Source organism: Antechinus flavipes, chromosome 2 (assembly GCF_016432865.1).
Source record: "Antechinus flavipes isolate AdamAnt ecotype Samford, QLD, Australia chromosome 2, AdamAnt_v2, whole genome shotgun sequence".
In the NCBI taxonomy this organism is placed as follows: Eukaryota; Metazoa; Chordata; class Mammalia; order Dasyuromorphia; family Dasyuridae; genus Antechinus; species Antechinus flavipes.
This window is the reverse complement of record NC_067399.1, coordinates 122,742,985-122,887,163: the sequence shown is the minus strand read 5'-3', so window position 1 is coordinate 122,887,163 and position 144,179 is coordinate 122,742,985. Positions and strand designations below refer to the sequence as shown.

Sequence of the window (144,179 nt, the reverse complement as noted above, 5' to 3'; positions counted from 1 at the left end):
AAATAAAAATTTTAAATCCAAAGACAAAGACACTGGTCCTGCCCTCAAGGAGTTCTTATTTTAATAAGTGAGACAACAAGCTATATAATAACATATTTATGTAATAATTATATCCATAAAGAAGGTAGCGTTTGAGTTGAGTCTTGAGGGAAGCCAGGACTCTGGAATCAAGAGAAAGAGCATTTCAATTAGAAGGGACAGATAGAGAAAAGATAGACTTTAGAGATGGTATTTCATACACAAGAGATAACTAATAATAGGCCAGTTCATCTGCATTGCAGAGTGTATGGAGAAGAGAAAGGTATAAGACTGGGAAAGGTAGGAAGAGGCCAGATTGTGAAAAAGCTTTAAAAGCCATAAGAGTTTATATTTGATACTGGAGGTAATAATGAGGTTTATTGAGTAGAAGTGCATGATATGACCAGATCTACACTTTAGGAAAATCATTTTAATGATCTTGCAAAGGGCAGATCAAAGTAGGGAGAGACTTGAGACAGAAAATCAACCAGAAAACTCTTTTAATAGTCTAGGCAAAAGGCAATGATGTCTTCTGACCTGGAATGGTGGCTATATGAATGGAAAAGATACACAAAAAAGAAGCCATGTAAAAGTAGAAATGACAGAATTTTACAATCAAGTGATATGTGGAATAGATAAAATTGAAGGGTCCAGGCTGACACTATGGTAGTGAGCCTGGGTGATGGAGAGAATGAAGGTATCCTTGCCAGTAATGGGAAAGTTGGAAAGAAAGGAAGATTTTGGGGGGAAGATAATGTTTTATACATGTTGAATTTTAGATATTTATGAGATACTTGATATAAAATTTTAGTAAACAGTTGGTGATACATGGGAAGAGTTTAAGAGAGAGACAAAGGCTGGATATATAGATTTGGGAACCCACAGGAACTGAAATCCCTATCTTTTCTGGGTCTCAGTTTATCATCCATAAAATGTGTGGGCTAGATCATAGGATCATAATATTAGTACAATCCCTAATTGCACCTTCCAACATCAAGACACTGCATTTTTCAAACATTTTTAATTTGTACTGCTTGTAGAATACCTGGAGAACTAATTTTCCTTTGCTCCTTCCAATGGAGAAAGGCATATGTCTCCATGATTCATAACCTTTTTTAGCCTCATATCAGGAAAAGGCAAATATGTGCATTTAAGGTTTTTTCCCACATATGCATGTGAAACTAGGACAGTATACCAGCGCCATGCCAGGAAACTGAATCACTTCCTTTTGAATTGTCTTAGGAAGATTTTGGAGATCTTGTAGGATAAAATACCAAACATAGAGGTCCTTTCTCAAACTAAACTGCCAAGTATTTTCTAGTGCAGAGAAGGCAACTCCATTGGACTGGCCATATTGTTTAAATGCCAAACATATGCTTGTCAAAAAAATTGCTTTATGAAAAATTCACAGATAACAAGCACTCACATGGTGGTCAGAAAAAATGGTACAAGACCTCTTAAAGTCTCTCTAAAGAATTTTGGAATTGATTGTGAGACATGGGAGATACTGGCACAGGACTTCCCAGCATGGCATGTCTTCATCAGAGAAGATGCTATATTCTATGAGCAAATCAGAATTGAATTAACTCAGAAGAAACACAAGATATACAAATTTAGAGAATTCACAAATATTCACATGGATTATTTGTGCCGGACCTCTGGTAGAGTACTATGAGCTTGTATTGGTCTGCTCAGCTACTCAGACACACTGTCACTTTACTCTAACATAATGATGTCATTTTGGTCCTTTTCAAGAACAAAGGACCTCCAACCAACCAACCAACCCATGTAAAATAGGTAACTCCACATTGGTAACCTAAATGTATAAACATGGCTCAGGTATCTCTGGAATTTGATCTATTCCTCTTCAAATGAGACTATGGATTTTACCTTAGGGGAAATAAGACAAAGGTTCTTGGCTAAGCAAACTTGCTTCTTCACTCACCTACTCCAAGAGGTATTAGAATAGATTTCTTTCTGTGCTGCTCTCAAATATATCTCATCATGGGTATAATTTTAAGGGTTCAAAAGGAAAACCTTCCCTGGTTATTAGCCAAAGCTTATACTTACCAAAATAACTCCTTTCCACACAAAGCCTCAAATAGAAATCAGAGAAGTTCTACAGATAAGAATATACAAGAAAATATAGGTGAATGAGCTCTTTGCTAGAAATAAAATAAAATCTCAGCTTAGATCAAAAGCTCCCTAATCTCACTCAAGAGAAAAGTATTCAAAGTTTGTAGGGAAGCAATCTGGAAATCAGAAAAAGGAGTCAGATTCTTCTACATACCTGTAACTTCCAATAGTCTTCTACTTGTCTATTTCCCAAAGAAAATCTGAAACAACTAGTATCTCTCTTCCCCAAGAACTTCTGGCACCAAATTTTTCCCTTACATAAATCCTAAATATCATGGCAATATCTGTTCCACCAATTCCAGGGAACTTTCTTTTCCTCCCCAAACACAGCAGTTTAAAAAAAAGAAAAAATAGTGGGAAGTGCGCATGCGCATGCGTGTGTGTGTGTGTGTGTGTGTGTGTGTGTGTGTGTGTATCCATTATATTTAATTCAATTGTTTACTCTCAGATTCATCTACTGAACATATATCTGGTCCTTGTCTTTCTATCTCACAATTGCTTAAAGTTTTTACAATAATTTAGTTCAATTTCATAAGTATTTATTAAATATCTACTGTGTGCCAAAGAACAAGCTAAGGACTAAATATACAAAAAGATGAAAATAAAATTGGTTTCTACCTTCAAGGAGCCTACATTCTACTAAGCAGAGCCTTGGGGCAAACAAGACAAACCTAGGTTACAACATGCAAAGGTAATGAGGAAACAGTAAAAGATACCTTTAAATAAGATTTCTTACACAACATGTTTTTAGTACCGAAACATACACTGTCTGTGGCACATAGAGATTTATTTTGTGATATACCAAGTCACAGGAATTAGAACAAAGGCTGGAATGGTTTAAGACAATTCCAAATGACTTATGATGAAAAATGCTATCCACCTTTAGAGAAAGAACCAATGGAGTCTGAATGCAGATGGAGCATATTTTTTTATTAAACTTTATTTTTCTTGGTCTATGTTTTCTTTCACAACATGACTAATATGGAAATATGCTTTGCATGACTGCACACATATAACCTATATCAAATTGCTTGCTTTCTCAAAGAGCAGGGAGAATGGGGAGGGAGGAAAAAAATTTGAAACTCAAAAATTTTTAAGAGCAAATGTTAAAATTGATTTTATATGTAAATAAAAAAAGTTTTTTTTTAAAGAAAAGAACAAATGCCTGAAGCCTTCTCTGGACACTGCCACATTAACAGGCACAAATTTCAGATCTTGCCCAAGGAATCTTGGTAGCTTCACATAATGTAGAGCAGGTGGATAAGTAAGAATTGTGAACTGAGGTTCTCTAATGTCAAATCCAGGATTTTTTGCCAGCACACTGCATAGCCTCTCTGAGAGAGAATAAAGTTGGATAGTTAGAAAACAAGAAGCAGACTATAGGATTATCCTTGGCCACTACTGCTCTAGATGTTTTGCCTATTCCTTTTAAAAGATAAACTCCTTTGTGGGCAGAAACTGTCTCTATTTTTATATGTATATTACTTGAAATTTTCATATTTACATACTACAAACATATGTAACATAGGTATTTCTTCTCTTCCCCATAAGGGAACGCTATCTTTGCCAAGATAATTCTAATTGTTGTATGTGTGTCTAGGCTCTCTGCAAAAGACTTCAGCCCCTCACTAATGTAGTTCCCATAATTATAGGGGATAGGTCCCATTTCTACTTAGTTACTAACAATTGGATTTGCCTTAATGAAGGAATATTTACTTTAAAATATCATATTTTGAAAAGAGCATAAAATATCACAATATTCAGTAATCACTAACATATAACCTTTCTCTACTTGATGACTTGATAACTCATATGTATCACTTCAGTCCCCTGTGAGGGGGAAAAATTAAGTTCCTAGATTATTCTCAGTTCCTATAGACAAATAATTACAGTTTCAAGTCCAGAATAGTTTACTTTTCAGATCTATGGATAAATAAAGAATTTGTGACCAAACAAGAGATAGAAAACATTATGGGGTATAAAATGGATAATTTTGAATACATTAAATTTAAAAGGTTCTGTACAGAAAATTGGGGAAGATTTGCAGCAAGCTTCCCAGGAAAAAAGCCTCATTTCTCAAATATATAATGAACTAAGTCAAATTTATACAAATATGAATAATTCCCCAATTGATAGATGTTCAAGGGATATGAACAGTCAGTTTTCAAAAGAAGAAATCAAAGCTATCTATCATGATATGATATTGATTAGATCATTATTGATTAGAGAAATGCAAATTAAAACAACTCTGAGATACCATCTTAAACCTATCAGAAATGAGAACTTCTAGAGGAGATGAGGGAAAACAGGTATACTAATGAACTATTGATAAAATTGTGAAATGATCCAACAATTCTGGAGAATAATTTAGAATTATGCTCAAGGGCTTTAACACTGTACTTATCCTTTGACCTAGTAATATCATTACTAAGTCTATACCCCAAAGAGATCAAAGGAAAAGGAAAAGGACACATATGTACAAAAATATTTATAGTACCTCTTGTTGTGGTGGCAAAGAATTAGAAATTAAAGGCTGCTCATTAGTTGAGGAATGTCTTCACAGGTTGTAGTATATGATTGTAATGGTTTATGATTACTATAAGAAATGTGGAGGGGAGTGAGTTGAGAAAAAAACAATGCAAGATCTTTATGAACTGATGCAAAGTGAAGTGAGAGGTATCAGGAGATAATTGTGTACAGTAATAGCAATATTGTAATGATGATCAAGGGCAGCTAGGAGATATAGTAGATAGAGCATTGGGCTTGGAGTCAGAAGGACTTGAGTTCAAAACTAGCATCAGATACTTACTAGCTGTATGACTTTGGATAAATCATTTAACCCTATTTGCCTCAGTTTCCTCACCTATAAAATGAGTTAAAGAAGGAAATGGCAAACTATTGCAGTATCTTTGGCAAGATAACCCCACATGGAGTCATAAAGAATCAGACATAGCCAAAACAAATCAAGATGATGATCAACTATGAATGACTTGTCTACTCAGATCAATAGAATGATCCAAGACAATTCCAATTGATTCATGATGAAAATATGCTACCCATCTCCAGAGAAAGAACTGATGAACTTTAACTGCAGATTGAAGAATAATTTTCTTGCTTTCTTTTTTTAAACTTTTTTCAATATGGCTAATATAGAAATATGTTTTGCATGATTTCACATGTATAACCAATATAATTTTATTTATTTCATAGTGGATGGGAGAGGGTTGCAACACAGGAGAGAATATGGAATTCAAAGTTTGAAAAAAAAGAATGTTAAAAATTAATAATAAATTTGGGGGAGAAAAAAAAGAACAATGGGTTTCCCTCAAGGGAGGTCTCCACGCAAAAGCTGGAGGAGCATTCATCAAGGATGTAGAAGGAAGGAATTTTTGTTCAGGGTCAGATTAAATAAGATAGCCTCCAAGATTCCTTCTTGTTCATAACTGCTTGACTGCACACAGGAATTAGATAACATGAGATTCTAATCCTGATGAGAGTGAATAAAGTTTTATTATCCAATCTGCCATTACCCTTGGAGATCTAAGCCTTATCATTTCCCAGCATTGGCATCTTCCTTGCTAAGATGATCGCTAAGAACCTTGGACTTTGCTACTCATTCCAATGTTTCACCTTTTGGACTGCTGGGCCAAGCTGGACTTCTGCCGCAGAAAATGAATGTTGTTGTATGTGTTTTATCCCTTAATTAGAGTGTGAGCTCTCGGGGAACAGGGACTGTCTCACCTTTTCTTTATGTATGTCTAGTGTTTGGTACATAATTAAGAACTTAGTAAATGTTTTTTTCACTCATTGTCATTCATAAATCTGTCTAGGTTTCATATTTCCTATTAACTCTTTGTCTCTTTCTTAGCCTGGAACCCATTGACTAAGCACATAGTAGGTGCTTAATAAATGTTTGGTAAAATGGAAGTGAAATTAAAGAATCTGCCAAGAGCTATTCCTCAATGAATAAATGATCCAAAGATTTAAATAGGCAGCCTTTAAAAGGAGGAAATCCAAACTAACAATTTGTGAAAAATGCTCTAAATCACTAATAATTAGAAAAATGCAAATTAAAGTATCTTTAAGATTCTAACACACACTTAACAGGCTGGCAAAAATGACAAAAAAAGAAAATGACAACTGTTAAGGGATTATGGGAAAACAGATACCATAACGCATTGTTGATGAAATTGTGGATTGGTTCAGTCTTTCTGGAAACAAATTTGGAACTCTGTCCAGAAATTTACCAAACTCCATTGCTTATGATGTACCTATACCATTGCTAGGCCTACACTCCAAAGAAATCAAAGAAAAGGATGTATAAAAATAATTTGTAGGATCTCTTCATGGTAGCTAAAAATTGAAAACTAAGGTATGAATTGGATTGTCCTCCTATGGAGGAAAACTAAACAAATTTTGTTATCTATAAAGTATCAATGAAATGGAATGCTGTTATGTCATAGGAAATAATGAAATGGAAAATTTCAGAGGAAACTGGAAACATCTCTATCAAATGACAGAGTAAAGCAATAAAAATGAGGAGAACAATTTATACAATGATAGCAACATTATGAAGAAAAGTAACTTTACAAGATATTAGAACTCTGATCAATGCAATGATAAGCCACAAGACATCTCTGATGTAATGAATTTAATATGCAGAGATATATTTTTTTGAGATTACTAATGTGGGGATTTTGCCAGATTATGTAGATGTATACTGAAGAAATGGGTTATGTTTCTTTTTTTTTTTATCTTAACAATGGGGAGAGGGATTAGTGGGTTGGACTAATTTTTTAAAAACTTAAAAAAAAAGAAATTAATTACAGAGGGGGAGGGGGCAAGGGTAGAGAAGAAATGAAGTCTTTCCTCTATCTCATTTCATCCAAAATGCAATTCATTTCAGATTAGCAATTCAGCAAGTGTCCACTACCTCTAAGGCATTGTTCACCATGCATGAGGGTATAAATATGAAAAATAATATAATTCTTGCTCTCAAATATCTTCCAAACCAATAAAACAAAAATATGATACCTAGATATGTAGAATATAAAGTAGGTGATTGAATCTAAAGTAAAATGCCAACAAAGTATTTTAAGAAATTCTGAGGAGGGAAAGATACTTTTAGCTTAAATCAGAGGAGAATTCATTAAAAATATATATATCTTTGCTGGGTCTTAAAGAAAGAAAAGTGATAAGGAAGGTTGTTATAAGTGGAAACTAGGTGGCATGGCACAATGGATAGAATTAGGGCTTGGAATCAGGAAGACTCATTTTTCTGAGTTCAAATATGGCCTTCAGACACTTACAAGCTATATGACCCTGGGAAAGTCATTTAACTATCTGCCTCCATTTCCTCATCTGTAAAGTGAACTGGAGAAAGAAATATCAAGCCACTCTATATCTTTGCCAAGAAAACCTCAAATGAAATCACAAAGGAATCAGACAGGATGAAAATAACTAAACAATAATAAGTACGGAATTTGTTCCTGATAATGGAAGTATCCTACATAAATGCATTAAGTAAAGAGAGATCAGATTGAGAATAAGAAATAATTAGGAGCAGGGTTTAATAAAAAACACAGTTGCTTTCACATAACATGAATATATTTAAATATTTGGTGGGGTTTTTTTTCAATTGAACATAAAATGTGTGATGGTGAGTCATTTGACTTGGGCTAAAAATTAGAGTAAAATTTTAGAGAGCCTCAAACGCCAAGCTAAGGATTTTTTAAATGGTCCAAGGTCAGAAATGAAGGAAACTATGAGAAACTGATTTAGAGCATTTCTCAGCATTAGAAAGGAATTTGGAACATTTTTCACGTGAGTGTTGATAGCCTGGATTTTTTCCTTTGAGGACTGCCTATTTATATCTTTAGACTATTTATCAGATTTTCATAAGATCAGATCACCACTCTATGCATTTGTATTTTGGCAGCTGCATGGGGGGAAAATGGATTTGAGAAAGATGAGAGCCTTTCAGTTTGGTTTGGGTGACAAGAAGAAGATAGGATTTTTTTTTGGGGGGGGGAGATTACTGTGATTTTAAGAATCAATAAAAGGTCAACTTGGATTTCATTCCAGAACTTCCTTAAAAGCAACAAAAACAATGTATTAAGCCTCTGGAGGATCATTCAGAGTAATAACAAGATTTTCTTAAATGAGCAGTGCAATTAAATTTTAAAAAAATAACAAAATGGGAAAGATAGATTTCTTCAAGAAAATTAGAGCTATCAAGAGAAAGTTTCATACAAAAAATAAACATGACAAAATATAAAACAGAAGAGGCTTAACAGAAGTAGAAGATATTAAAAAGAGATGGCAAGAATATACAAAAGAACTAAACGAGAAAGACCACCTTAACATCACCAATAACCATAATGGTGTGGTTATTGATCTAGAGGCAGACATCCTCAAGAATAAAGTCAAATGGGTCTTAGGGAAGCATTGCTAACAACAAGACTTATGTGAGATAATGGAATTTCAGTTGAGCTACTTAAAATCCTAAAAGATGATGCTGTTAAAGTGTTGCCCTCAATATGCCAGCAAATTTGGGAACCACAATAGACCCCACTGATTAGAAAAGATGAGTTTATGCCCCAATCCTGAAGGGCAGTACAAATGAATGTTCAAATTACCAAACAATCATGCTTATTTCACATGCAAAAAAGTTAGGCTTAAAATTCTGTGAGCTAGGTGAACCAAGATTTATCAGAAATGGAAGCTGTTCAGTGTTTCTATTGGGCTTATATCCCAAAGAAATAGTAAAGAAGGGAAAGGGACCTGTATGTGCCAAAATGTTTGTAGCAGCCCTATTTGTAGTGGCTAGAAACTGGAAAATGAATGGATGCCCATCAATTGAAGAATGGCTGGGTAAATTGTGGTATATGAATGTTATGGAATATTATTGTTCTGTAAGAAATGACCAGCAGGATGAATACAGAGAGGATTGGCGAGACTTACATGAACTGATGCTAAGTGAAATGAGCAGAACCAGGAGATCATTATACACTTCAACAACGATATTGTATGAGGACATATTTTGATGGAAGTGGATTTCTTTGACAAAGAGACCTAACTGAGTTTCAATTGATAAATTACGGACAAAAGCAGCCACACCCAAAGAAAGAACACTGGGAAACGAATGTGAACTATCTGCATTTTTGTTTTTCTTCCCGGGTTATTTATACCTTCTGAATCCAATTCTCCCTGTGCAACAAGAGAACTGTTCGGTTCTGCAAACATATATTGTATCTAGGATATACTGCAACATATCCAACATATAAAGGACTGCTTGCCATCTAGGGGAGGGGATGGAGGGAGGGAGGGGAAAAAAATTGGAACAGAAACGAGTGCAAAGGATAATGTTGTAAAAAAAAAAAAATTATCCTGGCATGGATTCTATCAATATAAAGTAATTATTAAATAAAAATTAAAAAAAAAAAAGAAATGGAAGCTGTTTTTTGAAGAGGCAGAGGAATGAGAGACCAAATTGCCAACATTCACTGAATCATGGAGAAAGCAAGGGAGTTTCAGAGAACATCTAATTCTGCTTCTTTGATGACAGTAAAGTCTTTAACCATATGGATCACAACAAAAAGTGGCATGCTAGTGTTTCTTCCTTTTTCGGATGATTTTATATATATTTATTTACTGATAGAATTTTAGCTGTTTGAAGAAGGAGGATATGATAGATACATAGTATCATGGAAACAATGAACATGAACTTGGACAAACTTTGAAGGGAGTGGAGGATGGAAGGGCCTGCCATGCAATGTCCCATAGGGTCATGAAGAGTCAGACATGGTATAGAAGAATTGCACATTTTTAACATATATTGGATTACTTGCCATCTAGGGGGAGGGAGGGGGCTTAGAACACAAGGTTTTGCAAAGGTCAATCAATGTTAAGAAATTATTCATGCATATGTTTTGAAAATAAAAAGCTTTAATTAAAAAAAAAGTCAGATATGATTGAAAGACTGAACAACAATGACAAAGTTTCTCAGTCATTCCTTCCTCAGTTTCTAGTCAGCTACAAGAAGGTGTGGGTGACCAGGATCATGCCTTCCTTCCCAACTTTGATAGAAATGAGAGAATTCCCCAGTCTGACTTTCAACACTCTCCACATTCTGGCTTCAACCTAATCTGTGACTTGCCTGTACAAACCTTTTGTTCCAAACAAACTGATCTCTGCATTGTCCTCTCAAAACATCTGACATATTTCAACTTTTCCCTCAGGCTGTTTCCTCCACCTAAAATATCGTTTTTCATCCCTCTATTTCTGCAAATCCTACTTATTCTACAAGGTCTAGATCAATATCTCACTTCCACTATGCAATTTTCCCTGACCACTGCAGTCTACTGTTGTCTCTTCAGCCTTTGAGTTCAAAGAATTTGTTGTAAAGCTTAAGCCTTTTCTCTCATAACATTCAAAATGCAATTCATTTCAAATCAATGCTTTATAAATCTGAACAAGTTATTATAATACCCCACCTTAGCTATTTTCAATTTAGTATAGTGATTTGGGGTTAATAATTACTCAGCCTCCTGCATTTTATAACTGAGCCCCAACCTGATGTGGTCCTGTGGACATATTCTTTACAATATTTACACTCAATTGGCTTTTAGCCTGCAACTAAATTTTTGTATTATTTTCTTACCATATATATGTCATTTTCCCAGCTAGAATGTTAACTGTTAAAGGGCAGGGACCCTTATACTTCTTCACAGGGAATATTTTTAAATGTATTGTAGTATAATAGAAAAAGCAATGAACTTGGAGTCAGAAATCCTAGATATCATTTCTAGCATTTTATTAGTTGTAACCTTAGGCAAGTCCATGAGGCTCAGTTTCCTCATGTGTAAAACAGGGCTATTAATACTTACTACCCATCTATATAAAATAATCATTGATCTGTCTGGTATCTTAAAGACCACCTGACTCAGCCTATATTTCCAATCCAACCCAACAAACATTTATTAAGCATCTATTATGTGTGAGACTGTACTAGACACAAGAAATTTTTTAAAAAGCATTAATTCCTTGGCCTCAAAAGCTTAAATTCTATATGCAAATAGGTATATACACAATCATTTGAGAAGGGAAGGAAACACTAGCAACTGGGAGCATCAGGAAATGATACATCTATGTCAATATCATATTCTTTGGGGGTTTTAAAATCCATTTCCCTTTTTTCTCTTTAGCATCATTAGTTTAAATTGGTCAGGTTTAAGTTGACTCAATTGTATACCATATCTTCTCTTTTTTGTTATTTTTTCTTTTTTGACATTGACGTTAATCTTCTGCTCAACAAGTCAATGGTGTGTCTCTGCATAGTTCATTCTAAACTGATTCCCACATTATTAATTAGTTGATACTTGTCTTCATGTAATCATTTTCTTTTTTTGTGATGTTATTTAGCCATGTCTAGAATCTACTGACTCCCTTATTGAAGAAAATAGTTACAGTACATAGGCCTGGGGCTTCTGTATAGCCTGCAAACCTTTGACCTCTCATCTCTTATCCCTGAATCATGTTTTTCAACATATTTTTCACTGTTGTCTCCTTTCCATTGATGACTACCTTTCCTTTGATGTCCCTAAATATTAAAGTACATACTTGATTTAATTTTGAGGGTCTTATTGAGTTCTTTATAGATTTTCTGTCTCTCCTTATTCTTAGAAACATATGTTGACTCATAAGCTACAATTATCTTCCAAGTGCTCTCCCTTCACAAATGTGCATCATAAACACCACAAAGCAAAATGACCAGGCATCCCCAAGAGTTGATGTTTCATGTTGCATTTGGATGTACAATGAAACTAACACTATCAACTCCTTTATTTGTCTCTCCAACAAAAACCCTAGGAGCTTTCCTTCAATGTAGGCATAATAAATTCTTTTTATGTACTTTCATTTGTAATAAGAATGTCAAGATTAATCCAATTCAGTTTGTTTCTACTTGCTAGTTACTGGACAGAATCTCATACTTTGAATTAAAACAGCTAAGAAAAGCTAAATTGAATCTAAAAACTGTCTTCTTCTTGCTATTATTGCCTTTTCTTCTATTCTTACTATCACAGGATAAGAGGAAAGATGCTATATGAGATCAAGGATCATTTTGCATTTATTTATTTTCATATCTTTTCGAAGACTATGGTCAAAGAATTCACTACCTAGATGCCAGCCCAACTTTTCACAGGCTATCACTCTTCCTATTTAATTAATTCTGTGGGAAAGGGAAGCCCAGGTTTATGAAGAAAACATTTTATTGTTACTTTTCTTACTATACCATTTTTTAAAATGTCTTTGCTTTGAACTAATTGTGCCTTCTGGTTTACCATTTAGAGTCAACACCTCAGTGGAGTCTTATTAGTTATTGTATTAGAAATGTGCAACCACAAAGTACTCTGAATTTGGTCTTCTGAAGGACACATTCTGTCATTTAAGAAGTTCTTTAATTGCATTACACTGATTATTTCTCTTGAAAATGGCAAACCAAAAATATCCATGTATTGAATTATAGAATTTAGGCTTAGAAAACACCTTAAACACCATTTAATTTTACTCTATCATTTTATAGATCCAGAAAAGATAAAAAATTTGCCCAAGTCAAGCTTTAAAAATTATATCAGATAAGAATGAAAAAATAACAAAGTGAAGTTAGACAAGGGTCTAGAGATACCTTACTGAATGGCTTCCTCATTGCAAAATTGTTGATTTCAGGAATGAATTGGGTCACAAATGACTAAGACAAAGACAGCCAAATACCTAGGAGGTATGTGTAATTAAACAGTTGAGATGGCATTTTTGCCTCAGAAATGGGTAGATATCTCCATGTGGTCTCTAGGCTTTTCAGAATAATATATATGCTTACCAAAATACAAAATACAAAATATCAGTGGTCAGGAATGTCCTGATCTTATATACCTACCCATATCCTCTCTGGAATGTGATGTAATGGAAAGAGTACTGAATTTGGAATCAAGAGAGTGGTGTTAAACTCAGCTTTGTTGTATGACACTTAGCAAGTCTTTTCATTTCTGTGGGCATCAGTCTTTTCATTCGTAAAAATAAATGGGCTAGACTAGATGATTTCTGATGGACCTTTATTAAATCCTAAATTTGTTGAATATGCTACTTATACACACTCACTTAGCTTCATGATAAACAGTATTATGGAATTCGAGTGTTGGAAAGGAACTTAGTGCCTATCTAATCCAAGGGATGATGATTTTCAAATTTTCATTGGCAAATACTACAAATTAAGATTCAATTTATAGTTTTGTTGATTAGCTAGACCAGAGGTGTCAAACATGCTTCCCTGCATGTTTTTTAACTCAATAATGAACCAATTTAAAATGTAATTAGAAGTATTTAACACAATAAATAAAAATGAAATAGAATGTAGATGTTAATGTGAGGTTTTCTAGGTCAATATGCCTCTAGCAGAGATCCTTATAAAAAAGTTAGTGGACCCCATATCTATTTTAGTTTGACACCATAGTTCTAGATTTAACACAGTGTTGGAAAAAATGTCAATACAGATTATTTTAAAAGAGTATCCTGCTATAGTTTTTTTCAGAGTCAGTTCTTACACCTTTACCAGAACTACTGAGTCCAACCTATACATGAAAGAAGGGCCCAGCAGACAGAATTAAGAGGTGAAAATACACATTATTAATTAGAGAAATGCAAATTAAAACAATTCTGAATTTCCATCTCACACCTATCACACATCTAAAATGACAGGAAAAGATAAAAATAAATATTGGTGGGGTTGTGGGAAAACTAGGACACTAATGCATTATTCGTGGAGTTGTGAACTGATCCAGCCATTTTGGAGAGCAATTTGAAACTCTGTAAAACTGTTCATACCCTTTAACCCAAAAGAATCACTACTGGGTCTGTTTCCCAAAAAGATCACAAAAAAGGAGAAAGGAGTCACATGGGCAAAACTGTTTATAGTAGCTCTTTTTGTCATGGCAAAGAATTGGAAAGTGAGTGGATGCCCATCAATTGGGAAATGGCTGGATAAGTTGTGGTATAGAATGTAATGGAATACTGTTGTTCTAAAAGAAGTAATGAGCATGAGGAACAGCTAGGTGGTGCAGTGGATAGAGCACCAGCTCTAAGTTCAGGAGGACCTGAGTTCAAATTTGATCTCAGACACTTAACCCTTCCTAGCTAGGTAACCTTGGGCAAGTCGCTTAACCCCAATTGCCAAAGGGAAAAAAGTTATGAGCATGATGATTTTTTTTCAGAATACAAGATACTAATATATTTTTTCTCAATATTTTTTTATTTTCCTAAACATATATAGATAGTTTTCAACATTCATTTCTATAATATTTTATGATCCAAATTTTTTCTCTCTCTCTCTCCCATCTACCTCTTCCTGAAGATATCAAGTGATACAATATAAGTTAAACATGTACAGTCCTACTAAACATATCATGTTATACAAGAAAAATCAGATCAAAGGGGAGAAAAATTAAGAGAAAAAGGTAACAAATAACAACCACAAAAAGATAAAAGTACTATGCTTTGATACACATAAGTTCTTTTTCTCTCTCAGGATGTTGATGGAATTTTCTTTCCCTCATCTATTGAAATTGTCCCGGATCACCATATGAGCAGGCTGATTTCCCAAAGGCATGGAAAAATTTGCATGAATTAAGTAAAGTGAGTAAAACCAAGAAAACATTGTACACAGTAACAGCAAGATTGTATGATGATCAACTATGATTGACTTGGCTCTTCTCAGCAATGCACGATCCAAGACAATTCCAATAGACTGACAATAGACTTCAATAGAGAGACATAGACTCTATGGGTGCCATTTGCACCCAGAGAGAACTATGGAGACTGAATATGGAGCATACAATCAAAGCATAGTATTTTCACCTTTTTTGTTGTTTTTTTCTTTCTCATGGTTTTTCCCTTCTATTATGATTTTTCTTTCACTACATGACTACTATGGATATTTGCTTAAAATGATTGTACATATATAATCTATAAAAGATTACTTACTATCTTGGAGAAAGGAAAGATCTGGGAGGGAAGAGGAGAAAAATTTGGAACTCAAAATCTTAGAAAAATGAATGCTGAAACCTATCTTTATGTGTAATTGGAGAAAAGAAAATACTATTTTTTTTGGGGGGGGGAGGTGAAGATACAAACCCATTATAGGAGATGATTTTTCTAAAGCGTGATTCTAACAATAATATTCCCATGGCCAGGACTTAAAAGTCCCTCAGATTCCCTAGATTCAGACCATCTTTACAGACAGAAAGCACATTATTCTCCATCATGCACTCTATGTTCTCACTCATTTGGGCTTCTTGACATTCCCAGAAAAATAGCTGCCTCTATGATAGAACTTGAGAAATACTGGAAAAGCCCTGAGCCTAAGTTATCTGATATACATATGTCCTTGTCCAAATTCCTGAGCTTATTGAGAATATCTTGGGAAAATGAAGAAATTGAATGCTTCCTGTGATGGCAATTCACTTTCTTATGAGCAAACCATTCTACTTTTGGCTAACTAAATGTTAAGAACTCTGCTTTTCATTGGCAAAAATGATTTTGAGAAATGTTGAAGGCAAAAGGAAAAGGGGATGGCAGAGGATGAGATGGATCAGTGGTATCATAGAAACAATGAACATGAATTTGAACAGACTTAAAGAGATAGGGGATAGTCACAGGGAATCAGACACCACTGAACAATGATCAGCTATTAGAAGGCTTTCTTTATGTTGAGTGGAAAACTGTGTACACATGTTGTCCATTCATTGTTCCTACTTCTGCAGATAGAGCCCAGCTGAATTAGCTTAATTCCTCTTTCATATTAAAGGCCTCTTAATACTGTATTTAAAATAGTCATTCCCTCCCCAGGCCTTTTTCAGACCTTTAGTTTCTTTTAGGCTCACAGATCCCCATTCCTTAAGCCTTAATTTTTTAATGGATAATAAATAGAACTGATATAATCCTCTAAGATATGTAAATCATTTTATATATGCTATCTCATTTGATCCTCAGAACAATCCCACAAGATGGATGATTTTTTTTTTTTTTACTTTTCAATAGATAAGAAAATTGAGATTGACAGGCTAAGTGACTTGGCACCAGGATCATCCAGCTAGTCAATGTTAGAGAAAGATTCAAACTTACCTCTTCCTACCTCTAAATCCAGGAGTCTAACCACTGCATCATATCTGCATGGCCTTCACCATTCTGGTTATTCTTTTTAAAGGTTCCATTTCATCAATACTATGTACAAATAAGCCATATAAGGATAAATTGAAGATAATCAGCAGAAAGAAAGCACTAGAATTAAAGAATTTCTGCAGAAAACATGAACTGAGACTGAAGGAAACCAAGAAGAAACCAAGATAAAGGAAAACATTACAGGCATGAGCGGGAAGCCAATGAAAATGCCCAGCATCAGGAAATGGAGAGTCTTGTTTAAGGAATAGCAATAGGCTAGTATTAACTGACTCACAGTATATTTAGTAATGTATAAGAATACTGGAAAAGTGGGTGCAGGGGAGAATAGGCAGATAGGAAAAGGAATATCAGTTGAACTATTGAAGTTTTTGAATCAAAAAAAAAAAATCCCACCCCAAATGCTACAGATGAATGAAAGTTGAAAAAAATATTAACAGTAGATAAAAGGATAAACAAAGACAAGATACATATAACATCCCCATAGGGTACTCCTCTCATCCTCATCAATTTGCATACACACTCAAGAGTTGGGTCCTAAAAGTGGCTGCTACACTAGGATTCAAGTGATTCATTGTAGATACCCACTTCTAACATTATATATAATTCATGAGTCTCTACCAATGAGATTTCCATTAATAGTCAATAGATCCAATTGATTCCTAGCAAAAGCATTTATTCTATTTCATGGCATTTAAATTCTTCCTTAATTTGTCACTATCCTGTATTTCCAGCTTTGGCTCATATTCCCTCCAATTACACGATATTCTACAAGAAAGTTGAACTATTTGACATATTCCAGATGCACTCCATATTTTGCTACCTTTGTGCTTAAAGTTACCCTATGCACTATGTTTAGAATATGTCCTCTCTCTTTGTCTTTTGAATCCCTTTTGTTCTTGTTGTTGAGTCATTTCAGTCACATCTAATTCTTCATGTCCTCATCTGGGGTGTACACTGGAGTGGTTTGTCATTTCCTTCTCCAAATCATTTTACCAATGAGGAACTAAGGCAAACAGTGTCTGAGGCAACTTGCCCAGGTCACACAGCTAGTAAGTGTCTAAAGACAAATTTGAACTTGAATCTTCCTAAGTCCAGCACTTCATTCACTGAGTTACCCAGCTGCCTTTGAATTGACATTGAATTCCCTACTATGCTGTAAAGGTGAACTATAATGCCAACTCCTCCTCCTCCATGAATCTTTCCATGACAATAATATCTCAAATTTGCTTAGCAATTTAAGGTTTTTAAAGCAACCGTTTCACAATAACCTCATGAGCTATATTTGTTGTTTAGTAATATATGACTCCAGCAAATAGAGATTAAGTGAGTTGCTCAGGGTCACACTGCTAGTGACCCTTGTTAGCTTGCTAAAGAGCAAGCTTATGAGGCTGGATTTGAACTCAGATCTTCACAACTCCAGATCCAGCATTCTATCCATTGAGCCTAGCTGCCACCATGAGCTACATAGCACAAATATTATTATTCCCATTTTACTTATAAAGAAACTGAACCCTTAAATAATTTACCCAGTCACTCACCTGAAATTTATATTGCCCTTTAAAGTTTATAAAGTACTTTATGTATATTTCATGCTTTTAGATTCCCTATAACCCTGTGAATTAAGTAGTATATGATCATCAGATCCAATCAATGTAATTATTGGATTTTTTTGTTTTTAAAAAATCTCAAAACCTATGTGGGCCATCTGATCCTCATTTTACACATAAACTAAGATTTTAAATTTTAAAATTAGAAAACTTGGATAATTTAGATTTAATATTTTTAGAGCTTTTTATTTTCAAAACATATGCACAGATAATTTTTCAACATTGACCTTTGCATAGCCTTGTGTTTCAGATTTTTCCCTCCTTCCCCTTCCCTCCTCCCCAAGATGGCAAGCAATCCAATATATGTTACACATGTATTTAGGATTTAGCGAATTTAGGGTTAGGATTAGGGTTAGGGTTTATGTTAAATCCAATATGTGTTAATATATTTACACAATTCTCTTGTTGCACACACACAAAAAAAATCAGATCAAAAAGGAAAATAAATGAGTAAGAAAACAAAATGCAAGTGAACAACATCAAAAAGAATAAGAATGTTATATTATGATCCACATTCAGTTCCCACAGTCCTTTCTCTGGGTGTAAATGGCTCTCTTCATCATAAAATCATTGGAAATGGCATCAATCATCTCATTATTGGAAAGAGTCACATTCATCAGAATTGATTGTTATATAATATTGATGTTGCTGTGTCCAATGATCTCCTGGTTCTGCTCATTTCACTTCACATCAGTTCATGTAAGTCTCTCTAGGCCTCTCTAAAATCATCCTCCTAATCATTTCTTATAGAACAATAATATTCCATAACATTCATATACTATAACTTATTCAGTCATTCTCCAACTGAAGGGTATCCAGTCAGTTTCTAGTTTCTTGCCACCACACAAAGGGCTGCCACAAACATTTTTGAACATGTGGGTCCCTTTCCCTTCTTTAAGATTTCTTTGGGATATAAGCCCAGTAGAAATAGTGCTGGATCAAAGGGGATGCACAGTTTGATAACTTTTTTGAGCATAGTTCCAAATTGCTCTCCAAAATGGCTGAATCTGTTCACAGTTCCACCAACAATGTATTAGTGTCCCAGCTTTCCCATGTCCCCATCAACATTCATCATTTAGATTTAATATTTTTAGATAATTTTTAAACTAGGGGGCAGCTAGATGTCATAGTAGATAAAGTACCAGTTCTGAAGTCAGGAGGACCTAAGTTCAAATTCAGCCTCAGACACTTAATACTTTCTAGCTGTGTGACCCTGGCCAAGTAATTTAACTCCAATTTTGCCTCAAAAAGTTTTTTAAATTAAAAAACTTGCCCAAGGTTAGTAAACTGTCTTATTTTGAGAATTGCCTTCTTGTAAAAGGAGGAAAAGGAAACTGGAATTTGTGCCAAAAAAATTGCCATTTAGCAGGTAAATAAATCAAGTAAAACAATCCCTTCTAAATCCCAGTGACAGACATTTATATTCAGGTTTTAGCATGGGGCAATAGATAGTGTACTGTCCTTGGTGTCAGAAGACTTGAGTTCAAATATTGATTCCACAACTTACTAGTTGAGCTTCAGCCTCCTCATCTACAAGAGATCTCATCCAGCCCATCAATTAGGGAAGGGCTGAATAAATTGTGGCAAATGAATGTAATGGGATACTATTGTTCTATAAGAAATGATGAGCAGGTGGATTTCAGAAAAGCCTAGAAAGACTGATAGGAACTGATGCTGAATAAAGCAAGCAGAACCAAGAAAATATTGTACACAGTAACAGCAAAATTATGTAATCACCTATGATAGACTTAACTCTTTTCAGCAATGCATTGATCCAAGACAATTCTAATAAACTTTGGATGGAAAATGCCATCTGCATTTAGAGAAAGAAATATGGAGACTGTATGCAGATCAAAGCATACTGTTTTTCACCTTGTTTTGTTTTGTTTCATTTTTTATTTCTCATGGTTTTTCTCTTTTGTTCTGATTTTTCTTTTCCAACATGACTCATATGGAAATATATTTTAAATGACTATACTTGTTTCTTGCTGTCTTGAGGAGAGAAGAGGGAAGAGAGGAAAGGAGAAGAAAAATTGGAACTCAAAACCTTACAAAAATGAATGTTGAAAACTGCCTTTATATGTAATTGGAAAAACAATATACTATTAAAATAATTTTTAAAAAAAAGATGTTTCATCCACCTCTAAATCTATATGCTTCAGAAGTAAGATTTAAACTCGGTTCCTCTCAGTCCAGAGCCATGGAGCCTGACAGGCTTTATTATCTGTATTTTACAGATGAGTTAAGTGGAACTTTGAGAGATTACATGGCTTATCTATCATTATGGCCAAGAAGTGTCAGAAGTCAGATTTGGCCCTGGGTCTTCATATCTGCAAGTCTAATACCTCAATCACCACACCACACAGTCATTGATGGCTTTTTTCCTCCTTGGATTTCACCTAGCATTTTGTGTTGCCCTTCTCTCATGTCTTCATCACATATTACTTTATATTCTAGTTGTCATTGTATGTGCTAGCACTCCCTGTTGGACAGAGTTCTGTCCAGGACTAGAGGACAGGAACCATATATTACCTTCATATTGAATCTTCCCCAGTATCTACCTCAGGACTCCACTCACAGTACAAGCTTAATATGTATTTGTTGAGTTGTTGGCAAATTAATCCTTGTGCTTTTATATCCTTGGTTGAATAAAGCGATTCTTGTGAAAATACTTAGTGCAATTACTTCCAAAGCTATTCCTCCTTAAACTAAATAGCATACAGAGAAAGAACAATGACAAGCACATTCACACCAATTAAGATTGGAACTGAAATATTAAAGCAAGAGATTTCTAAATGGATGTCTTCAAAGAGGCCCTGGGAAAATGGTAATTACAGTATTGCAAACTCCCACAGTACTCAATGTGCTAATTATACCCTAGGTTTATGGCATCCCATTAATAGAGCTTAGAACTAAAATTTGTCCATTGTAATGATATTCTAATAGCTCACAATGCAAGTCAATACCACAGACAATGCCATGCATCTGCTTGGACCCAAGCAAATATTATATGTGCAGGACTATCCTAGATATATTGCTTTGGTCATTCTGAAACAAATGTTTTGGGAAAGCATTCATCATTTCCCCTTTGGTTGTTTTGTTTTTTAAAATGCTGGCCAGCCTATGGGCTAGAGCTATACATGTGGGTGTGCATGTATTTACTCAGTATCATAGATCTAGCATTGGAAGGGACTTCAAAAGCCAGAAGAAACCGAAGAAATTGAAAGGCCAGAAACACATCCTCACAAATCTTCTACCTGATCTGAGGTGACCAGGTCTGAACTGGTGAGAGACAAGTTCTGAATCCTCCTGACATCTCTGATATTTATATCCTGTGTGACCTTGAGAAAACCATTTAATTTCCCTGGGTTTCAACTTTCTCATCGGTAAAATAAGATGACTGATTGAAAAAAAAATGCCCTTTGAGGTTCTTTTCAGTTCCAAATCTATAGCCTATGAAATAACCTTTCCCTTGGAAAGGCAGGGAACCTGAAGCCTGAAGCTTCTTGAGCTCAGAAATGATATGGTCAGATTTGTGCTTCAAGAAAATTATTGATGAGCTGGGCTGGAGATAAATCAGAAAGTGAAAAATGTAGACCTTGAGAAATCAATCAAAAGACGATTACAGGACTTATACATTTCACAGAGCATTAGCTTTTCTTTTAAATTTATATGTTAGAATATTGGCCACCCAAAAAATACTATATATTTGAAAAGGGTAAGGTAAGGGGGGATTGGTCTGAAAATAGAAGTGATAATATCAATGCAGAGATAGGGATGGATTTGAGAAATGCTGTGGAGTCAGAACTGACAACTGATAAAAACTTATCAGCTAATTACAACAATAATAATAATTTACACTTTTCTATAGCATCTATTATATGCTAAGTATTTTACAAATATTATCTCAATTGCACATGTTTAATATATTGAATTGCTTGCTGTCTAGGGATGGGTTGGGGGGAAAGGGAGGGAGAAAAATTTGGAACACAAAATTTTGAAAGGGTGAATGTTGAAAACTGTCTTTGCAAATATTTTGAAAATAAAAAACTACTATTTTTTAAAAATTCTTATCTCACTTGATCCTCATAACAACCCTGGAAGATAGCTGCTATTATTATTCTCATTTTTCAGATGAGGAACTAAGGCAAACAGAGACTAAACAAACTTACCAGGATCATATAGCTAGTAAGTATCTAAGGCTATATTTGAATTCAGGTATTCCTAAATCCAGGCCCAGGACTCTATCTACTACGGGAATAAAAAGGAGAGAGAAGCATCAGGGATGACTGGGTCACAATCCCTCATGAATGGAAGGATAGGAATACCCTCAACAGAAAGAGGGACATTTGGAGGATTGGTATGTTTAGGGGGAAAAAGAATGAATTATTTTAGAAATTTCAAATTACAGGCCAGTTCCAATGGTCTTGTGATGAAGAGAACCATGTGTAACCAGAAAAGGACTGACTATAGATCACAACATAGTATTTTCACCTTTTTTATTATTTGCTTGCATTTTTTCTTATTTTTTCTCTCTTTGATCTGATTTTTCTTGTGCAGCATGATAACTGTGGAAATATGTATACAAGAATTGTACATTTTAACCTATTGGATTGTTTGCCATCTAGGGGAAAGGGTGGGGGGAAGGGAAGAAAAAAAATTGGAGCCCAGGGTTTTGCAGGGGTGAATGTTGAGAATTATTTATGCATATGCTGTGAAAATAAACAGCTTTAATTTTTAAAAATTTCCAAATTAGAGATTTTTATGGGACATATTTGTAAAGCACTTACCACAGTGCCTGACACATAGTAAGTCACTATATAAATGCTTATTCCCTTTCTCCAACCAGGAAGGGATTTTCAGCAAGCTGCTGGGGAGGCAGAAATGGAGATTAGGCAAGAGCTACAAGTTGAGTTTATGTGAGTTTAGGAGAAAATCAGATGAAAGGAAAAGAAATAAGCATTTTTAAAGAGCCTGCTATGTGTCAGGCACTGCACTGCATAAAAATATGATTTCAATTGAATCCTCACAACAATCCTGAGAGATAGTGTTATTATTATCCCCATTTTACAGATGAGGAAACTGAGACAAACAAACTAAGTCGAACTGCTCAGAGTTACACAACTAGTAAATGTTTGAGATCAGATTTGAATTCAGGTTTTACTGACCCAGAATTCTATCTTAACTATGCCACCTAAATGCCCCCATATGTAGCTTCCAAATATACAAATCTCAGTCATCTACATAAAGACAGTTGATCACTGACCCCATGAGCTGATGAGGTCACTAAAAGAAGGTATAAAGAGAAAGAAGTTTCAGAAAAAGAGATCTGGTGAGTACCCTCATGTGGAGAGACAAAGCACACACTATGACAGAGTAAAGGACACAGAGAAGAAAGGATTTGACAGGTATGAGACAGCAGTGTTACGAGTGGCACTGTGGTTAGAGAACAGGATAATGAATACTACCCTTCATTAGTTGCTCCTGCAATAACAAACTCATGGAGAGAACTTTTCCTCAACATTGCAAATGTATTTCCCAATTTCCTGAGACAGAGGATCATGAGCATCTACCAAATATTTACAATCACAAAGAGCTTCTGAGGATGCATAATTTTTGACTCAGGAAGAAAAAAACAAAACAAACAAAAAAGACCTGCCTGAGCAATATTACAGAGTAGATGCAATGATAGAAATGAAACAAGACTGAAAGTTTTTTGGGGGGCGGAATTTAACTGTCAATACAATATCCAATGTGCTCAAATAGCAAATAAAACCATCTATCACTGTGGGATTCTTCAACTCACTAAACCCTAATGGCTCCCTACTGCCTTTAGTCCAAAGTATAAACCCCTTTGGTTAAATTCTTCCTAGCCAAGCACTGACTGACCTATCTTTCCAGGTCTTATTATTCATCACTCCCCTTCATATACTCTGTGATTCAGATAAGTAGGCCTTCTCTCTGTTCCTCACACATATAGCACTCCATTTCTGGTCTCCATAGCATCACATTGAATGCCACCCATTCCTGGATCATACATCCTTCTCTCCATTGTCTCATAATACTTCTCTTCCTTCAAGACATCATCTTAAACATCATCTTTTTCATGAAGCCTTTCTTGATTCCCTCTCCCCAAATTGGAAGCATCCCTTCTCTCTAACTTCAATTTAATTATTTGGATTCATTCTCTTTATATTTATTCTGCATATGTTTATATGTGTACATTTTGTTTTTCCAATAGATTGCATATTTCTTAAAAGTGTGGATTGTTCTTTCTTTGTATATCCCTGACACCACAGTGCCTGGCATATAGTAAGTTTGTCCATAGATTGATAGAAAGCAACATCATCTTTATTCTCATCTGATATGATGAGATATCAGTACTAATTGAGGAAAAGGAAAAGAAAAAGGAGGTAGAATTTTCTTTACAGGGATGTTGCTCTTTCTAGAGAGTCCAGAGCATACATAATGGGCTGGATGACATCAGAGGAAGGATCAGGTCCACATGAAGCACAAAAAGGGGGCCAACCAATCCTCAATTGTTGAACTCACCTACATGCACGGGTACATTAAGGACATCATGAAGAACAAAACTCAACAGGGATTCCTCTTATAAAAGTAGCTGTCTGGGATCCTTGCTGATTTAGGAAGAGAAGAAGGTTGTTCATTGTCGCTAAAAGCATGCATATCAGCCAGTGTGTATACTGGGATAAGAAAGCCCAGCTCAGCATTGGCATGTCTTCCCAGTTGGCTCTATTGCCCATTATGGACCTGGAAAAGGGGACAAACTTGCCAACACAACTGGAATCTAGGCCACAGCGATCTCCTATGATCCTAAAACCAAGAAAACCCAGGGAAAGCTACCTTTAATCTCTAGGAAAATGAGCTCTACAGAGCTGTGGCTGGTGTTACTGGAGAATCGATAAATCTATCCTTAAGGCATGCTGTGCCTGCCACAAAGACAAAATTCAAAGGAACTTCAGCAATCTCAGAAACGTAGATCATACCGCTCTGATAACAGAAAGTAAAGAGGAATTAAGAAGTCCCTTGATGATGGTGAAAAGAGGAGAGTGTAAAAGTTGTCTTGAACCTTAAAAAACTCAAAAAAACTAAATCTTGACAACTGGTCCCATCACTTTCAGATATAGAGGGAGATGAAATGGAAAGAATGTCGGATTTTATATTCTTGTACTCAAAGATCACTTCCAATGTCAACTGCAATCATGAAAATAAAAGAAGCTAACTACTTAAAAGGAAAGGTATGGCAAACCTGGACACATACCAAAAAGCAGAGATATTACCTCGCTAACTAATATCCATATAATCAAAGTTATAGCTTTTTTTTCAGTAGCAATATATAATGGTGAGAATTGGACTGTGCCAACTTATGAATTGTGGTGTAGAGAAGACTTTTGAGAGTTCCTTAGCAAGGAGATCAACTCAGTCAATACTTAACAGAAATCAATTCAGGTTATTCAATGGAAGGTCAGACACTGGTGGTGAATTTTAAATACTTTGACCACAGAAAGAGAAGATAGGACCAATCAGAAAAGATCCTAGTGTTGGAAGAGATTGAAAGCACATGGAAAAGGGGACAACAGACAATGAGATGGATAGAAACATGGAAAGGTTTGGAAAGGCTTTGAGAAACAATGGATGATTAAAAAAAAAAAAGACCTTTGGGTCATGAAAAATCAGACATAACTGAACCACAAAAACAACAAAAGCTGGCCTCTTGTCCAAGTGGAACATCCCTTTGAAGGAAGCAATCACTGACATATTGGGAAACTCCCCACCATTCACAAAGACACATAAGCTGGATGCAAGATCAATTTTATCATGAACCATACACCATATCACAGATTGATTCTAGGGTACCAAAACTATACAGGAAAAGCATAACTTGGCCCAAATGTTGACAATAAAAATTATTTTGGGGAGGGAAAAGTATTATCTAGCAAATAAGTCATCTATAGATTCTAGATTCTATTTTTTACTTTACTATTCAAGTCAGCTGTGACTTTGGGCAAAAGGATTACTTAGTGATTTAATACAATTTTCAATGAATGACATCACCATGGTTACAAAGGAAAGTTCTCTAGTGTCCAAATGCAAGATACAGTATATAGTGGATCCATGAGCTCATAGTCCATCTCTGTCTCTTTCCCTTTCTCATCTTTCCTCTCTCTGTCTCTCTTCCTCTCTCTCTCTCTTTCCTTTTTCTCTCTCCTCTCTCTCTCTCTCTTTCTCTCTCTCTCTCTTTCTCTGTCTCCTCTCTTTAACACATATGCAAAGCCCTCTTGTTCTGTAGTCATTATTTGTGTCTTTCCATAAGTCTTCATAGAATAGCTATCTAATGCAATGAAAGCCATCATCAAGTTTTGTTTTGTTTTATTATTTTATCCATTACCTTTCCCTTAAAGAATTTAAATTAAATGTTTAATCTAACCTGAATGCTGTGAAGTCATAATGACCAAACTTGGCCCCATTCAAGAGATATGAGAATATATATCCCTTGAAAATGACACCAACATTGGGAGATCATCCAGGGTTTTTGAAGAATATTTTAATGGATACTATTCTTACTATGGCTTGTAAGTAAATTCCCTCACTTTGCAATAGGTATGTCTATTGGCTGAATATGCTCAGTGGTGGGGGCTCCTGAGGTATAGTTTTAGGAATGTGAACTTACAAATTATCCATCAGCAGGAGAGAATATACAACTCCTGGAGACCCAACTTGCAAACTTAGACATTTGAGTGAATGTTAAAGGAGATTATTCTAGAGACAATTCTATGCATATTTTATATTTGGGCTCTTATTAGTTGAAATTCTCTTTGGGCACAATTTAATCAAATATAGATTTGGTGGGAGTATAGACTATAATGCAATAAATCCACAATCCATTTCGTAGAATTTATTTTTTAAACATATTTGAATAAAGCTTAAAAAGCAAAAAGAAACATAATAGCATTTCCCTACACATATCAGATATTTAAAGAAGCATAATACTTATTCACCAAAGCTCTTTTTGCAGTAGGAAAAAAAAAAAAAAGGAAAAAGAAACATAAGTGCTCAAAAGTTAGAGATGGCTGACCAAAACTGCAGAATGGAAATGGAATGCCACTATGCTGTAATTGATAGTGAACTTAAGTAAGTCCAAGGAACTTGGGAAGATTTTCATGAAAAGAAGCCCTAGAAAGAAAGCAGAATCAAGAGGATACATTCTATAACCACAAATCACAAAGTAAGTTAAAACAACACTAAAATGAAACCAAATTCCAATTAATTTCAATGATTAAGCTTAATCCCAGAGATTAGATGATGAAACACACTTCCCTCCTCTCTGTAAAGAGGTTGGGTACCATGGGCATTTTTTGTTGTTTTTCAGTCATGTCCAATTATCTATAACCCCATTTGGGATTTTCTAGGCAAAGAGACTAGAATGGTTTTCCATTTCTTTCTCTAAGCTCATTTATAGATAAGGAAACTAAGGCAAAAGGGTTACCCCAGGATCACACAGCTAATAAGTCTGAAGCCAGATTTGGACATAGAAAGATGAGTCTCCCTCATTCCAGGTCTAGAGTTTTATCCAACTGTGCCATTTAGCTGCCTCCATACTACAGTCATACATTATTGCACATGCTGTCAGACTTAGGTACTTTTGTAATAGTTTGGTTATATTTAATTTTATTGTAGGAGAGGATTCCGTGGGAGGACAGGAATGGTGTATTAGGGAAATGGCTATGATAAAAAAAAACAAACAAAAAAAAAAAGGCAGTAAAACATTTCTTAAAAGGAAGAAAAGAAATAAAGTAACAAGCTCCTAAGACACAATTCAGGAACTGATACTAATACAAAATGAGCTCTAAGAAAGATCAGAGCCACAGGCTTGAAGTGCCCCTGGGGATTAAAATTGTCCAGTCTACAAATTAAAGCTCCAGGGCAGAGCTCTTAACCAATGGTACTTTATTAAAGGGTCCATGATCACTTCTAATGAACTTCATTTCAGATCTTCCTCATGATATAAAATGCCCCCTTCTTTCAGGGCCTTGTATTTATACATTCTGATACACAAATAGGCAAAAGAGGCAGGGTGAAATACAGAATCTCAATGGTTGAGAGATTTTATTCTTGAGGGCTCAAAATGACATGTTGGGGGGAGGGGTTCCACAGGTTGAGTGAAGCATGGAGCATTTCCACTAATTGGTCACAAAATGGTCATATAATGGTTACTTGCTCAAATTGGATAAGAAAGAATGGTCCAGAAGTACAAAAATAAATTGGATGTCTTTCCATATAATTCAGTCATCTCTGCTTCACTGGGTTTTGTCACCATGACAAGGAAAAACACTAAGGAGGGCCTCTAGTTAACTTACTATGATTAACCACTGCCTCTCACAGTTCTGGGGTCTAACTTACAGAACTTATAATCACTAGCCCTGTAGAATCATATAAAATTGATTAATACTGATTAGAATAGAGTAGGGTTCCAAATGAATTATTTCATACATAAGAACCCATCTGTCTTGGTTCCTCCATCTTTCTCAGGTCTCTAACATAAGTATATTCAATTAGATTTGCCCTTTTGTCTGGAAGAGCCAGTGATGTGCTATAGTCAGTTTATACTAGCTTGCAAGATCCAGCTATTAAATTTTCCATGGAGCATGTATACCTCAAAAATCAATAAATACTTTCCTAGCTGTGTGACCCTGGATAAGTGACTTAACTGCAATTGCCTTAGGAAGAAAAAATCAGTAAATACTACAAATCAGGGCTTAGTTTATTGGGTTTTTCTTTAAACTAACTGTAGTTTTTAAATTTAAAAAAAAATTAATTGTCTAGACTTAAATCAGTGAAGAAAATACTAACAATGTAGATTAAATTTAAAAGTTAATCATGAATACTTTTTTTTTTTCCTGGAGAGTTGGTTGTTAAAATTTACTAGTCCATCCCTGAAAAGCACCCTCAATCTAGTTATTCAGAAAGAGAAAGCCACCTGGTATAGTGGCTCAAATTCATCAAAATCTATTAAGTATTCTTACTATCTCTTTATTCCTATAGCTAGGTAGGCACAGTAAGTAGAGTCCTAGAACTAGAGTAAAGAAGAACTGAGTTCAAATCCAGCATCAGAGACTTACTAGCATTACAACCCTGGGTAAATCATTTAACTCCTATCTGCCTCAGCTTTGCTGTTGTTGTTCTGTTGATTTTCGATGGCATCTGACTCTTCATGACCCCTCTTTTGGAATTTCTTGGCAAAGATACTAAAGTGATTTGCCATTTCCTTCAGCTGATTTTACAGATGAGGAAATTGAGGCAAATAAGAATAAATGACCTACTACCCAAAATCACATACCTAGTTTAGAGTCTTAAGACCAGATCTAAACTCGGAAGAAAAGTCTTCCTGATTCCAAACCCAGTTCTCTATCCATAGTGCCATTTGCTTGACCCTCAGTTTACTCATCTGTAAAATGTAGATAATAATAGTACCTATATCCCAGGATTTTTATAAGGACAAAAATAAGATAATGTTTATAAGTGCTTTTCAAACTTTAAGATACTATATAAATGATAACCGTTAATATTATTTGTCCTAGTCACTCTTGTTCTAGCCTTTTCAGATCAAAGGTTCTTCTTCTTGGCAGAGGAAACTAACACAAATGACAACTAAGCAGCTTTACCTTCTTTCTGTCACCAGTTGTTCTCTTTGCCTCCTAGGTCAAGAAATGGTCTTATTACTTCTTCAATCCACCTCATTCTCCTAAGCTAGCTTAAAATTTTTTTTTTTTTGTCTTTAACTTTTCTTATGACCCTTAGCTCATTCTGAATTTTAAGCCGCTTTGACTTGACTCATGGTGACTTTTTGTTCACTCTCCCACAATTAGAATTCAGTCTGTCTTGTTTTCTAGGTTGTTCCAGATGGATGGACTGGGCCAAAATGGTGGACTCTCACCCCATCATCTAGATTCTACCTCAAAAAGATGTTTTCTTAGATAGAATGTATTCCTGGAAGTTCCAAACTATCAATTTGACATTTGATTGCAAACAATGCTCCAAGATAGAGGAAAGAAGAGAATAGGAAATGAAGAAATTTTGATGTATTGATTTGTGGAAAAATAAAAATTTATGTTGGAGGACTTTTTTTTCAGTAAGTAGGAGTCATCCTTCACTGAAGATGCAAGTGATATTACGAAGTCTTCAGAAAAAGAAGTGAGATTCCTCTAGAAAATGAATCTTCCCTATACTATGTTCTTTGGGTTGCCTCAATATTTACTAAAGATATGAAACCGGGATCAAAACTTGTAGTTTGATAAAAGAAATTCAAAGTCCTTCATAACCTATCACCCTCCTCCTTTTCCAATTTCCTTATACCTTACGGCCCAACATGTACTTTTTTCATTGGACTCCTTTGTGCTCTACAAATAAGCTATTCTATTTCTTGGCTTGGTCATTTTCTCTAACTATACTCCATATCTGGAATGTTCTTCCTCATCATCTCTGCCTACTGGCCTTAAGTCCCAGCTAAATTCCATCTTTTATAAGAAGCTTTTTCCAATTCTTAATGCTAATGCCTTGTCGTTTCTAAACATTTCCATTTCCCTGCATATAGCTTGTTTGTACATATTTGTTGCTTGTTGTCTCCCCGGTTAGATTGTGAGCACTTGAGGGCAGGTATTTCTGTCTTTAATCTCCTTTTGTATTCCCAGAATTTAGCATGGTATCTCATACTATCGTTCAGTTGATATTCTTCATGACCCCATGTGTAGAGAGCCAGAACTCTGGAGAAGTATATTGGAAAGAAGTATACTTCATATATTGTATTTAACACATACTTTAACATATTTAACATGTATGGGACTACCTGCCTAGAAGAGAGGGGGTAGACGAAAGGAGGGGAAAATTTGAAACAGAAGTTTTTCAAGGGTCAATGTTGAAAAATTACCCATGCATATGTTTTGTATATAAAAAGCTATAATAAAAAAAAAAGAAGTAAACTTGAAATAAGATGTTAACTCAGTGGAACTGATGAGACAGTGGTTATCTACACATATACTTAGTAGTTAGCATGGTGATGTAATAGTTCTACAATTGATGTAATTGTAATAGGGTATTTAAACTGAGGACAAAGTCAGTCACAAAAATTCTATCTTTGACTATCCTTGTTTAAGATCACCACAGTTATGCTGGCTTTCTGTGTTGAAGGACCTGCTTTTCTCTCTCCTCCCCGATGTTCACTCATCCTATAATGGAAAAAGCATAGAACTGGATTATTAAGGATCAAACTCCATCAAGATCCATTGCTCCCTGTTGCACAAACTGCCTAATTGTAGCCCCTTCCATATGGAAGCAGGAATGCATTCTCAGCAGCACCACTACTGCACCCGCTTCCTCCTACTCCCACAGTGCAACCTAACTGCTTTCTTTGGGGTAAGGCCCACACATTTCTGCTGCACACACTCTCTTTAAAAAAAACCCAGATTTAATGAGAAGGCTGAGAAGAAGGCATAGTAGACAATTATTCTGTAAATGAAAGAGAAATAAAAATAAGGGGTGAGGGGAGAATAAATTTTAGAGTACAAAAAGCAGTAAATTGCCTTCAAAGGTTTATGTTAATGTTTAGTGAGATTCACATCAAGAAATAGCCCCAGGCAATCTCAATCTCACAAAAGGATGCTTGGTTGGGTGCCAGGTAAACAGAAGAAACACACACACAGTAGGTCCTCAGGGCCCAGGGGGACAAAGTCCTTAGCAAAAATAGAGAGGAATAACTTCATTAATCAATTTCAACTAGTGAAGAATTGAGGGCAAGTGGGGTGGCTCCCAAGAAAATGCAAAGTAGCACCAAGATACTGTTGATGTTGTATATGTGGTATTCTTTGGTTGGTTGATGAGTTGGTTTGAGCACGCCAGGGTCATGTGGCACTGGAGCACATGGTGAACTTCAAAGCTGCTCACTATGTTTTGATATTAGGCCATAATTCTTCAATAGCAGCTTTCCAGTCTATGAGGAAATTGAACATAAAACTCAGAGGAATGTGAAAGTAAAGAGAGACTTGGACTGATTCTCCAAGAATTAGGAGATAACCGTTAAGTCAGAGTGATGCCCTGGATGAGTTGTTCCTTAAAATCACTGAGTCTCTCAAGAGTTAGCCTCAAAGGCTTGTCACAATGACATGATCTCATCTAAACTCCTCATTTTCCAGATGAGGAATCAAGCCTCAAATAGAAAAAATTACTTGCCCAAATCATACAGGTTACAACAGCAAAGACAAGCAAATTCCGGTCTACCAACAAATAGAGCATTCTTTCAACCTGTAGAATTGAGGGGAGGGGAGATTGCATGATCTCTAAGGTTTTTCAAGCTCTGTTAGTCCACTTTTACCCAATCCAATAAGCATTTATTAAGTGCCAGACACTGGGTGGCGTAGTTGGGTGGCTCACCAGAGAGACCACCAGGACTAGAATTCCTGACCTAAATTTAAATTTAGTTTGAAATACCTCCTAGGGAAGTAATCCTGGACAAATCATTTAACCCTTTTTACTTCAGTTTCCTCAACTGTAAAATGAGTTGAAGAAGGAAATGGTAAACCACTCCAATATCTTTGCCAAGAAAATTCCAAATGTGGTCACAGAGGGTTAGATATAACTGAAAAGACAAGATCAACAATACTGTGCAAAGGGCATTACATTTACTATTTCATCTGATCCTCACAACAATCCAGAAAGGTAACTGCTATTATCTCCATTTTATAGTTGAGGAAACTGGAGCAAATAGAGTTAAGTAAGTTGCTTAGAGTCACATAGTTAGGAAATATCTGAGGCTGTATTTGAATTTCATATCTTCCTAATACCAGACCCATTTCTCTGGGAAGCCATCTAGTTGTCTCTTCTAAATACTTTCTGTACAAAGGCACTTGTGCTGCTATGTAAGGATCAACTACACTGCGAAGACCATAATACATTCCATAGTGTTTGCTTTGTAACTGCTATACCCTTTCATAACATACATAAGAATATGGTTACCACATAGGATTTTGTGTGACATCCTTCCCTAATGAATGTAAATAAATTGACATTGCTTACAAGAACCAAATGAATCACAGTAGTCCTGACCTAGCTCTAGAAAGACCTTCTGACACCTCTATTGGCTCCCAAGAATATCTTCTAGGAAAGCTCATTATAAAAACTTGAGTTCTCTCTGACTGGTTCCTTTCCTCCCTTCATTTAGTGGTTAGTTTTTCCATATAACCATTCATTTAAAAGGTAATTGCTGTTAAGTGTAGGTCTTAATATGAAAAGGAGAATCAGATCAGTTCCTCATCTTGTTTATTCTGAAGGATCCTCTTCCCCCAGATAACACTAAAACAGCTGCATGCTGAAAGGCACAGGGTTGTGATTACACTGGTATAGAATGCTTAAGTGAGGAAACTCCCCCTACCAATGTAGGAAGGCACCTGTCTTATCATTTAGTCTTTGAGGATTATAGAGAACAGAAATGTCAAACACACCCTCCCCCCACTCCAGCACAGCACTTGAAGAGCAGCCCAACCAAGATGAAAATGTAATTGAAAGATATTAAACAAAATAAAGTAAGTCCTAGATAATATTACATTTTAAACCAAGTCAATATGTGGCCACCCACAGGCATCCATGAACTTATCCTTTACACACACACACACACACACACACACACACACGCGCACGCGCATGTGCACACACAAAGATATATATGTGTATGTGTTTACATATATCAATATATAAAAATAAATATACACATATATTTACTGTTGAAGTATATATATGCAGATATGTATCTATCTAGATAACTGTCTTTCAATATAATTGACTTTCATTTGAAAACCTGCATATTTTATATGTTTAAAAGCATTATTCAGAATGTCTTCAACTTCTCTTGGTTTTCCAACCCCCTGGACTTTTATCCCCATGTATCAACAGCATTCTTCTTACCTTGGAATTCACTCAGCCCCTGCAATTCCTTCTTCAAATTGGTTGGTTTTTCTTAAAATCTTCATTTTAATGAAAGTACCCAGGCCAGCCATAACTTCATTCCTGTCCTGATTCTCTTCCTATGTGGTACCTTCTCCTTCTCTTCCCCATATTTTTTAGCTTCCTTGCTATCTTCCCCCATTAGAATATAAGCTCACTGAGAGCAAGGACTATCTTTCTGCTTGTATTTTATATTCTCAGTAATAAACATATAAACATAAACATAAACATAAACAGGTATTAACCTGGCACACAATAAGCATTTCTTAACTTGATGTGACTTAACTTGAGAAGGGGTCCATAGGATTCACCAACTTGGAAAAGGGGCCATGATCCACAATCCAAAAAAAAAAAAAAAAAAAGAAAGAAAGAGAGAGAGAAAGAATCCCTGCTCTAGATGCTGGAGACACAAAGGCAAAAACCAAAAACCAATCCCTCTCTACAAGAAACTCACATTCCACTGAATCAATGAATGCGACATACATGTATGTAAAAATTCAAAGAGGAAAAGAGCACAGGGGGAAAGGTGGAGAGCAATGTGAGAAAGACAGAGACAGAGACAGAAACACACAGAGGAAATAGATATCACTGACATACTCTTATCTTCCTACAATAGGGCAATATTAAAAATGTTCCTATTTTGATTTTGCTTAGAACTTGGATCCTGAATTAACTAAAATGTGTAACAGCAAGACCTATGGTCAAACAGGTTTAAGGGCTCTGTGAGAGGTGTCCTTGAGAGGAAGTCCCATCCAAATGTGGATATATGAACAGGTTCTCATTTAATAATAGCTCCTTCACTAATCTCATGAAGATCCCCAAAGTACTCCATGAATTTAACAGGTATCATGTCTTGGCCAATCCTCACTTGTAAATACCTTTGATAGCAATGCATTGAGGAATTCAGAGGAAGAGAAGGAGGTCATTTTTGTGAGACTATCTTATAATATCACGATGGAATTTTGGCCCTGAGAGGCCCAGAGAATTCTGGCACTATCAGAGTTAGAGAAGAACTCTAAGGAGGCTATTTGCACTCCATTGTAGAAGGACAAGGAATACAGATCTTTTGGCCCAGACTTTGATGTCATGTGAATGGATGCAGTGGGTGACATCCTAAAGGGTCCTGGGGACAAAATTCTATGTAACTACATAAAGGATTTTTTGCATTATACCCATGGCAAGATCACTGTGACAAGCCTGGGCACTCCAGTAGGCCATTAATAAACAGGAATAGATATATAAAAGCCCTCTAGCAATTGATTCCTTATCTATTGTAGTCATCTTGCTTTGGATGATTAAATTCGGAGTGCCGCTACAATGTAATGCTTTTAACCATTCCAACCTGTGACCACTAACTGAAATGTTCTCAGGTTCAAAGTTCTAATGTAATTTTAGGTTAAATTGTTGCTTTTCTATGATCCTTAGTTTCTCTATCTACATGATGAGGGGATGAGACAGATAATTCCCAAGACCTGTTTCATGTAACTCTATATGCAATGAGCCCAGCTAGCATCCATCGATAGCAGGGACTTCTAGAAGTGGGCCAGCATTGCTCATAACAACTAGACATGATGAATAGGATTAACACACACACAAAAATAAGATTTTTAACTAAGAAGGCCCTCCTTTTTCCAACTCTGTAGCTCTCAACAATCAAGTAGGTCTTAAGATATCACATTCATAAGTTGTTGAAAGGCATCTGGCTTATAACAAGGCCTGAAGGGTATCAAGAAATATTCATATTGTCTATAAGTGGGTCTGAAATTGTTCTCCATTTATATCTCCCTGAGAAGAGTGTGAGTAGATAGCAATTCATCTGAAAAATATTTAAGGGTTTTAATGAATTACAAGTTCAATATGAGTCAACAGAAAAAAAAAAGTTAATGCAATATTAAGCTGCATTAAGAAAGGCAAAGACATAGGGAGATGATAATCCTAGTGTGACCTGCCTTGGTCAAACAATATTAGAAGAACAACAGTCAGAAGCTTGCTGATAATCAAGGAATCAGCATGGTACAGTGAAAAGAATCCTGTTTAAATTAAGGACTTGGGGTTTAAATTCTATTTTTGACACTTACTGTATGATCAGAGGAAAGTCCTATAAATTTCCCTAAGACTCAGTTTCCTCCCTGTAAAATGGGAGAGAAGGATTTGACTAGAGCCTCTGAGGTTACTTCCAGTTTTATATGATGCTAAGATACAGCTGAAGGTAACCATAAGGCAGCTAGTCTACCTCGTTTCAAATGCACAGAACAAGATGTACCTCCCAATTTAAGATCATTACTTCTAAGCTTATCATTATGCTATTAACTCAAGCCTTGACTGACATGATATGCCCCTCAACTTCCTAACTCCTCCCAAAGCCTTCTTTTTAAGAGGGCAGACAAAGGGCTATCTGTGACCCTTGGGATCAGTATCCCAAAATGAATATAAAAAAGGAAAAATGTGCAAAAATGTTTGTAGCAGCCCTTTTTATAGAGCAAGGAACTGGAAACTGAGTGGATATCCATCAGTTGGAGAATGACTGAATAAGTTAAGGTATATGAATGTTATAGAACATTATTGTTTTATAAGAAATGATCAGCAGGATGATTTCAGAGGGGCCTAGAGAGATTTACATGAACTGATGCTAAGTGAAGTGAGTAGAACTAGAACCAAGAGAACATTGTACACAGCAACAAAATTATGTTTTGATCAACTCTGATGTACATGGCTCTTTTCAACAATGGGGTGATTATTCAAGTCAATTCTAATAGACTTGCAATGGAGAGAACTTATCTCCATCCAGAAAGAGGATTGTGGAGACCGAATATGGATCACAACATAATTTTTTCACTTTTTTGTTGTTTGCTTGCATTTTGGTTTTTTCTCATCTTTTTCCTTTTTCGATCAGATTTTTCTTGTGCAGCATGATAAATGTGGAAACATATATAGAATTGTACATGTTTAACACATATTGGATTACTTGTTTTCTGGGAGGTAAATGGGGGGAAGGCAAGGGAAAAAATTGGAACACTAGGTTTTGCAAGGGTGAATGTTGAAAACTATCTTTGCATATATTTTGAAAATAAGTTATTTTTTAAAATAAAGAGGACAGAAACTGGACTCTTAATTCACTCCACTTGACATATGCTGCTTTGCCTGTATACAATTTCATATTACAACAAGATGCCATCATGCTGGGTACTCCTCCCAAGATATCCCATCCTTCTCCTCAAATCCCACTTTTCTGACTACTTTTGTGTATTGTCTTCCCATTTAGATTAGAAACTCCTTGAGGACAGGGACTAGTTTTCTTTTTATTAATTGTATCCCCAGCATTTAGCACATTTCTCAAAACTGAAGACTTCTGAAAAGAAGAATGAATGATATCCATTATCCACAATTTTCAAAAATGAGGATCACTCAGAAGTGGAATAGGCCCTATAACCACTATACAACACCCAAAAGTACAATGGTCACTATCCTCACTTCTAAACAATGAGAGCCACCCAAAAGCAGAACAGGTAACATCCACACTTCTCAAAAGTAAAGACTACACAAAAATAAATTGGACTGCCATCCACACTTCTCAATGATAAGGAATTATCAGAACTGAAACCACATTTTTTTTTTAAAGAGCAAGCAATTTCAACATGGAATTGGCTGCCAACCATACTTACCAACAGTAAGGACTTCACAAAAGTACAATGAGCATAACCCATATTTCTCAACCATAAGGACCACCCAAAAACACAAGGGATGCCATCCATTCTATTCAACAATGACAGGCACCTAAAAGTGTAATGGGCACCATCAATACTTCTCAATGGTTAAAAGTTCCCAAAAGTGAAATAGACTGTCATCTATAATTCTCAATGGTAAGAACAGTCCAGAAGTAAAATTGGCACCTTGTAAATAGGCTATCATCCACATTTCTTAATAGTAAGGACTTTCCAAAAGTGGAATGGATGCCATCCATACTTCTCAGCATTAAGAGCAACCTAAAAGTTGAATTGGCTGTCATCCATACTTCTTAATAGTAAGAACACTCTCAAAGGGGAATGGGCTATGATCCACACTTTTCAACAGTGAAGATCTTTCCAAAAGGAAAAGGGTTAACATCTATACTTCTCAATAGTGAGTTCAGAAAAGTGTAATGGGCTGCATGCTGCCATTCATATTTCTCGATAGTGAAGACTTCCATAAAGTAAAATGGGCTGCCATCCACAATACTTAGCAATGAGGATCTCCCTAAAGTGGAATTTGCTCCCTACAGCAAATCACCCTTCTCAAAGAAAAAGACCTCCAAAAGACTTCATGAACTGATGCTAAGTGAAATGAACAGAACCAGGAGATCATTATACACTTCAACAACAATACTGTATGAGGATGTATTCTGATGGAAGTGGATTTCTTCGACAAAGAGAAGATCTAATTCAATTTCAATTGATCAATGATGAACAGAATCAGCTACACCCAGAGAAGGAACACAGGGAAATGAATGTGGACTACTTGCATTTTTGCTTTTCTTCCCAGGTTACTTTTACCTTCTGAATCCAATTTTTCTTGTGCAGCAAGAGAACTGTACAGATCTGCACACGTATATTGTATCTAAGATATACTTTAACATGTTTAACATGTATGAGACTGCCTCCCATCTAGGGGAGGAGGTAGAGGGAGGGAAAGGAAAAGTTGGAACAGGGGTGAGTGCAAGGGACAATGTTGTAAAAATTACCCATGCATATATTCTGTCAATAAAAAGCTATAATAATAAAAAAAAAAAAAACCTTCAAAAGGGAAATCACACTTCTCCACAATTAAGACCACTTGAAAGTAAAATGGGCTGCAATCCACACTTGTCAACAATGAAAATCACTCCAAAGCAAAATGAATACATTTACACTTCTCAACAGTAAGAATTTCCAAAAAATTGGATATGCTACAATCGACACTTCTGAAAAATGAAAACCTCCCAAAAGGTCAATGGGCTGCCATCCATACTTCTCAAGAGAACCACCCCAAAGTAGAATGGAAATTAAGCATACTTGTCAACAATAAGGAGATTCCAAAAAGTAAAACTGATACCATCCAAGATCTCAAAGTGAGAACTTCCCAAAATCAAATGGACTTATCTCCATACTTCTCAAGAGTAAGAATCTCCCCCAAAGTGAAATGTGCTGCAATCCATAATTGTCAACATCAAAAGCTCCCCAAAATGAAATGGGCACCATTGACACTTCTCAATAGCAAGAATTTTTGAAAAGTCAAATGGGCTGCCATCTACACTTCTCAACAGAGTCATCAAAAAGTAGAATGAATGCCATCCACACTTCTCAATGGTCGAGAATTTTCCAAAAGTGGAATGAAACCTCCTAAAGGGAGAATGGAATACCAATCACACTTCTCAATGGTTAAGAACTTTCCAAAAGAACTTCTGAAAAGTGAGTACTTCCCCAAAATGGAATGAGCTACCATTCACATTTCTCAATAGTGAAGACTTTCCAAAAGAGGAATGGGCCACCATCTACACTTCACAATGAGGATTTTCCAAAGTATTATAAGTGCCATTTGCAATTTTCAACAATGAATACTTCCAAAAAATGGACTGTGTACCATCCACACTTCTCAATAGTGAGGACTTCCCAAAAGTGGAATGGATTACTAAGGATTTCCCAAGTATGGAATTGATGCCATCCACACTTCTCAACATTAAGGATTTCCCAAAAATGAAATGATCATATTCCATCCTTAGTGAGAGATGGATTCCTTTTCCAGAGGGAAGCAGAGCTTCACACAAAGACTGTATGGTAAAACTTGGCTTTGTATTGTAGAGGGAGGTTCTTGCTTATATTTGGGTTGAATTAGATAGACAATGATGTACCTTCCATGACCTTGGATTTTATGAAAATGGATCAAGTTTTATGTATCCCTTGAGATCCGATTTTGTGAATATCAGAGTGACCCTCTTTAGCCAATAAGGTTATATTTAGTAACAGAGGATTCTAGTGATTATATTGAATGATTATATAGAGGGCCCAATAGCTTCAACATTAGAGTTTTCTATCATTCACAAATAGTACTAAGATCTAGTGAGTAAAAGAGAAAGCTACACTATGACTTGAGGTTGTTGGCAGAAATCTTGCTTGGATCTGGGGGCCAACCAATGAATATTTAAGAATCCATCAGAATCGGGCATAATTCTGTTGTGAGGACAAAACTAATAGCTACTAGAAGTATTCCAATGTTGGTTCAGGACTTCTTAACTTAGAAAAGCAAGGTTAATTCTTTTTTTACCTATAATGGTTCCAAGAGTGGGCCTTGGGATTCAATTATGTACTATGTCTGAATGAGCCTGTATTATAAGTAAGCTTCATTTCGTTTCAATGATACAACAGGTAGCCAGATGAGCCACCCCTGAAAGAAGATCCCTACATAAAGAGAAATTCTGACAATGACCCAGTCACTAGGGAGGCCTTTACCCATTTCTTTGGCCTGATGGCCCACGTGGTGCATTAATCTATTACCTCTACTTGCCCATATTGTAAGCACAGCTGCCCCATCAATCACCTTTCTCATTGTGAAAGAGATCAGTTAATGCAAAATCCTACCTACATGCATAAGAGAACTTTAGAGACTGGGGCATAAGGCTCAAAAATCACTGCTATTGAAAAAAGCGATTCCAATAGTAAGAGACTCTGCTAAGCCAAGAGTAGCATGCCCATCTTAAATTGGGCAAACTCAACCTGCTCTAGAACAGGTTTACTACTTCCTTTCTGCACAGTTTTCATTAGGAACTTCATTCTAATAGATCTTGGCTTAGCACCTATACTAATAGATTCTTCCACAAGCCTATTGAAGTTATCAGATCTGCTAGTTTTTAATCTCAGGTCATAACAGATCCTCAAAGGTCCTAACTGCTCCAACAAAATAATTCTTAAACTTTTCCAGGCAGGGGAGTTCTTCCATCATGCAAACTGGAACCTAATATTCTTCAGACCATGAAATCAAGATTCACTTAATAGGAAAGAGCAGAAGTTCCAGTAATATTTCATATCAAGAAAACAGCAAGGTTTTTCGCCAGGGCACCCAAAGAACATGGTTGAGTTGGCCCAGCTGCTACCACTTTGAATAAATCTTTTTTCTCTAAAGGAAGAAAAGAGAAAAACTGCCTTCCTCACCTCCCCACTGAGCTGATGTTTTAAAGCTTCTGTTCCTCTAGTCACATCTCTCCTCTTCCCCACCCTAAGGAACAGATGAGCTGTATACAGATTATCATTAATAACAATGACAACTCAATAGCATTGCCTACAAAGCACTTTTTCTCACAATAATCTTGAAATCAGAAGACTAAAAGGGACAAGTATTACTATTCCTTTTTTACAGATAAGGAAAGTAAGGTTTAGCGAGGATACATGTCAGCAGGGTCCAGATTCCATGACTTCAAAATCAGAGCTCTCTGGAAAATTAATCTCATTAAGTAAATCTTAGAAGAGTTAAAGAAGGAAGAGACTTTAGGTATTAACTCATGTAACCCTCTAATTTTATTGAGGAATTTGAGGTGATCTGTCCAAGAAACAAAAGTAGTAAGGAACAAAGCCAGGATTCAATTCTCTGATCTCTGATCCAAAGGATTCTCTTCTCTAAGACCACCTCTTCATCCAGAATCGTCTTATGCTCAGATCCCACTACACCTGCTTTCATCATGTCTCTCTACCCCAAATTCTCAAATAGCTAATTGGTTACTGTATCATGTGCCTGAATGTGCCTGAATCTGGCTTCAAATCCCTCTTATACTACAACCATATCTTCTCTATATAAAATTTCTCACTTCTTCCTAACTTAGCCTTATGAACAAGTCATGACCCCTTCTCTTTTATTGTACACACCTGAAATACTTTCCAATCTCTACCTATCCAAACTCCATTCATTCTTCAATATCTTAGCAAGTTCTACCTCCTCCTTTCTCTGACTATTCTGCTTCTCATTGACATTAGTAACAAAAGCAAAAATACAGACTTCTTGTATTCTATGCTATCATCTGATATGTGTTAGATTTATCTCCCCCACAAAACTCTTAAGTTAGGAATAGGCAAGGACCATAACTAAGGAATGTCATCTTTCTCCTCCTCCATGACCTCTCCCACAGTACTTTATTAATTGCTTAATAACTAGTAGGCACTCAATATAATATTAAGTGAGAAAATTCAGAGGCAAAAGCTGCTTTTTACTGGCTAACAACATTTGAGAGCACAAAGGGGCGGGGCGCGGGAATCCAACATTAAGGGCATGAAGTATTATAAAAATTGGTCAGAAAAGCCTAAGACCTTTTGTTTCCTTTCTCTATTTCATTATCAATTCCATGCTAAGGAAGGTTTCTTATTTTGTAAATTAAGCAATACAAAATGTCATCTTGAAAAGGGGTGACAATGTGTTTTATTTTAAGAAAAGAACAAAGAACATAACTGGAGCTGTCCCATTATGCTCCAAGTGATAATACGTTTGTCCTAACTAGGATATTATCTTGCCAACACTCTCTGAAATCAGTTAAGATTTGAGTTTTAGCTAACTGATTTCTTAAGAATGTTTTTTTTTAAAAAAGATAGAAATAAGTTCTAAAGGAAATGTCCAGATAAGAGAAGGTTTCTCTTTCCCACACTTAACCCCAGCAGAAATACAGCACAATTCATCTAAAGAGCAAACAGAACAGCACCAAAACATGCTATTTACAAGAAGATATTTTTCTTCGATATAACCCAGCAGTTGGATGCTTTGGGGGAAAAAAACATCCTATTCAAAAAGCAGTTTGCTAAAGAAACTGTCAATGTCTAAGTGCCTAAGGAGTATCTGAAATTGCCAAGGAGTGGAGATGTGCAAACTCAGCAGCAAAAGGTTCTTTTGCTTCATGGAAATGTGATGGTAGTCAAAGGTGTCAACTCTAAGGTATGGTCTAATGGGGGGCGGTGCTCCTGGTATTCAGCTGTATGTCCATTGCGATGGTGGCCATATTCAAACTTGATTCTCAGTTCACCAATCTTGGACTGGGGCAAAATATCTGGAATCCATTCAATGATAAAAGGTGTCGGCTCCTTCTGATCTGGAGAGGTGTTGCCTAAAAGGAGAAACAATAATCCAGTACTGAATTTTCACCTACATATCTTGATCACAAGGAAGTGTGAGAATTAACAAAATATGTAAGACTGTAGGTAACATCCTTTCCAGAATACAAAGAAACTATCTTCCCATCTTGTTACTTTTTAATCTTGTAGTGAATCTTAAGTAGGTAAGAACATATCATCAAAAAACATTATAATCTTACAAGAACAACATATCATCAAAAAACATTATAATCTTACAAGACTTCAAACTATTGGTGTCCCAAAAGGCAAAGGAAAGACAAATGAACTGTAGTTGTAGGGGAAAACAGGTGGACATTATAAGGACGACTACACTAGTAGATTCTCTATCTAGGATTTACAGAAAAATTGTTAGTAATTATCTAGAATAAGAGGGCAGCACAAAATCTGTACTGATGGGATAAAAGGATGTGAGGATAGGGAGCATGAGAGAAGGCATCCATACTAATAGGCTCAAAGAAATAAAGAGAGAAGAACTAGACCTATGATTTCATAAGCATAGGAAATTCCCAGAAGGTTTCTCAGGAGCTGCTATTCCACCATCCCAATCTAGATGCAGATCTGGATAATTCCATCTCTAATGAGATATGGAGAATATCCTTTAATAAATCTCTTTTGCACTTCTTGAAAAAAAAAAGAAAATTCCCAGGAAATGAAAGTCTTTTTACCAAAGCAGATCAGTACCTTCTCAGCAACTTAAAACCTCAGACAGCTATCTAGGACACTAATAGTTTAAGTTACTTGCCCAGAGTCACCTATAGCCAGTGTGTGTCAGAAAGAGAACTTGAATCTATATCTTTCTGACTTCAAGACTATTTACTACACACATGCAGCTCATGAACATGACCAACAACATTTCTGAGTACAGCCTGAACCAGATTAAAATATACCTGATTTTAATGTTTTGGTGCATTCATGAAAAAATAAATATATAAACCCGTATGGATTTCTATGTAAATATGCCTTAGGTATCCTTACTATGGTTTAGTGCTCCTCAAGTCTACATGAATTTAACACCACTGTGCTATACCATGAGATTTTTTGTTAAGAGCATAGATTCTTCAAAATATTAAAACACTACACCACATTATTTCTATTTTAAATACTTTAATTTAAAAAATCTATCTTTACCTCACCCTTTGGGAACTGGGTAGTCACACACTGTTGAAAACTGTTGAATTCTAAACCAGTTTGATACATAACCATCTTCATTCTTAATGTTTCTCTCATCTAGAATACACTCTCATTTCCACATAAGTCATCAAATTTTAGAGTATAACATCATTATTTGGCTCCTTTGTAAAAGGAATTCTGTAATTAACTTTGATAAGCAAAAAAAAAAAAAAATAGTAATAAGCAATTCCTAAAAGAGCAATATCCTAAACTGCAACTAGGATATGTTGTTAAAGCTTCTGCTGATCCCATTTGTAAAGAAATGCTGTTAAAAAGAATGATATTTACCAGGGATATATTTCAGGTTATTGCAGATATTTCTTAACTACTTCAACTAAGAGAATAATTTTCAACAGAACTCTGAAATCTTTAAAGCAAGATGACAACTGAAAATAAACAAACAAAAACTGGAAACTAGTCAGGATTGGGAGTAGTTAAGGACTTCCAAGATCATTAATTCCCAATCTCTTTATTGTAGATGAGGAAACTGAGACAAAAAGAGGTTAAACTGATTTGCTTCAATGCCACTTAGTACACAGATGATATCTGAATCTCAATTTTCTAATTCCAAATTCGTTGTTCATCACATCTTTTCCCTAAAGCGTTTCTTGACCTTTCACCAAATGAAAATGTCTCTCTTTTCAAATTTCTCACACTACTGTCCCAAATATCTTGTTTATATATAACTTGCTCTCTTTTATTATCAATTATTTGTGTACTTATTCCTCTCCCTTTAAAAAAGTTCCATGTATTATCTGTTTCTATGCCTTACACACCTATATATTATGTGTAGGTTTACTGAATATAGATGGATGAAAGAGACTTTTGTCAAAAGGCAAAGAAATATTTTAAAGATAAATGTGTCTTTGTGGTATGTCTAAATATGGAACCATTATCACAAACACATCTGGCTTTATATCTAGGATAATACCTTTCTGGCACACAATAAACGATCTACAAATATATGAATTGACTCTTTCAAAACACATATTCCTCCAAAGTTATGTTAATGAAACTTTTTCTATCCTAAATGGTGCTTAACAATTCAGGAAAGAGGGACTTTAGGACAAAATGGTTGCCTGAATGGGAGACAGACCATCCAACATTCACAAACCTAATCCTACAAAAATGACATTCCCACCAGCCCAAATAATGATTTTTTTTTTAAGTCAATGTAAAATCACAGTAACTTCTTCCACTGCAGAACTGCAAAAGTAAGCCAAACTCCCTTGAAATATAGGAAAAGAAAGCACCAGTACACCAGGAAAAAAAAAAAAAAAAAAGAAAGTAGACATTTCCCTAAGAAAGCTTGATAACTCAAATGAGATAGGAAAGTCCTAGGATGGAAAGAAAACATCAAGTAGGAGAAAGGAGTTGATCCATGGAAACCCTGAAGAATAGTAGTGGACCACTGAAGCAAGGGAACAATTTGAGTGGGACAGCCAGTTAACCAAAGACTCAAAAGTTTCTAACACTCTATCCTGACATGACAGAGAAGGCCCTAAAGATCCAGGAAGACCTTACCTCTGGAACTGGAGATTGCTACAGGAAGCTAAAGAGCAAGAATAAAAAAATAAGGAGTGCCTATCACTAAAAAGTATAGCAGAGGAAAAGCCTGGCTCTGGCACAAAAACCAGGGTGAGAGATAAGTAAATAAAAAAACATATAAACTAACACTGGAAAATAGTATGGCAGAAACTAGGTATAGACTAACATCTTATACTATATACCAAGCTATAATTTAAATGGATACATCATTTAGATGTAAAGGATGATATCATAAATAAATTAGGAGAACAAGGAATCATTTGCCAAATCTATGACGGCAGCAAGAATTTATGACGAAACAAAATATAGAGAACAGTATGAGTTATAAAATGGATAATCTTGATTATATTAAATTAAAAAGCTTTGTGAAACAAAACCAATGCAATTAATATTGGACGTGAAGCAAAAGGCTGGGAAACAATTTTTACAACCATTGTTTCTGATAAAGATCTCAATTCTCAAATATATCGAGAACTAAGTCAAATTTATAAGAATATGTGTCATTTCTCAATTGAAAAATGGTCTAAAGATATGAACAGGCAGATTTCAAAAGAAGAAATCAAGTTATCTACAATCATATAAAAAAATTATCTAAATCATTATTTTTAAAATGCAAATTAAAACAACTCCGAGAAACTGTCTCACACCTATCAGATTGGCTAATATGGCTAATAACAGAAAAATTATAAATATTGGAGAGGATGCGGGAAAATTGGGACTCTAATGCACTGTTGTTAGAGTTGTATCTATTCTGGAGAGCAATTTGGAACTATGTCCAAAGAAGTTTAAAAACTATGCATAACCTTGGGTCAACAATACCGCTATTAGGTTTGTATCCTAAAGGAATTTTTTGTAAAAGAGAAAAGTTCCTATTTTTACAAAAATACTTATAGCAACTCTTTATGGTGGTGGCAAGGAATATGGTGGAAATTGAGGGGAAGCCCATCAACTGGGGAATGGCTGAACAACTTGTGGTACATAGTTGTATTGTAATACTATTATACTATAAGAAATGATGAGCAGGATGATTTCAGAAAAACCTGTAAAGACTTACATGAACTGAAGCAAAGAACCCAAAGAACACTGTACACTTTAAGAACAACATCATGAAATTATCAACTGTGATGAACTTAGCTACTCTGTTCAAGACAATGACAAAGACAATTCCAAAAGACTCATGATGAAAAATGCTATCCACCTCCAGAGAAAGAACTGATGGAATCTGAATGCAGACTGAAACAAGATATTTTTCACTTTTTTTTTTTTTTAATGGTATGAGGAGTTTGTTGTTGTTGTTGTTGTTGTTGTTGTTTGGTCTGTGTTTTCTTTCACAACATGAGTAATATGGAAATATGCTGTATATGACTGAATATGTATGACATCAAATTTCTTACCATCTCAGGGAGAGAGGTGAAATATAAAGAAAAGAGAATTATTAAAAAAAGAATGTTAAAGATTATCTTTACATGTAATTGGAGGGAAAAAATTAGAAAAAATACCAACCAGCATCAAAAGTTATTGTAGATCTAGAGCTCTCCCAAAAGGAGTGAACAATTCCATAACAACTGCAAGCAGATTCAAAGGAAAAGTGGATTTTCCACAAGGACTACATGAATAATACCTAAAAGAAATGAAGTGAGATTTTTTTTTTAGATGACATGAAAGTTCTAGAAGAAAGAATTGGAAAGCAAATAAATTGCTTAGAAGAAAAAGTGGTGAATATCTTACCCAAGTAATGGACTCCTTGAAAACTAGAATAAACCAAACAGAAATTAGTGACTCCATATCTGAAGACTGAAGGAAATGTTAGAACAAAAGACTGAAAAAATAGAAGAAAATGTAAAATATCTGACTTCACAGATAACTGATCTGGAAAATAGATCAGGTAGATATGATTTAAGAATCACTGGATTCCCTAAAAAATCACGATTCTTTAAAACTTACACACTATAATTCAAGAAATCATAAATGAAAACTGTCTCAATCTATGAGAACTAGAGAGCAAAATAAAGGTTCCTAAAAGGAACCTCAAAAGGAAAAGTTACAGGAATGTCACAGACAAAAAAAAATCTAAAGAGCATTTACCAAAGAGAAAATACTCAAAGCATCCAGTCAGAAACAATTAAATATAGCAGAATTAAAGTCAGGATCATAAAAAGCCTGATGGCTTCTACTTATAAATGAGAGATCTTAGAGTATACAATAATGCAAAAAGCCAAAAAAAAAAAAAAAATCTATAGACTTATAACCAGGAATAACTTATTCTGAAAAGTTAGGCATAATCCTATAGAGAAAAAAACCTGACTTTTTAAGGAATAAAGCACTCTAGTGAGGAAACCAGAACTGAGGAGGAATTTTGAAAATGTTAAGTACAAGATTCAAGAGAAAACTAAGAAGGTAGGTGTATTAGAGCAACTGGAAGGAGGAAAAAAAAAACAAATGTCCCTCAGAACTTTAATATCTTCAAAGAATATCGAGGGATTTAAGAAAAACAGAGTCCTGAAAATCGACCGGTTCTGTTCAAAGAATATGAAGAGTGGAAAGAAAAGGAAGAGTTTTAAAAAAAATAGATTGGTATAGAAAAGGAGTGATTATAACTTGCTATTTTTCATAAGTGAGGTGCGCATTCAAAGACAAATTAAATATGATAAAGTGGTAATCAGATGAATTTTACCCATATCTGAATGAATAAAGGAGGACTGAACAACCCCCCCACCACCACACACACACACACACGTACAAAATTTGTTGTAGAAATTGATCAAATTTGAGAAAGAAAGAAATAAGGATAGATAAGAAGAGGGCATTTAAGAGGGAAGATAATACTGAAGAGAGAATGGTCACAAGCAAAACAAATTTCCTGATACCAAAATGAGGAATAAAAACAACAAAAAATGAAAAAAAGAGCTACAATTCAAGAGGATGCCCTTCAATTTAACATATTATAGCTTATGAATGTAATGGAACATTACACATTGTAAGTAATAATGAAAAAGAAGATTTCAGAGAATCTTGGGTACTATAAGCCAATAACTGTTTAGAGAACAAAAAACAAAACAAAAACAAACCAAAAAAAAAAAAAAAACCCAGGAGAAAAATTTACACAAGGAAAACAATATTAAAAAAAAAACAAAAACAAAAAAAAATAAAGCAAACAAACAAAAAACAACCCAAAAATACTTAAGATCCTGATCAATGCAATGACCAATCATGTTTTCAGATGACCTATGATAAAGTATACCTACCTCCTGACAGAGAAGTGATAGACCCAAGACACACAAAAAAAGATAGACAATTTCATACATGGCCACTGTGTAGATTGGTTTTTCTTTACTATTCTTATGTTATCAGCTTTGTTGCTTTTTTTTCTTTCTCTCAGTTTTTTGATGAGGTAAGGAAGATTGTGGGTAGAAGCAGAATTAGCAATAACGTCAAAAAAGAGAGAAACATTTAAATATTTTTTTGAATGCACAGAAAAGAACAGAAGCAAGCTTGGGAGAAAATAGACATGCAGGAGAGTTTTGAAAGTAACCTGTAATTTACTATATACTTTTTTTTAAAAGCAAGTGGAATGAAATTTCATATACAATTCTTTTTGTATTCTGTTCTGTATATGGAAATATCCTTTTCATGTAAAAGTTCAGAATAAATGTAAAAAGAAAAAATAATCCTATTAAAAGAGATCTATGAAGAATTAATAATTCTGTAAAATAAATATATTTAAAAGCATCTTTTCCTCAGTGAAATTTAAATCAATGAAGTAAATTCCAGTTTTACTCCATCAGAATTTTTTGATAATTTGGACAATTATTTCAGTTTTACTAAGGTCAGAAATTTTGGTTATTTGGACAATGATTTGAAAAGCTAAAATTAAGTTTTTTGCTACCTTTGAAAGAGTTTATGGATTATTATTTTCAGGGGAAGCATGTCAAATTTTTCTAAGCAATCAAACTTTTCCTATACTTTGATGCCAATTTATAAACACTGTGCTAATTACAAGTAATTTTTATCTATTCTTTAAAGTAGTTCTAAGGATTGTCTTTATTATATGCTTTGAGAAACTACAGCACACATTGACATAGTACATAGAATAAAGGGCTTTTTGTTCAAATTCTTCCTCTGATATACTAGTTATGACATGGACTAGTTGTTCAGTCTCCCCATCTGTACTTTGGGGATAGATAATAACACTTCACAAAGTTGTTGTATAGCTCAAATGAAATAGTACATATAAAAGCATTTTGCAAACTTTGAAATCTTGCATGGCATTTATAGTTGTTACTTTCAAGTACCTTTGTGAGATAGATTTGACTAATTTTACATAAAACATAAAATGTCAATTAAAAGAATATTCAGGGGCAGCTAGATGGAGCAATGGATAGAGAACCAGTCCTAAATTCAAGAGGACCCAAATTCAAAGCCTACCTCAGACACTTAACACTTCCTAGCTGTGTGACTCTGGGCAAGTCACTTAACCCCAATTGCAAAAACAAACAAAACAAAACATATACACACAAAACAAAAACAAAAATTACTTAATAATTAAAACTTTTCATTATTCAGAGACTGGCCTTCCCCAACAAACTGTTGATATGTGATTCTGAGGAACCTCTCCACTTGATTTACATTTGCAAATTTTTCTTATCTTACAGATCATCTTCATGAGTTAATTAGTTTGTTTTTTGCTAAAAAAAAAATATCGATTACCCAATCAACTATTTAAGGATGGAAATGGAATTGATGAATGAGCTAAGTTTTATCTATAGTTATATAAATGTATTACAATGGCAGAAAGAGAGCTACCAGAATGCCGCCAAAATGTACAAAAACATGTTTGTTCTATAAACAGTAAAGAACCTATTATAAATAATTAAAGAATAAATGAAACAAAACAGCCCCGACACACAAGAACGTCAAACTAAATATATATTATCAGTTTGAAAATCTCAGACTGTAAGGTGCTCATAGTCTCACAGATTGTGCAAGATTAAGCTGATCTACAACTAAAGAAGCAAGTTCTCTCACATAAAAACTAGAATTCTATGATTTATACATTCCAGCAGATGGCATTCATAGCTTCAGAATAAGAATGGAAAATATGGGGATTTAGATGACAAAAGAAAAAGAAACTAGGTATATGCTTGAGAAAAGTTCTGTGTTATGAAAGATATCTTATATAAGGTCCACATGGGAAAAAAAAAATTCTTGAAGACAATGAAATGAGGTTCTTGTTTGAAGATAATAATGTACTGTCTCCTCAAGGAGATCTACAATCACTAAAAAAAAAAAAAGCAATCAGTAAAACAATCCTCAAAAGAAAAACATAAATGCATGAAAAATACCCACTATTCAGACAAATAAGTGAAATACTTAGTATGTATATCAGTATATATATTTGGATCAAACACTATAGCTGAACAATGAATTGGGTGCAAAACTAAAAAAGAGGAAGAGATCAGGGTAGATTGTATTTAGGAAACTACACAATCTGTTTAATGGTCCCATGCCACTCTGGGCACAAAGACTTTACTTTTAAAAACGAATGTTCTACTACAAATGGTGGGGAATCTCAGTTCACCACCATTTGGAGGGAATTTAAGTTGTGGATGATTCAAAGGAATTTCCATTTGAAATGGAGAGAAATCATCGCAAAGATCATGTACTATGACCAGGTGAGGGGATTGCAAGGTTGGTTTAACATGAGCAAAGTTAGCAGTATAACTGATAAAAAACAACAAAAAACATGATTATTTCAATAAGGTAAAAAAAAAATACAACACAGATTTCTAATAAAAACATTAGAAAGTATAGAAATAAATGACGCCTTTCTTAATATAATAAGTAGTATCTGTCTAAAACCTAGAGCAGTCATTTTCTATAATGGGGAAAACTTGAAGCCTTCCCAATAAGATCAGGGTGAAGCAAGAATGGGGTCTATCACCACTATTATTCAATAATGTATTAGAAATGTTAGATTATGTGATGATCAACTATGATGGAAATGGCTTTTTCAACAATGAGGTAAATTCAGGTCAATTCCAATAGACTTATGATGGAAAGAGCCATCTCCTATCCAGAAAGAGGACTGGGGGGCTGAATTGGATCACAATATAATATTTTCACCTTTGTTGTCGTTTGCTTGCTTGTTTTGTTTTTCTCTCATTTTTTTATTTTTTGATCTGATTTTTCTTGTGCAGCATGATAAATGTAGAAATATGTTTAGAAAAATTGTACATAACTGACCTATATTGGATTACTTGCTATCTAGGGGAGGGGATGGTGGGGAGGAAAAGAGAAAAATATAAAACACAAGATTTTGCAAGGGTAAATGTTGAAAACGCTTTGCATGTGTTTTGAAAAATAAAAAGCTATTATTAAAAAATGTTAGCTACAGCAATAATACCAAAAAAAAAAAAAAAAAAAAAGAAAGAAAGAAAAGAAATTGAAGGAATAAAAATAGACAATAAGGAAAGAAAATTATCAAAGTTGAAGAATATAAAATAAACGCAGATATTTCACTAGCATTTCTATGCACTACCAATCAAACCCAGCAAAGCAAGAGATAGAGAAATTCCACTTAAAATAACTGTAGACAATATAAAATACTTGGAAGTCTGCCTGCCAAGACAAAATCATGAATAATATAAATATAATTATGAAATACCTTTTACACAAATAAAGACAAATTTAAACAACAGGATAAAAAGTCATTGCTTATGGGTAGGCCAAATCAATATGATAAAAAAATGGCAATTTTACCTAAATTAATTTGCTTATTCAGTGCCATACCAAACTACCAGACTACCAAAGAATTACTTTATGGAGATAGAAAAAAGTAACAAAATTCATGTGGAAGACCAAAAAGCCAAGTATATCAAATGAATCAATGGAAAAAAATGTGAAGGAAGGCAGCCTAGCAGTAACAGAAATCAAGCTTTATTGTAAAGCGATAATCATAAAAAAACAATCTAGTACTGACTAAGAAATAAGAGTGGTGAATAATTGGAATAGATTAGGAACACATTATGCAGTAGTAAATGACTACAGAAATCTAGTCTTTGATAAACCCAAAGATCCAAGCTTTTAAGGTAATAACTCAGTATTTGATAAAAATTGTTGGAAAAACTAGAAAACAATTCGACACAAACTAGGAATAGATTAGCATCATACTAAGATCAGATCAAAATGGATAAATGATTTTGATATAAAGAATATTATCATGGGGCAGCAAGATGGCACAGTGGATAGAGTACCAGTCCTGAAGTCAGGAGGACCGGAGTTCAAATCTGACCTCAGACACTTAACACTTCCTAGCTGTGTAACCTTGGGCAAGTCACTTAACCCCAATTGCCTCAGCAAAAAAAAAGTGTATTATAATAAGTAGATTAGCAGAGCATGGAAAAAAAATCTCTCATATCTACGGAAAAGAGAAGAGTTTATGGCCACACAAGACATTTGGAAATCATGGAAGCAAAGGCTTTGATTAGATGAAATTAAAATTTGCACAAACAAAATCAATGTAATCAAAAGTAGAAGGAAAACAAAAAAGTAGAAGGGAAATTTACATGCAATAAATTTCTCTGATGAAGACCCTATCTCTCAAATTCTTAGGGACATGTGCCAAATCCATAAAAATAAGCATTATTTCCTAAGCAAAAAATGGTCAAAGAATAAAAACACGCAGTTTTCAAAAGAAATGAAAGTCACATGAAAAAATGCTTTAAATCATTATTAGAAAAATGCATATTAAGACAACTCTGAAATATGACCTCGCCTCTATCAAATTGGCTAGTATGACAAAAAAGGAAAATAACAAATGCTAAAAGAGATGTGGAAAAATTAGGACACTAATGCACTTGGTAGAGTTGTAAACAGATATGCCCATTATGGAGAACTGTTTTAAAATCATGCATATCTTTTGATCTAACAGTACCATTAGGCCTGTATCCCAGATGTCAAAAAAAAAAAAAAAAAAAAAAAAAGGGGGGAGTAGGGAGAGAGAAGGACCTATTTGTACAAAAATATTTACAGCAGAGCTCCTTTTCTGGTAGCAAAGAACTAGAAATTGAGGAGATGCCCATAAATTGGAAAATGACTGGGAACAAGTTGTAGTATATGATTGTGATGAAATAATATTATGTTATTAAAAATGATGAACAGGATGATTTCAGAAAAACTGGGAAGATATATGTGAACTGATGGGAAATATATATATATAAGCAGAACTAATAGAATACTGTCATCACAATAGTAATACTGTAAGGATGATCAACTATGAAAGACTTTAGTCTGGTCAAGACAATGATCCAAGACAATTCTAAAAGATCCACAATGAAAAATGCTATCTATCTACCTCCAGAGAAAGAGCTAATGAATAAACTATGAAAGCAGATTGAAGCATATTTTTTTTATTTTATTTTTCTTGGATTGAGTTTTTTAATTGGTTTTTATTTTCTTTTGCAACATAGCTTCTATGGAAATATATTTTGCATGACTTCACATATAATTGATATCAAATTGCTTGCCTTCTCAAAGAGGATGGAGTGGGAGGGAGAGAATCTGAAACTCGATCTGTTTTTAAAAATGAATGTTTAAGTGTAATTGAGAAACAATGAACAAATAAAAAAATAAGTTGAAAAAAAGAAAATTGAGAGAGATGTAATGTAGACACATAAGCTGACGCATATTTCCAACTATATGTAATAACCTACATTTAATAAATCATTTAAGATAATGTTTAGTGGTTTGCAGAATTTATTTTTAAAGAGAATTTTTAAATTTAACCTTTATATATTCTGGAGTTTTCACAATTGGATTTTTTGGTTTTGGTTTTATTTTGTTTTGTTTCTGAAAGCAATCTATAGATTATCTGAATCGGCACTTTATTTTCTGTGTTCAAAAGTTCTGGACAATTTTCTTGTATTATTTTTTTCCACTGTGCAGTTTAAATTTTTTGACTTGTTATGCTCTTCTGGAAGATATATATAATTTTTCAGCTATCTCTACATAGTCCATCTTTGAAATCAGTCTGTAAATCATATTTGCTTTTAGTATTATTGTTTTTTGCTTCTCTTTTTCCAGAGTATCCTTCACTTTATAATTTATATTCTCAATCTTTTTTCTTTTATTTGCCACTATTGATTTATGTTTTTCTATTTTGCCCATTATTTCTTCTGTGTAGGCTACAAATTCTGCTCTCATGATTTTTTTAAACCATTCAGGAATAGCTAGTTATGATTCTATGCTCTCTTCAGAATACATGAGGTCCTCTGCCTCATCAACTATTGATTTATTTGCCAAGCAATATTTATCCAGAGATGTATCACTATGTTTAGCTCATGTAGCTTTCTGGTACTTATATTTATTTATTTATTTACCTATATACCTATTCCTATTATATTACATTATATCATATTATATTATATTATATACCTATTTATTTATCTGCTTATGAGCAAAATCTTTAAGAGTTTTATTCCTCCTGAGCCCTTTGGTAATTTCAATCATTTTTCCTTATTGTTCACTTTCTGACTCTTTTTCCTTTAATTACAATTGCCTTGGATATTGGACTTTAACACTGAGAAATACATATTTTACTGACCCCAATCTCTGCCTTAAGCAACTCTAAGAGTACAGAACTAGCCAGCGGGATAACAATCCCCTTTTTCTTCAAGTCTAATGGACAATGCCATATACTGGCATCTTGTCCCAGTTTTCTCAGTTCTCTAGCAGACCAATGTTGAAGCACAGAGAACTGCCATGGCGCAGTCCCAGTCTTCCACGTTTCTGTCTTTTGGCTTTCCATAGCACAGGGAGAAAAGGAGAAGAGAACTGAGCTCTGTTGTAAACTCATGGATTGGCTTGTGCAGATCTTATTGAACATAATCACTGGTAAGGAAGGGAAGGCTAAGTAAACACTGAAGAGGTTAGGGATTTAGTTTTTTTGTTGTTGTTATTAACTCTTCCATTTGTTAGCTTGTTAGCTTTCTTCATGTCTTAAGCTGTAGAGATAGATGAAATGGCTTTATTCCTTGCACATAATTCCTCTTTTGGAGAGGTTTGGAAGGTTATAAGGATCAAGAAAAATAGCAGTCATTAATTCTACTGGTCACCTGACTCAGATGTCTATATAAGATATCAAGTCAAGAAGGACTTATTAATTAAGCACTCACTATATGCCAGGTTCTGTGATAAGAACTGAAATTACAAAGAAGAGCAAAAATCATCCCTGAATACAAGGAACTCACAATCAAGAAGACAAATAAATATGCATAAAGAGGCTATATATACAACTAAATGGAAATATTTCAGAGGGAAGGCATTAATATTAAAAACTAAAATGTCTTCTTACAAAAGACAGAATTTTAGCTGAAATTTGAAGAAAGTCAAGAAAGTCAGGAGATGAGTTACAGAAGGTGAACATTCCAGACACAAGATACAACCAGTAAAAATGCCTTGAAGCAGGACATGGAATGTCATATGTATGAAACAGAAAGGAGGCCAAAGTTACTTGATCAGAGTATCTGTGAGTTCTCTGAGAACAGAAAGTGTTTTTTGCCTTTCTTCATATCCCAAGAATTCAGCAGAGTGTCTGGTATATAGTAAGTGGCTATTGAATGCTTACTGGCTTAGCTTTAGTAAGCTTTAAGAAGACTAGAAAAATAATAAAGGTTATGATTGTGAAAGGCTTTAAAAGGCTAACAGAGGATTTCATATTTGATCTCTTACGTTATAGAGAACCTTGTGAATTTACTGAATAGAGAGAAGGTTCACATAGTCAAACTTGGACTTTAGGAAGATTGATTTTGATAGCCGGGTGGAAGAGAGACTTGAGACAGGTAAGGAAAACAGAAGGTTATTGTAATAGTCCAGAAAAGAGAGTGATGAGAGCCTGGACCAAAATGATAGCAATGTCAGACAGAAAGAAAGGGCTATGCTTAGAAAAGTTGAACTGGTTAAATGGTACATATGAGGCAAAGTCATCTATAGTCCACCAAAAATTCAAAATGAAAAGGAAAACACAATGGTCAGAACGTCCACAGAAGAACTATGTAAGAATATGGACAAAAATTATACAAGATGAAAAGGCAGACATGGGTTATAATCTGTACCAATGGAAGGAAAACTCTCAATGAAATCAATGAAAATGTCAAATCCATTGAAATATAAGAAGTATAGAGTGACAGTATAGTATAATGTAACTAGAATTTTGTAGGCTTTGTAGTCAGAGGACCTATGACTTGAACTCTGCTACTTACTAGCAATGTAATCTTGGAGTGGTCAGTTTAAGGTCTCTATGTCTCAATTTTCTCATCTGTAAAATGAGATCAGATTAAATGAAGTATAAAGTCCCTTTCCATTTCTAAATCCTGGGATTCCTATGCATGTCTAAGAAAGTAAAGTTGTACAATACCAGGGAATGTGCAATTAACTTCTAATATCTTGTACGAGGTTTGACACATATCAGAGACTCAAAAAGTGCCATCATCAAATATTCATTGAACTTACCAACTTTCAGAAAAGTTTTCAGTTCCAAAGGTCGGAGCACTGGCTGTTTCTCTAAACGACCATAAGTTTCTGCTATATTCTCTACTTCCACTTTGGGGCACTTAAACAACTCATAAGTTCCATCCCGGTTCTGGATGAAGCTTCGGGTAATTTCCAAGGGCATCTGATCACAAAAACAATACCAGAAAAGAATTAGAATGGGACAAATCTTTATTTTTTTAATTTTTTTTAATTATAGCTTTTTATTTACAAAACATATGTATGGGTAATTTTTCAACACTGACCCTCGCAAAACCTTTTGTTCCAAATTTTCTCCTCTTTCTCCCCATGCCCTCTCTTAGATGGCAGGCATTCCAATACATGTTAAAATATATGTTAAATCCTCCACCTGCCTTTTTGATTTCCTTCACAGGCTAATTGTACACTACTTAAAAGTCCGACTCTTTTTATATAGCAAAATACATATATTGTATTTAACTTATACTTTAATATATTTAACATGTATTGGTCAATCTGCCATCTGGGGGAAAGAGGGAAAAAGTTGGAACAAAAGGATTTGCAACTGTCAATACTGAAAAATTACCTATGCATATATTTGTAAATAAAAAGCTATAAAAAATTTTTTTTAAATGAGGCAAGATATAAAAAATAGGTAAAAGTCAGGTGTATCAAAAGTAATGTTCGTATCTGAAGTTAGTAGCTACAGAAATTTATAAGAATATACAGCTTATTTAAAAAAAGAAAAAATGGCAATGAACTTAATAGGAAAAAAAATACATATATATGTTAAATCCAATATATGTATACATATCCATACAGTTATCTTGCTGCACAAGAAAAATTGGATCTAGAAAGAAAAAAAAAAACCTGAGAAGGAAAACAAAAATGCAAGCAAACAACAACAGAAAGAGTGAAAATGCTTTGTTGTAGTCCACACTCAGTTCCCATAGTCCTCTCCCTGGGTGTAGATGGCTCTCTTCATTACTGAACAACTAGAACTGGTCTGAATAAATTTATTGTTGAAGAGAGCCACATCCATCAGAATTGATTATCATGTAGTCTTGTTGTTGCCATTTATAATGATCTCCTGGTTCTGCTCATTTCACTTAGCATCAATTCATGTAAGTCTCTCCAGGCCTTTCTGAAATCATCCTCTTCGTCATTTTTTACAGAACAATAATATTCCATAATATTCATAGACCACAATTTATTCAGCCATTCTCCAATTGATGGCATCCATTCAGTTTCCAGTTTCTTGCCACTACAAAAAGGGCTGCCACAAACATTTTTGCACATGTGGGTCCCTTTCCTTCTTTTAAGATCTCTTTGGGCTATAAGCCCAGTAGTAACAATGCTGGGTCAAAGGATATGCACTGTTTGATAACTTTTTGAACATAGTTCCAAATTGCTCTCCAGAATGGTTGGATTCATTCATAGTTCCACCAACAATGTATCAGTAGGACAAATCTTCATTAAAGGAGATAGATAATTCAGCAACTTCTTTATCAGCTATTAATTCAGTACACTGAATATTTGATTTCTCCTTCCCCTTTGTAGCTCAAGATTATTCTGTCAACAAACTCTGCCTTTTTTCTGTGCATTGTTTACATCAATGCTTTTACTTTTTACATGGACAATGAAATTCTTAGTGCGAACCAAAACAAGTTCATTATTTCCAATAATCACTGCAACTTTGCTCTGGTCTACTTACGTCCAGCACAGTTGCCTGGACTGTAGCTAAATTTTTTCATACACCACTGACTTCACTCATTCTCCTCAAAACTTTTCAATGGCCCATCACCCATCATTCCCAAATAAAACTCTCCACCTCACTTTGTTACTGAATTCTCTTCCCTCCTTGCCTTCTTCCCTCTATTCCATTCCACTCACACCTAGAAATTACTTGTGAATTGCCCTGAGATCATTACTGAAGTCACTGTATATATCTGTATGTATATATCTGCAGTGCTCACACAAATTACACAGCCATTAATTACAAAAGTTGACTATCTTTCTTCTGGGAATGTGATATAATTTATTAACATAATTGGTGTTCAATCAATTTTATTACCTTAGCCTTTCTATTGTATAATTAATCCTCAACTAATAATATAAACTGCTTGTCTTACCAAGTCTTCAATATCCGCTTACCAAGCCTTAAATATCCACTTAAAGACCTCAAGAAGAGAAGAATACTAACAGATGATTACTTATATAGAATTAGCTATGACAAAAGCTTCAATTCTACAGAAGTTTGATGCTTAAGTTTCTATCTGCACATCTAGCATATAGTCCTTGCAAAGCCTCAAACATTTTCAAACTGCCTGGCATTAAAATAATCTCAATAATGATATGGAAATTATAAGTCTCTTGATACTAGTCTAATCATTACTTGACTTACATGCAAACACATATCAGAGAAAGATTCTCCCAATACCACAGTAAGCAGGATAATGTATAACTGCTAAATTCAATGGCCTTCTCTCAGAAGGCCTCCTCCCTCTGGACCTTTATAATTTTTGATGCTGCTAACCATCCTTTCCTCCTGATCACTATTCTCCTGTCTTGCCTTCCATAGCACTGCTCTTCCTTATTCTTTTCTTCTGTCTCTGAACCCTCTATTATGTTTTCTCTATCCTTCACTCTACATATCCATTGACTTAACAATTCTTATCCAATCTACTTTGGCAACTTTCTTGTTCAGATTATTGCCATAACCTATCAATTTGTCTGCCTGCTTCCAGAGTCTATCCTTCTCAGTGCTTCCTCCAAACAGCTGCCAAAATAATCTTCCTAAAGCAGTCAACCCAGTTCTCACAACACTTCTGTGGTGGGATACTTTCTGCAGGATAAAATATAAATTCCTCACTCTGGCATCTAAAACTCTTCACATCTGACTCTAGCCTGCCTTTCAAGACTTACTTCACTCACCTTCATGTATTCTACATTTCAATCAAACTAGCTTTATTTTTTTTTTATTTCCTTTTTGAACTTGGCTTCCCATCTCCCACTCAATACACTTGATTTTTCCATGCCTGAAATGCATTCTCCCCCCTCCTAATAACCAACTTATAGAATCTCTTAGCTCTTTGGGGAGAAAAAAAAAGCACACCAACATACTTTTAAGTTTAATCTGCAGTAATAATATTTTGTCCATCTAATGTCCATCAAGTTTTTAAGTCTAGGTAAAAAAACAAAAAAAGTCAAATCTGATTTGTATAATTTCTTCATTTTTGAGATACAAATATTCACACTGATAATTTAATAATCAGCTATTGCAATAAGTTGGTTCCAGCATATCCCTGGTATTTTTCTTCACAAATTGATTTTTGGGTTGGAAGGAACTTCATTAGCCTTCTAGTTAAATCCATACCCCAAAAAGGAATTCTTACAATCGCATATCCAACAAGTAGCCATCCAGTCCCTGCTTGAACACTTCCAATAAGGTAGTCAATTCCACTTTTGGATTTGAAATGAAGTCTAAATTTGCCTCTTTACAACTCCAATCCATTATGCTTACTTTTATCCTCTGGGTCCAAATGGAAAAAGCCTAGTCCCTTCTCCACATGATAATCTTTCAAATACTTGAAGAGAATACCACATCCCCTCCAAAGTCTTCTCTTCTCTAGGCTAAATATTCCCAGACTCACAGCCCTCCAATATCCTGTGGGCACTCCAGTTTATTGATGCCTTTCCTACATTATAGAATAAAGGATAAAAATCATGTATATATTTATACAAATACACGTTAAATCTTCCTAAGAGAATATAAGCTCTTTAAAGGAAAGATCTGTTTCTCATTTTGTCTCTTTCCAGTGTCTAACACAGAGTTTTGCTTAGTGAATAATTTTTTTTTCTACTTAAGGAGAACATTTAAAATCAAAGGAATCAAATAAAGTTATCAATTTATATATATCATCTACAGCTACAAAAAGAGGAAAGCCTCTGCAACTCAATGAACTGTTGCAATAGGCTACCTTGGTTGTCAAAAAAGTTGGAACTGGAAAAGGTTTCATTTTGCAGAAAAGGAAAGTGGGGCCCAGAATAGCAACCAAGACCCTACCCCAAGTGAGGAGGAAGATGAAGATTCTAAGCCGAGTCTTCCTACTCCAAATCCAGTGTTCTTTCAGCTATATTACATGACCTTTACCAAGAAGACTGTGACATATAATAAAGTAATGAGCTGGCGTTTCTTTGAACAATAAACTTTTTTTTTTAACATCAGAGGCAAAGATCACCTTTAAAGGAAGCACCCAATAAAAATTTGACATGGCAAGAAACACACTTTAAGATCCCTATGACTGTCGCATTTCTGTGCTTTTTCTCCAAAGTTGTGATAACAAACTTCCCATACCTCAGGAGTGTCTAAGATTTGCTTAACCTGCAGGATATTTGTGATGTGCCAGGTGTATTTAGAGAAGGTTCCCAGTGGCAAGGCATCTTTTCGCACAAAAGCTGCAATTAGAAAGGGGACATAGTTCATAAACATAGCTGATATTTACATACAGCTTTAAGGTTTACTAAATACACAACAGTCTTTTTGATTCCATTTATATTTACTAAAGAGTTAATGATGCAATGCTATTCTTTCTTTACATGGAATTTTTAACTTTTAAAATAAATATTTCCTAGCAAGTTAAAAAACAAAGAAACAAACCATAGTTCAAGACCAAAGATTTCATTGTGGAATTCTTGCCATAAAAAGTCTCCATTTAAGCAGTGCTGCTTTGGTTTTTCTTTCACAATCACACAGAATCATAGACTTTAGAAGTGAATGAGGCCTTAAAGATCCTCTAGTTCAATTTCATCTAGATCAGTCTATTTTATACTCAAGAAAAATGAGGCCCAGAGAAGGAAAATGATTAGTCCCAAGTTACAAGGATATTGAACCTGGATATGAACAATGAAAAGATCAGAGATTTGGAGATGAAAAGGAAGGGATCTCATTAATTATCTAGTCCAATATATACATATATTGTATTTAACTTATACTTTAACATATTTAACATGTATTGGTCAACCTGCCATCTGGGGGAAGGGGTGAAGGGAAGGAGGGGAAAAGTTGGACCAAAAGGATTTGCAACTATCAATGCTGAAAAATTACCTATGCATATATTTGTAAATAAAAAGTTATATATATATTTTTTAAAATTATCTAGTACAACATCATTTCACTGAGAATTAAGAATTTGCCTGAGGTCATATAAGGTCATACAAGCGATCAGTGCTATAGCCAAGATTTGAATTCATTTCAAATCCAGAATTCTTTTACAATACCACACATGCTTTTTCTGATATGTAGTACATACTTTATTGTTACCCACTTCTGCTTTGGAATTTCATCTCTCTGATCACATAAAAGTGATAACATAAAAAAGGCTCTAGTATAAGAGAACTGGCTATTAGATGAATTTGAAGGTGCCAAGATCAAATCATATCTCCATAGTAATGACATATAATAAAAGTCTTCTGAACATGCTTAGCTTCTGAGGAGGCTATCAGCCTCATCTCCTCATACAAACAATAGACAGGCAGTCCCAAAAGTCTTAGTGCCATTTTAAACTTTAAGGACTTTAATCTCTTAAACAGTTTAACATTAAGCTCAAACTTAAAATAGCACTAAGATTTTTTGGGACTGCCTTATAAAAGGATTCCATAATATGTGATTGGGCAACAAAAATAAATAAGGGATGTATCCTAACATAAAGCTACATTTACCATTCATGGTTTACAGCTGATAAGCTGTGCAAGTTTAATGTGGAAGACATGGAAGGTTACTCCCAAATGCAAGGATTCTTGGTCAGTATTATTTGAAAACTGAGGTCAAAAGCATTTCTAGAAATCACTGTCTTCTCATCAAACAATATTTATAAAGGAAGCAGCATGGATTCCCAATTATAGTTATCTTCAGGGGACACACCACTAATGATTTACCCCATTAAACTGTGAGCCCCTTAAGGATATGGATGTTTTTGTCTTTCGTTGTATTTGCAGTATTTAGCAGTATTTAAGAGAGTAGACAATTCAATAAATGTATGATGACTTATTGACTAAACACTCTTCTCTGTCTTTTCTCCCCTATTTCCAGTGTTTAATATTAAATTTACTGGACAGGTTCTTTGATTCGATGTCTTCAGATCTTTAATAAAAAAGTGATAAAGCTAATAAATAAGTAAACCAAAATGAAGATGTAATTTTACATCAAGATTGAAAGTTATTTGAACCTTCAAAATAAAAACCTGCTACCATTCAAAACTGAGAGCCACACAAGAAAAAAAAAAAAACAAATGGCCATCAAAAAGCCAAGGAAATCCTAATCAATGAATACTATATTTTGGGAGATAATTGTCCATATTTGGAAAGCAACAAATATTACTTCATCTATTTTAATTTTTCAGGCTTGAAACTCTTTAAATCACAATCTGAATTATAATGAAAGCAACCTTACAAAAGCAACAACGTTCTAAGCCTATGTTAGCACCAACCCCATGCCCCATGTTACTAGCACATAGATGACTCTGTAAGGCTGGCAGAAAACCACCACTAGAAATATCCAAAAGGATACATTCAATGCCATAAAGTCAGGTAGTTTCTTCCTGAAAGATCCTGTACCTGTGGTGGAGTTGGGGAGCCTTTTCTTTGCACTTCCAACAGAGATCCTTTGTTGTAGAGCATCAAAGAAGGACTGAGGAATGTGAAACACCAATGGCTCTGGTTTACCTACAAAAAAAATGAAAGGGAACTGAAGTAAAGAAATTATAAAAACTTTTTGAAGGGGGAAATCAAAAAGGACAAAAGGATATAAAGGTCAGTAACAATTAAGTTATTACTGTCAGTGAGATTTCTTTATAGAGAAGCAAGAGGTGAATTTATGGTTTGAATTTTTATCTCATTAGCTTTTGTTAGTGAAGGTTAAAATAAGTCAATATCTCATCTAAGTCAGAATCAACTCTAGACCTAAAGCTAGGGTCTTTTTTGATGATTAAAATGTGCAATAAAATTTAATTTTTACTTACAATTACTATTTACAATAAGTCTCTAATGTAGTCTTTCCATTCACTTGAACTGGACTAAGAACTTGAGTATATAATTGTATATCATCAAATGTAAAAACACTTAAAAGTGTGTAAGAGTCTTATCATTTCTCAGAAAATCCAATGATTCCTGAGGGCTTTCAAGTCCTACAACAATCTTATGTCTCAGAGAATCCAATGATTCCTGAGGGTTTTGAAGTCCAATTTTCTATGTCCATGAGTCAAATGCCATAACTGCCACGCTCTTTCAATGGTGAGCACAATCAGCAACAGAACCACCCAATATTTCTTGGGTCTTCTCCTTCATTTCAAAGGTCTGCTCCGTCTCTCTGCGATGGACAAGGCAAATACGGCTTTTTGGTACCCATCTGATTCCTTCTCCACCTGTAGAAATACAAGCAAACCCTCTCCCCCAAGCAATTAGCCTATCTGGTCCCTTCCATTCACCACTTTCTGGGTCTCTTCACATCACCTGGCGATTATCTAAAGATAGTGGAGCTGCTCGCACTGGACACTGCCCTTCCGTGGGTTATAAAACCTGTCTGCCGGAGCCAGTGCATCTTTGTTAAAAAATCAAGAAGTTAATAGTATAAAGAGCTAGATTTAGAAGTTCTCCAGGGTTACCTGTGGCTCTCCCTTTCTTTTGTTTTTGGAGCAGCATCAGTATCTCTGTTTCTCCTCTCTACTATTGCCTGTCCTTGAGGATTAAAGGGTATGCCAGTGGTGTGTAAAATCTTATACCGTGCACAAAAGTGTGCAAAATGTTGGGAGGTATATGCAGGACAATTGTCTGGTTTTTATTGCTTGTGGCACACCCATAATGGCAAATGCTTGCGTGAGGAATTCAGTGACCACTCGGGTTGTCTCTTTTGCTGCTGGTATTGCAAAAGTGAATCCTGAAAAGGTGTCTACCACAACATGGATAAAAGACAGACAACCAAAAGATTTATAATGGGTCACATCCATTTGCCAGATTTCATTGGGTCTCAAACCACGAGGGTTCTTCCCTGGAGGCAGTGTAGGAGCGTGGAAAGGAAGGCAAGCTGTACAGCTTTTTACTATGCTCCTAACTTCTTCTTTTGTTATCCCAAATTGTAAACGCAAAGCTCGAGCAGCCTGATGGTATTTAGAATGGGATTCCTGGGCCTCCTGAAATAAAGGCGTACTGGCTAACATAGTTAAAAGGCCTTTGAATTCCCATCAAAAATAGGACCTGGAAGTCCACTACTGAGTGGACATGCAAAATATAAATCTTTCCTGGATGCTTTCTCACTTGTTCCTGAAATTCCTTAAAGAGCTGATATATATTAGAAGCCTCAAATTTTATTTGGGCTGTGGCAATTCTTTGTACCACACCTACTGAATAGGCTGAATCAGATATTATATTTATGTCTCCTGGGTAATAAGTGAGAGCTAGTATGATCGCATATAATTTGTTCTGCTGAGTGGACTGAAAAGGAGTTCTGACTACTCTCTTTATAGTTAAGTCATGAGAGTATACAGCACAAATATTGTGTTTGGATGCATCTGTAAAGATAGTTGGTCTTTTAAGAGGAACTTTAGAAACTTTTTCTTCAAATATCCATCACCAATTATGTAATAGTCTGGTTACCTTTAATGGAAACCCATGTGTAAAATTTGGAGCCATGGCTAATAAAATTTGCCACTCTGGGATGGTCTCACAATACACATTAATTTGTGTATTGGTATAAAAGGTGTATATCTTATCAGGTCTTGTCCCAGATAATTGTACTGCCACAGGTAACCCTAGAGAACTATTAAATCTAACCCGTTATACTATTAACTTCTTGATTTTTGACAAAGATGCACTGGCTCCGGCAGACAGGTTTTATAACCCACCGGAAGGGCAGTGTCCAGTGCGAGCAGCTCCACTATCTTTAGATAATCGCCAGGTGATGTGGAGAGACCCAGAAAGTGGTGAATGGAAGGGACCAGATAGGCTAACTGCTTGGGGGAGAGGGTTTGCTTGTATCTCTACAGGTGGAGAAGGAATCAGATGGGTGCCAACGAGCCGTATTCACCCTATCCATTGCAGAGAGACGGAGCAGACCCTTGAAACAAAGGAGAAGACCCCAGAAATATCGGGTGGTTCTGTTGATGATTGTGCTCACCACTGAAAGAGCATGGCAGTTATGAAGTTTGACTCATGGACATAGAAAATTGTTGGACTTCAAAACCCTCAGGAATCATTGGATTCTCTGAGACATAAGATTGTTGTAGGACTTGAAAGCCCTCAGGAATCACTGGATTTTTCTGAGAAATGATAAGACTCTTACAGGACTTCAAAATCTGCTGGACTCATTGGATTCCCTAACACATAAAAAGACTTTTGCAGGACTTCAAAAATTTGGGGGGATCATAGGATTCCCTGATATGTGAAGCAATGGACAACAGATTGGTTTTGGACTATCTCTTGGCTGCTGAAGAAGGCGTATGTGTGACTGCTGTTTACATACTCGCCTTCTAGGACTTTTGGCAATCTTTTACAACACCATGTTGATTTATATTGTTTGTTATACCGTTACTTGTGTGTACAATTCATATTTGTTACACCATATCAAGCCTGCACTGACTGCGGGGAGAGTCATCACTAATAGCCTCTGCGTTATTGCTATGTGCTTGTGTAATATCTCCCATGCTGATGGGTTTGTGCATAATAAGACCCTTCAGCCCAGAAACCTGCTAGCAACCCCTACTTCCTTTTGGTGCTTTTCATCTCCCTTCCTGAGATGTCAGGGAGGGCGTGATTATCTCCTTTTTAGTGCTTTCACCTCCTTTCCTGAGAAGTCAGGGAGGGTGTGATCACCTTCTCTTGGGGGCTCTGACTTCCCTGAGGGGTCAGGGATGGCATGACACCTGTGTTCTAAAATAAAAGAAAGCAGGAGATGTAATGGGCTGAGGCTTGAGTTGATGCATTGAAGTCCCAAGCACGTGAGGCTAAATAGTAATTGGGCCATATACTCTATTAATATATATGCTGGGAGAAAGAATGGCCCCCCGCCCACTCTTTGTGCAAGTCCTGATGTGTTGTATAGGAAATGACGTTTTTGGTGGGTGGATGCAAGGGAGTGGGAAGGGAAGTGGAAGGAAGAGACTGCTGGCTGGCGTCTTGACATAGCTGCTCGTATTGCCATTGCGATGGCCTTTCATCTCCAATCCCCCTCTGCTAGCTGGCTTCCTCTCGCAGCTGCCCATATTGCTATCGCAATCTTTCTTGCCCATATTGCTATCGCAATCCTTTTTCACTTCTTCACTTCAATAAAGATTGAAGATTTTTTCCTTAACCTGAAATCCTGACTCCGGCTGATTTTAAATACGCGGTCATCACAAAAGTGCAATATAAATGTGAGTAATTATATTGTTTCTCTTGCTTTTGTTTTCTTTGCAAGTATTTCTATCATGTATATACTCTCCTCCATTAAATTTTCATTTATAGGTCTTGAACTATTTTTTAGCTTTGCTCATATTCCCTATACAGGGCTAATAAAACTAGGGGAGTACTATGGATATTCGCTGAATTTTAGTTACTTTTTTAAAAATGTTTTTTAGACTTTTTATTATCACTACATTTTACAGAGATTTTTTTATCCTCTTCTACAAAAAGTTTGTTCTTTGCAGGCCAAGGCATTTGAGTTTTCAACCTATTAGTTTGACAGACATAAAGTAACAGACAAACTCAATAATACTCTTTCAAAATAAAGTAAGAATAATTATAGAAGAGATGAATGTTTCTTCTTCCTCCAGAAAGAGTTCAATAGAAAAATAAGTACTTACCATCAAATTGATAATGCATGGTTTGGTGGATGCGTTCTGTGACACTGGCCAGCCAATCTTGGAAAGACAAAGTCACTTGTGATTCATCTAGCAGCTGATTACAGGCTGAAAAGCAAGGATTTCTTCAGTAACAACTACTTTTATTCAAAATATAGTCAAAAACATAAGGAAAAGGGAGGTAATTTAGAAAAATCAGAAAAGCAAAAATTTAAAATTCAAAAAAACTGGGAGATTAAAAAAAGCATTTTTATATTAGCTGGGAAACTTAGAATAAAATCAATCAACATACTAAAAAGTTGGCATATTTTCAAAATCTAGCAATAAGTTTAAGTACAACACATCAAATGGCTGTTTAGTATATTTTCTAAAGCAGTTTTATCTAGAAATTAGGCTAATTCCTTTTAAATTTCTATTACTAAAGAAACCAAAATAGCTAAGCTGCTTCTTAAGAACCAAAACCAGCCTTCAAGAATATTAGACTGATCACTATGCTATGGATTAATATATCACACTTGCACATCTAGATGTACCTAGAATAGAGGGTAGTGAATAGAGAGCTGTGGGAATCTCCAAAGATCTGAGTTAAATCTTGCTTCAGATATAAATGGCCTACATGATATGCTGGGTAAATTAACTCTCTAAGCCTATAAGTTATAGAACAGCAACCAAGATATTTTGGAAGAAAGCGTTACCTCTTACTAGAAACTACTTACAATAAAAACTACAAGTCTGGACCAAAAAACAATCAATCCATCAATTAACTCAATTCAACAGATAGATTTAATCACCTATTAATTCAATAAACTATGCTAGTGCTGGGAATGCAAAGAAGAAACAAAACATAGTTTCTGCCTTCTAGGACCCTACAATTTTGTACGGTCAGCATGATATAGTAGAAAACAATGGATTTGAAGTCAAGACTCTAGGATGGTATCCTGATTCTGATTTTTATTAGCTATGTGACCATGAATTTCATTTCTAAACCTCAATTTGCTCATCTGTAAAATGGAGAGTACTATGTATACCATCAATCTCACTAAGTTATTGTCTATGTGTGTAAAAAGCCTTTGCATTAAAGTACTATGTAAATGTAAAAAATATTAACAATTATTATTACTGGAATGAGACAAATATACAGATAAATATAATGCAAATTGCAATATGATAAATGTATAGGAGATATCTAAGCAAAATGGTCTGAGAAATTCAAGAAGGAAAAGATTGTCTCTGCCTGGAAGAAGAAAAGTTTCATGATATACTAATAAGCCCTAACAGAGGAGATGGTATGTGAACCAGGAAAGTTAAGCTACAACCTCAAGGTTATAGTCAAAAGAAATTATGAAAAGCACCTTAAGTCTCTGAGAGATGGCAGCAGAAGTAGTCATCAAGAAATGTGTCTTCTGGCTGAAGAATTTAAAACTTACCATCATATAGGGGGTTTTGTTTGTTTGTTTGTTTTGTGTTGTTTGTTGAACAATTCTCAACTTTAAGTATTTTTGAGTTCCCAGAGATAAAATTCCACCACTTGAAGGAATTTTAGTAAAGAGACACTTACCCTGCCTTTTTATTGAAGAGGTGACTGCAGGTTTTTTCAAGCTACTTTTTCTTAGATTACTGCTCACTACATCTTGAGCCAAAAGTGGACTACTAGTCTGTGTACCTAAAATACAAATGACTGAAAACTTTAGCATGATATATATACAGAAGATTTTGATCCCTGCAGGGACCAAAATGTGCAATGATTCCTACATAATATTTGGGCACACTTTGTGCATTCAATGAAAGAAATTAAAATAAATCTTTTATGTGTAGTTTTAAACTTCCTTAAGTAACACTGGAAGGTAATGTTTAATAGAAAGGAATTATATCCCATGATGAAAATTTCTTATCAACAAATTTTTTAAAATGTTATTTACCTCCAGATAAAGAACTGATGGACTCAAGAGTACAGACAAACTATTTTTTTCTTCTTTTTTTTTTTTTTTGTGCTGGGTTTTATTTTTTGGTTGCTATTAAAATATGGCAAAATAGGAAATTTGTTTTATATGATCTCATATTTGTAATGGATTTTGTTTTACTTGCTTTCTCAGTGTGAGAGAAAAGGAGTGGAAAGGGGGAAAGAACCTGAAACTGAAAAAATTCAACTGAATGGGAAAAATTTTCTTAAATAAAATTTCATTGCTATCTTTCATTTTTAAGCTATTTCCATTTCCCCAGAGATTCATTCTTTATAATAAGTTTTTTAAAAAGGGAGAGAGCAAAATGTCCAACAAAACTAACAGTTTTATATAGTTATATCCACTCACATAATGCCACCCCATTAGCTCAGCATAACAGCTTAGGAAAATTCACCTTCAGATAATAAAGTCTATTCCTAAATTTAAAAAGAGAAGGTACCACCGTACCAGACAGTGGTATAGCCTCAGGCTCTAGCTCCCTGAACAAAATGGGCAAGGAACAGATGAAACTAGATAATATATCACTGTCTTATAAGATACATAAAAAGGGTAAAATGCCTTTTTTCTAGAAAAATAGCAAAGTATATATAGTACAGTTTTAACTAGTTTAAAAAATGTTTTAAGATATAAAATTTTTTCCAACAATATGAAAATACCAATAGTCAGTGTTGGAGAGGTACATTATTTTGATCACTAATTGTGAATCCACTTCTTGATTTACCTTAAAAAAGAACCTTTTTTTTAAAAACATCCCCATCCCCCCGAAAATCAAGAGGGTCCATAACAACATATGAAATAGAATAAAAGTCCAAAACAGCTTCTCACCAGATGCTTCATCCCTTTTCCTCTTCTTTGGCTTAGAAGCAGTGGATTCACAAATCTGTGCTGCAGATTCTGGATGACAACCTAACTGGGGCACAATAATCCCTTTAAGACCTAAAAAACAGATCTCTAAATTAACAATCATATTTAAGAGACCCAGTGTGCCCCACTTAAAGAAAACTGAACTACAAAACTCCAACCCCTTCCCCCCAAAATATTTATTAAATCTGTTTCAAGACAGACTTCATTTAAATACTGAGGCTCCTTAACACATATTTTTTCAACATGAGAGAAAGGCTAAGGAAGGAAATGACAGTATTCATAGAGGATGACTGCCAATTGGAGATAAATAAGTTTTGTGTTTAATCACTGAAATCCATTAAGATTGAAGAGTAAAAGAACAGCTAGATGTGCAGTAGATTGAGCACCAGCCCTGAAGTCAGGAGGACCTGAGTACAAATCTGATCTCAGACACTTAACACTTCCTAGCTGTGTGATCCTGGGCAAGTCACTTAACACCAGTTGCCTCAACAAAAGCCAACAAACATTCAAAAGTAAAGCACCACTATCACCACTACTACTTAATAGTAGAAGGACCAAGCATAAAAAGTGATACAAAAGTTTTATTATAATTTTGCTTTGAAATAAAATCCTATCTTTATTCTTTTTTTGCCTTAGGGATGAAAAAATGCACTGCATTGATTAACACAGTTTGGCCCTTCAAGATATTCTTAAATTCCAGTCTTTTGAGTATAAACATTGTGTTGAAAATGCTAGCTCCACAATAATAAGACAAGAAAGAGAAATCAAGAGCTTGAGAATGGCAAAGAAAAAACAAAATATCATTTCCTGCAGATAATGTGATTTTAAATTCTTGGGGAAATCCTAAAGAGTCAGCTTAAAAAAGTAACTGAATCAATTAATGCAACAAAATGATAGGATATAAAATAAACCACATAAAGAGCATTCCTGTTATTACCCGCTCCCTCTCAAAAAAATTTAAGAAACCCTAGCAACGAGACATAAAAAGACAAATTGCAATAAAAAATATGTAAGATATTTGAGAATCTATCTTCTAAGACAGACTCAGGAACTACATAAATTCTACTATAAAACTCTCTACAATAATAGATAGACCTAAATAATTAGAGAAACATTAACTGTTCATAGATAAAGTCAACATAATAAAAATTACAGTCTTACCTAAATTAACTCACTCATTCAAACTACTGAAAGATTATTTTGTAGAGCTAAAAAAAAAAACATAGACTTTCTTTTGGATAATAAGCAAAAGATCAAGTATCTCAAGAAAAGTAATGGAAAAAACATGAAAAAGAAGGGAGCCCATCAGTATCAAATTTTATACTATTTATAAAGCAATCATCTAAACAATTTTATGCCAATTAAAAAAGAGAGAGATCAGTAAAACAAATTAGGGATATAACATACAAAACAAAATCAAACAAATATAGTAGCTTAGTATGTGATAAGTACAAAGACCCTAACCTAACTACTGAGAGAAAGACTCACTATTTGATTAAAAACTAATGGAAAAAATTAGAAAGTGTATGAAAGAAATTAGTTACATTCCAACATTTCACAACATATATAAGATCAATTCCAAATGGACAGTGACTTAAGACACAAAAGGTGACATTTTCAGCAAATTAGAGAAGTGGAACAAAAAAATTACCCTTCTGACTTATTAATGGGGAAAATACATAACCAAATAAGGGACATAAGGATCACAGAAAAAATGGACAATTTTAATTTCATATAGTTAGAATGCTTTGCACAAATAGAACAAGTACAAAATTAAAAGGAAAACACACAAATTAAGTGAAGGGAAAATCCTTACAGCAAGCTTCTCTGATATTAGATCTCATAGCTAAGATATACTGAGAATAGATTCCAATTTTAAGACTAAGAACCATTCTCCAATAAATAGTCAATGGATATGAATGGGAAGTGTTCAAAGTAAGAAATCCAAGCTATTAACAATTATGTGGGAAAATGCTCCAAAAATTACTGAAAGAAACTGCAAATTAATGCAACTCTGGGGTTCCCTCTCACACTCATCAGTGAGTGGCAACTATAACAGAAGAGGAAAATGACAAACACTGGAGAGGCTGCCAGGCAACAAGCACTCTTGGTGGAACTGTGAATTGGGAAGGTTATTCTGGAAAGCAATTTGGAATTATGTCCCTAAAGTTACCCAACTATTCCTACGCCTCCGGGTATTATTAGGCACATAGCCCAAAGTCATTTTTAAAAGGAGGAAAGTGGGAAAAAGTCAAAAAATAGCAGCCCTTTTCATAGTAGCAAAAAACTGGAAAATAAGGGGGGTATCCACCTATTGAATAACTAAAACTATGGTATATGAATGTAATGAAAAATTTTGACATGAAAAACATTAATAAACGGTTTCAGAGGAAATTAGGCAGAACTTTCTCTATGAATTGATATTAAATGAACAGAACAAGAAGAATAATTTATACAATGACAACATTATAAAAACAACTTTCAAAGATTTTCAAACTCTGATGAATGCAATGATAAAGCATAATTCTAAAGGATCAAAACTGAAGCAAAATTATGCCATGCCCTCCAGAAAGGCAGTAGATTTAAAATGCATAACAAGACATCTTTTAGACATGCTCAATGTGGGAATTTGTTATATATTTGTTATGAAGGTTTCTTCTTTATTGTATATTTGGAAGAAGAGAAAAAAGGAAAGCACTGAAATCAAAATGAAGGTAAAATCAGAAGCTACAGTTAATCTTCAGAATTTTTAAGAACTACATAGAAAATACAGACATTGTAGTTTTATGCATCTTCAAAAGTCAGAGAAAATCACAAAGAAATTGAAGATTCTTAGACTTTTTAAAGATTACCATGAAATAGATAAAAGATTCAAGATTGATCTAATTCATCAATGGTCATTTTCTTACCATATGCATCAGGAGTTTGTGGCTCTCTGAATAGTCACATATAGTGACAAACCAGATGAAAAAAATTTCAATGTAGTCTAACTGAGCTATGTTCAGATAAGAAGGAGTCTTGTTACTATATTTTAAATACCAAATATTTTGTTAATTTATTTTTAAAATGGGTAGGCTCACTTGTCTAGTTTTCACTGTCAGAAATAAAATGTCAAAAGCTACATTTGAAAGGCCTCTAAGTTATCAATCTACAGTACTGTTTGTGATAAAGATAAAGAAGTCCTTTATCTTTGATCTTAAAGCAACTAGTTGCTCCTTAAGAATGCAAGAGCTTCTTAAAACATTACCAGGTGCTATTGCTCACTCTTTTTAAGATTCTGGCACTTTACTTAACCACTCCTTCTCACTTTAGAAATGAAAGAGTGCCATGTGCCAACCCCACCTACCATTGGAATCAAAACTGAGAAAGTCAGAGAATTCCTGAGCCAATGTCTCATCACTGGCAAAGGCACAGATGCACGCAAAGAAGTGAATGCATCTCTGGGCCAGCTCGTCCTTGGAGGTGTTCGACTTGTTTGATTTCAGAGTCTGGCAGGAACAGAAGAACCGGCGCTCTGTCATGCTCTTGGCACTGATTTTCTGAACAAAGGATGCATGCAAATACCCTAAGCTGTGCTTCTGGCTGGCCTTGCATTTCACTACCAAAATGTTTTTAGTAATCCTTTGTACTAGTGGACCAGTAGGCTCTGTGGCCAACTGCCAGATGGTCTGTTTGGTTTCTGGGGAGGCCTGCATTGAGTTCAAGACTGAGCTTTTCAAGGTCAAAGGTGTGGCCTCTGCCTGGCAGTTTATGGCCAGCTTGATATGCTGACACTGATTTTCAACAACACCTTGAGTGGCTGCTTTTAAACACGAAGGGACATAACAACGTCCTGAGCTCAGCTGGCTAATGATGGTACCATCCACTGTCTGAATCGTCGTCTCTGAAACACCCAACTCCACAAAACATCGGTAATCTGGACCCCTGTCTCTCTGCCGCACTGAGTAGATATGTAGATCAGATCCTGTGATTATTTTGACAGCTTCAATGCTGGGTTGCTTTCGTGCTCCATAGCGAAAAATGGTTCCACATGTTTTGTTCTTACAACTCAGTCCTCGGGTTCCATTATATGTGCCACACCGGGGACACTTCCTGATCCCGCGCAAGGTAGCTTTTCCCAAATCAGATAAAAATGCTGGAACTTTAGTCCTCAGCGAGTTTGGTTCCATTTTTGACAGGCCCTAGAAAACACATTAAGTCTATCAACAGAGATGTACAATTCATAACTTACTAATACTTAATTTATGTCATATTAAAGAAAGCATTTACAAAAATCACTCACCGCCTTTCAACTGAAATCCCCACACACAAATATCGATTTGAACCTACAAGCAAAATAAAAGGGTAGGAAAACTCTGTATTTTATGCATTCTCTATGGCATGTAACATAATACTGGTACTTAATTATCATTGTTAAACGTTTTTTCAGGATAACCTGCTCTATAAAAAGACAAGACAAAGACTAACTAAACTAATCTTTTAACTTTAATATGTTATTCTAGAATAAGGTGCTAAAGGATAGGCCCATTTTTCCTTCCAGAGTTCCCTAAAACCCCCAAATAATCTCAGGGTAATAAAGCAGCTGCACCACCTAGATAATGGCAAGACCTAACTACCTGGTAGATTCAGAAGACTTAGAAGGTATTTTATCTTGTCAGCTTCTGATCACCAAAAAAGAGGTGCCAAAAACAATCTGACCAAGTCATTGGCACTAACCAAACCAGAGTCTAAAGTTTTAAACTTATGGTGTAACAATGAGGACATTCTGCTTCCTCTTTCCTAACCAGCCAATGGCAAGGCACCTGGGCTGATGGTTCTAAAGATTAGACAAGATTCTCATTTCATTCCACAGTGAATTAATTTTACCCCAAAATTAACAAAATAGAAAAATGTCTAAGGAAGAAATAGAAAAGAAGGAATCTAAATTATTGCAGGTAATAGAAAGATACAAGGTTCTGAGAAAACTAACTGGCCAGGGAGCAACTGGATAGCCCAATCAATAGCCCTAGAATCAGGAGGACCTGAGTTCAAATCTATTTCAGACACTTGATATATACAAGCTGTGTGACCCTGAGCAAGTCATTTAACCCCCATTACCTTAAAAAAAAGAAACAAAGAAAAAAGAACTGGACGAAATGGTACTTGATTATCAAGAAAATATAAATACTGCCAATGTCACTAGAAAAGAGGCAGATGATAATACTTATAAAGGACTTATTTATCCTTGCTAATAAAAATAATGATCATTAATATAATTAAGTGGAATGCTTTATACCATTCAAAGAAAGTACAGGTACATTATTGCATTTGAACAGCATCATATTACCAGAAGAAATAAAAAAGTTTACAATGAAACAGACAAAAAGTGTTTAAGTGATTTGCTAGGATAAGATATGTCATGAAGAAAATTAAAAGTAGATTATTTCATATCATTTTGCTTCTCATAAGACCAAAACATATAAATCTTTGGGATTGCTGAGATGTAGAGCATTGCTCCTGAGATGCCTAATTAATTTGATTTTTCATCTTAAGTTGATAGTACTCAATCTGAATTTTTTATCTGAAGATCAAAATATACACTATTAGAGAAAATGAAACATATTTATGATAATATTGTCATGAATAAAACTAAAGGTATAAAAGCCTTTCACTAAAAAGAAATGACTAAAGATAACCAAACCTGAATTTAACAGACAATTTAACATAAAAGAGCCAATATGAAAGCTGAATTTTAAGGAATTTAGCATGAACAAACTGTTCAAATATGGACAAATTATGTTATATATATATATATATATATAAAAAATATGTTTAAGATTCACATCAACAATAGAGTAGCTCAAAAGAAAGAATGGCAAAGTTAAGGTAAAAGTAGTAATCATGTTATACAAATGAGGTGCAAAGAAAGAATAGACAGATATGTACTGTATGTATTAGGAGGTATTAGAGGAGGAACCCATCAGGAATTGGTTCAATAGGCAACACTACATATATATCATGAATGGTAAACACCCTCCAAAATCAATAAAGACTTAATAGGGGGGAGGATAGGCAACTGGGGAAGCAAAGGGTAAAGGAAGAAGACAAGGGAGGAATGAACCTTGGTGGGAGGGAGGAAGGAGGTTAAGCAATAGAATGGCAAGTTATGGAGAATTTAATTAAAGAGGCAGCAGGAATAGGAAAGACATTTATGAATGTATATATCTACATATATACATAAATATATCTTTTTTTTAACTGCAGTTTGCTTGGGGATAGGGATGAAAGAGAAAAAAAAAAAGAATAAAGTAAATAAGGTGTATAGCAGAGGACCAAAGAACAATTTACAATGGAAGAAAAATGGACATATGAATATAATTTCTTCTACTAATATATATACTTTCTTGATCTGGTAATTTGTTGTTATATATTTTGAATCTTCCAAGATGTTCTGCCAAGCACATGACAATGTTCTCTTTTGTTTTTGCTTTATTCTGTTTTGTATTGCTTTTCTGTTTATTTTTCAAATAAAATAAATTAAAAATATAAAAACTAAATAAATAAATAAAAGCAAAACAAAACAAAAAAGAAGTGAATAAAGGAATTAAGAGCTGGTTTCATGCCTTCTTATAAGACAAAAAGAAACCATTTTGTGAGAAATTCAATTACCTTGCCTTAAGGTACTCAAAATAAGCATAAGCAAATATATCACTATTAAAAAAAATGACTACCTTAATTGATAACACCTGTTTCTAAGAAAGAAATAATAGTAAAATCGTATGAAGAACATAAGATCCTCTAAATTACATCAACATTTACTTTGACACTGGCAAACTAAAAGGCAAAGATGGGTTTCCTGGAAGATGGATGATCATGATGAAAAATAAAACTAGTCAAGAAATGAAAGAAGCCAAAGGCTTGTAAACTACTCCAAGTCTCATGACTACACATCATACAATAAATCAACTCATCAGGGAGGATCCACTCAGTTCAGTTCCCATAGAAAGAACTTTCTCCAAAAGTCATTAATGAATTGATAGGATAATCTGGAATACAGATAACTACTTTGAAAGAGCTAGTCTCTACACATAGTCTATTAAAAGTCACCACCATCATCAAACTTTTAAAAAGTAGACTGGTCATATGGCATAAAATAGGTCAGTGTTGTAATAATACACACAAAAAATGAAAAAGATCAAAGTAAAAAAAAGATGTTGCAAGCAACATCTGAGGTAACTCCTCCATGGAGGATTTACAGAAAAACATGGACAAGAATGGCATAATTAATCAATAAAAACATTTGTAAGAAAGGGTGAATAAGTGAGGCTGTAATATATAAGAATAAATGGAAAATTCATATAAACAAAAGGCAGATTCACTGAAATAATAAGAGCTCCTAATGGGTACACTGCACTCTATCATGTTGTTTGTGTAGAATTTTGAAATTCGATATATTTCTGTACCTGCTCTCATCATCTTCACTTGAGAAGTCATAAGTCCTAAATTCTCATCCTTTTTCCTACTAAGGCAAGTCACTTTAACTACCCTGAGTTTCAACTTTCTTATCTGTAAAATGAGGTTATTATCTACCCTATCTACCCCAAAGGTACCTGAGGACTGAGAGGAATTTAACAATGGCCCAAGTTTACAAAGCATGTTTCTCAGCAATCCTGTAAGATTAGTATGTAAGCATTTTTATAATGTCCATTTTACAAAGGAAAAGAAAAGAAGAATGAAACTCAGAGAGCTTAAGTGATTTGCTACAGAACCAATACTGTTTAGAGCCAGAACTCAAAAACATATCTTTTAGGTCTGTAAAATAAAACATTATCACTATTTAGCATAGAAGATCGCAATAGCTCAAATTTTCACAGACTTTTGCGGTTTATAAAGCACTTTGCACAGATTGTCTTATTTGATCCTCACACTTCTAGGACAAAACTTGAGTAATTAGCTTCATATTACAAATGAATAAAGTTACTTTCAGAGAGATTCTGATTTGTCTAAATCATAGAAACACTAAAACCACCAGGTCAAAAATTCAGTTCCTGTGTGTGCGTACATATATATATGGATATGGATATAAAGCCAATGATTTCGCTTCACTTTTCACTCTTCCTGATTTCTCTGAAATATTTTATATCACTGACCACTCCTATTCCTTTTAGCTATTCTCTTGTACAGTAAAAAAATACAAGATTTGGAGTCAAAAGGACTGCATTCTGAGTTCCAGCATTGCTGCTTAGTAGTGCCATGATCTTAGGCAAATCACTATCTCTACAGGCCCAAGACTTTTCATAAGTAAAATGAAAGGTTAGGAATAAATGACTGCACAGATCCCTTCTAGTTCTGCACCTAAAATCTTTTGCTCCTTTCTTGGTTTTAATGACATTATTCCCTCTTAATTCTCCTTTCTATCTGGCCTTTGCAGCCTCCTTTACTGGATTATGTCCATGAGTTTTGTACTGGACCTCTTCTCTTCCTCCCCATTCGCCACCCTCTCTTTCTTTCTCTCGCTGCCTCTCTCTCTCCTTCTTCTCTCCCTCCCTCCCTCCTTTCTCTGTCTCTCTCTCCACTTTTTCTTAGCCAATTCTGTATATCTCTCTTAAATCCAAATATCTGTGACTCCCAGATCTCTAAATCCAATCTATTCCTTAACTCCAGATGCACACCACTAGACATTTCAAACTCAATATACCCTAAACAGAATTATCTTTCCTCTGAAAAAGCTTCCTTCTTCCTAACTTCTTTATTTCTTCTGAAGCCTCTATCATACTTAACCCAGATAAGCTACCTTGGGGTCATCTTTACTCTCCCTTCATATTCTCACTTATTTCTGAGAATTACTGATTCCACCTTCAAATTTCTCATAAACATCTGCTTCTTTTTACTCCCATAGTTCAGGCCCTTCTAATCTTTTGCCTGGACTATTGTTTCCTCCCTCCATCATTAACATGGCTGTCAAACTGATATTCCTAAAGCATAAATCTGATTATATCCCTTTGATGCTTAAAGCAGTTGCTGTATAGATCCTTCTTGCCTCTGAAATAAAATAAAAACTATTCCATTTTGCTTTTAAAATCCTGATGTAAAAAATGAAAGACAGCAATAACTACCAGTTTTTTAAAACATTTATAAAAAATTATTTTTCCAAGAAAATTTTTGGAAGCCATGGGATGCTAGGGATAAAAGTTCCTCATGAACAAATAAACAAACAAACAAAAAAAAAAAAATCAGTGAACTGAGCCACAAATTTTTATGTATTTATCCATTTAGTGGTCTTATTATTTTCAAAGGAGTTTTAAAGACAAAACTCATCATTAAAAATATTCCATCTCATTATGACATCAAGATTTTTAGCCATTCTTATTAGATGTTAATTTGCTTTTATTTTAAAATATCAGACCCATAAGTCAAACATAACAAAGTGTTCATTTTGTAGGCTTGTACTTCGAAAAGATACAATCTGCTCTTACACATTCTTCCAAGCAAAAAAGAAAACAGTATCTCAATAAACCAAATCATCATATGATTGTGATTGCTACAACAGTAACTTCGAAAATTAATAAAAATGAAGATAACAGTACCTGTTCTTTCTCAAAATGCTAAGAAAACATTTCCTAAAATGTATCAGTAGTCAATTATAATTTTTTTATAGATAATACTCAATTATACAGTTCCTGGAACATAGTAATCACTTATAATGTTTATTGACTGATAAAAATAAAAATAATTTATCATATAGTAGTATATTCTTCTAAAAGACTCTAGTACACAGTAGGCACTTAATATATGAAATGAATTTAGGCACAGCAACTAACACATAAAAAGCACTTGATACTTGTTGAATGAATTCTACTCTTTATATGTATTTGCATATAAAAACCAACAAATGATTGTGAGTAAGGAGAACTGGGAAGGAATGAAGGCAGATTTTTGTTAATTTAAAAAAAAAAAATTTTTTTAAGGAGGTAGGGCAGAGGAGGAATATGACACTTCAGATACACAGAACAACCTACTGTGGCATGGAGAGGATTCTGTTTTCTTGAAAAAATGCAGAACTTTGAAAGGCCTAAGTATACAATGTGATATAATTATGTGATCTAAAAACCTGCTAGCTACATTTTCAGGAAGACTCATTTTCAAAAGTCTAGTGAATAAATAGATAGATATAGATAGACAGATATTTTTTGGTATAGGAACTTAAGAAACTGTTTACTATGGGCAACTAAAATAAGTAAATGGTACCCTACTACTGCTTAAGAAATAATATATAAACTCCTGATTCAAACCCAGACACAATTTACCTCCTAATTACCTTTCAAGCTTTTTCTCATACTAATTCTCTTAATTTGTACTACATTTTCAATTAAATTGAATCACTCTCTACTCCCTACCCTTCTTTTCACTGTTCCTTCACTCACACCACCTCCTTTACCTGAAACTGACAATCCACCTCTGACACCCATTATTTCTACCTGCTCTTTTTTCCCTACTCAAATGTTGCCTCCTTCTCTGAAGCATTCCTATACAATACTATACCTATACATACATACCAAAAAGCAATTTTTTTCCTCTTCAAATATCTCAAGCAACTTTTCCTTTTCTCATACTACTTCACCTTTTTACTTCACATCTCATTCTCCTTTGTAATAAAAATATTAGCCTGCGTCCTGTCACTTAATATTTAAAAGTACTGAAATATATACTTGTATAATACTTCAAAGCTTAAAAAAAAATTTCATATTTTTTATCACTACAATAATTCTGGGAGATTGGCAGAGAAAATACTGTTATTCCAATTAGTAACAATACCACCTTAAATTTGTAAAATGTTTTAGTGATCTCTTCCTTTGGAGTCTATTTTTTCTTCCATGTGTTTATTCCCAAGGAGTTCACAACAGAACTATGATTTTAAGTAGACAGTCTTCAGAGTTGCTATGGCCAAATCAATTTGCACCAACTTCATGACGAGGCTCAGTAAATTTAGCTAGAATGTTCCTTGGATGACAGACAAATCTTCCACTGGGCTTCACTATCAAAACTTCTTCATCTTGGTAGGACCTGCTAGAGCTTCTGTTCCATAAGCATAGCCCTAAAAAGTGTAGGATCACCTCTAAAGCATGAACAAACTCTGGTTCTCACTTCTCTAATATATTCTCTTGCTTCCATCTCAAAATAAGACAAATTATGTTTTTTGTTATTGTTGTTATTGGGGGCTGGTGGTGGAGAAAAGAAATACTCAACTATTATAGTACTGATTTGGAAACCTAAGGCATACATAGCAAGTAGGAAGCTTTCTTTTACAAAATACTATTATCCAGAGTCCTTAGCTATGAGACATTTACCCTTCTGCTATCAGTTTAGTAGAGATTTGTTCTTCTAGAAAGGTCATAGACTGAAATGAAGTTTTTTCCAAATTAGTTTAGGATGTTCTTTTGAAAAGAATATTGAAATCTATCAAATCAGCTCATTACTAACCCAGTAATCCTATATCTCTCACTAATTTTCTCTGCCTATCCGATAACTAGTAGTTGTGCTGGAGGTTCAAACTGCACAACTCACAAATCTTAGGAGAGTCTTAGAAATGGGGAACCATCCTCCTCTTTAGAGTTCAGAAAGCACATTCCTCAGGACAAGGTGAAGACGGACCAACACAGGTATTATCAGCCCTTTCCCCAAGGCTTGAGAGCTTGGGTTCGCCGCCCGGGATCGCACAGGTGGGTAATCAAGAGGCCAGGCACGGAGAACTCTGCTCACGGCAACCCTCAGCCTGGGATCCAGAGGCAGCACCTCTGCTTCCTCCGGGTCATGGGTCCCCCTGCTCCGCCAGAGCCAGAAGCGAGAGCCCTGGATCTGGTATCGAAGAACCGGAGTTCGAATCTTGCTTCGGCCACCAACTAACTGCAAGCCCGGGAAGAAAGTCCCTCTCCTCTCACTCGCCTCGCACACCCTGAAGCCTCCCCGCAGCCCCCCGCGCCTCAGTTTCCTCCGCCGTACGATGAAGGGGTCGTACTGGGTCTCGGTCTAAGGTGCCTCCAGCTCTGACAGTCCCCGATCCTGGTCCTGTAGCTCTGGTGGACAAGGACGCCCATCAGCCTCCTCCCAGGCAATGGCACCCACCTCACGGCCTCCCCGGGCTTCGGACCCGCCTTTCTTCCAGCCCTGATTGCTTCCTCTCCATCCCGTCTGGGCGTGTCGAGGTCGGAGAGTTCCTCAGAGCACCGCCACCCTCAGCGAAGGGCTGCCTCCCGGCATCCTTCGCACCCTCTCACGTCATTTCCGCTTGCTGTCAGGCCGATGGAGCGGAGGCACCGGCCTGGCTCAGCCCCTATTTCTGCCAAATGACACCCTTAATTCGATTTGGTAGTATAGCAGTGCTCTGCCCCGATAGACTGCCCCCTCCTGGCGCGTCACATCGCTCGTACCTGTTTTGGCGGCCTCGACCTACAGCTTCGCCCTAGAATCCAAGGCTGGCAGCCTTTACAGCCAACCTCAGCTTACTTAGATCCTCCGCCACAGCTTCTTACAAGTAGCGGCCAACCGACAGCTATAACGGCAGCTACGATTGGCCGAGAAGCTCCCACGTGGCGGGTAATGCATGTCTTACTTTCTCCCGCCCCAAAGGCCAGCTGATGGTACTAGTTTTGCTCTCCCGATTCAGTTAAATTCCTTAACGATTTTATAAGAGCTCTGCCTTGAGCAAAAACACTAGGAGCTCTAAATACAAATAAAATACAAAAAATACCCAAAAAAATTACAATACTAAATAAAAATAAAATACAAAAAATACATTCGTTTTAAATAATGAAAGTGGAAATAGCGGAAGCAGAGCATGCAGAAATGCCGTTTTTTTATCTTCTCGCACAGAAATGAAACCGAACTTAGAATATAGAAAACTATCAGACATTAATTCCTTAGCAGCTATGCCCAATTTTGTCTTCGTTCAACACAAAATTGTGTGCCACGTACAAAGTTCCTTTCCCTTGAAGTGTCTGATAACAGGCAAAATCCTTACTCTGTGCAAGAAAAGCTGAGAAACCAGAGAAACTGGTCCGGCACACATGGATCTTTCTAAAAGCACGTGCATGCATATGCTCCATGGAACTCTGGTGCCCCAAAGACACGTGAGCAGTAGAAATGGCAGTAGGTTCTTGGCCTGAGCTCCTTCCCTTCAGGAATGGCAGCAGCAGAGTTGAATAAGGTAGTTTCACTAGTATGGCAGAAACGAGGCACTGACCCACACTTACCACCATATACCCAAGATTGAAAAGTTTATGATTTAGTCATAAAGTGATATAAGCAAATGAGAACATAGGGGCAACTAGGTAGCGCAGTGTATAGAGCACCAGCCCTTTCAAGTAAAGAGGACCCGAGTTCAAATATGATCTGACATTTAACATATCCTAGGTGTGTGAACCTGGGCAAATCACTTAACTCCAAACATAACTTCCAGCAAAAAATGAATAGTTTACCTCTCAGATCATCTCTAGAGACAGAAATAATTTGTAGTCAAAAACCGGAGTTTATTATTGAACAGAAAATATATTTTATAAAGTTTTTGTACAAACAAAACTAATGCAGACAAGATTAAAATGGAAGCAATAAACTGGAAACAGATTTTTACATTCAAGGATTCTTATAAAGGCCTCATTTCTAAAATACAGAATTGGCTCAAATTTATAAGAATTCAAGTCATTCTCCAATTGACAAATGGTGAAAGGATGTGAATAATTTTCAGATGAAGAAATTGAGACCATTTCTAATCATTTGAAAAGGTGTTCAAAATCACTACTGATCAGAGAAAAGCAAATTCGGGCAACTCTGAGGTACCACTACACAACTCTCAGATTGGCTAAGATGACAGGAAAAGATGATGAATGTTGGAGATCTAGGAAAACGGGCACACTAATACATTGTTGGTGAAACTGTGAACTGATACAATCATTCTGGAGAGCAATTTGGAACTATGTTCAAGGAGGGAAAGGGATCCACATGTGCAAGTTTGTGGCAGCCCTTTTTGTAATGGCAGGAAACTGTAAACGGATATCCATCAGTTGGGGAATAGCTGAATTATGGTATATGAATGCTATGGAATATTATTGTTTTATAAGAAACGATCAGCAGGATGATTTCAGAGAGGCTTGGAAACTTACATGAACTGATGAACTGATATTAGCATCAGAAACAGTAAAATGAGCAGAACCAGGAGCTCATTGTACACAGCAACAAGATTATATTATGACCAATTCTGATGGATGTGGTTCTTTTCAACAATGAGAGGATTCGGGCCAGTTCCAATGATCTTCTGATGAAGAGAACCATCTGCACCAGAGAGAGAACTGTGGGAACTGTATGTGGATCACAACATAGCATTTTCACTGTTTGCTTGCATTTTATTTTCTTTCTTATTTTTCCCTTTTTAATCTGATTTTTCTTGTGCAGCAATTGTGTGTGTGTGTGTCTGTGCGCGCGCGTATATGCACATACACACACACAAATTGGATTTAACATATTTTTTACCATGTTTAACAAATATTGGATTAGTTGCAATCTAGGCAAGGGGGTGGGAAATTGGAACACAAGGTTTTGCAAGGATCAATGTTGAAAAATTATCCATGCATGTTTTGAAAATAAAAAGCTTTAATTTAAAAAAAAAAAAAAAAAAAGCAATCCATTCTTGGACCAAGTATCAGCTGAAGAACAGCAGGGGATGATAGATCCATTATGTGAATGAACAGACTTGGATTTTGTCCATGTAGTGTTGTAGAGCCAGGAGGATGACAACTATATTGTTCCAGAATACCTTTCCCTTGTTGGGGGGGTTCAAAAGGAAGCCCAAATATTGTATAGGGCACTATATGCCTGTGGTGTTAGTCCTTTTGAAAAGGATCAATGACATCACAAGGTGAAGTGAGGCAACTGCACAAAGTTTCAGCCTCAATCTCTTCCAGTCATCTTAGTCCCAACAGCAAATAAAAAAAAAGTCAGTTCTGGTGAAAGCCAAGAATGCAGTGGATAATCTTGGAGGCTTTTAGCTCCAAGCATTCCAGAGCCTGCTTCAGATTGCCTAAAATTTTGTTTTTATCAGCCCATGGCAGGGAAGGAAAGGGGTACAGTTCAGAGTTCCTTCATAAGCTTGGGATGGACAGCCCCACTCACTGGGTGTGAAGCTTGTCAGTTACCTTCAAACTCAGTTTTACTCATCTGCCGTTTTACTAGGCTGTGGCTGCTGTGCATGCTAACAGGTTCTTGGAGTCATGGGTAAGATTTAGGTGACAAATCTTGAGGGCTTAGCAAGTTCTCTCGAGATATTAATACTCCCTGAACACACCACCATACCACATATAAAACACATAATACTTAATGTGAACAACTTCAAAAGAGGTGTAATTTGGCAGAGGAGCTTTGTTTGACTTCTTAGCCCACAAATCAAAAGAGTTTTTCTTTTTTCTTTTGGAGAGAACTGCCTAAATCATAGGGAATAGGCTTTTTCGGAGCAATTTAATCTTGATCATTTAAGAGGGTACACATCTTTTGCACATTTTTAAGTCTAAATAAATTTATCCTACATTCTGTTGTTAGCCCAGGTATTTTGCATGGGAAGTTTAGGGAACTTTACCCTTTATTTATGAGTCAAATTTTAAGTAAAGCAAGAAGCAAAAAGAATTTGTGAGACTACCCCCAAAGCTAAATCCAACCCAACCCTTTTGAAACCACCATCTTGGCAGGCTTTGAGTTCAGTAGACTACAATTAATTTGACTTTTGTTAGACCACAGGGGGAAATAGAGCATTTAGAATTGAGATGGTACCCTACTTTCATCAATATTTATTCCAGGGAACTGAGTGGATACCCATCAGTTGGAGAATAGCTGAATAAGTTACAATATATGAATGTTATGGAATATTACCGTTCTGTAAGAAACCATCAGCAAGTTTTCTTTAAGAGAAGCCTGAAGAGACAAATATGAACTCATGCTAAGTGAAATGAGTAGAACACAGAAACAAGAATATTATGTGATGATCAATACTGGTGGATGTGGCTCTTTTCAACAATGAGGTGATTCAAGCCAATTCCAAAAGACTTGTGATGGAGAGCCATTTGCATGTAGGGAGTGAATGTGCTTCACAACATAGTATTTTCCTCTTTTTTGTGGTTTGCTTGATTTTTTTTTTCCTTTTTGATATGATTTTTCATGTGCAGCAAGGCAATTATGGAAATATGTATAGAATTCATATTTGGATTACTGGCTGTCTAAATGAGAGGGGATGGAGAAAAAATTTGAACACAAGATTTTTTTGCAAGGATGAATGTTTAAAAACTATGCATATATTTTGGAAAAAGAAATAAAAATGACAAATTTTAACAATTAAAAAAAATACTTATTTCCAGGGGAGGAAGATTTATCTCAATTTATCACAAGTGCTTTGCATAGAGTAACATTTAATGTTCCATGTATTGTTATATTGTATTTAAGGGGCTGAAACAAAAGTATAAATAACTGCAATGCATAGTTTTACAAGATTGCATTAAATACTAGTTAATCAAATAAAAAGGTCACTCTACTTTTCCTAACCACTAAGGGTTTGGTTTATGTTACTTTTTCAACTACAGAAATTATTTTCCATTGAAAAGAAACACTTTCTAAAAAAAAATAAAAATAAAAAAAACCCAAGTACATCTAAAATATCACAAATTACTCAAGAGCTAGGAAAAAACACAGAGATTATCTAGTCTAGCCCTGAAATTTTATTTATGTATGAATTGTCATGCTGAAAGAGTAAAGTGCAATGGATTACAGGTTTCCTGATTCCTGTTCCAATAATATTTACCTTATATACTTTATTCCTTGAGACAATTTCATTCACACATGGTGGAGGTCAGAAGACCCGAGTCTGAATCCTGCTATCACTGATGTTTGATCTAAATGTTCTAGTATAATTGATTTGGAGGGAGGGAAGAGAGCAGTAATTTACTTCCTGCTATATCATTAATTCATTGTGGTCTTTAGGCATTTAACCTCCATGTACTAAAATGGAGGACCCTTGCCTATCTCAGGAGCAAGTTTGAGCAAGTGAAAAAATTGTTTGCATTCAGGAGACTGTGTGAGTCAACTTCAATACAACTATGAAATGGGGGGATTAACACTTGCACTATATACCTCAGCTGCAAAGAACACACTAAAACATTACAGAAATATGACATATAAACACTCATGCCATTAACTTTAATCACTGGTGAAGCATTTACCATATTATAATGGGACTTTGATTGAACTTGGAAAATTTACAGACAATAGCCACAAACTTCACTTTATTAACACAGCTGTTTGGAATAGGAAGTTGAGTAGGATGACCTCTTAAAACTCTTAATATGAAAATACCTTCAAAAAGATTGCAATCGGTCAGTGGGGAGAGGAACCATACTGGCAGAATCACAGATCCTAAAAGCATTACAGTATCTCAGGATAAAGCAACTGTGCAATGCGACTTTAATAGTTTTGTTTGGAACAGATGCAAATCATAAAAATTAGAAAAGATTCTTAAGTTTCCTCGTCCAATCTTGCAGCTTCTAAAGGAACCATTTTTGCAATACACCTGATAGACGGTCATCCTATCCAGCTTCTTGAATTGTCTTGCTTATGCCTCTCCAAATGTCACATTTTACATTTACAATCCAATTCAAACAACATTTCTATTTATATAACCTAAATTTTGTCTATCAATAATGATATTTCAACTTCTTTGATTTAGAAGTGTACAAATTCTTGCCATACATTATTTTTTATTATCAGAACTGCACTTTAGAGAAATGCACTGCTTCTAAGTCTCAAAATGTCCCTACTAACACATTTACAATTTGGTAAATAGTTTCAATGGTACTATTTAGCATATAAATTCACAATTCTTAAACACAACTGTAGGTAGTCCCAAAGAGCACTGATAAAGTGTACAGCATATTTAAGTAGGCTGTACTTCCATGAATTTAAAGAGAGAATAACTTATGATAGCCAAGAAACATGACTAACGAGAGGTGGGCCAATTATATAACAAGTATATAGACACAGCCCAAATACTACTTGTTAATTAATAAGACCCTCCCCTAAGTGTTAGGTAGAACCTCTATGAAGTATCTGTAGGTGGTCATGGAAAAGAATCATCTACAATGAATTGAGAAGAGATGAATCTGTAATCTGCACTAGCAGAGGAAATATCGACATCAATAATTTTTTTTTTAAGTTTACTCAGATATTTTCCAGTGATAAAAGATCTTACTATGTCATAGCGCAGCCCATTCCATTTACTGGACAACTGTAATTTTCAGTTTTCTAATGAATCAAAATTAAAATAGGTAAAATTCTACCTAATTTTACCGCTAGGAACAACAAAGAAAGATGTCTCTCAGACATTTTCAAATACCTTAAGAGAGTTCTTATTGCTCCCTCCATATGCATTTTTTCCCCAAGTTGTACATTCTCTCAGTTGCTTCAATTAAACCTTGTATGACATTTCAGTTCCTTCAACCTTCTGGGTCACTCTTCTGGATGTGTTAATGTTATTAATCTTCCAGTCTCATCCTGACCTTTTGAACTATTCAAAATGGATATTCTATAAACACCTTAAACTCAAAATATGACCAAAATAGAATAATCTTTTCTTCTCTCAAGCCCTTCCCTCTCCCAAAGTTCCCTATTGCAACTGACATAGACCTGTGTCACCTTCATTAACTCACCCAAACTCAATACACATCCATTACACTGTCATTTTGTTCTTTTAACCTTCACAATACTTCTCATAAATTCCTTTCTCTAATCACAAGAGTCATCTGGAATTAACCCTCATTATATTATTCCTGGAATAGTTCGATAGCTTTCTAATTGGTATTCTTGATTTGTTTCCAATCCCAATCCATCTTTCATTTAGCTGCCACACTGATTTTCCAAAAAGATGTCTGATCTATGTCGTCCCTTAATTTAGCCGTCATTCAGGAAGGGGGACTTAGTATTTCCAAAATAAAATATCAAAGCTTTGGCAAAGCTCTTCATAACTTGGCTCTTTTCCTAGATTTCCAGACTTTTGACCTTACTCCTCCCCCCTTCATATCTAAAATCCAACACTTCTTTCTTGCACTCCAATTCCCCCAACCTGTTCTTTTACTGCCTGTCTTCTATACTTGGAAAGCTCATTTTACTCCTGGCTTTCTTCAATCTCAAATATCACTTCCTGTAGAAGTCTTTTGTGGTCATTACCTTTCTAGTGCCTTGAATCCGAGATGAATTTTGATTCACATTTTTTTCTCGTGTGCTATATGGTTGTTGTTGCAGTTGTCTTTCCCAATAAAATGTCTAGTATGTGATAGGTAATAAGCATTAAGCGCTTACTATGTGCTAGTTACTATGCTATAACAATACTGTAAAGTTTAAGATTTGCTTGCCTCCATCCACATTAGTTATCCAAATTTCCTTATCTCCCTCTCTTTTCAATCTAAATCTTATTTTAATGAGTAATTCCTGTTTAAATTCTATAAATTATTATAGAAGATCAATGAATTTGAATTCAAGAAGGGGACCTCTGATAACAAATAGTCAATCATGACAAACAAAAGAAAATGATTAAAATCCAAAATTAAATGATTAACTCTTTAATTTTGGGGGAAACAAGCTTTAACAGAATAGTTTATTTGATGCCTCCTTCCATTTTTCCTATCTTTTTAAAAGTTTTCTTGCTGTTATTTTTAGGAAGATCTAGTCAACACAAATGTTCCACCCTTTGGCTTCCTTAGGGTTCTTTGCCTATTTGCCATTTTTTGCAGTACAGTAATTTCCTATCACACTTATATAAAGCTTTAAAAAAAAATTCATGAATGTAGGCTTTTTTGTTATTAAATTATATATTTTAAAATAAAAGTAGATAATCCCATTCTATTTTCCTTTGAGTTAACATCCTCAGGCTAGTCTTAGCAGTTGGATCATTGTTTCAAGGGTTAAATTCTTCCCCTCCCACAAAAAAAAAAAAAATTTGCTCTAATTAGCTGATATTACCCCCAAACTTTACTAATGTTCAATTTTTTAATTTCCAAACTTTTTTTTTCCCCGATTTGATAAAAGTAGGATGAAATGGAAAATATTTCCTCTTTAGTTCTGTATGGATGTCTCCTTCCTAGAATGGAATTTTCAAAGTAATGCCAAACAGCACAACTTAAAAATGTTTAGTACAGTCCTGAAACAAAGTTAAGTGTTACGTAATTGTTAATGTTATTGTTAACTATTAACTTTCAGCAGATCTTAAGCTGAAAGCCTTAGAGTACGAATTCTCTGTAGGGAATATTGAGGATTAGTCTATTTGGAGACCTTACTAGAGGGCCAATTACCAGGTCACGAATTTTTTAGGCCAAGTCAATTTATTAAGCTACAAATTAGTATGGAGGCACTGAAATTTACACATTAGTGGTATATGCTGCCAAGAATAGTCACCATCCTTAAATGTTAGATAAGGATTTTTTTTACATGGGGAGAATGAAGAAGAGATGGTGAAGAGTGTAAGGAGAAAGAAATAAAAAGCAGCAATAAAAAAACTTTTCCATAAAATAATTAAATAAAATAAAAATTTTTTCAAAAAAAACAATGAGTATCCACAATGGAAGAAATTACAATTCTTCAAAATATTTAAGTGGTACATCCTAAATGGTTACTTCTCTAATTATTAAAGCTTAAATTGTTTTTCAAATGATTAACAAACTTTTTTGGATAATGGTCCTTAGCCATATGATTAAAATTTTATCAGTTACTTAAATTTTTTTTGATGTCAGATATTTAACTGACATATTCACTGCACTGCAGCACAATGGGGTATTGAGTTAGTATCAAACCTAAAAAGAATTTAAATCCTATCACTGACATTATATTATTAGCTATGGAACCTTTAATCTTGTGGATCTGTGGAACACTTGATCTTGCAGTGCATCAAATCAAAAGAACTAAGCATATCCAACATTACTCCTTAATCTACCAGAACCATATTAAAACAAAATTGGAAAATATTTAACAAAATTTTTAAAATATAAGTCAATAATATAACAAGAAGGGATCGCTTTGTTTGATTTAGGACCTATCCCCTTTCTGAGTTTAACACCAATACTCTGAAAAATTCCAAGGCAAAAGTTGCACAGAAGCTGCATCAATAGCAAACATTTTTGCATTTAGCAGTTTTCTATTATCATTGACATCATACATACAGCATCGTACAAAAATTTTCCCCAACCGGTTTTTGTTGAATAGTTTTGTTATATAAAATTCTGTTGCTGGTCAAATCCCATCTTTGTAATCAACAATTTTTCCATTTAATATTTTTCTTCTACCCCAAAATCATATTAATATCATACACATCCTTCAAGAGATTTTTAAGAGACCTCCTTATTGGTTCTGGAAACACTCATGGCAAGAAATCAAATCTTTCTCGTCATCAGTCTTTAGCATCTTCTTTAACTGACATATCAATCGACAAAGCTTTACTTTGCCATTTCACAAGTTTGACACCTGTATTTAAAATGAAAGAACCAATTCTTATTTGCATCAAACTTTTAAAAATATTTCTTATCATGTTATTTGTTGTTAAGTTTTGTTGAAAATGGTGAAGAAACTGAAAATATACAGCATTGAAATTGATCCTGAATCCAAATTCAAACATCTTTGCATCTCCAAACATGTCTTTCATCTAATCTTAAAATGAGTTTTAACCTCAGCAAGAGGTCATTCATCCACATATTATACATTTTTGTGGAATAAAAATGATAATAAAACAATCAAAGAAATTTTTACACACTTACCAGAAATGAATGCTTGTGGAATCATGACTCAAAAGAAGTTTCTGTGAAAGGCCATACATATGTTGCCACTGATACAGCTATTTGTATGATTACAGGCAAATCATAACTTTTCCATGCCAGAGGCAATTCTCTAGAAAAGCTTAGTTCTTTAAGTTACAAGCTAATTGCCAAACTATATCAACAGAGGGGATTTCCCACAATGCTGAAAAGAGATCTGAGAAAAAAAGAAAACCACTGCCAGTATTTAAGATAGTTTTGACTAAATTCAGATTTTACCAGGGCATAAAATTTAAAAAAAAAAAATCAGTAACATTATTTGATTACAGGACATCTTTTCTTTCCTGGAATTTTTTATCTTCTTTCCTAGCTCTTTAAACAAGCCAGACTGGGAAATGGAAGGACTCCAACATCAATTATCAGAGGGCAAAATCCACTTGTTTGCTGCTGGTTGGTTCTAAGCAATAACACAATCATAACTAGCGGTTCTCCCAACTGCCTAGGTTCCTATACAAAATCCACTTTAAGTCACTGTTGCCTTAAAGAGAAACTGAGCCAAACTGTGGAATTACTCCAACTTAAAGTAAATAAATATAATAATAGTATAGTATCAAACTTTTAAAAATTAGTCATTTCAGCTGTTTTTGTTTTATCTTATTAGAATACTTTTAGCTTTCAACTTAAAATATTAATACTATCATTTTCATCTATTCAATCTTAGCAAAACCTAATCTTAGGAGTTACCATCTTGATACTCTACCGAAACAAAAATCATTTTCAAAAAATATATATACTAACAATTAAATAGCAACTAACATGCTAAAGTAGGTGGTAAACTTGGCTGTACTTCCCACATATGCAAGATCTCCACAATAAAAAGAAAATAAGCCAACGAAACTGTAAAATGAGGCACAAATTCACAACTTTTATTAAGGTCCTTAATGGCTTAAAAACATACTTGATTGTTCTGGAATTAAATTCCTGAAATTCTAAAAAACAAGAGCCAAAAGACATTGATTTAATTAAATGCAAACAAATGAGCTATAGTGGAAGCTGATTTTTAAGCACTCCCATTTTTCTACCTTGCTCCATATGTAACATTTCTATACATCTCATTACCCAACTAGATTATCGACTCTTTGAGAACAGGCCCCATATCTCCTACTTCTTTGGTATCCCCTACAGTACTTAATCCCTGTTAATTTCACTTATCTTCTTTCACTGAAGTTCCTATGCAAAAATCAGTCTCTCTTTTCAAATGAAGTAGAAAACACAAGGGGAAAACACAAGGACATGGGGAAAAGGAGAAGAAAACCAACATACAAATCAGAGCCCTTTGCAAAGACGCTACCCACATCAGGCAACAAAAATAAATCTGGGTTTCAGAATGGTCATTTGCTCATAAGGTTGTTAACACTCAACATAAACATCAGTTTCTGAAAGCTTTTTGTCCTATCAAGTATATGAATGGACTTAACAGTACTGTTGAAAATACACAAGCACACATCCACGCTCACATGCCCACAACATCCCAGATATTTGTAAAAATATAGAGGGATTTTAATAATCAAATAGCCTAGGGGTGGAACACTGGACTAATAAACCACCAAGTGTTAGTCACCTTGGATCCTTTACAGTAGTAAGTTGTTTTCAATTAACAGCAGAAGATATTGCAAAAAAAAAAAAAATTTTTTTAAATCATATTTTGACCATTTTATTTCCTTACCTGATATGAATACCACAGATTATGAAAAGAACCTCTGAGTGATTTCCTTTGATCTATAGCAAAGTTTAAATCCAGTTCAAGGTTGACTTTAAATGCAAGACTTTTAAATAGTAACTTTTTCCCAATAAGATGTAAGGCAGTAGCAGTTATTCTTTATATTGACCACCTTCTTTCCCATCAGCAGGTGCTGAGCATTTTGGTATTGTTATCAAGTACAAACATGTAATATTTTTACTTTATGCAATTAAAAATAAATGAGAAAAATCTGACTTCTGTATACATCCAAAATCAGGGAGGAAGCCCGGTAGTGGAGACAGCCCTGGCTCTGGAGTCAGAGGATCTGAATTCAAATCTTACCTCTGAAGCTACTACCTACTACCTGGATAACCTGGTCAAGTCAATCTCCCTGGGCCTAAATTTACTCATCTATAAAAAAGAGAAGGCTAATCTAAAGGCCTCTCAGTTCTTTCTAAATCTAATATCTACAATCTATCTAATTAATTCAACCTGCAATTCTTGATATGCAGGAAGTAAAAGCTATTTTTGTTAAAATCTGAAATGGTACAATGAATGTCTAAATAAGTCAAGGAATCTAAAATTAGTTTCCTGATTTTATTTTTTAGAGTATTTCATTTTCATTTTGTTTTGGGTTGCATGCCCTGATCTGCAAAAGTTAAACATGGAAATAAAGTTTCCATTTTTAAAAAAATTTACGCATCTTCCATAAAGCAAACTCTTAAGTACCAACACTTGAAAAAACACACACAGTGACTCAATGAAACATTTTTAGTACAGCTGCATAGAATTGATCTCCAGAGAATTAAACACTTATGAACATTCTTTTCTGGCCCCCAGTTTTACAACTTATTGGCTTAGAGACCAGCTTAAGAGTCATTTGCTCTTACCTGGAGATATAGGCCAGAAACTAAAATTCCTTAAGCCTTTCTTGTCCCTAAGGCGTTAGGAGTTTTGAAGGTCTTTACAAAAAGATACCCCCAACTATACATATACATATATACGTATACATATGTGTGTTAACACACACACATATCTTATGTGTATACTGGGAAGCACACTACCTCACATATTTCCTAGTGTGAAGCAAGGAAGAAGAGATTTGAATAGACCAAGTTTGACCTTCATTTTAAAATATAAGCAAAAAAATAATAATAAAATTCCCTCATGACTTACGTAAGACTTTGAAATGCTCTAAAAAGAAACTTTAAAAACTAGAATGAAGCCATCAAAGATAAAACACCCTGAATATGTGGAGGTATCCCAAAGAGACACTAATACAGAGTGAGTTAGAGTGAGTTGGGAACTCCACAAAAGCAGGTACCAAAAGGATCATAAATTACACTGAGGACTCTCCTCTTTGAAGGCTGGTTAAGGAGGTAGGATATCATAAGGTTGGTTTTTTTTTTTTTTTCTTTCTCTTTTTTTCTTTTTTTGGGGTTTTTGGCCTCTGAACATTTTTTTTTTAAAAATGCTTTGCCCAGCTGGTCCTTCAGGCAAATTTTGGAGCACTCCACATACCCCATGCCTGAATAAAGGATATTTTATAGTTTCACAGCTATAGTTGTACATATTAAAATTAAGTGACTTACTCTACTTGAGTAAATCTAATAACTAGAAAACAGTAAATTAATAGCTTTTTCTTTTTTTACTTACAACTGTGTCTTAATTTTTGAAAAATAAGAGCAGATGACTTTGTATTCAAAGACTACCAAAGTGTATATTTGATACTGACATGCAAACATAAAATATAAATCTCATGTCAACTCTGTATCATACCTTTAAATAAGGAAATGACAAAGTTTGCTAACTGTGCAAAATATTAATTTGCTAAAATATTTTACATGATAGTGAAATAATACATGTAAATGTAAAAGTTGACAGATGAAATGAAGGGGGAATTTTCATAGAAATTTATCACATTTCGGTAATTGTCTTTAGTATGGTTTTATATATATATATTTCCTGGTACACAGCAAAGTTTATCACAGAAGATAAAAATCCTTTAAAACAAATCTAACAGGGAATTCTCTAGGCACCTTCTCATATAAAACACAAAATGAATGCAATTATCGATCCATCTGAGAAAGTTTTGCAATTTTTAAAAGGTTGAACATCATTTTCCCCATTTAACTATAATTTACAGAACTTTAATAAGGCAAGACAAAATTTTGTGAAAAAATGTTGATACAAAATGATGTAAACTAATAATTTATATTTAAAAACCCTGACAGACAGGACAAAAGTGGAGATGGACAGCTGAGACAATGCCTGTTCTTCTAAAACACAGAATTGTGCACAAGTTGAAGATTTCAAAGAACTTTCAGACTCTGCACAGTTTTGGCTTTTTGTACATTTTTTTATATTACACATTTTTAAATCATATTAGGAATGCAAACTAGAACTGCACACTACTTCAGTGGAAAAAAGTTCGACATTGTGCAATTTTCTGCCTCTTAATTTTAAAAAGTGGCAGCAATCCCTGCATTTATTGTGTTTCAAACAAGGATCTGAGAAACATTATCAAAAACAGTAATGAAGGCAAAAATTGGCAGACATCCAGCATCTTGTTTCTTATTAAAACAATGCGGATGACAAGTAATTTCATGATTAAAAAATGAATTTCTTTTAAATAAATACATTGTATCTGACATTTGCACTGACTGATTTGATAAATCTTTAAGTAAACAAAGGCTTTACTACACTCCTTGTAGCCTCAAGCCACTGGTGTTAAGATTCCGTAGTCCTTTTTCATTGAGTCTCATAACCTGCCACGCGATATCCAGTTTGATTGGGCAACATGCTTCCATTCTGCCCTTGAGGTGGCTGTACTCCATAATTTGCACCCATCCATGGTGCAGAAGTCTGTGGTGGTGGTGGTGGTGGTGGAGGAGGAGGTGTCTGACTGGTTAGAGAACATGGGGAGGAAAAGGAAGAGAAGCCACTTAATATTCCAATCGAATTTAGATAATGAATGATATGATAGTCTTAATTTGGAATTATTTTACCATGAGACAGCCTATTCTGAATAGGTGCTAAACTAACAATATAAGTAAACATTTTACCACAACATTCAAAAAACAAGCAAAAAGCTGCTTATCTCAGATTACCATTTGTACACCAGGCAAAAAAAAAAAAAAAACATTCAACTTGCTGAAAAAATAAAAAATATTGACAACATGGTCAGATATGGCAGAATACTCTTTATGTTCCTTACCAAAACAAAAACAAACATTTTTTACATATGTAAAACTGGAATTCTTTTTTTTCTAATAGAAAAAATAGCAATAAAGCATTATTTTTACAAATTCAAGTATTTTTCTTTGTAAATATACAGAATAAGAAAATCTAATCTCACAATTTCATAACTAACAGGAAAAAACCCATGAAGGGATTTATGTTGCACAGATAAAGAATATAGAAAAAAATTCTATAGTGAGTCTTTACCCCTATACAAACATAACCATCCTCCCCAAATTAAACATTCTACAGAAATGGCTTCTTTTATTTAGGATCCAGAACATCTTTTTGTTAGGGGGAAACACAAATATACCTGCCAATGAAGCAAGGGCATCCAGAATGAGTACTATGTGATCAAAGGAAAATAAGACTATGGCTTATCAAATACTTTCCCCTGCTACGAAATGTTCTATTTCATGACCGGGAATTATAAAAACCAATGAAATAAGGTATTCATAAAGGCAGTGTTTATACGAAAATTCCAAAAGCAAACATTTCAAGTTAAAAGTTTTAAGAACTTAAAAAACCAATAGCTTTTACAAGGTAATCATACTTTAATAAAAGCAGCATAATGTCCACTAAAAGTTGAACATTTTCTCCCTAAATCAACTCCTACTCAAGGCAGGAGTAAAATAGAAAATATACTTACTTAAATCCCTGTTGATTCCATGCTTGTCCATACATTCCATATGCAGGTACTTGCCAACCATTAGGCATGTACTGGCCAATTTGTTGGGCATTTCCATACCACTGGCCCCACTGACCATAAGCCTGTGGATATCCAATTTGATTCTGCTTTTAAATAAAATTATAACAACTCAAGTTAGTATTATATGAAGTTGTCAAAACAGAAACAGCCTGAACACAACTATCCACTATATTTAGTCACAATACATAAGGGCCTTTATCACACTGAGAACAAACTAGAATTTGGCAAGTGGTTCTTAATAAAGTGAAGTTGTACTACTGGATTTCTGCTTGGTGTTCTAATTGCAGACTCTTTGAAATGTAGTAGTATAAACTGTACTAATAATGAAATGTTGTATCTGAGTGTGTGTATAGGGAGATAATAAAAAAAAGCAGAGATGACTGATTTAAAAATTACAGGCAGAATGTTTTATGACTGTTATTCTGAAAGGGCTATCAATTCAATTATATTTTAAATGTGCTGAAGGGAGCATGATATTTAAAGGAATCCTACTGTGAATTCTTGGAATATAAAAGTGCTCAGTAGGAATTTAACAAATACTCAACTGACTTTTCAAAAAGCAAATAATGTATATAATTAGAAAATATATTTATATTTGGGTTTGCATACTTGTACAATCCTGGACATTATAGCTCCTACTTATAATGTGCTCCATCTATAGCTTCTCTTCAGAGGAGAGTGCTATGGTGCAAAGTTTAAACCACTAGTTGCACGGAAAAATAACGGACAGCAATCTGGAGGACAACTTTAAGGCCCTAATAAATATATATTAACAATTTTTGTTTAAATTGACCCAAGCATGCTTGTGAGTTATCTGCACAGTATGTGAATAAATCTATCAAGTATTAAAAAAAGATTTAATACCCTGTTATGTTTGTCGGAGCATTTTTAAATCCACTGTGTGAGCATGAGTCAATTGAGGAGGTCACATTCACCATGTCACCACTGCAATCCATGAAACACCACTCTGGAACTATAATACATGTAGGAACAGCCCTTATACACTATAATTTTAGCTAGAAGCCTATTAACAAGGATTTAATATAACAAGTATTTATTCTAAAGTAACCCTTATGAAGCCCAGAAATCAAATACTAATATCAAGAACTCTCTTACCTGTTGAACTGGATTTAGCATATCAAGAGTTTCTTTGCCCCAATAGCATTTCACAACATGTCCTTCAATTGTAGTACCATTAACTGAAACAATTGCATGTGCAGCACTCTCATGGGAATTGAACCTATTAAATACAAGATTTTAAATAACCTGTTACACATTCTATTACAAGAATCTTAAAAAAAAAAAAATCAGTCTGCCAATCTGCCCCACACCTTCCCCAAAAAATAGTTCTTTATTGATCTTTTAAAGAGATCTCATTATTTATAAAAATAGGATTCAAAGTTGGAAGAGACTTTAGAAAACATCTACTCCATAAAGTGATCTCATTTATCAAAGAACTTAGTTGTTTTGGCCTTTCTGAAGTGGGAAACAGGAAGAAGTAGGCATGGAAAATTGTTTAACATTGGCAAATATGATGAACACAGATACAATTCCCAAATAGCTATTTAAGCCTATACAAAGTCAAGAAATGACACATGACCCTAAAACAAAATGAACTCAAATTATAGTATATATTTGTATTTAAAGGAATCTCAATGGTGAAGAAATGGAAGCCCAAAGAATGTAACTTGCTCTTTCTCATCACCTCTGGTCAAAAGAGTTTTTCACACATTTTTTAAAACTGATTTTTAATCTCATGATCATAATCTAACCTTACCTTACTATAAAAAACAAGAGATTGAGTATTTCTGAAGGAATAAGAATACCATTCTCAACAAACTGTTCCTAACCCAAGATTAAAAACTAATTTAAACTATCTCTACTGCTATTCATTTCCAAACTATACTAATGACCTAGAAAATCTCAATAGTTGAAACATATAAAAATTTTCTTAAGTATTAACTTTGCTCTAAATATATGAATATAATAAATTTACTAAATATATGAAAGGTGAAAATGCTTAAAGTACCTTTTAAAGGCTATCATTATTAACTGAATACATTACAGAAAAATAAGCAATTAATCCCAAAGTAGTAAGATTAAATAAAAGCTAACAACAGAAGCCCTATAATTTTAACTCCAAGGACTGCCCCTTTTTATTAGGGCAGTCAGTAGTAAATTTTAGTTTAGTTAGTAGTAAATTTTATTATTTCATTCACCTCTCTATTATCATTCAAAATGTGTAGCAAGGCTCTAATCTTATATGAAAAAAAGTCTGCCCTCAGGAAACTTACACCGTAACAAGGAAGACAAATACATATACAAAAACATATATGACTCAGATAAATTATAGATACAAGCTAAATTTAAAGGGGATATATTAGCAGCTGACTAGAAAAGCTCTCCTAAAATTTTCAGAATTCTAAGAGGAAGGAGTAAGGAGAGAGAGCAGAGAAGCCAGAAAAGTGGCAATATAAAAAAAGACTATGATTAAGATGGTTGGATGTCAGAAAAATAACTTGTAGACCCCTAGAAATATAAGATGGGACCAGGTTATGGTAAGTTTAAAAATACCAAAAAGAACAGCTGTTATGTGATTCTAGAGGTAAAAAGATGTCATTAGAGTTTACTGAGCAGTAGAGATGACAGAAGCTATATGAAGGATAGACTAAAGTGAAAGGGAATATATATAAATATATAAAATATAAATATATTTTACAAATCATATTTTGTATATACTGTGATATGAAATATGCTGTGAAGATAGAAGCACCAAGATTTGGAAACCAAGGGGCTATATAGAGTGAAAAATTGAAAATTACTAAGACTGCAAAAGAGGTGACTAGACTAGGGATTGGGGATGGGGAGGACATAGGGGGAAGGAAAAAAGGAGATGATGGAGACAAGGGATTGGAGAAGAAGCTAATAAGGGATGAATAGGAGAGGAAGATAATAATGGATATAATGAATTCTTTTTAGAAAAGAGTAAATTTGACCAACTTCTGGAATATTCAGTTTGGACCAATAGACAGCTTGAAAAAGAGACTTAAGGCTGGAATACAGATGTGGGAACCATCTAAAATAGAACTAAGTGAAACTCATTAGAACTGATAAGGTCCCCTAGGGAGGGAGGAAAGGTCTAAGAACCTTCAGTTGATGAGTATGGTGTGAATATTTAGCAAACAAAGGACACTAAGAAAAAACCAATCAGAAGGCTGCAAAGAGAAAAAAGAGAGTTTCACCAAAAATCCAAAAACTATCAAGGAGGCATAGGGGATTTAACAATGTCAAAGGCTTCATAAATGTCAATAAGGATCTGCACTGAGAAGAGACCATTAATCAAGTTAATATATAATGAACTCCAACTGGCAAATCCAAACAAGTAAACAATTTTGTTGATGTTGACACTTTTTACTAACTCTTAACTATAAAAATAATTTCGGCATAATGTGAAACTGTCTATATGAAGCCAAATTCTTAGATCATTTATGAATCCACTTTGTCACATTACATACATAGCAAAATTATTTTTCCCTCCATGCAAAAAATATGAATGAAATTTTTTTCTTAGGTAAAATTTCATGTCTGGTATTGCCAAAAGAATTTTGTAAAGTACCTGAATTTTGTAAGGGTGACTTACAAATAGCTCTCTCAGCTTGACATAGGGATATCCTATCAAGGATAAAATTATATTGTCACATATTATGGGCCCCAAAATCTTTCCCAAACTGGGCCTCATGAACTACCATTCACACTAATTGGGTAAACCTTTCAATCACCTACTCCTGAGTTTTAAGGGAAAAAAGTAAGATTTCCTTTATTCTTTTTCTATTAAAAAAGAATTTTCTTAAATGCTATCCATACCCAGAAAGAACTAATTGTGTCTGAATACAGAATGAAGCATACTTTTTTCCCCACTTTATTTTTCTTAAAGAATTTGTTTTTGTTTTTATTTATTTTTTGGGGGAAAGGGGAGTTCCTATGTTTTTTTTTCACAACATGGAAATAGTGTACATCTGGAGAATCTAGAATTCAAAGGTTTAAAAACAAATATAAAAAACTGTTTTGCAGATATAACTGGGGGAAAATTAACTACTAAAATTTTTTAAAAGTTCTTTGATACTGTGAGTTTACTGGGTAATGGGTAAGAGATTGGTTACTATAAAGAGATTAGATTTCAGTGTCATTAGATCTGAGTTTTGATTCCTAGTGAGATGTGTCCCTGAATAAATTCTTTTACTCGTCTGGACCATTACCTCTAAAATGACATTTCTAGGTCTGTCTTTCTCTTTCTCTCTCCTGTAAAATTCTATAAATTTACAACATAATTTTACCCATCAACATATCTGGCTTATATTTGATTTGGCTTTCTGCCTTTCTTTGAATTAAACAGTTTTTAAATAATTTGTGCAGATGAAAGAGTTGAGGCTAAATGATCTTAAGTCCTTTTCAAGGAACAACTAAAAAGTTAACTTTCCTGGATGACTAGACAAAAGTGCTTTTTAAATGTTGAGCCTATATTGAAATTCATAGAAAACCTATGTAAGAAAGTAAAAAAGAAAGAGTACCCAGAAATACAAATAAAAAAGCACCATACCGTACAAATGAGTATCCTTTGTCTGGGAAGACTCGAATTTCCATTATCTGTCCAAATGGTGAAAAAGTCTGGCGCATTAATTGTTCTATAATTCAAAAATGAGATCTGGGTTACAAATATTCTATACTTTACCTCTTTGGATTTCAAAATGAATCAAAAAACCATGAATATGAAACATGTTAGATAATATACCTGTTAGGCCTGAAGTAACACCCCCACAGTAAACAGTGCAATTACTTGGACTGGACTGATTTACCACATCATCATAAGACAGTTGTTTGGTATTTGCTGAGGCAGAGAAGAGTGGAGGGGAAAGGAAAAGAGAAAATAAAGTTATGATATTAAATTTCATAAACATTACTATAAAATGCTAAGAAAACATTTTTAATTTTTAACTATCAATTCACATAATGCAAGCAATACACTGAATCTACTTTTAATATCCACATCCCTGACAAGTTCAAAATTCTTACCAAAATTCAGTATTTTCCCTCCATTTTTTAAATAAGATACTTAAAATTAGGAATGTCACACTACCATTATTTGAGGGTTAAGGGGATAAATCTTTTGAAATTATTTTTTTAAATTAGCTTTGATTCACTTTTCTAGTGCATCTGTTAAATCTTCAAGACCAGTATTTAAAACCTGCTATTTTTTTTCTCAAAAAAAAAAATTCTACATTTCTTTTTCCTTTTCTAACACACTTACATTCATAAGTACTCTTTGGAGCTGGAGGTTTTCGTGTTGCCCAGTTAGTTCTGATTTGTCTTCCTCCAAGCCACTGTCCACCCATCTGCTGTATGGCATTTTCTGCATCCTATTCACGATAAAAAAATATAAATGACAAATATGTTCAATTGATGTTACATAACATTCAAATAGTATGCATAACCAGGTCTACCCAAAATCAACTAACAGAATTACAAAGAAAAATTACTGCAAGAAATATTCAAAGGAAAATAAAAATGAAATGAATTAATTCATATAGGGTCTTTGACTAGAAATGTTTTAATTAAAGCCTTAATAATAATACACATAGTACTCTATATTTTACAAATCACTTTTATAAGAACCCTGAGAAGTTCCTTAGGGCAAATATAAATCACATTTCTGACAACCATAAACATATGAAATCTAGTCCATAGCCTGCAGTTAAAAGACTCTGTGACTGAGCTAGACCTCTATGCACTAAAAAGATCCAAGTTCCTCATTTGGAATGATGACTTAAAATAAGCTTAACTTATTCAACTATTACAAAAAAAATTTCTCTAGCTCCCTAACATGTGACAAGCCATGAAAATGAAGCAGAAGATATAATTAATCAGACACAAGAACTAGAGTGTGGCTCAGCAGCATACAGTTCTAAACATGAATAGCCACCGAGGGCATCATATTATTCATCATGACATGTCAACAAGAAAAAGTTTAATTTATTTATTTAGTATAAAAATCAAAGAAATATCCAGTAACTTTAAAAAATGTTTCCATTAAAAATAAAGTATTCCATAACAAAGAAACAGAAATAAGACATTACTGTATAAATAATGATAAAAATGAGGAAAGCACTCAATTAAGCAACCTGAGATGGAATCTGTCTCTTGAAACTTATTAGTTGTGTGACTATAAACTTATTCAACTTCCTTTTCTTTGCTATTAAATGAGGATAAGAATATTTGTACAACCTACTTTATAGAGTTGCTGAGAAATATGCTTAGGGCAACCTTTTATAAATGCAACAAAATCCCAGATAAGAACAAAGATTTGATCTTCAAGGAGTTATTAAAAGGAAATAGCTTAATTTCCTAAGTGAATGTCCTTATCTACATGCTACATCAGCAGAATTAACATATGCTTTTTCTTCTCTCCACTCTCAAAATCTCATGATATCCCCTCAAAAACAACAACAACAACAACAAAAAACCCTCCACTATTGGGAAAACAAAGGGGAAAAGCAAAGCTATGAAAGGATAACCAGTTCAAATGTGTATTAAGTAAAAATTTATATATATATATATATATAGTTTGTGAATGTGTATGTGTATACACATAAATCATATGTTGAAATGAATGATATAAAATTGCCAAATAGAGAAATACAACTTATTTTGAGCCAGAATTTACTAGTAGTTTTTCAACAACTTATGGTAAACAAGTACAAGGATGAACAAATTAAAGCCATGATAAAGATATATAAACTTTATCTGGGATAATTTAATTTCCCAAGTTTGTCTCATAAATCTTTTTTTGAATGTATGTGTCTTGTATGGAGTAGGCATTTAAAATATATTTCTTGAATAAATAAATAGATTAAGGCACTCTACCCTAAGTTAATTAATTGAAAATGATCATAAGGTAAAAGTAAAAAAAGAACAGGTACTGTAGAAAAGAGAACTGTCTAATTTTAATAAAAGAAGTCACAATGAATAAATTCCCTTCCAATGATACAAATTTGCAACTCCTATGTAACTTCTATACCTTTAGATGATAAGCTTGGGAGCACAAAGTCAATAAGTCAGAAGCAGAGCTTTGAACCTAGGCCTTCCCAACTTTGAAGGTTATCCACTGCTAGACTGGACTCTGAGCTTGATTAGTACTTACCCATTTGTTGAAGAAGGAAACAAAACCATATCCTTTTGACTTTCCTGTTGCCATGTCTTTCACAACTCGAGCATCTCTAAAATCAGAAGCAATAAGAATTTCAGTTTTGCCAATCAAACTTTTCTTACAGAAAGAAAAGTGTGAGTTTCACGCACAATTTATTTTCATGTTTCATCATTAAAGTGACCCTTTTAACACACCAGCAAAATAGTCAAAAGCAAGTTTTGCTTTTTCTACTATAAAATTTAATGTTTTCTCATGTAGCAGTAAATTAAACAAATTGTATAAAACATGCAAATCATTAACTTCTCAAATATATACAAATATTTTACAGAAGTTGATTCCCAGTAGTTCAAAATGCTTTTTACATTATGTTAAGCACTAGGCATGGTCAAAGCAGCTATTCACATTAAATAAGCCACTTATAGCTCACTAGCACATCAGATGAATGGCTCTCTTTAACCATGCAAATTTATAACTTGCTATTTACCAACACAATCTACCTACTACTCAGTAAAAAAAAGTTAAAATAGAAAAAATGGAAAAAATAGGAATTAAAAAGGCATACGTCGCCTGTTAACTGAATTCAATTTTCTCAGGTCAATTCGTTACCCCCTTTTTGGACTGTGGGCAGCTGTAAATTTTGAGAAATTGACATTTTCAGAAATGGTTGCATTATTGAAGAAAAATAAACACTAAAAACACGTCAGTTTAAATTACACACTAAAATTTTATACTAAGATTTTAAACTGCATTTTAAAACAGTAATCATACAGGACTGATTGGAAACTATGAGACATAAAAGCAAATTTTATAAAATTCAGAAAATAAATAAGAACTCCAACATTTATCCATTGTGAACCGTAGCTTGTAGTTAGCCAGGGCAATTCTGTCCACATTCTTCAGAGATACTCTGCAAAATAACCAGAGCCCTATTATTTGAGATTGAGTAAAAACCCAGCTATGACAGCTAAAACTCCATACCTCAAAAAACTGGAATGAAATTTTATTTCTCAGACAATCTGTTTTAAGTTAGCCAGGTATGCTACAATGCTTGTTTTCTCATGACACACCATCAAAACAGGCTATTTTCATTACAAAAACACATATCAGAAAGCCATGCATATACCATATAACGCTAAAAGAATCTAATATCTATCATTCCAATTAATGTGTGTGCCAATTTTAGAGCCAATGAGCTGACAAAAAAGAGGATCAAAATGGGAAAACTACTGACAGTCACTTTTCGGTATTTAAAAATTCTTTTAATCTTACATTTCTGTGCACATGCACTCAATTTTGTAGTTTGACTAAATACTATAACAAAGTTATACTTTGTCTGATTTTCTAATTTAAACCTATTCCTAGACTCAAAAAGGAATGAATCTGACAAAGGAAAAAGAGGAACATTTTTATTTTCAGTAAAGGAGGTGGAGGAGCAGGCAATATGCTACCAACTGTCTTAAAAAATGTTTTCTAAATTTAGAAAATCTGTATACTGCACAGTGCAAAAAAAAAAAAAAAGGCTGTCAGATGCACTCTAGCACTTTTTGTATAAATTTTAATTTAAGAAAAATCATGGCAAAACTAATTTTTATACACACACACCAAAAAAACCTAAGCATCATATTTCCAATAAAGAAATCAATGGAAAGCTTATTAATATTAGTTTTTTTATGTGCTAACAAGGTTGGAAGTTCTAAATGAGACTAAACTAAAATTTATATTTAATGTGTTATCCTACACTCCTGATAATTTGTAAAAGGTACAAAAAGTACAACAAAAATGCTTTTAAGGAGGAATGAAACAAAATAATTTAAGGTGCATTCACCTTGTTGCATATAAGGGACAAATGAGTAGAAAAATGTACAAAGTATCAGAAGGAAGAAAAGTAAAGACTCATTGCAAATCATAGTTGGCCCCATTACGTCCAAACCCTACAACAGATTTCAGAGAAACACAAGGAATTCAAATTTGGCTTTACTTTCCTAATCAGTTCTCAAATAATCAAAGAACAAACTTGGCAATACAAAAATTTGCTTTAGAAGGATATTTTTTTATTTGTAATTTTAAAGCAATTTTAAAATATGCTGAAATTGATATAGGTCCTTATTTCACCTCTGATTTTCAGTAAATAGTTTTAATCTCCTAGCTGTCTTTTAAACCTAGCTTCTTACTCCCTCAATAGTAGAAAAACATTCTTAATTCATGAACCAAGGGCCAACTCAAAAATATGCAGTGGGTCAGATTTGTTGACTCAACACTTTAAAGTACCAATTACTTCTAATAATCTTCAATTTCTCATCATTAAGAGTATTCCCCATCAAGAAAAATCACACCTGGAACTTTTAAAAACTTTTAGCTAAATGGAATGACCAAAAAAAAGCTCTTAAATAAATTATCATTTTGGTAAAACTCACAAACTATGCAAATGCACTAGAATAAAATGCTCTACAAAATAGTGAAGTACTGTTTTGACTGCTACCCTAGATTGACTATTTTTGTAAAGTAAAACTATGATAAATAACAAAATGCAAGCAATTTGAGGGATTCAGAAAACATTAATATACTTTTGTAACAGTTTTGTAACTAAAAATTTTCCCTAAACAAGCTCACTAATTGTTTTTATGAATATTTCACACAAAATGCATGCCAAAATAAGACCTCCACCTGGATCTAAACAAATTTAATACAGATACCAAAAAAGATACCTAATCTCAACTTAAGACAGTTAAAAAAGAAATATAACATGGCCAACAAATTTCTTTTAAAAAAAAGTTTTTTTTAAAGATACTATCTAAGAATTTATAACTGAAGATCAAAGATTTACATACTATAAATATAATATGGCTACTAGAAGTTGTATGTTAATATTTTTGCACTGATTAGTTGCAGTTTAAATCTAAAAATCAAGGATCATTTTCAATTTATGTAAGCTTGTGTCTAAGTAAAAGAAATTTAAGTTGCCATCTGTTACTTACGATATTCTTCCAAATGGTGCAAAAGCCGCTTTTATATCTTCAGTTGTAATTTCTGGACTGAGATCACCAACAAAGACATGGAAATGATCTTATAAGGAGGAAGGAAAAGGGTGGGGTAAAAAGAAAAATAAAATTTTAAAGTTTGAAAAATAAACTTTAAAGCAAATTTAATATATTGCTTATATAAAATAATTTCCAGACAATTAAAAGTAAAACACAGCTCTATGTCTAAGTAAATAAATCCTATCATAATCTTAAAATAATTGCTCATTGACACTATAGCAAGGATCTGTTTTTATTTAAAAAGTAATAATGTACTTAAGTTGAACTTGATATGTTACAGTCACTTCCAGTCACTATTCTAAAACACAAAATACTATATAGTTCATTTAAATTCTGCAAAAAAAAAAATCAAATGACAGTTATCATGGTAGTGTTAATTATTTACATTAATTCACTTAACCACTATATATACAATGTGTTATAAATTAAAATAGTGGTATCGTAAAAAATAAAAAATAATGTTTCAGGTAAGACAAGATACCAAAACCTAGCTACATAAAAACACTTGGTTTAACCACAGTTTGTGAAGAACAATCAAAGAAATACCTTGCATTGCAACAGTTTGCTGTTATAGTATTTGACAGTTTTCTCAAAAGCCAACAGTTTTGGTTGCCCAGCCATTACACCATTCAGTTTATGTGAATCCATGTGCAAGTGAACTAAGACTGAAGGCAACAGAATGAAAACAGTAATCCCTTCAACTGTATGTCAGAGTCATTAAAGAGTACACTGGAGAGAAATAAAGATTCCCATAGCTGAAGATAATTTAATTAAAAATACATTCTTATTAAAAAAAAAAAATACACAATACCACACATATACAGAAGAGTTTGATCAACACTCTAGAAATGGACACATATATTACACGTTTAAATGAACTTTTTTTTTTAAAAGCTATCCCCATTGGCTGGCCTTAAACAACACACTGGGTTGCCATTTGGGAAACCCAGTTTTTAGAAGCAACTCAAGCACTCTGAAGATCTGGGTAAAAAATAGCACACATCAAGGATGATCTCAAGGAAAGAAAGTATCTTGTCCCTTCTTTAGTTGGATAAATAACTTTTAAAGCATCAGCTACTACCCTAGGGGATTCGGAATATCTGAAATAGTACCGGACTAAAACAGTCTACTACAGATCAGATTCTGTCAATGCTGGGAAGAAGGGGGAAATATTGCCAGACAATCCAAATACAGCCCTTCCCTCCTCCCCCATAAAAAAAAAAAAAAAAAAAAAAAAAAAACAAAAAAGCTTCAGATGGTTAGTGAATACCCTTCAGAGATATTTCATTTTATGTTTAAGAAGATACAATTACCTTGTGAACGCAGTGTGCTGACAACGGTACTACCTGATGACAAAGATTAGATTTGTTCTTAAATTTATTAACACAAACATATTAAATCATATCTTAGGATAAAGATCAAAACATTACTGCAAACATGTATGATGCTTATATGCTTTATAAAAAAAACTATGTGTACAATAAAAACAATTCATCAAAGCATATAAAATACACTTACTGCTTGTATCTTTCTTCTGACTGCTGGGGGTTGTTGCCCAATTCACTTTGACTTCCTACAAAAAATAGTATCTAGAGTTATATCTAGGAAAAATCTGAAGGATAGTTCAAAATTTAGTTTATCATGTGTATAAAAAAGGAAATTGCACAAATCTATGATGAACATAAAAGGATTAACTAGATTAGAGTCAACATATTTAATGCTTTTCTTTTAACCTATAATATAGAAACAAAAGGTGGATAGAAATACCTTTCCTACATTCTGCTCTCTGTTCACATTACTAGATTAATCTTATAGCCAGAGAGCCTTTTTTCTTCTTGCTTCCAACATCCCTTTAGTACCCAATTCTCCTATAAGGCTTTATCCACACCTAATTAAAATTCCTTCATTCAACAAACAGTAACCAAGAATCTACTAAGTGCAAAAAGGCACAATGGGGGATGTTAAAGATGAGTAAGATATGTAGTTCCTTCCTCCAAGGAAAGCTACAATATAGTAGTTTTATCCCACCCCTTCCCTTAATATTAAAAGATAAAAGGAATAATTTACCTTTTGTAGTTCAGTTGACCCTTTTTTGCTAGTTTAGAAGTGTTTCATCCACTTAATATTGTTTAACAACTTTTGAATTTCCACTCCACCCTTCAGTCATGACAGCTTACCTTACCCATTATCTTCCGTCCATTCATAGCAGCTAATGCTGCAGCTGCATGACGGTGCTCATAAAACTCCACAAAACAATAAGGATCATTTCCGGCTGTCTGTTGAAGAAAACACAGAAAAAACATTTTCTTAAAGTTCCATGTTACCCAGTTCCTTAAACCTGCTTTAAAAATATTTACTATATAAAAAAGTTGTATTCACTAAATAAATTTTTAAAACTTAAGACATTTATTTTCATATGGATACCTTTCTAATAGCATGCTGTCTTAAGACAGAATATACTAAATAGATCCTTTTTTTTTTTTTTGTAACCTTGAGGTATATTTGCAGATTTTCCTTTCTTTTTGAGGATTTTTATTGTTTTTGTCTTCTAGCTGTCACATGCAGAAGCAGACAAAACTTTTAGCAAAATGCCTCCCTAATCTGTTTTTTATATACTAAGAAATCAGATTACCAATCTTATTAGAAAGATACTATCTAAAACTAATATAAAAGTCCCTACCATGAGGGCATGAAGGAGTTTCCCATGAATAAAATGGGCATGAGTAAATGGACTTTTTAACATCTACTTTGGCTGACACAGGATTTTACTAGGTTTTCCTGGTTCATGTCTATATCTTGAATAGCTGAAGTTTCCTAGTCATTAATTACTAATCATTAATTACTAACTGAAAGAGGTGTTATTTAAACTATAAAAACAAACAACACCTCCCCCCCAACATTTTATCTATGCATACTACAATATACAAAAGTTGGCATTGTAATCCAGTCTTTCTATAATCCCTTTAAAAAAATTAAACCCATTTCCTAATACCCTTTTCTCCTCAATTTAGAGGAATTAAAGCATTGAAAATTTAAAGTGAAACAATGCTACAGCTATCCAAAAAAATTCAGGTATATTAATCAGCAATATAAACAAGAAAAGAAAATAATTAAAAGAAGTCTAATTTTGACACAAAAGGGGATATGATAAGGGAACTAATAGTTTTTATGCCATAAAAAGAAGCAAAGGACAGATATCCTTAATATTTTTATATTTGTAAAAATTCTAACAGTATTTCTCCAATAGTTAAGACATCAAAAGATATGAACAAGAATTGAAAAAAAAAAAGAATTGCAAACTAAATTATGAAATGATTCCTAATTATAATAATGAGCAATTTAAAAAATGAGGATTATCTGACATCTCATTACAGTAAAATTCAGAAATAATCAATGTTGTAGGGCTCATGGAAACATAAGCACACTAATATGTAGTTGGAGGAATTAGATTAACTAGTCCAACCATTCTTGGATAAATTTAGAATAAGAAAAATCACTAAACTATTCATACACTTATACCCAGAGACCCTAGTGCTGAGTATAAACACTAACAGAAAAAGACACTATATAGCAAAATATTCATGGCAGTACATTGTGGTAGCTGAAAAACTGAAAGCAAAGTGGGACCTCATCAGGTGGAAATTACTGAACAAATTATCATATATGTAATAATACTGAACCATAAGAAACAATGAATATAAGAAATTCAGAGAAATATGGGTAAAACCTATATGTACTGATACAGATTAAAATAAGGGCAAAAGTTGCAAACAGTAGTAGAAAGAGCATTGAACTTGAAAGAACCCGAGTTCAAGTCCAGGTTCTGATAAGAAAATCATTTAACCTTCTCGGGTCTCATCAGCTGGTTTTTGGGTTTTTTTTTGTTTTTTAACTTAAAAAAAAAAGTAGGAAGGGACATGGGAGGGATTAAACTGGACCTGAAGACTAATATGCATAGTGATTATATTAATGAAAAGAACACTAAAGTGAAGCTGAACATTGAGTAACATTAATGACCAATCTTGGCCAAGGAAGTTATATGAAAGCATCTTTTTCCTTTTAATAGACATGTAAAGAAATACTAAATATGTCAATTGTGTCAATTTTTTTCTTTTATTTGTTATTACAAAAGAGGTCTCATTTGGTTTAAAGAGATTATCTGGAAATAACTATAATGTAAAAACAAAAGGCACTAATGAAACATCTTTTTAAAAAAAAACTCTACTTGTGTTGGTAGGGAGCAGAATGATACAAGGTAGTACAATAAAGGTAAAAATGCAACATTATATAATAAAATGGAAAACCAGAAAGTACCTAGTTATCTTACAAGTAGAATATACAAATGAAAATGAATGCTCATATGACTTACTAAGCCTGGACCACAAGAAGGCATTTGAGCAGTCTACCTGGAAATTAGAGCAAAGAAAGGATGTTCATATAATCCTTTGCTCCCAAGAAATGCTCAGAGAATTCATGCTTTGAGGGTTAGGGATGGGGAAAGGGGAAAAGGAAGGGGGGGAGACATGACTTATAAAAATCTTCAGATTAGTCCAGCAAAAGATAACAATCCTATATTGAGGTGGGCTTATCAAGGGCAATCTTTCCTTTTCCATTTCACACATAAAAGCCTAAAATTCTAGTTCATCTAACTTCAAGGCAAAAATCTGGAATGGGAAGAATGAGGGAAGAAAGAAAAAAGTAGGGGAAAATAATTTTTAATCTCCCTTTAACTTTCCCATTCCTGGATTCCCTCACTCTCCCCACCCATGTCCCCAAAGCATAAATACATAGTAGAATTAAGGTAAATACAGTGCTTCCAAAAAGTAGAATAATTTTTAAAGCTTGGTTAGAATATACAAACATAATATTACAGATATTGAAAAAGATATAGGGCACTAATGTTGGGAGTCCAAAGTCAATTTTTAAAAAGCAAAAAATACAGGAGAAAGGTTGGGGAATGGGGGAGGGAGGATAACGAATATAGGGAGGGAAACAGAGACGAAAACAAAGTGAATTAAGTACCCATTAAACTAAATTCTCAAGGTGATATATTAAAAAGAGAAATGAGACTTAAGACAACTTCAAGAATGGGAAAAGAAAATTAAACTGTAAGAAAAAGAATCTATACAAATGTTTTTTCCACATTATTTTAATCTTTTTAATGTGTATTTTTAAAAAACTAATACTAAGTAGATGCATAATTTCATTGTTATGTGAATATACTATGGTTTATATTGAAGTCAAATCAAAAAAGCAAAATAGATGGAAATAAATTTAAATTGTAAAACTTTTAAAAATTTATTTTTAAATTATTTGCAGCCTGTTAAAGGAAAACTGAATTCAAAGTAAGTACAATGATCAATCTTGATTCCAGATTTGATGAGAAAACATCTTTTCTTTTAGTCTAGAGGTGGGAAATGCCTACAGATGTTTCATACACTAATAAATATATTTGCACATGTTATGCTTAACTGCTTTTCTAAGTTACAAAGGAGTCTCAAAATGCATGTAGAGAAACTCTATCCAGGAATGGCTCACATAAATTAAAAACAAAAGCCATCAACAAAAGTTCAAAAACTATACTGAAGGACTTTTATTATTTGATTTCAATTTTCAAATTATTAACACTTCATTTCAAGATGCCCTATATAAATTTAAAGGTATTTCAAATATAACCAAAAAAATTATACCTAATGCTCAAAACTTCTTAGATCCCTAGCTATAGTATTCTTTTTCCAAGAAAAATAGAAAACTTCTCTCAAAAACGTTTTTGTAAAATATATATGTATATATATTTTAAAGATGAAGTTGAGCTCAGTGACTATAACTTCAACTATTCATTTCTATATGTGTACATAATGTAATATTTATGCATACACCTCCCCCTCCCCATTAAACATTAAGTGAAAAACCCTGAATTATTAATTTCTAGATTAGTTTAAAAAGAAGAACTAAGTAAAATACCCTTACATCCATAATCATCTTGCAGTTTTTGCATGGTCCAATCTGGCTGAAGAGCTGGAGAATTAGAGCTTCTGTCACATCTCGGGAAAGGTTGCCTACATACCTATAAGGGAAAAAAAAAATCAATTTTGAAAGTGTTTCTTTGGAGATCAAAGCAAAAAAGGCCTCTAATATGCCAAAAATCATCATATTACTGGCGTATAGTAATACGTGGCACCAAAAAACTGGAAACAAAATACATGACCAACAGAATCACTAAATGAATAGGAGTACATGAATAGAAAATATTACATCGTATGAATATGAAGAATCCAGAAATACATAAGAAGACTTTATGAACTGAATAAAGAATAAAGTAGAACCAAGAAAGCTACATTAACAATGACTGAAGCAATTAAATGTTAAGAACAACAAAACCCGACAAAGGTAACAGCAAGGGCCCAATTTAGTTGAAGCCTTTTCTAAAGCCTGATGAGCATTTTAAATATAGCAAAGGAGCACTCTTTTTATAGAGCAATGGAACACTAACCAGAGAGCATCAGGTATGAGTGATGTCTTATAAGTAAATTAAATGTTAAGAACAATAAAATCTGAACTTTCTAACTATAATGACCAAGTTTGACACTCCCCTCCCAAAGAAGAAATAAGAAAATGCACCTCCCCTCATTTCTTTGCAGGACTGCATCTACAATCACTATCTGCTGACTTGGGGGGTAACTAAACTTTTTTAAAAATTACTTGTGCTAAGGAGTATTTTAATAAGTAGAGAAGGGAAGGATTTAAAAAGAGAGTTCATGTAAAAATAAAAGGTATCAAAATTAAAAATAAAAATGATCCTTCTGCATTGTTTCTAAAGTTTCTTAACTTAAAACCAGGAAGAATGTGATGCCAAGCAAAGTTAGGTCAACTTTTAAGATATATTCATCCGAGAATATGGTTTGAACCTCAAGAAAGGAAAAATATTTTAATAACATGTACTTGGGGGCAAAACTGTGTCACTTTTAACCATTTTGGACATTTTACCATGAGAACAATGTTCAATTTTATTTTCCTTTGAAAATTAAGGTTTTCCCTTAATCTAATTCTATTGCTTCAAATCAGATTCAGAATCATAGTAACAAACCTAACAAGATGTTCTCGTAAAATTCTAAATGGATTATGATATAAGAAAAATGAACCTTGCAACAAGCAACAAAACTTAGGCAGCAGTACTAATATTTGTAAATAATCTATAACTAATCTAATGTGTAATTAAAACTGTAATATTTTGTTTCCAAGTTAGATGACTTTGAACTTAAACCATACATCCAACACCCAATACAAATGCAAAGCTCTGAAGCCTCAAGTTTGATAGGATTTTTGCCAGAGAACATTTCCAAGAGAATTCTCTTACATAACTTAGGTCAAAAATATCATATGAAGAATTAGAATACTACACTTCAACTTCATTATGTTCAGGAAAATCCATTACTAGAAGGCTGGTCATCAAGTTTTATTGTTTTAGTTTAGTCTTTGTTTCTCCACTACTTTTGTACAGTAGTACCTGATACTTGATTGAATGAAACTTTTATGCCCTATTTCTTGAGTCAGAAAATTCATCTATTAATCATCTACTATTTTTCTACTAATAATATAAAACAATTATCATCTACATCAGATAAAACTATAGGTCTTCAGAAGTGGTAAAATGCAATTACTAAGATTATAAAGCAAAATGGAGAAGCTCTAAAACTTCTGAAAAGAAAAAGTGTCTCTCTTAAGTAAAACAACTGAGACTTTGTAGTACAATCTTATAGGCCTGAATGATCACATACTGTACGTGATTCCTAAACAACTGCTTTATACCCAAATACCAATTTATGTATCATGTTAAAACAATTCTATTTCATACAGTCATAGCATTTTAGAACTGTAAAAGATAATCTTCAGTTCCCTCACTGTAAAAATAAAGAAATAAAGAACAGAAAAACCACAAAGAAAGGTAATGACAAGGGCCACATTTAATTTTTGTCTCCTGGACTCAAAACTGAGGGCCTTTTCTAAAGCCTACAAAACAGCACTCTTTGCAGAGAACAATAGGACTAACCAAAGATTATCATACATAAGTGATAGCTATAAGTAAAATCTGAACTAAATTAATAGTTTAAAAATTACCTTAGGAGAAATAAAAAAGTTACTCATTTGTTTTTTTGTAGAGGGCCGGAAGTCTGAAAAGGTATACTTGAATCAAGTACAGCAGGATGCTTATCGTTAAGCAGCTATTTAGTGTAAGATGATGGTTCTCTAAACATATACTTAAATGTGATATAGTGATATAATGGTTGTACTCCAGATTCCATTTCTGACCATCCTCCTGGTGGCTCTCCTGCTTCCTGCACTCCTCCACTAAGATCAAAGCTGGTCCTGAGATTCTCCAGAAAGCTAGCCCGAATATTACAGTTTTTGTAATTACATACCAAAAATAAAATGACTTTAAAAAAAACCCATAAAATGTAATGCTATATTATGGAACATTAAGGGAGAAAAAAAGTAGGCGAGTCATTTGGAAGAACAGGGAATAAATGAAGCAGCAATCCCTGACAACCACTGGTATACATATCTACCCCTGGGTATACCTCTTTTGAAAATCATATAAGACAAGACAGGAGTCTCTTAAATTAAAAAGGCATGGATGAGTTATGATATGCATTAATGGAGGATGTATCCACAGGCTAGACCTCTCTTAATGTAGACCAAATTTATATGAACTTTCCTGGCTACTACATTAACAATGCAGACTTATGCTTAGTTTATAGAGTAAAAGCCCAGATTTACTTCCCTCTTCCGCCTCTCCCCTTCCCTCCCCCTCCTCCCCCCCCAACAAACTGCTATCCATGCTTCCTCCATCTTGTACTTGGCTCAAAATCAAATTCACAAATTTAAGTCTTTCTATCTCCCAAATCTTATTAGATCCAGACAAATATTCTAGCCTATCATGATCTTTTTAGATTCTGGCTGTTATTCAATGGCTTAAATGTCCTCAATTTGTGTCATCTGCAAAGGATGTATGACATCTCAGTCTTAATCCAAGCATGCTGATAATGTAGCTAAACAGCTAGAGAATAACCTTGAGGCACTCTACTACAGACTTCCCCTTCTAAGCTGACATTAAGTTATTAATGGCTATTATTACAGTCTAGCCATTCAATCAATCCCAAATCCCCCTTGATAGAAGGGATTCCTCGACTTTTTTTTTTTTAATGTCACAGAACACCTACCACTATCACCCCACTTCTTTCCCCTCTCCCACCAGCTATAACATTTGACAGTTTGATAAAACCTATCTACCCTTTCTCAAAATTCTTTTAATAAAATCAAATGACAAATGAAATCCAATTATATTGAAATATAGTTACCAAAATATTTTTAAAATTAATTTATATAGATCATAGATTAAGAATCTCTGCTCTAAATTTATTATCACTGAGCCCACATTAACTGGAAAAGGAAATGGCAAACTACTATAGTATCTTTGCCAAGGAAACTCCACAAATAATATTAAAATGCTAAAAAACATGGCACTGGAAGATGAGACCCTCTGGTAGGAAAGACATGATGTAGTCAGAAGCATCACAGGTCATGAAGAGTTGGGACACAGATAAACAACAAATCTACATCTCTAAATTTTTCCATAAGAATATATGAGACAAACTATGCATTAAATCTATAGCACTTCCCTGGACTTACAGAGATCTCTGTCAAAAAAGGAAACAAGGTTACTTCTGGTATTACTTGTTCTTAAATTCAGTCATAATGCCTGTTTTTAATTACCACTTCCTTTTCTAAATGTTGATTAAACATTTTGCCAGGAAATGCAGTTAGATTCACTGAGTTAAGAGTACAGATTCCAGCAACAAACTGGGAAACCATTTTTACAATTAAAGGTTCTGATAAGGCCTCATTTCCAAAATATATAGAGAATTGACTCAAATTTATAAGAAATCAAGCCATTCTCCAATTGATAAATGGTCAAAGAATATGAACAGTTTTCAGATGATGAAATTGAAACTATTTCCACTCATGAAAGTGTTCCAAATCACTATTGATCAGAGAAATGCAAATTAAGACAACTCTGAGATACCACTACACACTTGTCAGATTGGCTAAGATGACAGGAAAAAGTAATGATGAATGTTGGAGAGGATGCGGGAAAACTGGGACACTGATGCATTGCTGGTGGAGTTGTGAACGAATCCAACCATTCTGGAAAGCAACCTGAAATTATTGCCCAAAAGGTTATCAAACTGTACATATCCTTTGATCCAGCAGTGCTACTACTGGGCTTATACTCCAAAGAGATACTAAAGAAGGGAAAGGAACCTGTATGTGCCAAAATGTTTGTGGTAGCTCTGTTTGTAGTGGCTAGAAACTGGAAATTGAATGGATGCCCATCAATTGGAGAATAGTTGGGTAAGTTGTGGTATATGAACGTTATGGAATATTATTGTTCTCTAAGAAATGACCAGCAGGATGAATACAAAGAGGCTTGGAGAGACTTACATGAACTGATGCTGAGTAAAATGAGCAGAACCAAGAGATCATTATATACTTCAACAATGATACTGTATGAGGATGTATTCTGATGAAGTGGATTTCTTTGACAAAAAGAAGATCTAACTCAGTTTCAATTGATCAATGATGGACAGAAGCAGCTACACCCAAAGAAACAACACTGGAAAATGAATGTAAGCTGTTTGCATTTTTGTTTTTCTTCCCGGGTTATTTCTACCTTCTGCATCTAAGATATACTGTGTCATATTTAACATATATAGGACTGCTTGCCATCTGGGGAAAGGGGTGGAAGGAGGGAGAGGAAAAGTCGTAACAGAAGTGAGTGCAAGGGATAATGTTTGTAAAAAATTACCCAGGTATGGGATTGTCAATAAAAAGTTATAATTATTTAAAAAAAAAAAAAAAAGTACAGATTCCATCTTCTTTTTTTTTTTTTTTTGAAAGCTAAACATTTAACATTTGCTCTTTTCCAGTTCAGCAACACCTCTTCTATTCTCCACAATCTCTCATATTATTTATAGGAGAAAAGAATACACATACACAGAATTGGATACAGAAATGTTTCACTCAAAAGAGAAATAAGAAGAAATGGGGAAAAGGGAAAATTAGAGGGGACGGTTAGATTAAGGCATTGGTCCCAAGTGAAATGTGGATGTACAATATCCATATCTCTTGGTTATGGCCTATCAATGGGGGAATAGCTAAACACATTATAGCATATGTGATGGAACACTAAGATGAAAGAAATGGTTTCACAAAAACTTGGGAACCTATGAGCTAACATTCAGATTCAGAGTGAATGGAACAGAGCAAGAACAACACTTTATACAATGACAATACTGTCAAGATAAAATAAAAAATGAAAGACCTAGGAATTCTAATCAGCATAAGACCAATCACAATGTTAAAGGGCTAATGATGAAACAAACCATCTACCTTCTTATATATGGGTAAAAGTCTGAGAGTGTAGAATAAATGCGCTTTCTTATGTATAATCTATATGTATATATAGCCAGAGACTGAGAACTTGTGTTATCAGGGTTTTGTCCCCACTAAACCATGACTTTTAGGACATGTTCCTGGAACCTAGATCTTCTTATTCCTGGTGACACCAAAATATTTTTTAACATCATGATTTTTAAGAAGAAATCCGGGCATCAGTATCTATCTTCTACTTTTAATATACTCCTTTCCCCATACCATGTAAAATCTTTTGTTTAAGCAAAAGCTTATGTTCTCTGCTCATCTGTTATGACCCAGCAGCAATTGTAATCATCCAAACTTCTTTCCTTTAACCATTTTTGGCATCTTATAAAAGAACCCATTTGAGAATATGAATTTGCCAAACTAAGGGACAGCATGACAAAACTGGTATTCAAGTTTCTGAATTGCTATATGAACTCAGGCAAGCTATTTAATTTTTCTGATCCTCCTACCTAATAATTCTTCTGGATCTAATTATCTAAAACAAATCTTTTAGGAAGTAGAGCAGGGCTATTCTATTCTTATTTTACTTCTGCTTTCTGTGCCATGTAGAATATTTAGACTGGACAAAACAAAAATGAATAATTAAAGACCTGATCCCTAAAATAAATAAGGAAATGGTAAGAGAGCATTTAACTGTCCAAAATGTGTTCAAGTAGCCAGGCCCAGATAAACTACATATGAGCACTGTCTACAATGATGGACATGACTGCTGAACCACTCTCAGTGTTATTTCTATTTTTAAAATTAACTATTCTCTTTTTTTTTTTAACTCAACAAAAAAAATCTGCCTTCTCCCTTTTTCTCCTTTCAACTGAAAAACAAAACCTCCATTACAGACATGCATAGTCAATCAAAAATTTGGCCATGATGGATGGATGGAAGGATGGACAGATGGCTAGATATTACACAGGGCATGGCCAATGTAGAATTCTGTTTTGATTATTCATGGTTACTTGCTCTATGGGTTTTGCTTTTCTTTTTGATGAGAAGGGGAGTAGTAGGGAAGGAGAAAAAAGCTAGGGTTAAGAGAGAGAGAGAGAGAGAGAGAGAGAGAGAGAAATATGAACAGAAGGAAGGCCAGAAGGAACCCCAAACTGGACAGCTTTGAAAGTTACATGGTGAATTTATTATACTTTAAAAGAAAAGAGTTCTACATAATAAAGATTCAATTTCATTTACAATCCATCCTTCTGTTCTACTATGTATATGGAGAAGATTTGTTTTATTTTTCATAGTTTTAAAAGAACTTTAAATTATGGATGCTATAGATGGAATATGAATGAAAGAAAAGACATTAACACCAACTACAGTAATTTTATGTATTCTAAGGCTGAGGTGTCAAACTCCAAGAAGCTGCAAGTTACTGAGTATCATCTAAACCATATTAAAATGTAATTGGAAAATACTTAAAAACAAAAATACAGTACAACATAATGTTCATTGTGATTTTCTATCTCAATATTCCAGCAGCAAATAGGGAATCCCTTCTATTTGAGTTTGCAATACGGAATCAGAAATCACTTCCAAAGTGTCAACATTACAACATTAGAGAACATTCATTAAAATATTTGGAAATAGAAAGAATATAAGTGATTGAGTCCATTTTCTTATTTTGAAAAAAAGAAATCCAGAGGCCTAGAATTCATCCCAAATTACAAGCTAAACCACAGCAGAATCCATACAAGAATCCAGGTTTCCTTAACAAAGGACAAACTAATTTCTCAATATTCTCAGAACACCTATCCCACAAGCGGCCTCAATTCCACTAGCACTGTTCACCCTCTTTCTATATACACCCAGGCAATGAAACATCAAGTCAGTTTTATGTTGGTGACATCCGCACAGCTGGAAACACATATGCATATATACAAACACAGTCCTGTGCTTTTAAATGGGGGAAAAAAAGGTATTCCTAAGTATAAAAACTCTTGAAAAAAATTAACAACTAACCCTGTACAAAGGATATAAAGACTTCACAATGCTACAAATTTCCACCTATAGAATATATTCGTAGAACAAAATTTTGATATGCTTGTTATTTTATCTCTATTATTTCCCCAAGCCATCTCACAGCCTGCCCCAATAGTTTTATCTCTTTTGTTAACAAAGAAGTATAGTTGGACAAAACAACACATTAGCCATCTGACAATGCATATTTTATTCTGTCAATTAAATTTCATCCCTTTTTAAAAGAGGTAATTCTTATCTATTGGTCCTCTGAAATAATACTTCAGGTCTGCATAGAGTCTAAAGATTTTTCGGTAGTGTTTTCCTTTATTAATATGAGAATGGCTGGTTTGGGATAGGTAAAAAGGACATGAGAAGTACAATGTAAGTGGAAGAAAATACAATAGCATAAAAACAGTAATTACAATTCTCTTAACTGACAATTAAACGGCTTTTCTCAATCTTCATTAATAACTAATCCTGTGTATGGGATACAAAGACTTAACAATGCTACTAAACAACAACAGGATATATTCATACAGCAAAATTAATGTGCTTTTGTTTATTATATAACTATCATTTCTCCAAACTATCTCTTGACCTCTCTGCAGCCTTTCACTCTATCATTCTCTTCCTTCATGACATTCTTCTCCTTCTAGGTTTTCAGGACATTCGTTACTCTCTTCTGGTTCTTCACCTACCTATGTGATCATTCTTCCTCTGTCTCCTTTGCTGGATCTTCATCACACCTCTAAATCTAAATGTCTCAAAGGGTTCTGCCCTAGGTTTTTTTTCCTTCTCTATAGTTTCATTTGAGCATCTCATCAATTTCCATTTTTAAAAATCTAACTACCTCAAATCTGTCTAATTTTCCCCAAACTCTCTATTGTTTTCCAATCTCACATCTTCAACTGACTTTCAGACATCTTGAACTGGATGTTCAGTAGACAACTTAAAAATCAACATGTCCAGAACCAAACTCGTTACTTTCCTCTTTAAACTCCCCCTACACCTCCTACCTTCCTCCTATTTCTACATAAAGGGCAGACCATTTCCCCCAGTCCCTTAGGTTCACAACTCAGGAGTCATCCTGTTCTCCTCATTATCTCTTACTCTCTATAACCAAGCTGTTGTCAGAGGCTGTTGATTTTATCTCCACAATTATCGTTCTATAAGCCCCTTCTCTCTGACACAGTCCCCATTCTAAAGTGCCAGCTCTCATCATCTCATAAATTTGATTTTTACAATAATCCATAGGTGGATTTGTCTGCCTCAAGTCTCTCATCACTTCAATCCATTCTTCCTTTCAACCACTAAAGTGATTTTCCTAAAGCATGGGTCTAATCATGTCACATCCCACCCACTTAATAAATTCCAATGGCTCCCTACTGCCTATAGGATAGAATATAAAACGCTGCTTGGTATTCAAAGCCCTTCATAACTTAGCTTTACCTACCCCATTCCCCCCACCCTTCCCAGTCTTCCCAATCTTCTTAGAACAAAGTCTTACCATATTCTCCTCAGTCAAGTGCCACTGATTTCCAGGTGGTCTTGGATCCATCTCTTGGATCCAGGCATTTTCTCTTGCAATCTTACATGCCTAAAATGTTCCCCCTCCTCATTTTTGCTTCCCGGATATCCCGGCTTTCTTTTAGTTCTATATTTTACAAGAAAATTTTCTCAACCCCTCTTAATTCAGTTCCTTCTCTCTTAATTTTTTCTCTTTTATCATATACTTAGCCTGTTTGTATTTTATTTGTTTGCTTGTTCTCTCCCCCATTTGATTATGAGCTCACTGAGAGCAGGGTCCTTTGCTTCTTATAACTTAATAGATATCAGCAAAGAACTTGGCACACAGTAGAGGTATTTAATGATTATTGACTTGACTGAATTTGTACATGGAGTAGAGGGAAGGGTAACATTGATGGCTCTTTATTCTTCTCTTAAGGATTACAGTTAAAACTTTCAATGTAATACTGGAATGGAAATAAAAATCTCAAAGTACATTCTTTTAAGAGATTCTATATTTATCTGGAATTCTTAACCACTAGGATATCCTAAGATAAGAAAGTACAAAAAGATGTTAGAACAATCAATATATTCTGGTGAAGATCATAAATTTGTTTTCACCTATTACAAATCAAAAAGAACTGATTCTATGAACAAGTTCATTTGTACCACATTCTTCTCAATTTAGTAATCTGTAAATCTTTAAAAGACTTAGATTGTTATAGATGGCTATTTCTAAGTAAATTTAGCTAAGAAATAAGGGGCAATTTTGAGATTTTAAAATAAAAACTACTCAGCAGTACCTTCACTCAAGATGGTTTTAAGAAATGGAAACAAATCACCCCACTCCCACAACTTAATCTTGTAAACAAGTGAAATTCACAATTGACTCACAGAATCATTAAGAAATCCAATGAGAAATTGTATTGACTGCTTCTACCCCAAAAATGCACAAAAAGTCAAACCAGAAGCCCACAAAGCAACAGGAACTGCCAACACAAACAAATGAACAGCCTCTCAGCTTGAGGAGGTTGACCTGTAAGTTCTGTATCCAGAGACCACCATCCCAAATTCATGGATAAGAGGGATCTCAGAAGTGAATGGTTTCAGCAGCAGTCAATCCAAACATAACATTCCAAACAGAATATTCAGGCCATACCTTTGAGAAATCCTTATGAAGTTCACTTTGTCTATATTGAAAGCCCAGTACTTAAACTAAAAGATTTAAGGCCTAATAACTACATTAGGTAAAAAAATCCGGAGTGAGACCAATTTAGCCAACTCTCCCAACCAAAAGCACAGCGGGAACAGGGCCTGGTCCTGGTCCTGGTACAAAGCCCCAGTTCAAGAACTAAATAAAACTAGGGAGATGGGAAGAGAAACCTAAGAGACTAATGAATATGTAAAATTAATCTTGACTTACAGATACCCAAAAAGGAACAAGTAGCTCCTTAACAATAAGCAGAGTCAAAGATCCCCAAGCATCACAAGAGACTACCTTGGGGGGAAGGGGGGGAGGGGGAGCAAAAAGGAAAAAAAATAATATAAAATCTATGGAGAAAAAAATTAGAAGACAAATAGCTTAGAAGATTAAGTGATAAAACTTGTCTAAACAGATTGCCTGAAAACTATAATATCCCACAGAAATCAATGACTATAACAGCAAGAAATCGTTGTGTTTTTTAAAGCCAAAAATACTGGGGGGGAAATAGAACATTTAAAATATCTAATTAAAAAAAAAAGACTTGGAAAAACAGTTTAATGAGATAATTCAAGAATCACTAGACTTCCTGAAAACTATTTTTTAAAAGGCCTAGATACAGTTCAAGAAATCACAAATTTAAAACTGCCTAGATCTGTTAATCACAAATTTAAAACTGCCTAGATCTGTTAGTCCCAGAGAGCCAAATGAAACTAGAAAACATTCACCAATCACTCACACTGGTGGGGGAGTGGGGAATGGGACCTCAAAATGAAAAATTCCTTGGAGTTATACCAGAACTTAGATTCAGAGCTTCCACATCAAAGGGGGGAAATGCTAAAAACATTCATAAAGTACTTCATATATCCAAAAAAAAGTCAGAATCATATAAAATCTGCAAAGTTTTATCCTAAAAAGAGATATCTGGAAAAAAAAACCACAATAATTACAGGCTTAAAATCAAGAAAAAGAATTCTTACAAAATTGAATATAATCTTACGGGGGGGGGGGGGGGGGGGGAATGGAGTCTTTTCTCCCTCAAATTTAGCCTTGATCATAATTCATATAGTTTTTTAAATCAATTTTCTTCAATAAATATTTCAATTAAGTATTTATTTTCTCTTTCTCCCAACTACCCAGAAAAAAAGAAAAACAAAACCTTCTTTAAAAAAAGTATATATGCACAATCAAGGGGGAAAAAAAGTTCACCAAAGCCTTCACAATAAAGAAGATAAATTACCATCTCCTTTGCTATTGTACCCTTAGGAGCATACATAGAGCCTTTCTATTTTATTTGCAACCTAAACCTCCCTCTTTAGTCTTCCCAATAAGAATGTTAAGTTTTTTTTTTACCAGATTCATAGTATACTAAGGAAGAAAGAGAACAAAGAATGGCAACTATCCTCCCAAATTTTGGTTGACATTCAAGATCCCCCTAACCAAGGCCATTTCCCCAGAAAAGGGAACAAACTAAGCCAAATTTCTGCAGGAATATTCACACACACACACACACACACACACACCCCCAATAAAGGGACCAGTGTCATAAATATCTAACAGAATGGAGAGGGAAGAAGAGCCAGTAACCACTTAAGTCACTTTAAAAGAGGATTCCAGTGCATTGGTAATTCAGGGAAATTAACAAAGCACTATTAACAAAGCACTACACAGAGTAGGAAACAATACTCTTCAAACACTTCTGTAATTATTGTACTATATTACTTTTATTTGGTACTGTGATATAAAAGATTTAAACTATATAAATAGTAATGATACACTGTAAAACAATTTATAAAAAATTAAAACCGCAAGGTGGCTTAGCAGTACAGATTTCAAACTATTACAAAGTAACAATCATTAAAAAAATCAGAGGAATAAATTAAGCACACTATTCACAGTAATAAGTGACCATAGTAATCTAGTGTTTGACAAACTTAGAGATCCAAGACTTTGGGGTAAAAAAAAAAAAAAAAAAATCACTATTTGCCAAGAATTGCTGGGAAAACTGGAAAGCAGTTTAACATGACAAGATCAAAATGGCTACATGATATATTCATATGAGGAGGTATTCATAAGGAAATTAAGGGAGCATGGAATAGTTTACCAGAAATCCATGGTTCAGGAAAAAAATTATGACCAAACAAGAGCTAAAGCATTACAGATTAAAAACAGCTAATTATGATTACATTAAATTAAAAAGATTTTGCACAAACAAAACCAAGCAAACAAGATTAGAAGGAAAGCAGGAAACTGGGGAGAGGGGATTTTTGCAGCAAGTTTCTCTGATAAAGGTCTTATTTCTCAAATACAGTGGGAACTAAATTATATTTATAAGAATACAAAAATAATTCCCAATTGATAAATGGACATGAAATATGAACAGGCAATTTTCCAAAGAAGTTAATTATAGTCATACCAAAAAATGTTCTAAATTACTTTTAAAGAAATGAAAATTAAAACTCTGAGGTACCAACTCATACCTCTCAGATTAGATAATATTGACAGAAAAAGACAAATGTTGGAGGGGATGTGGAAAAATTAGAACACTAATGCACTGTTGCTAGTGCACAGAACCATTCCGGAAATTTGAAACTATGCTCAAAGATCTATAAAACCATGCATACCTTCTGATCTAGCAACTGCTAAGTCTATTTCCCAAACAGATTCAAAAAAATAAAAAGGACCAATATATTTGTTCTTTTTATGGTGACAAAGAACTGGAAATTGAGGAGATGCCAATTCGAGAATGGTTGAACAAGTTGTGATATATTGAGAATGCTGTATCAGAATACTATAAGAAATGCCTAGCAATTATAAGAAATAACTACCAGGATGCTTTTAGAAAAACCTGGGAAGACTTAGGTGAACTGATGCAAAGTGAAATGAGCACAATTAGAACATTGTACATAGTAACAACACAGTAATTTAATCTGTGAATAACTTGGCTATTCTCAACAAAACAATGATCCAAGACAATTCCAAAGGACTTACTAAAAATGTTATCCATAATCTGGCCTCGGGCACTTAATACTTCCTAGCTTTGTGATCCTGGGCAAGTCACTTGACCCCAATTGTCTCAAAAAATATATAAATTAAATTTAAAAAATAAAAATTTTATCCATCTCCAGAGAAAGAACTGAAGTAGCCTAAATGAAAAGCAAAGCACTTTTTAAAAACTTTATTACTCTTGAGGGTTTTTCTGGTCTTCATTTGCTTTTGCAACATGGTTAATAAGGAAACATTTTGCATGAAAATATATTATTTTTATATAATCTATGTCAAATTGCTTGTCTTGTCAAGGAGAAAAAAAGGGAGAATTTGGAACTCAATTTTTTTAAGTTGAATGTCCAATTTTATATGTAAAACTTTCTATGAAGGGAAAGAAAGTAAATATATATATATATATATATATATATATAAAAACCTTACACTTCATCATTCATTCAGTCTTTGTACACACCAGAATTACTTCCTAGTATGCTACTGATAGGGAACCATATTCATTTCTAAATTCCACTCTAACTTGTTTTTAATTACTAAGATAAAATATGCTACTGTCACAAAGTAAGCACTTAATAAATGCAAGATGAAGACTATTGGTAATTATATGCAGTATTTATCACTACAGTCTGGACAATTCTTAAACACCACCAAACCCGGAAGGTCATAAGCATCAAATAAGACCACATGTATAGAGGACTTTGAAACCTATAAAGTACTGGTTATTAATGGTTATCGAAATCCATCAAGTTAAATTATATTTCAAATAAATAGTATCATTTCATTATTTGGGAAAAGCCTACATTGGATTTTCTTTTTTAAAAAAATTTGAGTCACAGTTTACTCTTTTCCTTAATATAGTACATGTAGCTAATTCTTGAATATCAATAGTGTCAGGCATAACATGAACAAATTTAATACAGCCTAACAATAACAATTTTTAGCCATTAGAACCAAACTCTTCTTCCTTACCTAATTTTTGGTAATAAAGGATAATCAACACCCTTGCCTTCCTCTCTCCCAAGATATTATAATAACCCAAGTGAGCAAACAAAAAAAGGCATTTATCAGGAAAGGGGAAGATAACCAGTGGAGTCCATACCTACTTGGAAACTGAAATTTTTCACTTACAGGCCCTTGGAATTATTGGGCAGAAATTTGAGTATTGTTTCAAAATTATGTTAATCTCACATTAACTCACAAACAAGGTGAGTTCATTAGCATTTGAGAGGGTGAAAGACTTACAAAAGGTTTTCAGTGGAGAAAAATTTTAAAGTGGCTTAATTAACCTTCTTACTAGGTAGATAGAAAGGACCCTGAGTTTCTTTCATAATACTAGGGTTACTAGTATTTATACTAGTACTATTCAATTTCAACAAAGAAATATGCTAAGCATTACCTCTCTAGATATAAATGTAGATAGCAAATTCCCTCCTTCCATGAAGTTCACAATGTAAAGGGTTTTGATATGTATCACAATCAAACCATAAATTAATAAACTAAAGTGGGAGGAGATGAAAAAAGAATGTAACTATATCCCAAAACTGAATGTAAGTTAAGGTCTCAGAGAATAGGGGTAAATAAACAAAAGCTGCATAAGAAGAGAAGTCATTTATGCTGGGACTCAAAACAATGAATAGGATGATTTAAAATTAAAATTGGAAGATGGGGAAATGTCTCATCGAACACTAGAGGCAATACAATCTGGGAAATGTGGGAAGAGTTATGAAGAATTATAGCCTATAAAGCTGGGAGGAGGAGGGGTTTGAACAATTGAAACTGCTGAGGACTTTGAATACTAGGCCGAGTTTATAGTTAGAATGTTACTGAAATAATTTAGAGAGGCAGTAATGGTCTATAATTGTAGCCATATGAAGAAAGAAGACTGAACAACTAGCTACTAAGCTTCATGGGGGAGGGGGGGGGCAGAAAGGAGGGGGGAGGGGATCTAAAATAACAATAACAATGTTCCCTGTCCCTGAACTGGTGTTCAAGATCCTCACTTCCACTTTTGCAACTCAGAGATCTTTTGTGCCTCCTTATTATATCCAGAGAAATATATTAAGTGCCTCAACCTGGCATTTAAAGTCCTCCACAAGAAAATGACTACCACTTATTTTTTTTTCCTTATTTCATATTTCTCCTCTTCCCTGCCTAAACCAGTCAAGCTATTCTGCACTACCTATTTCTGATACAAAACAGTCCCATCTGTCACAACCTTGCCTTTATACAAATGGTCACCATCTCCAAATCTTAGAATCCTTAACTTACCTTTTTAAAACACAGTTCAGGTATCATCTTTTATGGTAAGTCCCCTAGTTAGCATTTTCTTTCACCTTCCAAAAACTACTTCACATAGCTTTGTATTTACTCATTAGTGTACATATTTTCACACCCACAGGGCTGGAAGTGTTTCATTTTTGTCTCTGTATCCAAATATCTTGGCACATAAGATAGGCACTTCATAAATGTTCACTGCATCAAAGTGGCACACTGATTGATAAATCAGGAGAAGTATATTGGAGAAAAAAATTAATTAGGTTTATACACAAGTTTTCAGCACCCCTAAGGTAATCAAAGTCTAAAATGTCCTGGACAATTTGGGTAGTATGAAATATGGATCTGAAAGCAAAAAGAAAAGGTCAAGACTACAGACACCATTAAAAATCCCAGAATTTGAAGCCATCATACATAAAAGGAATTCCTCCTTTCATATACCAGCAAGTGGTTATCCAGCCTCTGCTTGAAGAACTCTCAAGAAGGGGAACTTACCACTTATAGTGGCAACCATTTCCACTTCTAGACACTATACCACTGCAATTGTTAAGTTTTGTTTGATATGAAGTCTAAATTTGCTCTCTGTAACTTCCACACATTTTTTTTTCTGATTCTACAGTTTGGAAACAAATAATTTTATCAAATCTAATCCTTTCAAATTCTGCAAGACAAACCTTCAGATAAGTGAAGAACACAAGTACTATGCTCCAAGCAATCTTCTCTACTAAAATCGTCCCCTTCTATCCAGTATTTCTCATTAAAAGTGCTCCCTTTTAGCTACCAATCCTCAAGTCCCTTAATTATACCTACTGGATCTGCACCCTTCAGGGGCATTCCAATTTCCCAATAGCTTTTTTGATGTCCAAAAATGCATACAACACTCCAGATGTGGTTTGATTTTCTTAATGCAGCCCAAGATCACATTAGCATATTATTAGCTTGCTAACATACACAACTGACTTGAGTTTCCAGTCCACCAAAATCCCCCAGATGTTAAAGATGCTTATTTTCCTTACCAAAGCTAATATTCAAGCCCTCCCTCCTCCCAAGCAGGATCCCTAAACTCGGCCATTTCTTCATTTCCCACACCTGGCTGCAATACTTTGTACTTCATCATGCCCCCTCTGTTATAGTTTCCTTCTGTGACTTTTTCCTTCAACATCCTTTCATGTATTGTCTCCTTTTCTCCGTTTCTTTCTCTCCTTCTCCCCCCTACCCTGTCTTCCAATTAGATTAAATTGTAAATTCTGTGAATGCAGGGACTATCTTTCTTTCCCAGTATTTGTATCTTAGTACTTAACAGCACAGTGGCATGTAATAATGCTTAGTAAATATTTACTAACTCACTATATCTCTCCCATCTTATTCTCGTGAAGTTGATTTCTGTACCCAAATGAAATCCTCTTCATTTATACCAACTTGAATTTCATTTTATTAGATTCAGTCCAATGGGCTAGTCCTTTTGGATTCAGTCATTCAATGTGTTGGCTATCCTTCCAGATTTTATTTAAAATACAAGTATGTTAAGTGTATGTAAGAAACACTGTTATCCAAGTCACTATTAAAAAGTATTTAACAGCCCTGGATCAAGATAGATCCCTGGATCCATTTCACTAGAGATATCCTACCTTATATTCTGTTAACAAAAAGCTTTTAACAATTTCAAAGTACATTCATGCAACCTGTTCTAAATCCATCTGATTATTTTATCATCCAATGATAATCTATAGCTAGACACCTTCTCCAAAAGCATAATATGAAATACCTTAACGAGCTTTGTTAAAATTTATGTAAATTATAACCAGTCTTTCATCTCTAGTTTAGTAATTCTCTCAAAAAAGGAAATGAAGTTAGTTTGAGATGACTTATTCTTGAGGAAGCTGTATTTTCTCCTTATAACCATCTCTTGCCAATCTAGACATTCAGCAAGCATCTCTTTAATGTTCTAATGAAAATCAAATTCTGAGTTTGTTCATGTTAACTAGAAATGGTCAAAACATTAACAATTCTTATAAAATTGTCCTCAACGTTATACTAAATGGATACAGTATTAAAATTTTCTTTCAAATATTATTCCAAAGTATAGTATGTTACAAAGAGAATCTCAAACTTCTGATCTTAAATGCAAAGAACTGACTCACTTCTTGAAATTGAGACTATTTTCTCATGTGACCTTTGTGCTACTTCAGATGGGGCCAATGACTTGAGCTTTCAGAGAACTGTGAATTCAGAAAGAGGAAGGGAAAAAAGACTTGAGAATAGTTACCTCTGGTGCCAAACTCTCAAAAAGGAAGACTTGTCTTTATAGTCTCAACAGGGACTAAACTTTTCTTCACTTTCTCACTGCCTCAAATTCTATCAACTTATTCACCCACTAAATAAAAATATAGATACCCTAGAAAATCCTCAAGTAAAAAATTTTTCCTCACTTTCTCAATGTGCCTCAAATTCTACTAGTTGCCTATTCATCAGCACCATCCTCTAAAAAGGAATATATCTCTAGGAAGGATGCCAGAACTATCAGTCATGTTATTTCACTTAAAGCCTGACTTTTTCACTACTAGTTAAAATAAAACTAGCTCAACACTAAAAGCATTTTCACAAATAGTTAGCTGAGGTAAGCTGCATTGAATGGAGGGAAATTTTGATCAATAGGTAGCAGCAGGTAATTTTAAGATATCTTAGTGGAAGTAGAAGTTTGGGTAGAAGGCCTAACACTTCAGGAGGATATTAGCCCACAGTTACTTTATTATCAGACTTTTATAGACTGGCTATAGGGCCTTAACACTTCACCCCATGTAAGTTAATTTCTTAAGGCCAGCAAAAACACCAAAAAACTTTATATCCCCCACAAAATTTCATACATAGAAGATTCAAATATTTTTTAAATAAATATTTTCTATGGGAAAATACTTGTTACAACTGACTTAAAAAGCAATGTGATGCATTTAATAAGAGAGATGGCCAGGAAAATTTGGACTCTGACACATACATACATACAACTAGTCCAATCACTAAACTCAGAACTCTAGGTCAATAGTGACAAATAGAAAAGGCGGCAACTAAGTCATTAGTTGAGCCTCTTATTGACTTAGAAAACCACATATTAATTATTGTATTTTTGTTAACTATTTCTAAATTAAATTTTAATCTAGGTTCAGGTTTCACTGAAGTGTTGTGGGCTGTATGTTTCTGACACTTCTGCTTTAGGTAACTCTAGGATTCTAAATTATAAAGAAGGTTCAGGTAGACAGAGTTTCTCTTTAAAAACAAAACATATAATCAATTTTTGAGGTAGAAACTTATTATGTACACTCTAATGCTAAATTTCTAATTCAATAAGAAACCAAATATTTTAACAATACAATTGACATCATAAAACTTACTACATAAAATAAAAATATCCTACTTTAAAAAATAAGCATTTTCAAGCCAAATTATGTTTTTGATAGTTTCCAAATTTAGCAAATTATAAAATCAATTCAGAATCTCAAACCTAAAATATGAGGTTTTTAGGCACTAGCAAATAGGATTTTCAACTTACTCAACTAGCAGAAGGTAAAAAATAATTTCCATCCAATAAAAGCTATCCTAATATATATTTAATTGCTGCTTTCTGGTAAAGTCACAAGATAATACATAAAGTTCTTTGATAATTTATCAGAGCTAATCACTTATATCAAGAAAGCTATCACCTAAATAAACATCAATGCCAATGAAAAGTTGACATTTTTGAGAATAGTTTGATGCAGAAAACAACACAGCATCAGGAGCTGAAAAAAAAAAGCTACAATAAGAAATCAAAAATTCAGTTTTTTACATGTAAAGAAGCTCCATCGTGATTCCAAGGAAATCATAAAAATGAAAGAATACAATAAATTTAAGAAGATCTAAATGATATTAAAAACTGTCCTTCACAGACAACAATACTTAGAGATAGCAACTTAAAGAGTCAATGGAACATAATCTTGTCTACCCACATAAGGGGTACTTTTCATTTTGTAAAACAAAGAGAGATGCAAGAAACCCAATGACAAAGAAATGGAAGCCATAGAAACTACTCAGAGAAAAAAAAATTGTATTCAGCCGTAAGAATGTGCTAGTATATAAAGATTCTCAGAGATCAATGATAATCAGTAACGAAGATTTAACTGTTGCTTCAAAACTACGGCCAGCTCGTTATGCAGAATGTCAATCACAAGAGTACCTATTATCTCTAACATGGGGGGAAAAATAAAAATTTACTTCTCTATCCTCATTTTGTTAGAGCATTTTCAAAATTTATTTAAGGTCTTGGAGGGGAGATCGGAGGAGAAAAGAATGTTTTTCCTCTCGATTTCAACTTTTTTTATGGGGAGAGGGAAGAGAGGGCAAAAGAAAATATTTGGCTTTCTTCCCATTGGCAAACGAGCTACATAAAGCCGATCTCACTCATTGATGAAATGGTTCTCTCTCGCTTCTCAAATTTTCCTACAGCACTTTAACTTCTCTCCTTTGCTCCCTCCTCTCGTGCTATCTTGCTTTATAGGTTTTTTACACATGCAATATATTTCCCTCCTCTTTCAAGAACTGTAAGCTGCTGGAGAGTAGGGCCAGTTTCGTTTTTTGTCTTTATTATCTTCGAATGCTCAAGCGCTTTCTTTGCATAGTAGGCTTTAAATTCAGATTTTTTCAACTTAATTGATCTGAGTGCAGGCACTCTCCGGGGACATTGGGATCCAGTATAAGTCCCCACAACGAAGAGGGGGAAACGATAAACTGAGGAGTTTGGGGCATGAAAAGAAAACAATTGGTGGGGGGGGGAGTAAAAAATGGAGGAAAAAAAGAGCTGATTAAGGCGTGGGGCGGGGGTGGGGGTGGGGGAAAGAAAAAACGGAACGTTTATACCAAGAGGGAATCAGGGCTAAACCGACACATGGCCGGTCTTTTCCCGGGCTCTAGAGCCAGGGTAGAGGCCTCGTATGAGGCAGGCCCCAGCGGGTCGCCCCGCCACACGCTCGCTCGCTCCCTCCCTGCCCGGCAGTCCCGACCTCATGGCGAAGAACAGACGGAAATGGGACCTGAGAAATGGGGACCGGGCGACGCGGGAAACAATAGGCCGACCTGGCCGAGGCCTCTCCCCCGTCCTCCCAACTCCCAAAATCGCGCCCCGTCTTTGGCGGCAGCCCCGACCACCCCACTCCACACAACTTACAGGGTCTTGGGCATCTCGTCCTCCATGGCTGCGGCTGTGGCGGCGGCTCCTCGGCCTCCTGCTCCCCGGCCCCTACCACCTCCCTCGGCGGCCCGGCAGTAAGGGCTACCGGGGGTTTCTATCGCTCTCGGTGAAGCGGGGTCTCGTCCGCCTCCTCTTCGTACAGCAGCAGCAGCAACACGAGCCCGCCTGCCCCTGTGCCCGAACAATGAAGTCCCGACACAAGATGGCGGCGAGCCGGGCGCCCAGGAGCAGCCGAGCGGCCCGGGCCACGCAAGCGCAGAGGGAGCCCACTCTCCCTAAGACCCCGTCTGCCCCGCGCCACGGCACCACCGACGCCAACTCGTTTGTTGCGCAGGCGTGCTTCCGTCCCACGTACTGGGGGCGCTTCTCGTACTGCGCAAGTACAAAGCCACCCTCCCGGGCTACCGCCAAAGTACTGCCGTAATTTCTGACTGCGCACGCGCAAAGGGTGTACTCTTGTCTCAATCGGAAATCAGTAAAAGAAGTGAAATTAAAATTGCATAGCCTTATACACGAATAAAGGTATGTTCCCCAATAGTTTCCTTCCTTCTATTGAGAATACGGGGGAAAAAAGCAAAACGGTGTGCGCCGCCCGGGAATCGAACCCGGGTCGCAAGAATGGGAATCTTGCATGATACCACTACACCAGCGGCGCTGTTGGCTGCCCTGTCCCAAACTAGCCTAAAGTACTTTAAGGGAAAGGAGGTGAACCCGTTCTTTCTCTTATTTTATGTTCTTACTTAATTGAAAGCGGAAAGCATCCCCACCCCGCGAATCCTGTAGTAAATCTTTACAAGACCATACTTTGAAGCGACTTTACCCAGTCCTGGTCATCATTTAAACTTGTCAAGTTTTTCAGAAGTTTGTCATTTAAAAAAATCGAAAAGTTCTTTATTAACGAAGAAAAATTTCATCGTTGCTTACTATTCTATTAAGGATCCTCTTAAAGAATCCTGTTAAAATGAGTTTCCTGTTTGATGAGTGAGCCTTAAAAGGAGCTACTCACACCCAACTGCTCAGGGCACGAGCGTGACCGTGACGGGAAAACTTTGGCCTAATTTTAATCTTATTCACATTTTTACGCCCATGGACCCAGCACTATCGGAAAAAAATGCTTTTCTTCGTATTTTCAAGTCTGTCTTCAATCGGGCATTTACAATAATTTAGCAAGAATTAAATATGCATTTACTAAGTGCCAAGATAAGCTGATGGGAGGGGTGAGTGGGAAGAGAAAAGAGAAACGAAAGATTAAAAAATAAAACTACACCTGTCCTCAAAAAGTTTACATTCTCCTGGAGAGGGGGAGGGGAACAAACAAAAGAGTAAGTATATATACAAAGTAACAAGGGGTGGGAGAGTCGTTCTATAAGGTCTGACTTTTTGGTACCCCCGAGGTCTCGGCCACGTGGTTTCTAGGCGGTGGAGTGGTTTGCTATTAAGGCAAAAGGAGATTAAATGACTTGTCCGGAGTCACACAGTTTATCCTCGTCCGCTAAGGGTGGACAATCACTTGGACGCTGCAGTCTATCCACTGAGCCATTCAGCCTCCCCAGACCTTGGGGGAGCTAAGGAGTCTAGCAAAGGAGAGCAAACGCCAGGAAATGTTAGGTTTGAGACAAAGAGGGTGTGCATGCATTTCAGGAATGGCTCAGAGCCAGTCCAGTACTTGGGCTGGAACCTGGAGAACATAAAGAAAGGTGTTGTCCTAAAGGGATAAACTAGAGCCAGATTGTGAAGGATTTAACATTTTAACTTGTGTGAAGGCATAAGTGGGAATCACCCCATTTGACGGTAGTTCCCAGATTTTGTGAAAAGTAATTTTGATTGAATTACTCAGAATTAAATATAAACAAGGCCGTAACTATTCCTGGAAGAAAACTAAGATATCATGAGACCTATTGGGTTATACTCTAAGCATTTTGTATAGAAGGGTGAAGCTATTTCAGGATGTCAGGTAAGAAAAGATTTTGAAATTCTGGATTTGAAAGGTTAAAACAAAACTGAAGCAAAAGGAAGACTGAGCTAAAACAGAGACAGAACATATACAGGAGCTTCACTGATCATCTGATATCCCACAAATGAGAACCCAGGCTAAGGAAAGTCCTAAGAAAAATGGTCCCCTCTTTTTTCCAATTTTCCCTCCCAATGCCTCTTTATCCAAAGATTTTGTTTTTCTTAATCTGTTTTTTCATTATCTGAACATTTTCAGTAAACTGAATTTATACTCAAACACAGAAGTCAGGAGTTAAATCAAAATACACATTAATGTAGAGTTAGAAAGAGAACACAACTTCTCACTAGGGGTCTAAGAAAAAAATTAATGCTAATAATATTCTGTTTACACTCAATTCTAGCAGGGACAATTTTCTGTCATTTCTAGTTTGTACAGAGAGATGATCTAGTCTCCCATGCCTTCCATGTGACTCTGTATCCTAAGAAAATCTCAAATAACATTTACAGGAATCTTGAAAGGATCATATGTTAAAAATACAGTTTTGAGATAACACCCCAAAACTGCTCATTTCATTCCTGGACCACTGCCCTTAATGACTGAAACTTTATTATCAATAACTGTTAGTAATGTCTTAATCTTGAATTTTAAAAAAGAAAATAGTCCTTAAGGTGGATCCTAGCAGGGAATCACCCAAGATGAGTAGGAAGATCAAGATCTTTCCTAGAAAAGTTATTTTGATTATCACCCTTTACACAACATCAAAGAAAGGCCTTGGTTTTTTGTTTTGTTTTTTTCCCAATTTCCTAAAAGGAAAAAAGTGGAAAGAAATATTTCTCACTATTTTCAAAGAAACTGAAAAGAAGGTTTATTTAAACTATGTTTCCACAAAAGTGTTGGCAATTTTTCCAAATTGTGGACTCATAAAAATTCTTTCTACATTCAGAACTTTTCATCTAAAATAAACTCTTAAGCTGGAGAGGAAAAAAACACGTGAATCTTTGTTGTCCTTGTTTTATTTGTTTGTAATCTTATTCAAGTCTTCATGATCTCATTTAGGGTTTTCTTGGCAAAAGATACTGACGTAGTTTGCCATTTGTTTCTGCAGCTTTTTTTATAGATGAGGGACTGAGACAAACAGTGAAATGCCCAGCTAGTGTCTGAGACCACATTAAAACTCAGATTTTCCTGACTCCTGGCTTGGTGTTCTATCTACTTCATTACCTATCTAAACATCAGGCCCCTGTTAGAGTTCCCAAAGCTTTAAATGAACTAATTATCATAACAGGGTGTTATAGTTAGAAGCAACACAGATCCATCCAGATATTTAGATTAGGAGAATGACTTGGTTATTTCAATGATTTTGGCACTATCCCTGGTGTCCAATAAACACTTCTTCCACATGTCTGCCTCTCAAGAGCTCTTAGTTTTCTCCAGACTCAGCTTGAACACCACCTTCCACATGAGATTTTGCCCAGTCCCCTCAATTGTTGGTGTTTTATCCAAAGAAGTTTTTTTTTTAATTTTTCAAGTGTGTGCATGTGTATGTGTGTATGCATATACATATATAGACATAAAAGTATATGGATTTAAACAGTATATGTATGCATATGTTTTTATATTCATGTGCATATATGCCCACATGCATATATATCCATATATGTATATATACATACCCATATAGGTATACATTATTCACATGGATATTACACATACCTCTATACACATATATACACCCCATACACATATACAAGAATACATATACACCTATACCTATGTGTGCACATTTACATGTATACACACACGATTTGCAGACATATAAATATAGATTGTGTGCATATATATATACCCACACACGTGTGCATATGTGCATATATTTGTGCATATATCATGTACCTGCACACACACCTATATATAATGTATGCACTTATACATCCATGCACATATATATATATATACAAGCACATATGTATACATGTATATCCACATACCTACACTTACATCTATATAGATTTACTTTATATATATACATATATGTACTTTATATATGTATACACATGCATATATACATACAAATGTATGTATATGCATATGCATATGCATATGCATATACATATACATATACATATACATATACATATACATATACATGTTGTCTCCTTATCCAAGAGTATATGCTCCTTAAGAGAGGGAAATGTTTCATTTTTTTCTTTGTATCCTGCACACCTAGCACACTTGATACACAGTGGTGCTGATCAGATGTTTGTTGATTAATTGATTTGGGATATCAATTTATTTGGGGAATTGGGAAAAGGAGATACTTCAGGTGGGGAGATCACTTTGAAAGTCACTACATCAGTCCAAATGAAAGTTACTAAAAGTCTGAATTAGTGATGACCCTATGGACTGAGAAAATAGCACAAACATTAGAGATTTTGTGGAGTTACAAAGAGCAAGACTTGGCGATTGATAATCTGGGTAATCTGATAATTTGAAAAATTAGGTAATCATTATGTTTCTTACATAATATGATAGTACAAAATGCTGATTAGATAATAAATGAGAATTATGATTGACAAATGTAGCCAAGGATTTGGAACATATGTGGGAATAAATTCATGTAGAACAGTCATCCCATGGAACATTCCCTAAAGTTTCTCTAACAATTTATGTGGCTCAACACTGAATGGATTGCCACTTGAGATAATGAAGGGAAATTTTGGGTAGTCCCTTGTTCCTTTTCCTCTGTTGAGAGGAAGGTAAAGAGGAAATTTTATCAGTTAAAAAAGGGAAAATAATTTTTGCTTACTTTTCAACTCTTTAGCACTTGTGGGTAACTCCCTGAAGGCATGGGAAAAGTTTAATAGCTATTAATCCCTCTTAGACTTCATGGTAGTAATAAGCACATATTCTACCTTAGCAAGCCTGAGACTAGATCTCAAAGTTTTAGTTGCCTCTTCTGCTTTATGTTTCTTTGCCTGTTCACAGGTGACCGAAAAGCAATGCCAAGATGGAAATGTCCAAACTTAAATATGAATTTGAGAGGTAGAAAAATACTAGTCTCTTAGTCAGTATTGGCTTCTTTGTAGGAGTTGCCATTTCTATACTCACAGTAATTCTGGGAGATAAGACCACAGCCTGATTTGCCAGAAGACATGGACCTAGGGGTAATTATTTGAATATTACAGAACTAAATGTCTATTTTGCAGCAGCACCATTGTTTTGATGGTATTTTGATGTTATTGAAGTTAGTAAAATCTGTATTCAAATCCTATCTCTGATTTATCAGCTGAAGAATCATTTAAAATCTCAGTATTCCAGGATACTTTCTTTTTAAAAAAAAATTTTTTATTTTCCTCCAATTACATGTAAAAATAATTTTACAGGTTTTTCTGAAAACATCCTACTTGTATCTTATATATAATAATATCCCAATGCAAACATATATCACAGCTTGCTTAGCTATACATCAATTAATTGGTGTCCTCTCAACTTCCAATTCTTTCTCATTGCAAAAAGAGTTGTTATGAATATTTTTATACAAGTAGATTCTTTTCCCTTTTAAAAAATCTCTTTGCATTTGGTATTGGCTAAGGAATAGATTAGTTGATCAGTGGAATAGGTTAGGTTCAAAAGACAAAACAATCAATAACTATAGTAACCTAGTGTTTGACATACCCAAAGTTCTTCTTATTTTTAAGTTTTGAGTTGTAAATTCTTTTCCTTCCTTCCTCCTCCCTAAAATGGCAAGTAATATGATATAGATTATACATATGCAATCATGTAAAACATTTCCATATTCATTATTTTGTGGAAGAAAACTATAAGAAAGGAAGAAAGGAAGGAGGATGGGAGGGAGGGAGAGAGAGAGATGGAGAGAAGAAGGAGGGAGGGAGTGAGGGAGGGAAGAAGGAAGGAGGAAGGGAGAAGGAAAAAAGGAGGGAGGAGGGGAGAGAAGAAGAAAGGAAGGAAAGGAAGGAGGGAAGAAAAGAAGGAAGAAAGGGAAGAAGGAGGAAGGAATGAGTGAGGGAGGAAGGAAGAAAGGAAGAAAGAAAGGGTATGTTTCAGTCTATATTCAGATGCCATTAGTTCTTTCTCTGGAGAATAGCATTTTTTAACATGAGTCTTTTGGGATTGTCTTGGATTATTGTATTGCTGAGAATAGCTAAATTATTCACAGTTGTTCATCACATAATATTACTGTTACTTTGTATAATATTCTTCTGCTAACTTTACTCTGTATCAGCTCTGTCTAGGTTTTTCTGAAAACATCCTACTTGTATCATATATAATAATATCCCATTATAAACATATATCATAGCTTGCTTAGCTATACATCAATTAATTGGTGTCCCCTCAACTTCCAATTCTTTCTCATTGCAAAAAGAGTTGTTATGAATATTTTTATACAAGTAGATTCTTTTCCCTTTTAAAAATCTCTTTGCATTTGATATTGGCTAAGGAATGGATTAGTTGATCAATGGAATAGGTTAGGTTCAAAGGACAAAACAATCAATAACTATAGCAACCTAGTGTTTGACAACCCTAAGACCCCAGCTTTTGAGATAAGAACTTGATCTTTGGCAAAAATTGCTGGGAAAATTGGAAACTAGTATGGCAGAAACTAGGCATCAACCCACACTTAACACCGTACACCAAGATAAGGTCAAAATGGGTTCATAACGTAAACATAAAGAATAAGTTTATAAATAAATTAGAGGAACACAGGATAGTTTACCTCTCAGACCTGTGGAAGAGGAAGGAATTTATGACCAAAGAAGAACTAGAGATCATTACTGATCACAAAATAGAAATTTTTGATTATATCAAACTGAAAAGTTTTTGTACAAACAAAACTAATGCAGACAAGATTAGAAGGGAAGCAATAAACTGGGAAAATAGTTTTACAGTCAAAGGTTCTGATAAAGGACTCATTTCCAAAATATATAGAGAATTGACTCTAATTTATAAGAAATCAAGCCATTCTCCAATTGATAAATGGTCAAAGGATATGAACAGACAATTCTCAGACGAAGAAATTGAAACTATTTCTAGCCATATGAAAAGATGCTCCAAGTCATTATTAATCAGAGAAATGCAAATTAAGACAACTCTGAGATACCACTACACACCTGTCAGACTGGCTAGAATGACAGGGAAAGATAATGCAGAATGTTGGAGGGGATGTGGGAAAACAGGGACACTAATACATTGTTGGTGGAATTGTGAACACATCCAACCATTCTGGAGAGTAATTTGGAACTATGCTCAAAAAGTTATCAAACTGTGCATACCCTTTGATCCAGCAGTGTTACTACTGGGCTTATATCCCAAAGAGATCATAATGAAGGGAAAGGGATCTGTATGTGCATGAATGTTTGTGGCAGCCCTCTTTGTAGTGGCCAGAAACTGGAAACTGAGTAGATGCCCATCAATTGGAGAATGACTGAATAAATTGTGGCATATGAATATTATGGAATATTATTGTTTGGTAAGAAACGACCAACAGGATGACTTCAGAAAGGCCTGGAGATTCTTACACGAACTGATGTTAAGTGAAACGAGCAGGGCCAGGAGATCATTATATACTTCAACAACAATACTATATGATGACCAATTCTGATGGACCTGGCCCTCTACAGCAATGAGATGAACCAAATCAGTTCCAGTGGAGCAGTAATGAACTGAACCAGCTATGCCCAGCAAAAGAACTCTGGGAGATGACTAAGAACTATTACATTGAATTCCCAATCCCTCTATTTTTGCCTGCCTGCATTTTGGATTTCCTTCACAGGCTAATTGTACAATATTTCAGAGTTCGATTCTTTTTGTACAGCAAAATAAGGGTTTGGTCATGTATACTTATTGTGTATCTAATTTATACTTTAATATATTTAACATCTACGGGTCATCCTGCCATCTAAGGGAGGCGGGGGAAAGGAGGGGGAAAATTGGAACAAAAGGTTTGGCAATTGTCAATGCTGTAAAACTAGCCATACATATAACTTGGAAATAAAAAGCTATTAAAAAATAATTTAAAAAATAAAAAATCTCTTTGGGGGACCCATGTGTGTAAAAATGTTCATCGCAGCCCTTTTTGTAGTGGCAAGAAACTGGAAACTGAATGGATGCCCATCAATTGGAGAATGGCTGAATAAATTATGGTGTATGAATGTTATAGAATATTATTGTTCTGTAAGAAACAACCAGCAGGATGATTTCAGAAAGGCCTGGAGAGGCTTACATGAATTGATGCTAAATGAAATGAGCAGAACCAGGAGATTATACATGGCAACAACAAGATTATGCCATGACCAATTCTGATGAACATACCTTTCTTCAACAATGAGATGATTCAAATCAGTTCCAATTGTTCAGTCATGAAAAGAGCCATCTACATCTAGAGATAGGACTATGGGAACTGAATATGGTTCACAACATAGCATTTTCACTTTTGTTGTTTGCTTGCATTTTATTTTGCTTCTCTCTCTTTGTTTAACCGGTTTGATTGGATTTTTCTTGTGTGGCACATAATTGTATAATTATGTATGCATATATTGGATTTAATATATATTTCTACCATGTTTAACATGTATTAAACTACTTGTCATTTAGGGAAGGCATGGAGGAAAGTAGGGGGGGAGAGATGGAACACAAGGTTTTACAAGGACTAATGTCAAAGAATTGTCCACACATATGTTTTGAAAAATAAAAAGCTTTAAAATTTAAAAAAAAATCTCTTTGGGATACAGACCTAGTAGTAATATTGTTGGATTAAAGGGAATGAACAATTTTACAGCCCTTTGGGCATAGTTCTTAATTGCTCTCCAGAATGATTTAGT

General features: G+C 34.5%; 2 protein-coding genes and 1 non-coding gene across 14 annotated transcripts; all 3 read right to left on the bottom strand.

Annotated features, from left to right (window-relative positions):
• Positions 1-42,391: 42,391 nt before the first annotated feature.
• On the bottom strand, positions 42,392-83,195 carry C2H2orf42 (chromosome 2 C2orf42 homolog). Of its 4 annotated transcripts, none has more exons than XM_051975465.1 (10): positions 83,103-83,195; positions 75,283-75,325; positions 74,347-75,181; positions 70,962-71,072; positions 69,734-69,838; positions 68,179-68,283; positions 63,962-64,069; positions 61,704-61,804; positions 57,350-57,512; positions 42,392-43,095 (listed from the first exon to the last, which is right to left on the bottom strand). In XM_051975465.1, the coding sequence occupies exons 3-10, from the start codon at positions 75,167-75,169 to the stop codon at positions 42,887-42,889; spliced, it is 1,725 nt and encodes a 574-aa protein (XP_051831425.1). In that variant the 5' UTR covers positions 75,170-75,181; positions 75,283-75,325; positions 83,103-83,195; the 3' UTR covers positions 42,392-42,886. The 4 variants fall into 4 exon arrangements, with proteins under 4 accessions (XP_051831425.1, XP_051831424.1, XP_051831423.1 ...); XM_051975464.1 differs by lacking the exon at positions 83,103-83,195 and adding an exon at positions 81,798-82,517; XM_051975463.1 differs by lacking the exon at positions 75,283-75,325.
• Positions 83,196-93,708: 10,513 nt separating this feature from the next.
• TIA1 (TIA1 cytotoxic granule associated RNA binding protein) lies at positions 93,709-135,589 on the bottom strand. 9 transcript variants are annotated; one of them, XM_051975469.1, is made up of 13 exons: positions 135,363-135,589; positions 114,697-114,799; positions 110,910-111,008; positions 110,251-110,305; positions 110,046-110,078; positions 108,670-108,757; positions 105,689-105,764; positions 103,799-103,907; positions 103,283-103,378; positions 103,091-103,175; positions 99,610-99,733; positions 98,434-98,576; positions 93,709-97,449 (listed from the first exon to the last, which is right to left on the bottom strand). In XM_051975469.1, the coding sequence occupies exons 1-13, from the start codon at positions 135,386-135,388 to the stop codon at positions 97,296-97,298; spliced, it is 1,191 nt and encodes a 396-aa protein (XP_051831429.1). In that variant the 5' UTR covers positions 135,389-135,589; the 3' UTR covers positions 93,709-97,295. The 9 variants fall into 9 exon arrangements, with proteins under 9 accessions (XP_051831429.1, XP_051831431.1, XP_051831428.1 ...); XM_051975471.1 differs by having other exon boundaries at positions 114,703-114,799; positions 135,363-135,588; XM_051975468.1 differs by having other exon boundaries at positions 98,434-98,579; positions 135,363-135,586.
• Positions 135,590-135,970: 381 nt separating this feature from the next.
• Positions 135,971-136,041, bottom strand: TRNAG-CCC (transfer RNA glycine (anticodon CCC)). Its single transcript has one exon. It is a non-coding gene; the product is annotated as a tRNA-Gly (tRNA).
• Between the last annotated feature and the right edge of the window lie 8,138 nt (positions 136,042-144,179).

Coding starts and splice junctions, on each gene's coding strand:
- C2H2orf42 (XM_051975465.1), bottom strand. CDS start 75,169: ATGGAACCAAACTCGCTGAGGACTAAAGTTCCAGCATTTTTATCTGAT. Junction 69,839..70,961: donor GAAAAGGGATGAAGCATCTG/GTGAGAAGCTGT, acceptor TTTGTATTTTAG/GTACACAGACTAGTAGTCCA. Junction 43,096..57,349: donor GAAAACTTTTCTGAAAGTTG/GTAAGTTCAATG, acceptor TTCTCCTTTTAG/GCAACACCTCTCCAGATCAG.
- TIA1 (XM_051975468.1), bottom strand. CDS start 135,388: ATGGAGGACGAGATGCCCAAGACCCT. Junction 103,908..105,688: donor TTTCCTTCTTCAACAAATGG/GTAAGTACTAAT, acceptor TATCGTGAATAG/GATGCAGAAAATGCCATACA. Junction 98,580..99,609: donor TGCTAAATCCAGTTCAACAG/GTAAGAGAGTTC, acceptor TTTATTTAAAAG/CAGAATCAAATTGGATATCC.